Raw genomic sequence first — 144,179 nt, forward strand, 5'->3', positions numbered from 1 at the left:
TTTAAATTCTAGAATGACAAAGCAGAATACAGTTTACAGCATCTAATCACATCTATCTTTGTTTACATTTTTCTTCAGTTTTAAGCGCTCTGAAGTTTTGGTCTAGGTGGTTTGTGTATCTCTTGTACTTCCGGTGGCTAGATCTGACCTGTGTTTAAATTGCTTTTTACCAGTGGTCTAAATGCTATTTTGAATATTGTTGCTTACTGTCTTCATAATCTGTTATATTTTATCCTGTCCATTTGTTTTTCTAAGCCGACAGTCGGCTGGTTACGCCAACATCAGTGAACCAGAAGTGCGTGGGGCCAATAACGTCTTTGTGATAGTACATTTTTGAAGCAAGAGTGGTTAATTAAGAAAGCTGGTTAAAGTTTTAATTGTTTGATTATCTCACTGACATTTGAAGTAAACGTTGTTATCAACTCAGCTACCTAAAGATTTTACTTTTCTTAAATTCATGGATACATATGTATTTCTAGTGGTAGCAGCAATAAAATAAGTAGCCATACTAGGAAAGGCACAAACTTGATCTCAAGTGTTTAATAACTATAGGAATCTTGCGCACTGTTTTTGTCTTTTGGTTCGCAGACAGAATCTTGCAACCATAGAAGATAGCCCAGGTACAGAAGGAAACGTTGCAAAATGAGCAGGCGCTTCAGCGTTCCACTCATCCATCCAGGTGTAGTTTCGCTCCACTACCCTCTGCGAAGCAAATGGCGATCTCCGTAATTGCCGTGAGTTTCTCGCCGACATTCAGAATGTTTCAGAGTATTTACAGAACAGTTCTCTATCATGTTCTCAGTAGCTTAAAGTAAACGCATTTCTTTCTGTTGGAAAGAGATCGCAACACCCAAAAATAACCAATGTAGAGTATCGAAATTTCGGGAATACATTTGTCTAGAAGATTCCGTATCGAGATAAGTTACTGTAAATGTATAATGCTGATACATCAATAATCAGTGTAACAGCGAGAATGTATCACACAAGCATACCAACCGTCCTTCACATGCCGGATGTCAGTTTTCTTTATGGAGTTCCATGCCTGTAGCTCTTCTACTGTCAGTATAGGGAAGGTTAAAGCTGTTTGCGGATGACGCTGGAGATGCCGTACGATTATCTTGTTGGAAAACCTCACCTGAAATGCTGCTAATGAATGACAGCATAACAGGTCGGATCTCCAGACTGACGTACAAATTTGCAGTCACGTTGTGTGGGATAAGTGCTCCGGCTGTCAAAGGATATTGCACCACGGACCATAGATCAATGGGTCCAGTGTGTCCAAAACACAGGCAGGCTGGTTGAAGGTTATCAACTGGCCTTCTCCTGATCAACACCTGGCCATCAAAGGCACCGAAGCAGAACCAGCTTTTGAAACGTCCCCTTTGGAAAATTATAAATTACTGTGCTGAAAAACCCCTTCGTCACTTGATTTTGAAACAGCTGAGCAAAACTGAACGTGCTCAGACATTTCTCTCTTTCCTTATTGTGATCATCAATAAACTGACATATAATATTTGTAGCGCAACGCAATCTGACTTTCAATAATCCCCACAAAAGAATGGCCCTGACTAACAATAACCTATACCTTTCATGAATCACATACCTCACAAAAGTCTTTGTTACTCGAACTACTGCAATACAGCAAGCACCATATCCTGCCAGCTAAATAAAAGATTCTAACTACAGAAGGCACTAAGTACTGATAGGCATAGTCAGCAAATGAAAGATTTTGATAGAGAACAAACAATGTATTTACCTTAATAATGTTCAAGTGTCATCATATATATAGCAGTTCATGATATCCAGTCTTACAAATTTACTCTTTCTGACGGACACACGTCCAGATCGTCCGCTCTCAAAACTCCTCCATCTCTCTTCCCACATCCACCACTGCTGGCGGCTCACCTCCAACTGCGCAACGCTACGCGCTGTTCACATCCAACTGCCCATCACTAGAATATTCGAATAATTGAAACCTGCCACAAACGGCACACAGTACAGCCAGTGATTTTCATACAGAACGGTACGTCACGTTACCATCATAACCTATACAGCCCATTTACACTTTCATCAGAAAACACAAGAGACCTCCACCATTTCCTCCAAAGAGCTCTCCCGTGACACCACTAACTTCACAAAGGGTGACGGTTCAGGGTCAGCGCAATGCCCGTTGCACGGCGTCTGGCTCGGAGCTGTCCTTCAAGTATTCGTTGCGTCACTGGGTGCAGGCTTCTGGTCAGATTTGTACTGCAGATGTAGAATTCTGCGTCAGAGCCACATACGGAAAACGACGGTCTTTCTTATTGCAAGTGCAACGTGGATGTCCGGAACTGTACATTCTCGTGAACACTGTTTCCAGCAATCATGTTCAGTGGCTACATTCGTGCCAACGCTTTCAGGTGTCAATAATGACATCTTGGTCGCTATAAATGCATTCTTGACTAACTCTAACTAACCACCTAGACTCTTGAATGTAACTAACGCTCAAGACGGTTACAGCGTGTATTTAAACAAACCTGATTTACATTCTCAGAGCGACGTGAAAATTGAATGGACATCATCTTTCAGACGTAGAAACACGCCTACCGACTGCCGTTTACGTCGTAAAACTCTTTCTTGGAGTTGTGGTAGTTTTTGCCTACAGTGTATAAGAAACAGAATACGTAACATACACCAGCTTAATTCAGTTTCACGAAACGGCAATAAGTTAGAGAATTAAAACAGCCCGTTAATTTGCCTTGGTGCGGACCAAACTCTGATTTTCATGCAGGCCAGCATGACGGTGGAGCATCGGGTGATGTGATGTGGGAATGTGACAAACCTTTAACCACTTACCGAATTTAATCGCGGCTGTGCGCAGCTCGTGGTCGTGCGGTAGCGTTCTCGCATCCCGCGCCCGGGTTCCCGGGTTCGATTCCCGGCGGGGTCAGGGACTTTCTCTGCCTCGTGATGACTGGGTGCTGTGTGATGTCCTTAGGTTAGTTAGGTTTCAGTAGTTCTAAGTTCTAGGGGACTGATGACCATAGATGTTAAGTCCCATAGTGCTCAGAGCCATTTGAACTACTAAATTACGGCTGTTTTGCAAGACATTAGTAATTTCTCCACTGAAAACAGCGCCCAATTCATTTATTTGTCATTTTAACTGCAACTACTTCATACCGTGTTCCTGGTTTCTGACGTTTTCATCGTTGAAATAATGTTTCCCTGTGCCAAGATCCGCTGACGAGGCATTATTGAACGGGTTGGCGGGAAAGGAGACAAAGTGAAGAATTTAAGAATGAGAATTTTTCAGCGTTGTTTGTCTGAAAGGTGGAAAATGCACAAGATTAATGAGGATTATTTTAGTCTGTAATGATGACAACAATCTTTCTGTGGCTCTGTTGTAAGTATCAAGAGTCTCCAACTCGCCTTTTGTGTTGTAGCTATTGAAAGGGTGGACTTTGAAAACAATTCATTGTATGCGACCAGAGAACCTCTAGACGGTAATATTCAGCAGTGAACCTGCTAGTTTTCTCGATCTTAAAGAGATTAATCGGGACATTGAAACTATTATCTTTTCCGATCAACAAAATAGTAAATTTGAACTTTTGGTACACAATATGGAGGGCGCTGTTCAAAAATCGGGAGAATCGAGAAGTGAATTGTGAAGAGGAAATTGCTTTAGGTATAAACAGGCCTGGTCATTTGGTATCTGACTGCAAAACGAGAATACAGAAGTATGGGAACAGCTGGCTGTTGAGTTGTAGCTGTTTACGTGTGCTATAGTCGTGCACACATAAGCTGGTGTCAAGACTTGTTATTTTTCATATATGTCATACGTACAATTTGTCTCTGAAAACTTCAGCTACTATGTAGAATAGAGGGTCTTATGATGGCGTATTATATCGCTAAAACCGGTTTCCTACCAAATTAACTGGAGATGAACTTAACATCTGACGATATTTTTGATATTTGTAACATACAGATCGACTGCTGTCCCTCCGTCCAGCATTACAAGGATGGATGCACCTAAATTAGTTAGCATCTTCGTCAGAGACAATCGCTGGTACATCTTTCCAAAAATTAATAGAGCTCAGTTTACAAAATTTTAGGTTAAAACTTTCGTCTAGGGATATTTAAACATGAAATAAATAGTTTTAGTTGACACAGTTTTTATGTAACTTCTCTTTTCTATGCAAAGAGATCGATATCCAATGGTATTGTGTACAAGTATGTCTTGATTACATTACAGAGACCATAACTACAGATTATTTAGATGCATTCCAAAGTTAGACAAGCTATTACAGTATTTGTGTATATATATATATATGTTTGTAAGTGACAAAAGCATGCCACTGGGTACTGCAGATTTTGTGCATTCGATTACAATTCAGCCTTTTTTTCAATTACCTGAAATCAGCTATTATCATCATCTTAACTAATGGGCATTACGGAATAAATTATAGTGCTAGTCTTCGAAAAGGCATGGCCAATTTCGTACCCATTCATTCCCTAATCCGAGCTTGTCCTCCATCTCTAATGATTTCGCTGTCGACGGCACGTCAAACATCAATCTTCTGCTCCCTACAGCGCTAGCAACGAGATAACCACACCAAGAGACCTTTACTGTTTGTTACCATTAATGTCTCTGTTTGAGGCCACAATAAAACAAACGATAATTTATGGCCAGTTCTGTTCTTCATCTCCTGCAATTTATGTTAATGACATAAACTCAATCACTAGAAAATGGCATACAAATCCGAAACTTGGGTCCTAATTATGTAAACAATAAGACAGTCAAACGGTGGTGTGTTCATTTAAAAATTATTGTATGACTGTCGCTCAGCTACATCAGACAACTTAACTGTTGATATCATTTTAATTTCTCAACTAGGGGAGGTCAGATCTTTTGCTGCAGTATTGGGGAAGCTATCTCATAATGAAAAGAAATTTTGCAAACCATGAGAGTGGTGCAAAAAGCTGTCTGCGCAGTTTATTCGGATTTATTATCTGTTGTTCTGTCCAGTTACTCTCAAGAACACTACGGGCCTCACAAAATGATTGGAAAATATTTTACATCTTGAGCAGTACACTAGATTAGCGAAATTTCAAGCAGTATCAAAATGCCTACCACATACATCGTTCTCGGTGGACAAACACTGTTGAGCCCAGTCAACGAGGATGTGTTGTCCAGCACAAACAATAGCAGTGGTTGGTGCAACTCCAAAAAGTATTTCAGCTAAATGTTGGTTTTATCGGTTTAAAGACTGTGCAAACAATGATATTACAGTAACAAGATTGTGAGGCCTTCTGTTTATATTGTTCTATGCATAAGTAGAAAAAAATGTTAATTTTTTTAGTTCGTTTTGAGTTGAGACTTGAGCCAGAGATAAAATTTCATTTTCAAAGAACAAAAATAAAGAGATTACATCCATAAAGTAGAAGTATTAATCAGCGAAAGTCATTGTGTACTCTAGCCATTCTGGTATGATTCTATTAAAAATTACTTACCAAGTAATACTGAAAGTTTTCATAATCAGTTAAACAAGGAACCAAGGCACATAAAAATAATATACGATTCACAATAATGTGTAGTTTCGGTAGGAAAATCATATTATATGGTGTCGTAATCCCATGATGTAACTATCTCTTGCGTGCGTCAGCATTACAGATACCCGTACCATAGGTGCAGCCACAACGAAGGGGTATCTGTTGAGACGCCAGATTAAAGTGTCGCTCCTGAAGAAGCAGACTTTTCAATAGTTTGCAGAGGCCACAGTCTGGATGATTGACTGATATGACCATGTAAATATCAATCAAAACTTCTTTACTGTGTGTGTAAATGATGACTACGTCTTCTTGCGTACAATATTTCGGAGGTAAAATAATTCCCCATTCGGATCTCCGGGCGGGGACTACTCAGGAGGATGTCGTCATCAGGAGAAACAAAACTGGCTCACTAGGGATCGGAGAGTGAAATGTTAGATACCTTAATCTGACACGTAGGTTATAAAAATATGAAAAGGGAAATGGAGAGGTAGAAGTTAGATGTAGTGAGAATTAGTGCATTTCAGTGGCAGGAGGAAGAAGACATCCGGTCAGGTAAACACAGGGTTATAAATACAAAATCAAACAGGGGTAAAGACGGAGTTGGCTTAATAACGAATAAGAAAACAGGAATGAGAGTAAGCCGGTGTGAACAACATAGTGAACGTATTATCGCAGCCAAGATAGGCACAAAACCTACGCCTACAACAACAGTACAAGTTTGTAAGCCAACTAGCTCAGTAAATGATCACGAGATTCAATAAATGTATGATGAGATTAAATTAATTATTCAGATAGTTAAAAGACACGGAAATGTAATTGTGATGACGGACTCGAATTCCATAAAAGGAAAAGGAAGAGAAGGAAAAGTAGTAGGTGAATATGGATTGGAAGTAATAAATGAAAGAGGAAGCCGCCTGGTAGAGTTTTGCACAGAGCATAATTTAATCATAGCTAACACTTGGGTTAAGAATAATAAAGGAAGGTTGTTTAGATGAAAGATACCTTCAGATTGATTATATAATGATAAAACAAATTCAGAAGCCAAGTTTTAATTCATGAGATATTTCTACGCGCAAATGTGGATTCTGACCACAATTGATTGGTTATGAACTATAGATTAAAATGGAAGACATCTGAGAGAGGTATGAAATTAAGGAGATGGGACTTGAATAAGTTGGAAGAGAGTTTCAGATGGAGCGTTAGGCTACTGTTGACTAGACCAGGGGAAAGGAATATAGCGGAACATGAGTGGGTAGCTCTAAGATGACAAATAGTAAAGCAGTAGAAGATCAAATGGTACTAGGAATGCTTGGATAACACGAGAGATATTAAATTTAATTGCTGACAGGAAAAAATATTTAAAACTCCGGTAAACTAAGCAGGGGAAAGGGAACAAAATTGTCTAAAAATGATATCGACAGAAAAACAGGACTGGCTTGACGCTAACGTAGGGATTTACATGCATATTTCATTAGGGGAGAGATAGAAACGGCCTACAGAAAAATTAAAGAGATCTTTGGAGAAAAGGGGAGCTGCCATATGAATATCAACAGCTGAGATGGAAAACCAGTCCCAAACAGGAAAGCTGAAAGGCAAAATGAATATGTAGAGGGTCTATACAATGGAGATAAACTTGAAGGCAATACTGCAGAATGGGAATTTGACATAACTGAAGATGAGACAGTAGGCATGTTACTGTCAGAGGAATTTGACAGTTCTCTGAAATAAGGACCGAGGAGTAGACGATACTCCGTTAGCCTTGGCTATCTTTCTGCAAGATACAAACGAAATACCATCAGACTTAAAGAAGAAAGTAATAATTCAAATTAAAAAGAAAAAGGTGCTGACAGATGTGAATATGTAAGAACTATCAGTTTAGTATGTCACGGTCGCAAAATAGTAATATGAAAGTTTTTCAGAAGAATGGAGAAAGTGGCAGAAGTTGACGTCTGAGAAGATCAGTTTGCATTTAACAGCAATGTAGAGAGACGCGAGACAATACTGATCACACGACTTACCTTAGAATGTAGACCAAAAAAAGGCAAACCTACGTTTATATCATTTGATATGTTGACTAGAAAACTGTCTTTGAAATTTTGAAAGTAGTGGCGGTAAAATACAGGGAGCGACAGGCTATTTACGACTCGCGCAGAAATCAAAGGGCAGTTATAATAATTGAGGTGCGTCAAACGGAGTAAGTGGTTGAGGAGGGAGTGACACAGGGTTGTAGCCTACCTCCGACGTAATTAAATCTGTAGACTGAACAAGCAGGAAACGAACCCAAAGAAAAACCTGGAGTAGTAATTAAGGTTCAGGAAGAAGAAATAAAAACTTTGAATTTAGTGAGTGACATTGTCATTACGCCAGTGGCAGGAAAGAACTTCGAAGGGCAGTTGAACGGAATTGACAGTGTCATGAAAGGAGGATATAAGCTGAACATCAACAAAAGCAAAACAAGGTAGTGGAATGTAATCGAATTAGATCTCGAGATTCTAAGGGAGTTGCATTAGGCAAAAGAGACATTTGAAGAAGTAAATGAGTTTTACTATTTGGCCACAAAAATAACTGATGATGGCCGAAGTAGAAAAGATATAAAATGTAGATTGACAATGGAAAGAAAAACATTTCTGAAGAATGGAAATTTGTTAACACCGACTAGAGATTTAAGTGATAGGAAGTCTTTTGCTTGGTTATCTGTTAATCTGGGCAGGGGAACAAACAGCGAGGTCATTGGTTCCAGCGGAGTGCGGATGGATTGGGAAGGTAGACGGCTGTGCCTTTTCAGAGGAACCATCTCAGCATTTGCCTCAAGCAATTTAGGGAAATCACAGAAAACGTAATCCAGGATGGCCGGAAGCAGGTTTGAACCGTCGACCTTTCTAATACCAGTCCAGTGTGCTAACCACTGCACTCGGTGAAGTCTTTTCTGCAAATATTTGTCTGGAGTGAAAGTGAAACATGGATGTGATACATGGACGATAAAAAGCTTAGACAAAAAGAAAGAGAATAGGAGTTTTCGAAATGTGGTGGTACACAAGAATTTTGAAGACTAGATGGACAGATCTCTTAACTTTTGCCAGTGGAGATATGATCATGATACTTTTTTTCCAATTACAGGCCATATTTCCTGTTCATACACGTTGTGTATCTTTAACGATGTGGTTTCCATTGCCTCCTGCATCCTTATGCAGTTGATCACTGTTGATTCTTCCGCCTTTAGGAGCAGTTCTCCATCCCAAGGACTAGAGAATGCTCCTCCGTCGTCTTTGACAAAGCCGTTGGCAGAGTGAGGGCGCCTTCTTATGCCAGAAATCATCTGCCGCCAATGCTGATGTAAGATGCGGCAGGTTTCGAATCTGGGACCGACGCCGTTTTGATTATTAATCAAATACCCTACTGCTAGTCCAACGGTGCACAGTCATACCAGAGTAATTAGTGGCGGAGCGCAATGAGTGTGGAGTTACTGCATAGAACTAGGAGACGAGAAATTTGCTGCAGAATTTGACCAAATGAAGGGATAGGTTGGTAGGACACATTCTGAGAATTCAAGGGATGATCACTAATTTAGTATTTGAGGGATATATATATATATATATATATATATATATATATATATATATATATATATAAGTGTGTGTGTGTGTGTGTGTGTGTGTGTGTGTGTGTGTGTGTGTGTGTGTGTGTGGAGGGGAGGGGAGTGAGAGTAAAAATCGAGAGGGAAAGCAAGAGATGAATACGGTAGGCAGATTCGGAAGGATGTAGGCTGACAGACGCAATGCATGTAATATCTCCGGTTGCCAAGAGAACATCCACTACCTGTGCTCTATGAGGTCGAGCATTGTCGTCCATCAATACGGAGTCTGGACCCACAGCACCTAGCAACAACTGCACATGAGGTCTCATGATCTCGTCATGATACCTGACAGCAGTTAAACCTTACCGATACATGCTTATGATTTCATAAAGAGGTGTCTGAGTGTTCAACAAAATCCTTTCCCACGACATTAGCGATCGTCCTCGACATCAGTCCCTTTCCACAATGTTTGGGTCCAGAAATCGTGGTCCACATTACCTCCAGATGTGAATCCGCTGATAATCACTCTCCAGACAAAATCTGGGCTGATCTATGAAAATAATTTGACCCGCTATTCGACCTTCGAAGTGGCATGTTGACGTCTCGACTCCAGACGTAGGCAGATTCAGAAGGATGTAGGCTGCAGTAGTTATGCGGAGATATAGAGATTCGCACAGGATACAGTAGCATGGAAAGCCGTAAGAAACCAGTCTTCGGTCTGAAGACCACAACAACAACAACAAGTTCTCAGGATGCTATTAAATTCCATGTGAATGAAAAATTTTCTTTTCACAGAAGTGACGGTATAGACAAAGATTTGAAATAGAAACATTTTGATTTAATAAGTTGTTCGTATGGCTTTTTGGTTACTGGCTGCATAGTGAATAGTCTATCGTATGGCGTTTTGGACTGTGGCTTTAGTAAACATATAAGAAAGAGTCTGATTAAGAGTGTGTTGTCACTATTTGAGAAAAACTACTGTAATTCACTGTCAGGATTCCATTTATATTGCACAACATGCCGGAGTAAACGATGTCGCAAATTAACCTCCATCAGGCTCCGATAGAAAGCGTCTCGTCTCCCGTATACATCAGGTATTGATAATATGGTGCCTACGGTTTTGTAACCCACCTGGAAGGCGGCACTTGGTCCTGCTCCTGTGTACTGAAGGGTGGCCCAATGTAGGAAGCTAGAAGGAGCACGTGAGGTAGAACACTTGGTACTGCAATTAACCTAACAGAACATTTAATAGAGAATATTAGTCACTGACATACGTAAATTTGCACTGAAGAGCACGTGCGTGCGAAGCTGTACATCAAACATCGGCTAGAAGGTACAAAGGCAAAATCTATAGTAGCTCGCCCACTATGGAATAGAAACAATGTTGCGTGGTCGTCTACTCGGAATGAAATGGGCTGAATCTGGAGCGGCGCTCGTAGAGCTGCACAGAGCCGACGTTGTGGCATCGTACCTATTGATACCACACACGGAAGAGCAGTTTTTCGCTGGGAAAATTATACAATGCAGCTGCGATATCCTCTGTATATTGTTATGAAGTTTTATACCGCATTTCTACCAATGTCAGTAGCACTGCTGCTGTGTAGGAAAGGTTTGTGGCTGAGAACCTACAGCCACTTGCGAAAGGTCGAACGGCACATGACTTTACCTGCAGCAAATAAGACTGAACTTTACTAGCTGAAAGCGGTTGTACAGAATGCTGCTAGTGTAATTCATTCCAACGTTACTGGATTGTGGCCAGCAGCGTGAGGAATTTCGCTGCCAGAGCTCCTCCACGTGTTCCGACTAAAACATTCATTAACAACACTCTTCACATTTGCGCAGCCCAGTCAGAATAAAGAAGTAGATGTGGAACTGAACTGCAGACCTCTGTTCAAATAAAGCCGTATGTTCTGTGTAACGGCTTTTTAAGGACTGGAAATTCCGCTTGCTATTTAAAAACGAACTGTTCTCTCTGTTTTGATAGCATTTTAGAAAGTTCTACGGTCTCAGTAGCCTCAAGCAGCAAGTCTCATTATAAATGCGTTGGTAGCTGTGTACCAGAAAACCTCTTCATATCAACGAGAGATCACTCGTAGTAATGAGAAACGACAATTCGCAGTTGTGCGAAGGAAAGGATATTTTTAACAGGAACTAACTCTGACCTGTAAATGAGTTCTTGAAATAGGACAATTATGGTAGTCACACACTAACCATTATGCACCAAGAAATTCCGTGAATATTTCATCTAATACGAATGTTAATAATTAAAGTTAACTCCTGTACTTGAAGGAAGTCTTAGTAACAGTGTGGCAAGAAAGGATTCTCAGGCTTGGGTGAAATGCACGATTGTTTAGCACAATGGTTTGGAATAGCGACTCACAAGAGCGGAGTGAAGTTGACTCTACATTCTTAATTCAAAGTTAGTGAAGTTAGTGTGTCCCACTAACTAGGGTTTCTACTATATTTCAAGCCACTATATCTATAGATCAAAGACAGTGAAGTTAATGGTAGTTACGAAGATACGTATCACAGTTTGACTACTCTTGAACTACGCGTTTAGTGTCATTCTCACACCACTCTTGTGATTCGCCATTCGAAAGTCTACTACTATGGATTCACATATTTCAGGCCATATTGAGAAGCTTTTCTATCCGAAATGTTACAATAGCTTCCTTTAATTACTGAGCTTTCCGATTAATCTTTACATTATATGAAATGTACACGTATTTCTTCGATACCAGATGAGGAGTACACAACTACCGTAATTAATTAGTTTCTGGAATTCATTTACGTACACGAAACGGTTCCTTCACCCACCTACCATTTGTGTATCTATGGTTGCTCACCTAAGACACATGAGGTGAATTTTCTCTAATGTTTCTGCAGATATTTGCAATTTAGTTTAGCAGTGCCTAGCTGGTGTCATATGAAATAAATACTGCCAATTAGTCTCTTATGCAATGCCCAGAGAAATACGGTCGATAATGGGTATTGCATGAAAGACTGATGAACAGTATTTATTTGGGCTGATTCCTGCTACGCACTACAAATACGACATTGCAAATATCTGCCGAAATACCAGAAAAAATGGATAAGCCGACTTTTAGGAGAAACACCTTGTATGTGTAGGACGTGTGTGTGTGTGTGTGTGTGTGTGTGTGTGTGTGTGTGTGTTTGTGTGTGTGTGTGTGTGTGTGTTTTATTCGATAACGCTTTCATTGGAAAGACCAAGTTAGATGACAAGCTGAGCGTTAATGAAAGCCTACTTCACAGCCCAAAGACTTTGATTTCTTTATCTAGTAGCTTGCCTTCTTTGTCTGCCCATCCCCTGTTCAGATTCTATTCGTGGCTGAAACACTAAAACCTGTCGATCACTGACCTACACTTTATAGGTTCTCTGATGTCACCACGATTGAATGGAGTTTGCTGAAGATCTATTCTCATCTCTTTCAAAAATTAGTAGAGAAGTTTATGTGCGCCATAAAGTACGTAACCACCACCCACCCCACCCCCTCCACGAACCATAGATATTGCCGTTGGTGGTGGGGCATGCGTGCCTCAGATAAGCGTACTGTTGGTGCTACTGCAGTGGAGGGATATCTCTCGAGAGGCCAGACAAACGTGTGGTTCCTGAGGAGGGGCAGCAGCCTTCTCAGTAGCTGCAGGGACAACAGTCTGGATGATTGATTGAGCTGACCATGTAACATCAGCCAAAACAGCACTGCCGTGTTGGTACTGCGAATTGCTGGAAGCAAATGGAGTACTACAGCCGTAATTTTTTTCCCATGGGCATGAAGCTTGACTATATGACTAAATGCTGATGGGATCCTCTTCGGTAAAATATTTCGGAGGTAGATTAGTCCTCCATTCGGATCTCCGGGCGGGACTGATCAGAAGGACGTCGTTATCAGGAGACACAAAACTGGTGTTCTGCAGATCGGAGCGTGGAATGTTAGATCCCTAAATCGAGGAGGTGGGCTAGAAAATTTGATAAGGAATTGGATATATTGGAAATCAGTTAAGTTTGGTGGCAGAACAAACAGGAGTACTGGTCAGGTGAAAACAGGTTTATAATACAAAATCAAATAGGAGTAGTGCAGGAATAGGTTTAATAATGAAAAACGTAGGAACGCGGATAAGTTTCTATGAACGGCATAGTGAACGCAGTTTTTTAGGGAAGACAGACACGAAGTCCATGCCTCAAAAGTAGCACAATTTTATATGTCAACTAGTTCTCCACATGATGAAAAGATTGATGAAATATGATGAGATAAAAAACGTTATTCAGATATTTAAGGAAGATGATAAATTATTAGTCATGGGGGACTAGAACTTGATAGTTGGAAAAGGAATAGAAGGAAAAACAGTAAATGAATTTGGACTGAGAGTAAGAAATGAAAATAGAATCCGCTTGGTAGAATTTTGCACAGAGCATAACTTAATCATAGCTAACCCTATCTAACACTTGGTTTCAGAATCATGGAAGAAGGTTTTATGCGTGTAAGAGACCTAGAGACACCAGAAGGCTTCAGATTGATTACACAATGGTAAGGCAGAGATTTAGGAACAAGTTTTTAAACTGTAAGACATTTTCAAGGGAAAATGTGGACTCTTACCATAGTTTATTGGTTGTATTCTGTAGACTGAAACTGAAGAAACTGCAAAAGGTAGGAATTTAAGGAAGTGGGAACTGGATGAACTGAAAGAACCAGAGATTGTTGTCTGTATTAGAGGCAACATTAGGGAACGATTGACAATAACAGGTGAAAGGAATACAGTGCAAGAAGAATGGGTAGCACTGAAAGTTGAAATAGTGAAGGCAGCAGAGGATCAAGTAGGTAAAAAGACAACAACTTTCTCCTTGGGTAGCACAAGAAATATTGAATTTAACTAATGAAAGGGGAATATATAAAAATGCAATGAATAAAGCAGCTGAAAATGAATACAAATGTCTCAAAAATAAGATCGAAAGAAAGTGCAAAAAGGCTAAGTAGGAATGGCTAGAGAATAAAAATATGGAGGCAGAAGCATACTTCACTAAGTGTAAGATAGATACCGTCTGCAGGAAAATTAAAGACACCATGGAGAGAACAGAACCACCTGTATGAATATGAAGGGCTCAGATGGAAAACCAGTCCTAAGTTAAGAAGGGAAAGCAAAAAGATGGAAGGAGTATATAGAGGGTGTAAAACAGGTAGATGAAATTGAAAGCAATAATAGAGAAAGGGAAGTGGAGGCAGATGAAGATGAAATTGGATATTTGATACCGCTTGAAGAATTTGACAGAGTACTGAAAGATCTATGTCGAAACACGGCCCAAGGTGTAGACAACATTCCGTTAGAGCTATTGATTACGTTGGGAAAACCAGCCATGACAAAACTCTTCCTTTTTATAAGCAAGAAGTATGAGACAGGCGAATAACCCTCAGAGTTCAAGAAGAATTTAATAGTTCCAGCTGCAAAGAAAGGAGCCGCTAATAGGTGTGAAAATTACTGAACTATCAGTTCAATGAGTCACCGTTACAAAATACTAACATTAACGTTTGAGGTTGCATACGGAACCATGATTGTACCAACGCGTGCACTTCATCATCCGAAGCAAATCGACAGTCACAAATGTCTTTCTTCAGGGCTCCAAAGGTATGCTGAGATATCGGGCCTGTATGGAGGATTCGTAAGGGCTTCTCAGCGAAACATCTGCAACGCAGTCGGAACAACAGGCACGCCAGTTCCGGGAAAGTAATGATGATCATTTTCATTGACTGCAGGCGTCCACTGCTCATTGACTTTCTGGAAGGTAGTGCCACAATTCACTCACAGAGGCACTTAGGCAGTTAGCAGAATCTGAAGCGTACCATTAAGTCCAAACGCCCAAGAATGTTGACGAACGTCGTCACTCTGTTGCAAGATAATGGCCTCCAACATGTTGCCAACGCAGTTTCCAAAATGCTGCAGAGGTTTCGCTGGGAGGCCCTCTCACATTCTCCATAGAGTCAACATCCGTACCCGCTGGATGTTCCCACTTTCGGAGCCCTGAAAACGACGTTAGTCGCCATCTATTTGCTTGAGATCAAGAGCTGCACGCCTGGATACTAGAGACGGCAATTATCGCTGAAACAACTGGTTTTAGTATATATCGGCAATCTACGCGTCCAATTTAACCTGACTGTTCAAACTGCTCAAAATAACTAGTTTCTGAAATAACCGATTTTCAGTTTTTAATGGTATTATTTCCAGCAATAAACACACACAACGAACAAATATTTTAAAATTACCATTTTTCCTCAGACTCTTTAATCATATATTTCAAAAATATTTAGATAAGATCGGTAATCGTCTCCTCTTATCAGACACAATACCATTCAAAGATGATACCAGACCTTCGGTAGCCATAGAACTTCCTGCCACAGAAAAACTTTTTTAGCTGAAGATGACAAGCCTAATATAACTTCCCTCTCTGCTCGCAATAAACGGACCGCAGCTGCTGGTTAGTAAAAGGCAACAAGTGCTTCTCGTCTCAGAAATCCTGCACTTATCATTACGTATGATATTACAGTGCCTGTGCTCTTCAGAAGTACGAGACAGCGTTCCTTCTGATATGCATGCATGTCCAAAGGAACAGGCATCATACTTTTTTTACAACACATGCAACGTAATATCGTACATTTCCGTGGATACCGGGCTAGCCACTTTCAATTGACGTGCCTGTCCTGTAAGGTAATATACGCAATGGATGTATGAGTGCAAGTTGTAGACAAATGGTTGACGACATATGGAAGTTTGGGTCTGGCCATGATACACAAATGGCAAGGCGACCGCTTGCAATAAGTGGGAAATCCGGGTTCGAGTACCGGTCCAACACATCGCTTCAGTGTCATCATTCCGTGGTTGTCCATATTCACAAAATGCAAAAACATTTCATGACATTTTAAAGTTCCTGTTGCTTGTTTACAACTGATCGGTTTCCCACTTTCTATAATAATACAATATTTCAAAGTAATGGAAATTTTCCTAGTCACGATTACTCGTTTACAAAAATTTATTTAAAAACTAAAAATCTTGTCACCAGATTTATATACAAGTTTTCTACTCACATGTTACTAAAATAATTCAAGAAAATACTATAACCATGGACAAATATCGAAAAACAGCGGTTATTAAGAACCGGTCTCGGTTTTAAAAGGTCGGACTTTCCTGTTACAGCTGGGTACAATCATATTTCCGTAAGCCACCAGAAACTTTTTTATTAATGCATTCAGTATCATATCTGAAACTGAGATAACTGTACTGAAAATTATGAAGATTACTTGCGAAATAATAAACTATTCATATACTTTTTTCCATCTGTCTCGTTTTTATTTGCCTGCCTATTATAGATATGCAATGAGCGAGCTGTTTCATACACACAGATATGAAAATACATAAAAGTATTTCGTTACACATATTCATTTCCTGGCTACTGCCGGCATTATGTAGGAATTATTAATAAGAACCTCTTTCACAGTGGGTAGCTATGAATTCAGTTTAGTAAAAATTTTCGTGTGCTGCTTTGAAATACGATTTGGACAGACGAAGCCTGTAACTTAGGTAACTGGCAGACCACGAACAATGGAGCTCTGCCATGGTCGTTGTAAGCTACTTCCATCCATCCGAAGAAGTAATCGGCAATGGAATTAGCCAGAACCTCGGAAACTTTAAAGCAAGTAGCTCTCCCGTCTTTATTGCTCGGAGCTTATTCCTTTACTGGTCTTAAAGGGGACTGCATTAAAGCGTTAGTGAGATAAGTTCATGTCAGACACAGCAGAGAGATACACCGACGATGAGGTTAATGAAACCGTTCTCACAGACGTTTCACTGAATTAGTTGCGGTTTAGATCACAGAGTGCAGTTGCTTAAAATTGAAGTTTTTCATCCGGAAGAGTGAACACGGGAGAAACCTAGACTGGAAGGCCTAAAGATGGCAGTCTTACTATCAGACTACTACTAAGCAGAGAAGAAGTGCGGTACCTACTCACTGTGAATTACGCAAAAAAAAGGACACAGTAGAAGGACAGTGACACTTATTTTCAAGAACAACACTATATATCATGTATTTTGTTAATGTATTCAAATGTGTCAAATTTAATTTCTGAAGCTAGAAAGAGGAAAATAGATATAAAATGTAACTGATTCAATAGGATAGTGGATCACATATTCTAGTTGTCACGAATGGTAAGAGTGCGATCTTTCTAAGGAGAAGAATACCACTAAGAACGAAGTGAAGTGTGGGCAAACCAGTTATATGCCTAGGACATTGAACTCCGTGGGCTGGACTCAACAACAGTATTAACTCATTGATAACAAAGAATACATCAATATTGGATCAAATATGATTGTGTAACTGTGTAGGTGGTGATCTGAATCCAGCGATGGGTAACAAAATGATACCAGTGAAAATGAACCAATGCGATGAAATCACTATTATCTCAAATGAAGAATCCTTAGTTGATTTTTGTTCTTATTGCAACTCCGGCAGCTTGAAATATTCAAAAATTCGCGTGAAATGCCTAAAAGTGCCATAGCACATCTTTCCAAGATAGATGGGCATCTAACTAGCTCTTTAAGGAAACTAAAGGAAACTACTACTACTCACAATTGTTCACAAATGTAGCCAATTACAGAAAGAAATTACTAATATACCATCACACCGAAACATTAGTGCCTAATTTTGTTACGAAGCATATTACAAGATTTTTTGTTTCATTTTACTGTATTGTTAACTGTTTGTTCCTTTACATAATTTACAAATCCAGTAGACTTGTTCAACGAAATTATTACTACAACATGTTGCACCCCCATACCAACAAACAAACAAACAAACAAACACACATACACACACACACGACAAGTCGCCGTCAGCGGGATTCCTCAAATCTATAAACTATGAGCCGCCTATGTTTTATACTTTGTTCCACCGATCCAAAGCAAGAAACACTATAATCGATCTCTGCCTGGACGTAACACCAGTTTTCATTTTATGTGGTAATTCAGAAAGCATTGTGTGGAGGAAGAAAACGATTGAAAAAGAGAGATATCGGTTTCCATCAACAATTTACACAATGCACGAATTATTGACAGTCTCTATAATTTTATTTTTATTCTTCCAGATATTAATAGGAACTGTAACTCCCTTATTTTATATCTACAGTCTTCCTTGGAAATTAATGTACGTAACGTTTTCTTGTAGACTCCACTAATTATATATCTCCTACGTACCTCTCTCTACCGTTAAGTGGTGGTTCTCAACTAAGCATGTGTGCTGTATAATCAGCGGCGTTTTTCAAATACACTGTGAATACTCCTTTTTCTTAAAAAAAAAAAGAGAAGAGCCGTCGTAGAGCTATACTTGAAGTTCCGGTATTAGGTCTTAATTAATGTAGCACTGTCGTAAGCGTAAGATTCGTAGTTCGGCGTCATTGCTTTATGTCCTATTTGCCACCGTCTACGGCCGACGTCCTAAAATGCACCCTGTGTCGTTGTGTTTGTCCAGAATAAAACAAACTTATAATCTGTTAACTACATGACTTTGTTTTTCCAAGGAAGTGAAGTCTCCTGTGTTAAATTTTACATTACATTTCTTCGTAACTTTCTATATAATGAGTGAATAAGAAGCCATTGGCTACATATACATCTACATCTTCATATAGTACGTAAGTTGCATGGCGGGAGGTACCACTTACTGCTAGTATTAATTTCCTTTCCTGTCACATTAGCAAGTAAAGCTAGGGATATACGACTCCCTGAAACTTCCGTATGAGTCCTATTTTCTCGTGTCTTATCTTCGGGCTCCTTACGCGGAATGTAAATTGCCGGTAGTTGAACCGTTCTGCAGTCGGCCTCAAATACCGGTTCTCTACATCTCCGGAATAGTGACTTGAAGAAAGAGCGTCATCTTCCCTCCCAGAATTTTCATTTCAGTTCCCGAAGCATCTTTGTACCAAATGTGTGCCAATCGAGACTACCGGCAAAAGTCTAGCAGCATTCCTCTGAATTTCTTGGACGTCTTCCTTCAGGAGAGGGGTCCCAAACAATCGAACAGAACTCAAGAATGTGTGGTACCAGCGTTCGACACGGCGTCTCATTCATGGATGAGCCACACTTTCCCGAAGTTCTTTCAATAAAAGGAAGTCGAGTATTCGGCTTCCCTGCCACCTACCTGAAGTGTTCATTCAAATTCATATCGGTTTGTAACGTTACGCTAAGGTGACTGTTTCAAGCAGCACCCTGCTGATGTTCTATTCGAACGTTACAGGATTGTCTTCCATACCGGTCCGCATAAACTTACATGTTTGTATATTTAGAGCAATCTGCCATTCATCACACCGATAGAAAATCTGTCTACGTCATGTTGTATACTCCTACAGTCATCATCATCATCATCATCATCAGCCAACTGCAGTAATTTGCTGCTAACCCTGTCCGTCAGATCACCTACGTATACAGGGAATAAGAGCTGACCTATGAAACTCTCTCCTGGTGCACTCCTGACGATACCCTACGATACCCTAGTCTCTGATGAGCACTCGGTGTCGAGGACAACTTACCGAATTCTATTACTTAAAAAAACTCTTCGAGCCAGTCACATACAATATCTGGGAACCTAGACCGTATTCTCGGACCTTCACGAACAGTCTGCGTTGGGGCACCATGTCAAACGCTAGCTGGATATTTACGGATATAGAAGCTGTCTGTCTTCCACTCATGTTCGCAATTTGTCATGTTTCATTAACAGAAGCTTTTCTGTATCAAGGGAATTTAAGACTAGCACTCAGAATATGTTCAAGAATGCTGCAGCAAACCGATGTTAACGATATAGGTCAGTAATTATGCAGGCCCGTTCTTTTACTTTTTTATGTGTAGGAGTCACCGACTCATTTTCCAATTGCTTGGGACATTGCGCCGTGAGAGAGATTCTCTATACATTCAAGATAAGTAAGGGCCAGTGTCGCGAGTACTCTCTGTAAAAGTTATTTGGGATTCCATTTCGATCTGTCGACTTATTTGTTTTCAAAATTCTGTTTGAGTTGCATCTCTACGCCAGAGATGCCTATAACTATGTTCTTCATGGGGGAATCTATACGGCAGTTAAGCGTTGGTATGTTTGTACGATCATCCTGCGTGAAAGATTTCTTAACTTGAAATTTTAAACTTCATCTCAGGTTCTCTTGTTTTCTATTGCCACCCCAGACTGGTCGAAGAGTGACTACACAGAAGCCTTCGATCAACTTAGTAATTTTACTGGTGACCAGAATTTTCTCGGGTTCGCTGCAAATCTTCCGCTAAAGTATGACGGTAGTAGCTGTGCTCATCGTAAATTGTTCGTCTTCAAGACTCACGAATTTCTTCCTTACTTTTTTGTGTCAACATCTGCTCTTTCTTTTTTTGAACCGAGAGTGCAACGGTTACTGTTTCCTCAGCATATTCCCGAACAGATTATTAAACCTCTCTTACCAGAAAATCTGTGTAGCGTTGACTAAGAATCGGGCCTACTTATGGTATGAACAACTTTTGAGATATACTTTTAACACAATGTTATTTGTTTGAAGCTTGCATTTAAAAGAAATCGCAGTAATTAGCTAAATCGAGATAGGTAAAAAAAGTTATCAGTGATGATATTACGTCCAGACTTTCCGAGTTCAGTCATTAAGTTTTTCACAATTTTTCTCTTCAAATCGGACGGCCCACACTGGTTTCTTTTTCCTTCGTCAGACACACTTTCATTTTCCAGCAGTAACTTGTTGCACATCAAAAATTGTGCAGAACTTTATTCCGTATCTTCCAGGTTATGAAGGGATGTGTCGTCGAAATGCACAGCGATCTCTAAACGTGGCCAACTATTCGTCCATGTTCATGCACCATCCCGTAATGAAGGCATCCCTACGGGTAATGCCCCATATCTCAAAAACTTCTCGCATTAGTTCCAGTTTGTTCACCTGACCTACGTTCAGTTCAGGCAGCTCCACTGTCAAAGCGCAATACCCTCAGAATTACGTGGAAGTAGTTGCGAGACATGATGTCAATGAACACTGGGTTGCCACTCTCAACACTTCAACGCTGACTGTTATCTTCATTTATTGATTTCGAAACTCCAGTCAGGATCAGAAGACCAAGAAACTTTTTCATTGCTTATATATCTATATCTAGCCAGTCCTCGTAAACGATTCGACCTTCTTCATAGGTCTACATACACAATTTGTCATGAGAGGTACATGAAAGAACATAACATAAGATTCTCCATTATCACAGTTTCTTGTAGGTCCATGGCCTTCTTTGAAGACATCGTTTATGCTCAACCTACCAGAAATTCCAGCTTGAGGAGCCGTAACCCACATTTCATTCCCATTACGGGAAAACAAGTCACACTCAATAAAATTTTGCACCAAAATTCTCTATCTTCGTAAGGGAACTACTCATGATGATGATCTTCGTGTAAATCTGAGTTTTCAGCGACATCTACCTCATTATCATCTTCACTGGAAGATTCACATTTAGCACGTGGTTTTCTGAATTAGAAGACAGCTGCAGAAATTCCCTGATCTTCTCAATTGATAGCCCTCTACTTCGCAACATTTTCAGTTTGTGGAACTGACAACTGTTATGAAATAAGACATCGAAATAAACAAGTAGCACTGTTGAACACAAAGTATAACAGCGGGAGTAAAGTATGCCAAATGACGTAACAGACGCTGTGCAGCCAGACATCTGGTTGTTGACAAATTGGCTCTAACCGAACCGGTCTGCGAGACCCATAGGGGAGGAAACGTGAACCAACTCTGATGCAAAGCCATGGCAAATTTCTTGTAATTATTTCCAAAATTATGACTAACTAGACAGACTAGGATGTCATGAAATTTCAATAGAATAAAATGTGTAGATATTGAAGGAGGAAATAGTAAATACCACGGCCAGGCCTCTGAGTCCCGATGATAGATAAAGAGGTAAACAACGGAGGATCCTTTCCATCTTTAATCCACTTACTTGGCACATACGTCTCGAGAGAGCGATTTACAATCAGTTCCAACGTTTCCCAAAATTTCTCTGCATCATAAGGGGGTTAAATCATTCTCATCATTGACTAAGTGGGATACTAACAACAACCTTATCTAGCACAAGTACTCTCCTAGCCTTCTTGGCGGATTTATGAACTTTGATAACCATCGTTGCTATGATGACATCACGATCACTAATTCCTGTCTCTATACTGACACCGTCGATAATAGCAGGTATGTTTCTAGCTACTAACTGCTACAGGCAACTTTCGGAAAATTGTTCAAGACTACTCTCTGTCTGTGCCACCTGCAGTAATTCCGTAGAGGCTTCAGTGTACGATCGGTAGATTAAAGGCTCCTGCTACGAATACTGCAAGATCTGGGTAGGCTTTACTCGTATGATGCTACATTTGTTACAGCCGACAAAAGGATCCGATAATTAACTTGAGTCCACCTTGGCATGCTACTCGTGTGGAGACTCAATTTCGACTTCGATAGACGTAATATTTTTGTCGATATCAATGAGAATTTTATTCAACTGCTGGATCCTGGTTGGTTTGCAGCACTAGAGTTGCATGGAAAACACAATCGAACGCCAACAGTCACTAATATTTGATTCGTTGGATTGTGGATTTCTGAGGCTATCCCGCCTCATAAAACTGGCAAAACAATGTCAATATAATTAGCTAACATATAATACTCCATGCAGACGACAAACTGGGATAAGTAAGGGAACGAACAACATAATATCACTTTTACTTTGAGTTGTGGTTCTGCCCTACGTTTTGTGATTAACAGCACTGATGCTGTGTGGACTGGAAAGTAGAACACATCTCTACCGTAGCCGGAAAAGCATTGAGGGAAACTTTATATACTGTAGAACGTGAATTCTGTCCGACTCTTACACCACTATGGATTTTCCATGCATCATGCATGAAAGTTAGTTTTTATCGAGAGATGTGTAACAGGTTATAACCGAGTTTCCAGTTGTTAATGATCTGCATGTTGTAGTATACTTTACACCTGAGGTCACCCTGCAATACTATGTGCAGAACGTCGGGGGTAGCTTTATACTATTTATCAAGGCGAATTACACAGGAAGTCTATATTACTCTTTCTCCGAGAGGCAAATAATATGTTAGTCTGCATGATGTGGTGCCATATAGCACTTCAGTCGAAATGCTGTCGGAAATTTTTTGCTTTCTTCAAATGTTTCGTCTATATTACATATACATTAAGGCTCATAAACTAAGGATAGCGCTGATACACGCTGAAACAACGCACTGGTGTGCGGTTTGCGGGTTTCAATCACCTCGGGATATGACCATGCCGTGCATTTGACCTTAGGTCGTAGCACAGCGGCGCTGGCAACAGAGTACATACGCATAAAGGTGTTGCGAAATGTCAGAGTACGGTGCAGCGAGTAAGTGTGCAGACGTTTTCAGCCGTGCTAATGGTGACTGTGAGTGGAAAATGGGTCAAAGAACGTATATTAATGACTTTATGAGGAGTGGAATAGTAAAGCGACTTGGGGCTGGTGAAACACCGCAGGTCGTAGCACGGATCTTCATGTGCCACAATGTGTGCTCTCAAGATTAGGGCAACGATTCCAGCAGACACGAAACGTGTCCAGGCGCTACAGTACGTCTACAGTGTACAACTCCACAAGAAGTGCCCGAAGACGGCCACGGAGTACTGCAGGTAGCCTTGCTCGGGACCTTACCGCAGTCACTGGAACAGTCGTCTCCAGACACACAGTATACAGACGACTGAACCGGCACGGTTTATTCGCCCGGAGACCTTCAAGGTGCATTCCACTGACCCCTGGTCACAGGAGAGCCCGTAAAGCCCGGTGTCAAGGACACAGTGCGTGGTTATTGGAACAGTGGTCCTAGGTTATGTTCACGGACGAGTCCAGGTTTTGTGTGAACAGTGATTCTCGCCGACTTTTCATTTCGCGTGAACCAGGAACCAAATACCAACCTCTTAATGTATTTGAAAGGGACCTGTATGGAGGTTGTGGCTTGATGGTATGGGATGGGATTATGATTGGTGCACGTACACCCCTGTATGTCTTTGACAGAGGAACTGTAACTGGTCAGGTGTATCGGGACGTCATTTTGCACCAATATGTCCGCCTTTTCAGGGGTGTAGTATCACCCATCTTCCCCCTGATGCATGACAACGCACGGCTCCACCGAGCTGCCATCGTGGAGGAGTACCTTGAAACAGAAGATATCAGGCGAATGGAGTGTCCTACCTGTTCTCCAGACCTAAACTCTATCGAGCACGTCTGCGATGCTCTCGGTAGACGTATTGCTGCACGTCTTCAAACCCCTAGGACACTTCAGGAGCTCCAACAGGCACTGGTGCTAGAATGGGAGGTTATACCCCAGCAGTTGCTCGACCACCTGATCCAGAGTATGACAACCCGTTTTGCGGCCTCTGTACGTGTGCATGGTGATTATACCCCACATTGATGTCGGGGTACATGCGCAGTTAACTGTGGCGTTTTGTAGCACATGTGTTTCGGGACGGTTTTCTCTACTTATAACCAATACCTTGGACTCACATATTTGTGTCGTGTGTGTTCCCTATGTGCCTATGCTATTAGCGCCAGTTTCGTGTAGTGCCACCTTGTGTGGCACCACATTCTGCAATTATTCTTGAATTATGAGCATGACTGTAGATACTCCACTTTTTGTTTGCTCTTTACAAGTTCTCTCTTCCGTCACTAAACTTCCGAAGCTCTAAAAATATTTCACCTTTGTTACAACAGTTTTTCTTTGAATAATATATCTATAGAATTACCAGGTTTCCTAATTTTCATCGCTCTCGTTTTATCCCACGTTACTTTTATTCCATACTTCCTTCCATATTTCAACCCATTAAATAATGAATTGTAGTGCACTCTCTTTCTATCAACATTACTTGATCATTTGTCTTCTTAAAAGTATTTATCGCTTCTTCTTTCACTATTACGTGTTGCAATTTTGTATGTATTTATTTCTCATCCCCAAAGTATTGGTGACTAATAATTCCTTTTCTAACACATCTTCCAATAGTAGTCTCATCATTTTCCATCTCCTCAAAACCTTAGTGGAATTTTGGGAAATTTGTACAGAACATGTTTCAGTCGTTTTTCCTACCAGTCTACACTAATGTCTTTGAAGGTCCACAGGAGGAAAACTCAGTTAACACTCTCAACCGCCTTATTCCTTGTCCCAGTAATTTTACAGATACCATTAGTCAGCCAATACACCGTCGACTACCCTCAGGCTTCTAGAGCATCAGCTCATATTTCGTCGCAACTCAATAATTTCCCTTTCCTAAAAACCACCTGCGCTTTTCAACATGTCTCATCCACGATCCATACCGTAAAATTCACATTCTACCCCCATTCTGGCATGTACAATCCAATTGGCTCAATTTTTTTTCCACATCTCTTACCTCTTCTGCACATGATGAATATATTCATCTATTTCGTATACCACTTACCTATGCATACCTTTCAATTTAACATGCCTTCTCCGTTCTTTATTCTCTTCGGATTTACTTTATTCATTCAGTCCTCTCAAGGCCGATAATTTAATATTCTTAATTCATTATTAACTTTCTGAGCAATGGTCTTTCTTCCACTTCTAACGTTTATGTATTTTATCCAGTGTGCTTAACGTTACCCATTCAATCCAGTTTTTTTTCATCAACATTCAATCCTCTCAGATAATTTGTTATTTTGGTTCCGTTATTATAATAAAATGGCATTCTGCTATGAATTTTCTAGTATTGCTTCGATATGCAGTTATTAAAGTTGGTAACTGTGAATATGTTCTAGTGTTTTTATGTAAAGCGCCACTGCAATCACCTCTTCCTTCAACCTGCAAAATGTCGATGGCCATAGAGAATATGACTAAGATGTGTGTGAAATGGAACATGAAAGATAAGAGCATAACTTTCTGTGGCGGTCACAGAAAATTTAACTACAGCTGATTTAGCGGCGGATGTGTAGGGAATATTCATGTTCTCGTTAACAGAATGAATCTGTAATTGCGAGAAGTAGGACTACTGAGAAACTACTGAGAAAGCTCGTAGTTTAACAGTTTAACGTCCTGTGTACGACTGTGTTCATAGAGACGTAGAAAGGATATTTTTGCCAATGATGAGGCAGGATATCTGGAACGTCTATTTTATACCTCATTCGCCGATAATTATTCAAGAAAATTTCCAAAAATATAGACATAATTAGAAAAATATTTTTTGTAAGCATTAATTTTGTTTTCCTTACATATCAATACCGTCCACATCAAAGTAGTTCCTTTTGGAAGCAACACACTGACTCAGACGCTAATTGCAGTCTTCATAGCAGTTCTGGAGAGGTTCCGCTAGAATACTCTCCGTTCTTATGGTTATTGGATATTATCTGAAGTACAGAAATGGTTTTTAAGTCAGCCGTAGGAATAAAGAGAAGCCACACCGTCATAGGAATATTGCCGTATTTCTCGCCGTAAATCCATTGGTGGAGATTGCCGCGTGATAGGGTGCGTTGTTGTTCTATTGTATCGGATTGTTTCGGAGTGCATGTAGTGCACGGCCTCAGAGGCGATTCTTTCTTTTTTGTTTTTGAGTGTTTCAAGAACTTTCCAATAAAACGTTTGACTGACTGTTCGTCCTGGAGGAAAAAATTAATTGTTTCCTAACTCTAGATTGTCATAAAAAACCAATAAGATTCGATATATTTTTGGATTTTCTCATTCTCGCTTTCCTGGGACGGCTAGTTTGCAGTGCGCTAGTCCCGACTTCCGTGTTTTTTCTCAGGATTGAGCTGGAGAACCACTGTGCCTCACGTTCAACAGTGCGACTGAAAAATTCCGGCTCTCTTTCAAGTAAAAGACATACATGCGTCCTGTTATTCTCCAGCAAAGTCTTTTTGAATCGTCTTTGTGCACATTTTTCGCACGTCTAAATCCAGCACTAAATGGTGACCGACTCTAAATAGGTTCATGCTTTAGTCACTAGCAACTATTCTCATCGCTAACTGACACCTTGATGCCTCAAGACACTTCACTCTTTCCACGTGGTCTTCCGGTCTAGAAGACGAAGAAGAAATAAGTCTGAGCCGACGTGCTTTGACATCCACTGTTCTCCATAAGGACTTGGTAGCTACCCCATATTATAAGAACGGCCAAGTTTCGTACAAAGTTTATGAGACAGCTTTGTTGCTGCTCTTGTCATTTCATTTTCGTCACACAATAAACGAACACATCCTAGACCTTCAAGACTCGCGCAGAACCTGTAGTAAGTACTGAGTGATACTGAGTCAATCTAAATGCCGTGCGAAAGGGAAGGTGCGATAGGTTAACAGTGTTCGTCAATCCGACGCGATTTAAATGAGCTGGCAGGTGAGAAGTCATTTAATAGCAGGCATTCTAAGAAAGGATGGGAGCTTTCGAATGATATTACCGGTGTAGTTTCCGGTTATAAATTCCTCTCATCATGTGTGAGATGTGTGAGAGACGATCTCAAAGCTTGTTGCATCCAGGCTAAATAATGCCTGTGAGGGGCATGTTTTTTTGTAGATTAATTTATTATTTGAACTCATTGTGTTCTACTTCATGATATTGTTTTAGTGGCTGACATAATCAGTGAGTTCTAACTTATACTGATTTGGTCACTTATTTATATCTTGTCCATTGCAAGGGCTCTTTGTCTTTTTTTTACTGCACTTCATGCTCCACAAACTTCTTAAATGGAAGTGATTAATTGAAATTAATGGAGTACTATACACTACTATTTACATTAAACAATTCATTCCAGTTTGATTCTAATGTTTCAGAGGTAAGTTACTTATACGCACTGAAATGTACCGATTTTCCCAAATGATTCCCCTTGTATAGCTACTGGTTTGCGATAGTGTTTTTTTTATCATTGACTATTATTAAAATTTGTAATAGCAGATAAATTGTTGTGAAGTTTTTTTATTATTACTATTATTATTATTATTGTTGCTTTTAGTAACATAATTATTATTGTTGTTATTATTTCATGTCTGCATGTTCTTTACTCAATATTCTATTACTTAGACTTTCCTTTTAACCAGTTTTGCTTATGTAATGGCCTTTATTACGATCTAGTGCCATTAGATAGTTATTCACTTGTTTCATAGATCATTTGAAGGACTCTTTTATCAAAATGACGTGGAATGAGTTAAATTACACGATACGTATACGTAATTTTTAATCCTCCTTGTGGAAGTACACTTTAAAAAATATTTTGGATACCAGTTATTTAATGGGAGTTCGCCTGTGGAATACAGGCAGTTGTGCAGAAGAAACGATTTCAGGTTAGATTTAAGACTTTTCTCTACCTGTCAGCCTTTCATGTCATTGGGCAAATGATAAATTTTTGCTACTGTATATTGTACACTTTTGAGTCACTGACAACTTTAACATTGGATAATAAACGTCTATTTTCCTCTAGTGTTGAACGGATGGACGTTCAATTGAATTAAACAACATAAATGAATAAATATATAAATCTGTTGTTTTAACAAAGGTTATTTGTTAGCTCATTCGCTGGGTATATCGTTGTGTATTTGAGATGATTAGTAGTAAAAAACCGTGAATGCAACTACAGTCGGAAACTGAGGCAACTATGCAGGTTAGCAAAGAACTTTATCAGCAAAAAGTCCAGCAACAGCTTTGTAAGCAAACAGTTAAAGATATTGTCTCTCGTGCTGTCAGAAGTAATTTCCTGGGCCTTTTGCTTCGATATTGACTTACAAAACTGTTTAAATAGAACACTGAGCACTCACAACATTTTAACGGAATTGAGTTCTTTTCCCTTGTCCTTGTGTGACTACATTTGCAGCTCTTTCACCTCAACAAACAAAATCTACATTATTCGTAGCGACTTTTCTGCTGTGTTTACCGATGTTCCTGAAGTTACATGTTGGCAATGTCTCCCCGGTTGTGGGCAGACAGTATCCCTTTCAGCAGAGTGCATGCGATCCCGCTGAGAGATAAACCTTGCTATATGCAAATACAGGGCTCCGTAGGAATCGGAGTTTGCTGTTTTTCTTTTACGTCTCAATTGGTCGGTTGCTCGCAGGAATAATAACGTATAACAGTTCTTCAAATGGCATACTCATGCGATGGTGTCCTACAGAATAATAATGTCGTTCCATTAAAGTCTGTTGATGAAAAGTTATTTTTTTCCTAAACATAGCCTCATTCAGCCGTCAATGTTATTTCAATCGTTGATATAATGCAGGAGTATAATTTGTCTTGTCTTTGAAATTTGTTTTAACATATGGTTTTAAGAAGTAATGTAGCTGCTGCCTGATATGGCTCAAGTGATCGCAAAATGCTTTCGCAGTTCATATTAAGCATTGCGAATACCGAAGTTCTGTCACGACAAGCTAAATAATAACGGTTGGATTTCGAGTGATTGATAACCTTCAAATGAGTAAGTGCGTCAGTCTGGAAACAGTAACTTTATTGTGGTTCATCGTATTGTACACAAATTGTTTCATTGAATGCTTACGTTCAGTATTGGTAAAAAGACGAATAAATTCCCATCACCCCTGTGTATCATGTTTTTCTTATTAATCCATGTGTATTCCGGGGAGAAAGCTCTATCCGCAGGGTAAATAGAAACTGTTCGCTATTGCGTAGTGAAGCAGACGAACTTCTGAAAGGTAGTAATGAAGTGACCTGAAGAGACACTGGAGGCGTAGTGAAAAGGAAATAAAACGCTAGTGAACATCTGAATGTTGCGAAAATTCTACTTACGGAGAGTTTTTAGTGAAATTCATGTGTGCCCTTTGAGGTTTAGAGCCGCAGAATGATGAGCGAAAACATTATAACGAATGAGCAGTACGAGGGTGAATGGCACCTGTTGGCGTCAGGGAAAGTACAGGGTAATTATGTTAAACGGGGAATTTTGAAATTCGTGTTGGTAGCAGCGGGCGATCGTTAACGACGAAAAACGAACAACTCACTTAGTCTTGCGATTTAGTTAAAATAGATACTTGGAAAGGCGCGCAACATGCTGTTGCTACGAAAACATTTTACAGAAACAGTGAAACTGTGGAGGCTGAACATAAAGATATTCGTCAATTTAAGACGAGACGATCACCTACCATCAGCAAGTACAATCAACCCATGGAAATTTAATTTCGACGAAACACGTTCAGCAGTGAAAAAGAAACTTCCGGACCATGCGCGAATCGTTCCTACGACAGACAGTATCGGTGCTGTTCCGGCTGCAGCCTTATGAAGCCCACGCCGTTCAGCATGTATTCATACATCGTCTTCACACTTGCATAGCTCAAGCGTGTGAAGAATATCGGTACAAGAGTTAATTACCACCTACATTTGTTGCAGTTTGCCTTGGAACAGAAACACAATGATCACGTAGTGCGATTTCAGTACCGTGAGCGATTGTTGGAAAACACAAACGACAACAATGCTGTCATAAGAAGCCCACTTCCCTATTACGAACAGAACCCGAGGTGTGACCCCCGGTAAAATCTCAGTCTTATATTTGGTGCTTTGGAACATATAATGTAGCTCATCCTGTCAGATGCCTACCGATATTTTTAATAAGATCGAATAATGTGAACGGCTTATGTCCAAGCCTGTGTGTAGTGATATGGCCGTATTCAATTTCTGTGCTTTTTTTTTTTTTTTTTTTTTTTGCGAAGCAGACTGTGACGTCAAACAGCTATCTTGACAAGATGCAACAGCATACAGAGGCACAACTCCCACCAGGTTTCATCTTCCAACAAGACAGTGCTGCTTCACACTCCGCCAATAATATTCGCAAATTTCTAGATAAAAATTTTCCCTGGGGTGAATAGAAAAGGTTTCAGTAATCGTCACCGATATGCGCGGACATGATGCCTTTACACCTCTACTTCTGAGGTTTTGTGAAGCATTTTGTGCACAGTTAACATATGAGGGGCTATGATCAAATGAAATAGATAATCTAAAATGCTACTCTCTCTGTTACACGAGATGTCCTTAGACGTGTATGGGAAGAACTAGAATATCATTTAGATGTGTGCAGGCCACCAAATGGAAGCCACCTCGAACTGCGCTAGACAGATATTCACAGTCTGAGAGCTTCTCTTTCATTTCCATTTTGTTTCACATTTCAGTTTTGTTTCATTGCTTCTCTGTGACTGATTAAATCTGTACCATGACTTAACGGAAGTGCTATATTCATTGCATGATGATTATTTATTTATTACATTGTTGCGTATTACATACATCTACGTACAGCTCGTAATCATTCTGAATTATATCATTACGGTTAATATTCGTTTGTTTCCAAATGCGTCGGCATTTTTTAAATTGTTTTTTCGCTGTCATCAGCTTTCTGAGTGGTTCGATGCCGTCCATCATCTCAGCCATCAATTATTTATTGGTCGTTTGTCTCTCCCTACCCTCTGTGGCTCTGCCTAGTACCGTACTAGTTATTCTTTGATACCTTAACTCATGTACTACCGTCCTGTATCTTCTTCTTATCAGTACTTCATTTCCCTTGGATTCAAATGGTTCAAATGGCTCTGAGCACTATGGGACTTAACATATGAGGTCATCAGTCCCCTATAACTTCTTAAACCTAACTAACCTAAGGACATCAACACACATCCATGATCGAGGCAGGATTCGAACCAGCGACCGTAGCGGTCACGCGGTTCGAGACTGAAGCGCCTAGAACAGCTCGGCCACACCGGAAGGCGTTTCCTTGTCCTCTTTCCTTCGTAGATTCTACGACGAAACTCCTTGTACCTTATCATTAAGCTTAACTTTCAACGTTCTTCAGCAGGACTACGTCTGAAATTCTTTGATTCTGTTCTTCTCTTTTTTTTCCGCAGTCCATGGTTCACTAGCACACAATTCAGTGCTCCAAACTGTTCTCAAAATGTTTTCCTCTAATTAACGCCAATGTCTGACCCTTGTGCACTTATTTTGGCCAGGAATACCCTCTACGCTTGTGATAATATGTTTTTAATATTTTCCTTTCTTCATTCGAAATATTTTATTTTCCTTCCACGGCGGAAGAACTTAACGTCGTCTATTTCGAGATCCCATTCACCAGAACCTCGCTTCCGTTGATATTAACAAAGTCATTCAATATTAACATTGATATCATTCATCTTGATATTTAATATCATTGTTGGACTTTATTTTATTTCCGTTATTGCTCCTTCGGTGTATACTTAAACTGAACAGTGGAGGCCTAAGCCTACATGTGTCTTACACCCTTTCTCACCTGAGCAATTCTTCTCGATTTTCTATTCTTATGTTGTTCCCTTAATTCTTGTATATAGTGCATACTCTTGTGTTCCTCAGACGTTTGAATATCTTGGACTGCTTTACGTTGCCGAACGCTTTGTCCAGGTCTGTATATAAGACGAAATTTTTCCTGACTTTTCTTATGTCTTGCTACCTTCCTGAATCGTGACGTCTGGACCGCCTATTTGATGCCCTCACCTTATTTATGTAAAGCGAAACTGATTACCGTTTAAGACATCCTCAGTTTCGTTTTTGATTCGGTGTGTTGTGGTTGACAGGAGAGCCAACACCGTGTTACTAAAGGAGGCCGAAATGCACGCGTTTTAGCTAACGCAGTCTGGCGTGAGGTCTGGAACATGACAAGGGAATTAGAATTGAGGAAAACGGACGTAGCTCGTGGAATACTTAACTTTAATCCATTAATGACGAACGTCGCTCTTGACGGTACATGATTTACTATATCAAAAGAAACTGATCATGGCGCCTTGCTAGGTCGTAGCAAATAACGTAGCTGAAAACTCCTTGTATCAACTTTTCAATGTCCTCGACATAGAAAGCAGCCGCCTGTGCTTTCGGACAGTTATCTGCACTGGTCTGCAGCTCTTTGTCTGCGGAAAAATTTTGTCTCCATAGCCAGCGGTTCTTGTGAGCAGAGATGAGACTCAGAGGGAGTGAATTACGGACTGTATTGTGGGCGATCAAACACTACTCATCGGAAACTCTGCAGGACCGTCTTCATTGCCGGTGCAGTGTGCGGCCGAGAATTGGCATGAAGAAGGAACTACTCGACAGTTGTGTTATGTGGGCTGCATGACACAGGCGAAATCTATAACCAGGCCCCCACACTTGGTGGGAGACGCTGTTGCCTACGCATCTTTACGTGCTCACTGTTCACTCAAAACTGAAAAGAGCGACGCGACACCATCGACAGGCATACTAGACACACTGCCCCAACATATCTGTGAAAAGCTTTACCGGATTTTCCCAGTGTTTTCCATTTAGCGACTGATCGGATCTTACTTTCTGGACAACCCTCGTATTTCGTTCATACGTTCCTATGTGAGGCATAATTCTGTATTTCTGAATCCCCTGAATACCTTTTTGCGTCGACCTATTGAAATAGTTATCCCGTTACCGAAGGCTTCTTCGTAGGAATCTTTGTTGTACCTGTAGTTGTAAATCCAACTTTTGGGCCGGCCACGGTGGTCTCGCGGTTCTAGGCGCGCAGTCCGGAACCGTGCGACTGCTACGGTCGCAGGTTCGAATCCTGCCTCGGGCATGGATGTGTGTGATGTCCTTAGGTTAGTTAGGTTTAAGTAGTTCTAAGTTCTAGGGGACTAATGACCACAGCAGTTGAGTCCCATAGTGCTCAGAGCCATTTGAGCCAACCAACTTTTGGAGGTCGTTTTTGGAGGTGTCCATTGCTCTCCAGATCAACTGCCTGTTGTTGTATTCATTGTCACAGTACCTGTAACCGCAAGAATTTTAAACATATTACATCTCTCCTGAGTAATTCAGTATCCCAATTCCCTGCATACACATAGAGGCTCTTGAACGTTACCCCACTTTTCTTCATTACTAAACTGTGATCCGACACTGTGTCTGCTTCTAGGTAGGCCTTAAAGTTCAATACCTGATTTCCGAGTTTTCTGACATGATGTAATCCAGCCGGAATATTCCCTTATCGCCAGGTGTTTTACAAATATACTTCTTCATCTTGTCGAAATTTGAACAGGGTATTCGCTATTACTAGCCAAAGTACATTGCAGCACTTAATTAACCCTTTCTCTCTGTAATTACTACCAGCAGGTCCACGTTCTCAGGAAATTTTTCTTCTATTGTTTCCCCTTCTACCGCGTTCCGAACATCCATGATTATACGATTACAATCTCTCTTTACATACTGAAATACCTGATCGATATCGTCAATCATTTTTCTATCTCTTGATTTTATGCTTGTAATCTTGATTTTATGCTTGTAATGTCGGCTTGTATACTTGCACTATAGTTGTTAGCGTTGGTGTGCTGTCGAGTCTTATCTAAGAACACGGTCACTGAAGTGTTCGCACTAACTCACCCTCTGTCTTACCTCATAATCATAATGACTATTACCCCATATTTTGCTGCTGTTGATATTACCTGTTATTGATGTGAACAAAAATCTATCGATTTCTTCATTTCCGTCATTGGTCCCCACTGTGTTTAAATTGAGCCTTTCATCATAGTTTTCACATTTCAGAGCTTGCTGACCACGAATCAAACCTATAACAGTCCATGCTGAGCCTCGTAGAATGTTTTCCCTTTGTCGGTTATTCCATCTCTTTTAAAGTTAATCTCTCCGTCAACAGTCTCCTTGTAGGAATTCGAATGGGAAACTAATCCGAAACTTTTTATCATTGGAGAATACATTTTTACACTTGTTCAACTACAAGTCACATGCCCTGCATATACTCGTTATATGTCTCTAATGCTGTGGTTTGCACTATCTTCTGCATGTCAACGTCGTTGATCATTACAGATTACTCCTCGCTTGAAGGGCAGTTCCCCTCTCCTTGTACAAGGGGTTTCCCTGAAACTTCGTCCGCCTCTCCGCCCTGTTTGATAATGCCATTGTCAGATTGACGGTGACTCCTTATACCAGTAATCGTCGGCTGCCATTACTTTTGATTTATACTAAGAATTTAAGTGGTCTCAGGGTTCGAACTAATGACCACTGGACCACAGCCCTGTGTTTCTATGAAGCAAAAACAGTAGATTTTTTCGTGTGTTTACGACGATGCACTTTGTGCTTTCTAAAATGCAGAAGACTCAGCTTTATATAAATATCACATGCCGGTGATCAGTGTACGAAATACCATACATACAACGGACGGATTGGAAGCACAGCCCCAAACAACTGAATTTAGACAATTGCGTAAATTCATGACGATTTGCCTCGACATTTTTCAACGCTTAAAGTTGCTCTTGCTTTTATGATAACTACTGTATGTGATGAAACGTTTAGAGGCACCTGTCAGTGGAAATTACTGTATACATGAGGTGTATTCATATTTGGCCCTTATGACGGCGTGAACTCTGTTGTGTAGACTTTTAATCTGAACCTGTATAGGAACGGAGGCTCATTCTTCCTCGTGAGCTGAAACCAGAGAAGTTTAGACGCTTGGATCTGGAGCGAAGTCGACCTTCTCACTAATCGCAGAAGTGTTCCATTGAATTCATGTTGGGATTCTCAGCATGCCAGCCCATTCCAGAAATTCTTTTGTCTACAGATCATTGCCTCCAAGAAGCTCCTTCATTAATGAATGGGTGCACTGTCATTCCGAGACAAACAATCAGTGCCTTAACTGTTCCTCTGCTATACGCAGTACACAATGATGTGAAAAGTGATACTATCCGCAACTTTGAAAGCGAAATATGTATACCACACACTAACCACGAGAAACTTATCCATACTGTGATAAAATATCCTCCGTATTTGACTGTTGGCGTGACCCATGACGGTATAGTAGCGTAAATAACGAGTTCGTAGACTCAGCAGTGCCGTAGGTGCGGGGTAGAGGGGGAGGGGAGGGGGAAGGGATATACACTAAGGTGAATCACATCGTATTTCAGAGGTTCCCAAACTGATTTTAGTGATTTACGTACAAATGTATTCTGATATTCAATTTAGCCGTGGAAACTCGTCAAGAAGAAGCAAAAAGGAATGTGCCAGCGAGCACCTCACACCCGTTCTTGTTTAATGTTAACACAAATGCTGCAGCGTGCAATAGTGAAGTATTCCATATCATTATTTCAAGTTTTTTGCTCTACATTGTACTCTCATAATGGATGGGGTACTGGTACGTAATAATAAAAGGATGACGTACATATCAAAATTTGTGGTAATCTTGTTTGCTAAATGTTCAAACATTGCATTATGTTGTGAATACAAAGCCAATTATAATAAATTAAGGAGCGCTGCTCTTTTATCTTCTTTCCGTAAAATCATCCCTCTCTTGCTCGGAATCTTTTGAGTTGTGCAGATACAAGGTGTGTAATCAGTTACTGTTTGACAGACATAAATTCCAGTAATATCTGTACATTTCTGTCGATTCCGCCGTTAATGTAAGTCACTATCCAGTATTCTTACCGCTGATGCAATTTATGTTGCAATTAACAGATGATACAGCAAAAAGCACATACATTCGTCCTGTGGATTACTCGGACACGAAAGACTGCTCCCAGCTGGTGTCTTTTCGTTAATTAGTATCCAATTAAGCGCATGAACCTCCTTGATATTCCTTAGCCGATCATTTTTCGGGTGTACTCAATATTTTCAAACCAAAATTACGCGAGACTGATTGGTTTCCATTTCGGAATAATGACGGTGCCAGCCTACTCATTGGCCTAATACCATGCAGATCTATGCATAGAAACAAGAGGGAGGACTCGTATACGCTAAATTGCTGTATGAAACCATGGAGATTTCCTGTGGCGCAGCACAATGTTCGCATCTTAGTAAAATTATCCAGACTCAACGTGGGTTTCGTCCATGGCGCGGCTGTGCAGTTTTAGTTAGTTACACCGCCTGCAAATTGTTACACCGTAACCACACCTTTGACAAACCTTTAACATGTTAGAACTCTTAATGGGAGACAGAAGGTTGACCCTCACTATCGCTGCGCAGAGCGCACGGTACCCACCTGTGCTGATTCTCGGGACAGGCAGTGGCCGGCCAGATAGCGCTCTGGAACGCGCGGCCTTCTTCGTTCTGTATTTTCTTTAGTAGGTTTTGGCAAAAGGCTAACACACCCCTACGTTTTTATGTATATTCGTTAAGGATTCAGGGTAACATAGCAGTAAACTGCTAATAGAAAGTAGCTCCAGCATTATTATTCTTCACATCAGTTATTTTGTATCCATCTTAGTTGTGCTTCCAGTAATACACAAATTATTACTGTTTTTTATATATTGGCTGCTCTTAAGCTTTTGCTTCAAGTTAAAACCACAATGTCCAGTAATAGGTCAAAGTTAAGTGTGCTAAAACTAGAAAATATAAAGTCTGTCTACATGGGGATATTAAAAGGGTAATGAAATTGTTACAATTTTCCAACGATCGGCTACACCCCCGCAACAAGTATTTACTGAGAATCATATGCTCCAAACTAAAGAACACAGCAATCAGCTGTCCTTTCCTTTCAGGTTCTTTTTTAAAGAAAATCTAGATTTCGTCTATTGCCTAGCCATTATAAATGCACTATTTCATAGTTTCAATACATGTATTAGTACTTCAGTCCCCTCTTGTTCGGGCTTCTGTCACAGTTCAAAGAATCATTTAAAAAATCATATTACAGTCGTTAAGTGCATCCACATTCCAAATAGAAGATAACTTGACGAAAATCCATAACGAAAGTAAAATTATAGAAATGCCTGTCTATTGATAAGTTGAAAGTGGAAGTCAAGTGGCAAAACTGAAACGGGGAAAGATTTTGAGAGCTTCCAAATTCACAAGGGACCGATACCATCTGTATCAGATGAATCCGGTGTGAATTCTGGCGATGCTCATCTAGAAGACAGGCCACAAGCCAAAGCCGCCAGTTCGGCACAAACAGATTGTTCTTCTCAACTTCAAGATAATCAGCGAAATGCACCTTTTAGCACTGAGACAGGATTATTCCTACGTAAACTGAACGAAGAGACCGAAGTAAAAACTGTAAACAGCAGGCAATGCAAGATTTAGCGCCCATTCTCTAAAGACACGAAGACAGACTAATCGTTAGCTGCGATTATTATTATATTTATATTAAAACAGGTCATAAACGGAACGATTCGCTGTGCTATTGGCTTTGAGCACTATGGGACTTAACGTCTGAAGTCATCAGTCCCCTAGAACTTAGATCTACTTAAACCTAACTAACCTAAGTACATCACACACATCCTTGCCCGAGGCAGGATTCGAACCTGCGACCGTAGCGGTGGCGCGGTTCCAGACTGTAGCGCCTAGAAACGCTCGGCCATTGCGGCCGGCGCTGTGCTATTCCCCTCCCACATGTGCAATGTACTCTGTAGCGTGCTGTTTAATTTCTCAGCTTCGAGATGGAGAAAATGCATGGCACGATGGATGAATTAATAACTACATGAATACACGAGTTTATTTCACTTTTAATTATGGTTCGTGGGTGTCTAATGTTGTCATATTTGTTCTTTTAGGCTTTATTTAGTAAACAAGTGCACCGAAATTTAATTTTGGTTATGTCCTCAATATCTCAGTTATTCCACTGAATCGCAGCAACAAAGTGTTCGTAACAGATTCAGATTAAATATAATTTAAATGAATTTACATCATAACTGAAACGTCAACGGCGTAATAAATGATCGTGTGCAAGGCAGCTTCAGACACATATTGAGTCTCAAAGATAAATTGTGTCTTTCAGACTCATATATCTGAAGTTGTCTTGTTATGGCCCAACGTCTTATGCTGTTGTTGTGTAAAGGATGAAGTAAATTCGTTTACATTTTATTTAATATGATTGGTTCCTTAATACATTTCAACTGATGAAAACTGTAACATCTGCATCAAAGTGATTAATTAACCACAACCAGTTTCATGATATTTTAGTCATATCTTCAGGAGATAACTGTAGAGCTAAGGAAATGTAAAACTCGTAATTAAATCTTATATTAGCATGTACCAAACTGGTACACTCTTCATTAGCCAGTGAAGAATATGGAAGTTTCAGTACATAATGTACAAAAAACTCTATAAGTGTACACAGTGGAAATCCCCTCTCTTTTTGCACAAAAGTGACATCACAGAGTACTCAACCATCATTAACGAAATGACCAGACGAGCTAGGGAAGGACATAATCCTGAACACAAAAATTTTTAAATAATAATGTACATAAATTGTGCTATTCTTAATACTTTAATTTGCAAGAATTCCACTTATGTATCTATTGGTTTAAGTCAGTTGTTCTGATGTGGTATTATTCATGAAGTCAAATTCATTTACATTTTAATTAATCTGAGTCTTTATTAATAAATTATTATTGTATAAATACTCGATCTTGGAAATATTCTATTTGTGAATCTGGTGGTTGTAGCCAGTTGGTCCAATCTAGTCAAATCTATATCTTTATGATTCCATTTAGTCATGTTATCTGGGAAAGGATAAGAGATCTGGTAATCAAAACTCAATCAAATGATCCTTTCAGGGTTTTGGCACAATTTGTTCCTCCTCTGAAGTAATTTTAGAAATTATGGAATACGAGGACAGTAGTATACTCAATCAGGTACAACCACTACAGCGGTAGAATGAGTAACCTACAGGGCGTGGATAAGAATCAGGAACAATGTACAGAAACATATAGTAACACTATTAATGAATGGTTCCAGACCTGCAGTAGGAAAATTAATGATTTTGGTAGTGATGTTAATCAGAAAGATTATCACAGAGAGGCTTAGAAACGACCCTTTGCACTCAGTCTTCACATTTATCGTTGAATTTGGACAACCAATATTTGTATATTACTATGGAGTTACAAAACAGAGCATGCGCCATGGAAATAATGATTCTGAAGTTATAATAGTAATTTCTGTTATGGTGAAGGATAATTTATATAAAGAGGTATTGCAGGCCATTTGGGAAAACAACACTTGAAAAGAATTTCAGGCTAGTGTTTGCTGAATAATTTCTCTCATAGCTCTGCAGGAATTAACCTATCATCTAGATTGCCATGAACAGTCATTAATACGTTATACAGGGCAAGTTAAAAAGAACACGGTAGCCCCCCACTAATACACATATCATCCCTTCTTTTGACGCCCTTGCGATGAATATAAGAACCGCGTTTCCCAGCGTTGAGATCATACGGTTTTCCGATGGGTGGCCGAGGTCAAATTTTCAGACAAATTTTCGCAGTCCAGAGACGACGTGAAAAAACCTCAGAAGGTGGATAAGGGAATCCAATGAAAGCATCCCTTTACATAGGGCGTTCATTGAAGCACAGTTCGCATTCCAGTGCGACAGTTTTCATTACGATTTGCAAACGGACGGCATTCTTGACAACCTTTAAAACCACTGACAGCCCCGCACGATTTACTCCTTCTGTAACGATACAGTGAGCGCAACAGCACTGAACATGCTCTGACTCGCTTCGAGTGAAACGCGACAGCAGTATTCATTCTGCTATACAGGAGGATACCACTACGTACCATATAACACCATTCGATGAGATATGAACACGATCATAAATTGCAACTGATGTCAAGCTTTTCAGGTCCCCTGCTTTGAGCCCAGCTGTAGCGTAATCACTAAGGGGGCAACACTGACACTGCTTGAATAGAACGTCTAAGGGTCCCTCAAAAACGCCTCTGTTCGGGAAAACCATTGGTGCCAGGCGCGCACCTTTATTGGGTACTTTAAAAATGTACCTGTACAGTCACTACAATAATCGTTCAGATGAGTGATTCTCTGCTGCTACGCTAGCTCCTCAGGGCCTGCAACCACTTCGACACACCTAAACTGCCCAAGCTGACAAGTTATCTCGGTCCATTTTCAGTTAATGGATACCGTTTTTCCGACATAATATTTAGATATATTTACCAACATCTCGATGATTTTGTAGTGTATTTGGGTGCAAACACAGCACCTGCATGAGGCATTTAAGAATGGCGGATCTGACGATTAATTCAAAGATAGTTGTTGTTGCATTTTCTTCCATCTATTTTCAAGGCACATAGCTTCAGGGGAAGGGATCCATAATGACCCAGAGAGAGAGTGGAAGCCCTTAATCAGTTACCAACAGCACAGCAAGTCAAATAAGTTCGCAGGTACGTAGGCATGGTCAATATTTTTCTTAAGTTCATTAGCAGTTTTCCAGACTCCAAGGTGAAATTTCTGCTTCAGGTGGAAGCATTGGTTCTATGGATAGGGGCAGTTTTGTTTTCAGGAGCATTAAAATGATAAGACGGCTGCTGTCGGTACCTTGAGAGGATTAAATGAACTAGAAAAAAGGTACTCCGTTTACGAAATGTATATCTTGGCAGTATTGTTTGCATGAAGAAGTTTAGGTAGCGTTTGGGACAGCGCAAGTTCATCCAAGAGTCCAAGACCCAAGCGTTCAGCTAATTGTTAGCTACATAGCGGGGAACCTTTCGTACTGCCAGGTGACAACGGAAATTCTAACCTTTAAATTCGAGGTTTACAACATCAGAGGAACAGACAATGTGGTCACAGTCTGCAGTGGCAGTATCTAACGAGACCATCAGCTTGTAGACGACTATGGTTCGTGTCCAATGGTCACTCCGATTCTAACTAAAATTCCTGATTTATTTTGTGATGTTACAGAATTCGAAGATAAGTACGAACGCACACGTGAAACGAAGGAGAGGTTTTAGAAAGATGAAACAATGTGTTGAGAGGGAAAGTAGTAGTTTGCAATTCGCGTTGGTATAATGAATGTAACACATTCATTCCGAATAAAGTGGTTCCGTTTGATGTTACAGTATTTCCATGAATCGCCTGTAACAGGGCATCTACGAGTGTACAAGATGAGCCAGATAATTCGGAAGCAACTTTACACAGTCAAGGATGGATAAGGAAACTCGTAAAAGAGTAACCATTTGTAATGTGTGCATTGCCAATAATCTGCCCCAGATTAGTGAGATAGCATATTCGAATGCCAAGGCAGTACAGAGAATCTTTCAGAGAATATATGCGGGTCCGTTCCGTAAGTCCTCGAAGACTGAAACAAGTAAACTTTGGTTAGTATTGATGCATTCACATATTTCGCCTGGTTGTTACCCACCAGGGTTAAGGATTCTCTTATCCAAAAATTTGCAGACTTTTTGTATCTTTGAATCTAGTCATATTTTATTGACTGAAGATGCGATGTCATATATAGGCCATAGTTTGAAGCAATTCTTCCTTATAATGAGAAATCGCCAAATGCCACCTTATTATCCTAATTCATGTTACGAGGAGCGCATTAATAAAACATTATGCCTCTCGTAATAGCCTATCACAGCAACGATCAGGGTCGAAGGGATCGATCGGTCCCCTGGTTAAATATGGCGTTTAATGCTACGCGTCATGAAAGCCACCAGTTCACGCCAGCTAGTTGGCTCCATATAGCAACTCCGCTGCGTAATTAGTGCTCTCTTGTCTCAAAAGACAAGTGCTCAACAGGAGGTTACTCAATGGACGTTGGTCAAAACGAATATTAATGACACCCATAAGAGGGCAGCGGATAAATGCTTACTGCGTTGGCTTGCAGCTTTTTGTTAGGAAATTTCAGGGTGGTATTAAGGATGACCAAGAAGTTGTTACCACAATTTAAGGATCCATTTCGGATTAAAACGTTTGTCTCTCCTGTTACTATTTTGTCAATTCATCTGCGAAAAGGCAAGAAAGTCAGGACTCACCTTTCTCAGATTAAGTTGCGTTCTGGAGTCATGAACCACAAATATTGTCAGTAGTGTTTCATCAGCATAATAAACAAGAACTTTTATTGTTTTCTTTTTTAATCTTGTATATGTGGTCTCGGGTTTTCTCAGATACAGACATTAAGGCCAGCGAAAAACGTCTTTGCGATAAAATTGAAGCCATAGCCAGGCAAAGCGCAAACAGCACAAAACCTTTGAGAGACGAATTAGAGCTTTAAGACATCAATGTAATGAAACATTTAAAAAGCTTACAGATGAAGTACAATAAATTAATGAACGAATAGATCATCAAAACACATCTTAAAGTGCACACATCTTAAAGCTCACACTGAGACCTCAGAAAAGCGATACTAAGACTGCGTCCGTAAACACAGATAGGAAAACAATCATTTTTTAAAGTATTTTGCAGTATAAAGACAGGAAATTGAAAGGCAGTTTATTAATAGTCTTACAAGCCATGCTGTGGCATGTATAGAGTCCGTTACACACCTTGCAATGTCGAACACCTCTCATTTTACTGAAAATTCCATAGAGAATACAAGGCCCCGGCAGTAGACAAGATTCAATTAGAACCACTGACGGCCTTGAGAGAGCCAGTCCTGACAAAACTCTACCATCTGGTGAGCAAGATGTACGAAACAGGCGAAATACCCTCAGACTTCAAGAAGAATATAATAATTCCAATCCCAAAGAAAGCAGGTGTTCACAGATGTGGAAATCACCGAACTATCAGTTTAATAAGTCACCTATCAGTTTAATAAGTCACAGCTGCAAAATACTAACGCGAATTCTTTACAGACGAATGGAAAAACTGGTAGAAGCCGACGTCGGGGAAGATCAGTTTGGATTCCGTAGAAATATTGGAACACTTGAGGCAATACTGACCTTACGACTTATCTTAGAAGAAAGATTAAGGAAAGGCAACCCTACGTTTCTAGCATTTGTAGACTTAGAGAAAGCTTTTGACAATGTTGACTGGAATACTCTCTTTCAAATTCTAAAGGTGGCAGGAGTAAAATACAGGGAGCGGAAGGCTATTTACAATTTGTACAAAACCAGATGGCAGTTATAAGAGTCGAGGGGCATGAAAGGGAAGCAGTGGTTTGGAAAGGTGTAAGACAGGGTTGTAGCCTCCTCCCGATGTTATTCAATGTGTATATTGAGCAAGCAGTAAAGGAAACAAAAGAAAAATTCGGTGTAGTTATTAAAATCCAGGGAGAAGAAATAAAAACTTTGAGGTTCGCCGATGACATTGTAATTCTGTCACATAAACAAAGGACTTGGAAGAGCAGTTGAACGGAATGGACAGTGTTTTGAAAGGTGGATATAAGATGAACATCAACAAAAGCAATATGAGGATAATGGAATGTAGTAGAATTAAGTCGGGTGATGCTGAGGGAATTAGATTATGAAATGAGACACTTAAAGTAGTAAATGAGTTTTCATTTTTGGGGAGCAAAATAACTGATGATGGTCGAAGTAGAGAGGATATAAAATGTAGACTGGCAATGGCAAGGAAAGCATTTCTGAAGAAGAGAAATTTGTTAACATCGAGTATAGATTTAAGTGTGAGGAAGTCGTTTCTGGAAGTATTTGTATGGAGTGTAGCCATGTATGGAAGTGAAACATAGACGATAAATAGTTTAGACAAGAAGAGAATAGAAGCCTTCGAAATGTGGTGCTACAGAAGAATGTTGAAGATTAGGTGGATAGATCACATAACTAATGAGGAGGTATTGAATAGGATTGTGGAGAAGAGAAGTTTGTGGCAAAACTTGACTAGAAGAAGTGATCGGTTAGGAGGATCACAAATTGGGCTGGGAGGGCAGTGTGGAGGGTAAAATTCGTAGAGGTAAACATAGAGATGAAAACACTAAGCAGATGCAGGAGGATATAGGTTGCAATATGTACTGGGCGATGAAGGATCTTGCACAGGATAGAGTAGCATGGAGAGCTGCATCAAACCAGTTTCAGGACTGAAGACCACAACAACAACAAATACAGAGCAATATTTTACTGAGGAATTATCCATGACCTCTGTTAATCTACATGGAATTGTCAGTTTTTCTTCCGACGTTAGTGTCAGCAGTTTGATAATCTCGGAAAACATTCTCACTTACTGTCGTAATTAAAAACACTTGGATGGTTACTTGAGAAAAAGTCTGACATCGTTTGACATGAAAGCTTCAGCCATGCACCAACCTTTCCTTAATCATTTTCCCATTATTTTCTTGACAACTAATGATATACTTTACTCTTGGTTACACTAATGTTATGCATCTTCTAGTAACATGAATTTAGACCATTTTTTTTATATGACATGACCAGACTTAACATTTACTACATGTGCACCAGACCACTAATTTGCGCAAGAGCTCAACGATTTGTACTGTCTTTGGGATTATATTGTAAAGATTATGTAATACCAATTATTCATACTATAAACACTGATGTGAAAATCTGCCATACGTTTGGTGTCCAGTGTACATCCAAACGCTGTAGCAAATTTAACGAACCCCTTTAGAGTGTTATGAGAGGGGTCCACTTGTACATGAAGCCCGATTTTGTAATGTAATTCATGAAAAATGACCTGCAACGGTTGTCATATGTATAAGAGAATGTATTATTGGCACCACTGACTCAAACATGCTGCCTGAGTGGCAGAACCGATTGTAAGCAGGGGTGCGCGGAACACAGCAGCAGTCGCCGTTGCATTGTTATAAGCAGGATGTAAGACTGAAAGCTAGTGGGTGGCTGTGAGAATTTAGTTGTCTGTCTATGGCCGCCGCATAACACAGTTCTTACAAAATGAAGTGATGAATGATACTGTAACTCAAAGGTAAAGCAACTGGAACAAATTAGTAATGTAATGATAATTTGGTTTTCTTAGTTTTCAGAATCCTAAGTTTAGACTGGAATGTTTATCGTAAGAATAGGTAAGTCGCCTATAGTGGCGGCGTGTTTCTTGTGCAAAAAATTCCATAAAATCTACGTAGGTTCTCACGGATTCCGAATGTAAATTAATCTGGGTGAAACTGAGTATCAAAGACGGGCCAAAAATGGTGATCGGTTGGTTTTATAAACTAACTGGGTCAGGGCCTGTAGTTGTAGAGCGCTTCAGACAGCTTGCAAAATATCATTACTAATTTTCCTGATCATGCCGTTATAATACGGGGCGATTTCAAATTGCCTGGTATAGATTGGGAATGTTATGCCATCAAAACTGGTGCCAGAGGCAGGGTATCGTGTGGTATTGCTCTGGATATCTTGACCGAAAGCTACCCAGGGCAGATAATTACAGAACCAACTCGTGAAGGTAAACAAGTCTTAGACCTCCTAGCAACAAACAGACCTAAACTTGTCGAATCGTAGAGGATCGTATCAGTATTCATGAGGCTGTGACAGCATCCATGACGACGGGTCCTACAAGGAATCTTACGAAAGGTAGGAAGATATATTTGCTCAGCAAGGCTGACAGCGTACAAATTTCAGAATGTCTCAGCTGTCAGCATCAAATATTCGGTGATGAGGACGAAGATGTGGAGAACAAACAGAAAAAAATTCTAAGGCATCGTTCAATATGCCCTAGACAAATATGTTCCGAGTTAGTTTTTAAGGGATGGGAAAGATCCACCATGGTTTAATAGTCGTTTTATAAAAGCGCTGAGTGAACAAAGTGCACTTCATTTCAGGTTCAAGAGAAGTAAAACATAGCTGCCGGCCGTAATGGCCGTGCGGTTCTAGGTGCTACAGTCTGGAGCCGAGCGACCGCTACGGCCACAGGTTCGTATCCTTCCTCGGGCATGGATGTGTGTGATGCCCGTAGGTTGGTTACGTTTAATTAGTTCTAAGTTCTAGGCGACTGATGATCTCGTAAGTTAAGTCGCGTAGTGCTCAGGGCCATTTGAACCATAAAACATAGCTGACAACCAAAAGCTGAACGAAGCGAAAATGTGACAGAAGCGTTTATTTAATCAGAAAGTAAGACGTTGTCAACTGACCTGAGTAAAAACCCTAAGAGATTTTTGTCGCACGTAAAATCAGTAAGCGGGTCAGAATCATCAATTCATTCTCTCAGAGACCGCACCGGTACCGAAACGGAAGATAACAGAGAGAGGGCCGAAACACTGAATTCGGTCTTCCGAAGCTGTTTCACCGCGGAAGATCATAACACAGTCATTCTTTTCAATCGTCGTGGAAACGTCAAAATGGCAGATACTGAGATAACCGATCGCGGAATTTAAAAGCAACTACAATTGCTTAGTAGTAGAAAGGCCTCAGGACCAGATGAGATACCTAACCTAACGAATGGAAAACAGCGCCGGTCATTTCCGTTTTTAAGAAAGGCTGTAAGACAGGTCCACACAATGATAAACCTATATCGTTTACGTCAATCTGTTGTAGAATTATAGATCATGTTTTATGCTAAAGGATTATGAGGTTTTTGGAAAATGAACAGCTCCTCACAAGAATCAACTTGGATTCCGCAAACAGAGATCCTGCGGAACTCAGTTCGCTCTGTTCCTCCATGAGATCCACAGAGCAGTGGACAACGGAGCTCAGGCTGATGTCGTGTTCCTTGACTTCCGTACGGCATTTGCAGCGTCCCGCATTGCCGTTTAATGAAAAAAATGTGAGCTTACGGAGTATCGGAGGAGATCTGCGATTGGATTGTTCAAAATGTGTTTGAAATCTTATGGGCCTAAGGTTACACACTAATTAACCTAAATTATCCTAAGGACAAACACACACACCCATGACCGAGGGAGGACTCGAACCTCCACCGGGGTCAGCCCCAAAGTCCATGACTGCAGCGCCTAAGACCGCTCGGCTAATCCCGCGTGGACGCGATTGGATTCCAGACTTTCTATCAGACAGAGCAAAACATGTCGCTCTTAACGAAACTAAATCGACAGAGGTACAGGTAATTCCAGAGTACCACAGGGAAGTGTGGTAAGACCGTTGCTGTTCACAATACGTATAAGTGAATGATGTAGCAGAAAGCGTCCGATGCTCTTTAAGGCTATTCGCAGATGATGCATTTGTTCATACCAAAGTAGCAACGCCAGAAGATAGTAAGAATTTGCATAACGACCTGCAGAGAATTGATGAATGGTGCAGACACGGGTAGTTGACCCTGAACGTAAATAAATGTAACATATCGCGCATACATTGGAATAGTCCACTACTGTACAGCGACACTATTCATGACAAACAGCTGGAGACTGAGTCTGCCGTGAAATATCTAGGCCTAACTATTCAGAGCGACCTTAAGTGAAATGACCATATAAAACAGATAGTGGGGAAAAGCAGGCAAATTACTTAGATTCATCGGAAGAATCTTAAGGAAATGTAATTTATCCACGAAAGAAGTGGCTTATAAGGCGCTTTTTCGCTCGTTTCTTGAGTATTGTTCATCTATCTGAGATCCCTGTCAGGTAAGACTGAAAGAGGAAAAAGATAAAATCCAACCAAGAGCGGTGTGTTTCGCCACGCGATCGTTTAGCTGACGAGAGAGCGTTATTTTGATGCTAAACAATCACCACTGGCATATGTTACATGAGAGACATTGTACATCACGGAGAGGTTTACTATTGAAAATTTGACAGCACTTTTCAAGAGTCAGACGACATACTACTTCCCCCCACATACATCTCGCGTATTGACAAGCGAGGAGGAAATTCGAGAAGTTAGAGCTAATGTAGAGGTTTACCGACAGTCATTCTTCCCACGCACTATTCGCGAGTGGAACAGGTTTGGAGGGATCAGATAGTGGTACCGAAAACACCCTGCGCCACACACCATTAGGTGGCTTGTGGAGTATGATGTAGATATAGATGAAGTATGCAGCAACGCTACGTGGATTTCTCTCTGTTTTACAATAGTGACCCTTGAGTGTAGGAACCAGGTATTATCCATCTCGTTTAATGTATACGTTGATTAGGTATACCCGAATTATAATATTTTGTGTGTTTTGTAATCCTGACACAGAGTTCAATTTTGGAATCTATTTTGTGGAATGACGTCAGACTTTTTCTCATGTAACAGTCCAAGTATTCTTAATTGTGACAGAAAGTGAAATTTTTAGAACATTTGAGAAGTCCACTCATTTTGAAGTTAGTTGTAAAATGTTTCACATGACATTCTGTGAAGGATGCACTGTATTTTGAATACAATTTTCATACTGAAGCATTCGGTCTTAGCATATCCCCTTCACAGTACCTCATCCTCTTCCATGTCGTGTTTATTTGAACATATGTTTATCTACTGATGTTATTTGTTTGAAGTTATTTTACAGTCGGCACTGCGCTTCGCTGTGCCAAGATTAAATATCTTCTGTGCCTACTATGGAGAGAACAAAATACCAAGATTACATCCGTTGCGACTCTAAAGCTAAGGAAATTTTATTTGATTGTTTAATTGCACAGAGAATTTTGTCAGTTTTTTTTTTAATTTTTTTTTTTCTACTGGGCAATAGAACTCAGTGTTCACGAGACTGGGCAAATTTCAGAGGGATTGATTTCATTATAAGCGTTGGATACTGGTTTTCCAGGTTAAGATGTTTAATTTTTTTTTGATGACAGTACATCTGACTAAGTACACCATCTTCTCAACAACACATCACACAGAGAATTTGAATAACTCAAACATTACACATTGTATGTTCATTGGCAAACAAAATCACGAAAAAATTTTTGTAAGCAACGTTACACAGAGTGTCTTCCTTTCGCACCAACTTCTGTCGTGGTGTCTCATTCTATATAATACCCACAACAGCGTATGGAATAATACCACACATAAATACGATACTTCACGTACTAAATCAGTTCACTTCTACTTTATGCTCCACATACACACATTTCCGTTCCCTGATTTCAGAACTGCATTGAAGTCTAAAACAAAAGCTCGAAATGTTACATGCAATCTAAGGAGCCACTATACAGAGGGAGCTGTTCAGTTTGTTTTTTGTTCAGAGGTTGTTTTCACACTGCATAACAAACAAAATCACGAAAAAATTTTTGTAAGCAACGTTACACAGAGTGTCTTCCTTTCGCACCAACTTCTGTCGTGGTGTCTCATTCTATATAATACCCACAACAGCGTATGGAATAATACCACACATAAATACAATACTTCACGTACTAAATCAGTTCACTTCTACTTTATGCTCCACATACACACATTTCCGTTCCCTGATTTTAGAACTGCATTGAAGCCTAAAACAAAAGCTCGAAATGTTACATGCAATCTAAGGAGCCACTATACAGAGGGAGCTGTTCAGTTTGTTTTTTGTTCAGAGTTTGTTTTCACACTGCATAACAGATCAGTTAGACTTAGTTGCTTCCATAGTACTGTTATAATTCAAATATTTAATTATTGAGAATAAGAAATATTGTTTGCTTACTCCGTTATCCTTATATTATTGCGTATTTCCTATCATTTTCGAAGCATTACCGCCTTATCTTGGGACGCTGTAGCTGTAACCTATGATTTAATTCTTTCTTACTTCCCGTCTATGATAAAATATTAGCAGAGAAGTTCTGCCTTTTGCAGGATTCCATTCCATTAATTTTATTTCCCCAAACATGTTTTAGCATCCTGTGTGCTATTTTCAGTGAATTTTATTTATGATTCTATCTGAAAACTATTTTCAAAAGTTAACATCTTGGTGGAGATGAAATCAATTTCCCACTAAGGCTATTTCCACGTGTAAAGGAGTGATAATGAGGAATAAAATTTGGCTTTACCTTACATGTACACCCACGTGCTTAAAAGTAGCCGGACACCTGGCTGAAAATGACTTATAAGTTCGAGGGGCTCTCCATCGGTTATGCTCGAATTCTTTATGGTGTTGGCCCATCCTTAGCCTTGATGACAGCTTCCACTTTCGCAGACGTCTGCTCAGTCAGTTGCTGGAAGGTATCTTTTGGAATGGCAGCCCATTCTTTACAGAGTGCTGCACTGAGGAGAGGTATCGATGTCTGTCGATAAGGCCTGGCACGAAGTCGGCGTTTCAAAGCATTCCAAAGGTGTTCTACAGCATTTAGGTGAGGACCCCATGCAGGCCAGTCCCTTACAGGTTTGCTATTGTCACGGAACAGCTCCTCCACAGACCGTGCATTAGGAGCAGGTGCTCGATCGTATTGAAAGAAACAATCCCAGAATTCCCCTTCAACAGTGTGAAGCAAGAAGGTGCTTAAAACATCATTGTAGACCAGTGCTATGATAGTGCCACGCAAAACAACAAGGGGTGCAAGCCCCCTCTATGAACAAGACGACCACACCACAACACCACCGCCTCCGAATTTTACTGTTAGCACTTCACACACTGGTAGATGTCGTTCACCAGGCATTCGCCATACCCACAGTCTTCCATCGGATCGCCACTTTGTGTACAGTGTTTCATCACTGAACACAGCGTTTTTACACTATTCAATCGTCCAATTTTGTCGCTCTTTACACCTAGCGAGGCGGCGTATGCCATTTATCGGCGTGATGTGTGGCGTATGAGCAGCCGCTCGACCATGAAATCCAAGTTCTCTCGCCTCCCGCGTAGCTGTCATAGTACTTGCAGTGGATCCTGATGCAGTCTGGAATTCCTGTATGATGCTCTGGATAGATATCTGCCTATTACACATTACAACCCTATTCAACTGTTGGCGGTCTCTGCCAATCAACGGACGAAGACGGCCTGTACGATTTTGTGGTGCACGTGTCCCTTCATGTTTGCACTTCCAGTATCATATCGGATATTTAGGAGCGTGGAAATCTCGCGTACAGCAAGGGACACCCAATCACCTGGACACGTTCGAAGTCCGTGAGTTCCGTGGTACCCACCATTCTACTCCCTCACGATGTCTAATGACTACTGACGTTGCTGATATGGAGTACCTGGCAGCAGGTGGCAGCACAATGCACCTAATACGAAAAACGTATGGATTGTGGCGTGTCCGGATACTTTTGATCAAGTAATGTACATCTATAGGGTGTTACAAAAAGGTACGGCCAAACTTTCAGGAAACATTCCTCACACACAAATAAAGAAAAGATGTTATGTGGACATGTGCCCGGAAATGCTTAATTTCCATGTTAGAGCTCATTTTAGTTTCGTCAGTATGTGCTGTACTTCCTCGATTCACCGCCAGTTGGCCCAGTTGAAGGAAGGTAATGTTGACTTCGGTGCTTGTGCTGACATGCGACTCATTGCTCTACAGTACTAGCATCAAGCACATCAGTACGTAGCATCAACAGGTTAGTGTTCATCACGAACGTGGTTTTTCAGACAGTGCAATGTTTACAAATGCAGAGTTGGCAGATGCCCATTTGATGTATGGATTAACACGGGGCAACAGCCGTGGCGCGGTACGTTTGTATCGAGACAAATCTCCAGACGGAAGGTGTCCCAACAGGAAGACGTTCGAAGCAATTGATCGGCGTCTTAGGGAGCACAGAAAATTCCAGCCTATGACTCGTGACTGGGGAAGACCTAGAACGACGAGGACACCTGTAAAGGACGAGGCAATTCGTGCAGTTGACGATAACCCTAATGTCAGCGTCAGAGAAGTTGCTGTTGTACAAGGTAACATTGACCACGTCACTGTATGGAGGGTGTTTCCGTATCATGTACAGCGTGTGCAGGCACTATCAGCAGCTGATTGACCTCCACGTGTACACTTCTGGTAATGGTTCATCCAACAATGTGTCAATCCTCATTTCAGAGCAAATGTTCTCTTTACGGATGAGGTTTCATTCCAAAGTGACCAAATTGTAAATTTTCACAATCAACATGTGTGGACTGACAAGAATCCGCAAGCAATTGTGCAATCAAGTCATCAGCAGAGACTTTCTGTCAACGTTTAGGCAGGCATTGTTGGTGATGTCTTGATTGGGCCCCATGTTCTTTCACCTACGCTCATCGGAGCACGTTATCATGATTTCATACGGGATATTCTACCTGTGCTGCTAGAACATGTGCCTTTACAAGTTCGACACAACGTGTGGTTCATGCAAGATGGAGCTCCTGCACATTTCAGTTGAAGTGTTCGTGCGCTTCTCAACAACAGATTCGGAGACCGATGGATTGGTACAGGCGGACCAATTCCGTGGCCTCCACGGTCTCCTGACCTCAACCCTCTTGACTTTCATTTATGGGGGCATTTGAAAGCTCTTGTCTACGAACGAGACTCTTCCTGCTCGTATTGTGGACGGCTGTGATACAATACGCCATTCTCCAGGGCTGCATCAGTGCATCAGGGATTCCATGCAGCGGAGGGTGGATGCATGTGTCCTCGCTAACGGAGGACATTTTGAACATTTACTGTAACAAAGTGTTTGAAGTTATGCTGGTATGTTCTGTTGCTGTGTGTTTCCATTCCATGATTAATGTTATTTGAAGAGAAGTTATAAAATTAGCTCTAACATGGAAGATAAGCGTTTCTGGACCCACGTCCACATAACATATTTTCTTTCTTTCTGTGTAAGGAATGTTTCCTGAAAGTTTGGCCGTACTTTTTTGTAACACCCTATATAGAAACATGTCACAGAGTTGAGGTATTAAATGATGTATGTTTGTACCGTGTTGAAATGAGGCCTACCTTAATAACGTGAAAATGAGAGAGCTGCACAGTGGTTCACGTACTTTACATGATGCTACTGATAATTAGGAACCTTCACATCTACCATGCTTTCCACAACCTGTCATCTGAAAACAAAAAATTCTTTCTGCATTTGCGGTTTCCATACATTTCAGGCTTAATATCGCTGTGTTACCTTATGTTATGTAGCGTCTTGCTTAATATTTCGGACGTGCTTTAGGCTCGTTAAGCACTTATTATTTTCACTAATGTTACAGTCAAATTTCACGCTAACTATTTATCAGAAGATCACAAGGCTACTTCCATCGTTTCGCGTGTTACTATAGCTGTATTATTTTCTTGTGTTTCGTTATGTGTTTGTTTGAAAAGCCGTGCGGATTTCCAGGTGCAATTGACATTTGAGACTAAGGTTTGTGTGTGTGTGTAGGTCAGAGAGAGAGAGAGAGAGAGAGAGAGAGAGAGAGAGAGAGAGAGAGATCTTTGTACTTGTGTGTTTGATAAAGAGGCAGATAGACTCAATAATCGTTAGGTACATGGAACAGGGGCAGATTTTAATATAGAGAGAAATCATACATCGTTTGGGGTGTCGTTATTTATATAGTTCTTCTATTCCGTAAACAGCTTTTTATTGCGGAGTGGTGTGCATTCGTATGCAACAGCTCTTGCTGCTGCAATTGATTTTTATATATGATGGTTCTCTTCAGGTGTTAATTTTTTGTGAATGCTGTTGCTAGTATTAAAGCTTTAGAATCAGTTTCTGTATATGTTCTAACAAATAGAACGCAGTAGTACTATCATAAAAAGTCCTGCAATATCTTTGGGTGAAGTAGAAGTAACTGAACGGTATATATCATGTTGTGGAAACTCTTTCCAATTTCACTGATCATCTTTTGTCATGATCTCAACTTCAATCACTTCCACTGCATGTTTTTATTACACCTGGGAATGCGAACATGCCGTAACTCTCTATAGTCAGAACATGAAGACAGCGTTGTGTAGCCCACACCAGTCCCGTCCACCACTGTATCAAAAACGAACAAATAAAAGTACTTATCAGATAATCGAGTAATTGGCGTACATAAATATGCAAGTCATTTAAATGCGACGCACTTATAATTACTTATTAATGATCAGTTAATATAAAGTGATAAACACATGACGGCCGGGGTGGCCGAGCGTTTCTAGGCGCTATAGTCTGGAACCTCGCGACCGCTATGGTCGCCGGTTCGAATACTTCCTCGGGCATGGACGTGTGTGATGTCTTTAGGTTAGTTAGGTTTAAGTAGTTCTAAGTTCTATGGGCCTGATGACCTCAGAAGTTAAGTCCCATAGTTCTCAGAGCCATTAGGTTATTGGTGCGTCATTCCATACTTACGAATTCTCATTGTTGGTTGGTTTGGGGAAGGAGACCAGACAGCGTGGTCATCGGTCTCATCGATTAGGGAAGGATGGGGAAGGAAGTCGGCCGTGCCCTGTGAGAGGAACCATCCCGGCATTTGCCGGGAGTGATTTAGGGAAATCACGGAAAACCTAAATCAGGATGGCCGGACGCGGGATTGAACCGTCGTCCTCCCGAATGCGAGTCCAGTGTCTAACCTACGAATTCTCAATCCTGTCACTATACGATCGTTGTAGATGACAACTTAGACTATTTTGAACTTCATCTGCTGTCAGAAAGTAGAGTGATTTATCGAGTTTTAGATATATGACCGAGACGATGGCATTTCTGCAATACCGTTGCTGTTTTCGATCGCATATTCTACTGAAACTAAATTCCTACTTGTAACCTGCAATGTGAACCAACAACGGTGGTAACATAACATTCAAACATCGGTCGTGTTAGTACTGTCAATGACTGCATTTTTAACAGGATGACCACTCTCACCGTCATAACAGTAGGAGGAAAATTTGACAAAATGGTTCAAATGGCTCTGAGCACTATGGGACTCAACTTGTTAGGTCATTAGTCCCCTAGAACTTATAACTAGTTAAACCTAACAAACCTAAGAACATCACACACATGCATGCCCAAGGCAGGATTCGAACCTTCGACCGTAGCGGTCTCGCGGTTCCAGACTGCAGCGCCTATAACCGCACGGCCACTTCGGCCGGCTAAAATTTAACATGTTAGATGAAAGTTCTTATCGAGGTTCAAAGCACAACGCAATCATATAATTTCTCTGCGTGCACTAGAGTCGTACTGCTCGACAACGACTATCTGCCGGGATGATAACTATGTTTGTCACATGATATGACACACCTAGATCGCAAAGAGACCCTTGAGAACTCTAGAAGGAACTCTACAAAGGATAGCGAAGACTAAAATTGTAAGACAGACTATCGAAGGCGTTTTCTGCAGTTCGTCACGAACTGAAATGGCTAATGACGTCATGCAAACATAAATAGATTTAAGACTCTTTATAATTGATAGCTGTATTTTCCAGAGCACTGATTATGCTCAGATCTAGTATTTCGGCCTCGGGAACCTGTCATGCTGAATGTGATAGTGACTTGGAAAGAGGCGACCTAAGTTTAAATGGTTACTTATTCACAATACCTATACAATATTGGGATTGTGACGCACCTGGAAATGTGTCGTAAAAGGCTAAATAATTTGTTTCTTGCACTCACGTAAGAGTGACAAATATAGAGGAACGAGATTAAATGTTTAATGAGCTAAGTTATGTTCTGTGTTATACGATATGTTAAAGGATATGTTGGTTAGGGGTCCGATGTAAGACAACTGATGGGGAACATACTTTATCCTGCGTCATAGCGTATATACAATGCATTGAATCTGAGTTATTGAATCCAAAGTTTGGAAAAGAAGATCATGCAGTGTTATATTATACTACATATTGAACAATAATCAAATATACTTACCCCCATGAACCATGGTCCTTGCCGTTGGTGGGGAGGCTTGCGTGCCTCAGTGATACTGATGGCCGTAACGTAGGTGTAACCACAACGGAGAGGTATCTGTTCAGAGGACAGAGGAACGTGTTGTTCCTGGAGAGGGGCAGCAGCCTTTTCAGTAGTTGCAAGGGCAACAGACTGGATGATTGACTGACCTTGTAAGACTAACCAAAACGGACTTGCTGTGCTGGTACTGTGAACGGCTGAAAGCAAGGGGAAACTAGGGCCGTAATTTTCCCGAGGGCATGCAGATTCACTGTATGGTGAAATGATGATGGCGTCCTCTTGAGTAAAATATTCCGGAGGTAAAATAGTCCCCCATTCGGATCTCCGGTAGGGGATTATTCAAGAGGATGTCATTATCAGGAGAAAGAAAACTGGCGTTCTACGACTCGGAGCGTGGAATGTCAGATCCTTTATTCGGGCAGTTAGGTTAGAAAATTTAAAAATCGAAATGAATAGATTATAGTTAGATGTAGTGGGAATTAGTGAAGTTCTTTGGCAGGAGGAACAAGACTTCCGGTCAGGTGACTACAGGTCATCAGTCCCCTAGAACTTAGAACCACTGAAAACTAACTAACCTAAGGACATCGCACACATCCATGCCCGAGGCAGGATTCTAACCTGCGACCGCAGCAGTCCCGCGGTTCCGGACTGCAGCGGCTAGAGCCGCACGACCACCGCGGCCGGCTGCGAGAGAAGGAAACGTAGTAGGATAATATGGATTGGGGCTAAGAAATGAAAGAGGAAGCCTCCTGGTAGACTTTTGCACAGAGCACATTTTAGTCATAGCTAACACTTGGTTCAAGAATCATAAAAGATGGCTGTATACATGGAAGAGGCCTGGAGATACTGACAGGTTTCAGATACATTATAAAATGGTAAGACAGAGATTTAGGAACCAGGTTTTAAATTGTAAGACATTTCCAGGGGCAGATGTGGACTCTGACCACAATGTATTTGTTATGATCTGTAGATTAAAACTGAAGGAACTGCAAAAACGTGGGAATTTAAGGACATGGACCTGGATAAACTGACTAAACCAAAGGTTGCACAGAGTTTCAGGGGGAGCATAAGGGAACAATTGACAGGAATTGGGGAAAGAAATACAGTAGAAGAAGAATGGGTAGCTCTGAGGGATCAAGTAGTGAAGGCAATAGAGGATCAAGTAGGTAAAAACACGAGGGCTAGTAGAAATCCTTGGGTAACAGAAGATATATTGAATTTAATTGATGAAAGGAGAAAATATAAAAATGCAGTAAATGAAGAAGGCAAAAAGGAATAGAAACGTCTCAAAAATGAGATCGACGGTAAGTGCAAAATGGCTAAGCAAGGACGGCTAGAGGACAAATGTAAGGATGTAGAGGCTTATCTCACTAAGTGCTAGATACATACTGCCTACAGGAAAAGTAAAGAGACCTTTGCATGAACATCAAGAGCTCAGATGGAAACCCAGTTCTAAGCAAAGAAGGGAAAGCAGAAAGGTGGAAGGAGTATATAGAGGGTCTATACAAGCGCGATGTATTTGAGGACAATATTCTCGAAATGGAAGAGGATGTAGACGAAGATGAAATGGGAGATACGATACTGCGTGAAGAGTTTGACAGAGCAATGAAAGACCTGAGTAAGATGTATCAAACAGGCGAAATACCCTCAGACGTTAAGAAGAATATAATAATCCCATTCCCAAAAAAGTAGGTGTTGACAGATGTGAAAATTGCCGAAGTATCAGTTTAATAAGTCACAGCTGCAAAATACTAACACGAATTCTTTACAGACGAATGGAAAAACTGGTAGAATCCGCGTTCGGGGAATTCCGTAGAAATGTTGGAACACGTGAGGCAATACGACTTATCTTAGAAGAAAGATTAAGGAAAGGCAAACCTACCTTTCTAGCAATTGTAGACTTAGAGAAAGCTTTTGACAATGTTGACTGGAATACTCTCTTTTAAATTATGAAGGTGGCAGAGGTAAAATACAGGGAGCGAAAGGCTACTTACGGTTTGTATAGAAACCATATGGCAGTTATAAGAGTCGAGGGACATGAAAGGGAAGCAGTGGTTGAGAAGAGAGTGATATAGTGTTGTAGTCTCTCCCCGAGGTTATTCAATCTGTATATTAGGCAAGCAGTAAAGGAAACAAAAGAAAAATTCGGAGTAGGTATTAAAATCCATGGAGAAGAAATAAAAACTTTGAGGTTCGCCGATGACATGGTAATTCTGTCAGAGACAGCAAAGGATTTGGAATAGCTGTTGAGCGGAATGGATAGTTTCTTGAAAGGAGGATATAAGATGAACATCAACAAAAGCAAAACGAGGATAGTGGAATGTAGCCGAATTAAGTCGGGTGATGCTGAGTGAATTAGATTAGGAAATGAGACACTTCAAGTAGCAGAGGAGTTTTGCTATTTGGGGAGCAAAATAACTGATGAAGGTCGAAGTAGAGAGGATATAAAATGTAGACTGGCAATGGCACGGATAGCGTTTCTGAAGAAGAGAAATTTGTTAACATCGGGTATAGATTTAAATGTCAGGAAGTCGTTTCTGGAAGTATTTGTATGGAGTGTAGCCGTGTATGGAAGTGAAACATGGACGATTAATAGTTTGGACAAGAAGAGAATAGAAGCTTTCGAAATGTGGTGCTACAGGGGAATGCTGGAGATTAGATGGGTAGATCTCATAAGTAATGAGGAAGTATTGAATAGAACTGGGGAGAACAGAAGTTCGTTGCACAATTTGACTAGAAAAGGGATCGGCTGATAGGCATGTCCTGAGACATCAAGGGATCACCAATTTTGTATTGGATGGCAGCGTGGAGGATAAAAATCGTAGAGGGAGACCAAGAGATGAATACACTAAGCAGATTCAGAAGGATGTAGGTTGCGGTAGGTACTGGGAGATGAAGAAGCTTGCACAGGATAGAGTAGCATGGAGAGCTGCATCAAACCAGTCTGAGGACTGAAGACCACAACAACAACAACATTTTACTAGACTTTTACTTATATTTCTACTATCTTATTAGTACTTATTAAAATAAATTTATCATCATTTCTTTATTATCTGTACCGTGTACACTTCTGATACGATGTACGAAAGTAAGTTGGGTAAATAAAATGAAATAAATGAATACAACGGGGTTAATACGGCCTAATTTGTTTCAAAATCAAAAGATAATACTAGAAAATTACACTGGTAAATATGGGATCACATTACCAGATGCTAGCAACATGAAGAACACTGCATCTGATATGTATACGGCCAACGTTACACAATGTTGCACGACTACCGGAAATGAGGGAGAGTAATACCACTGACCAGGATGTGAGTGACCGAGCTAAATCTCGAACTGGGGAAGTATAGCTAAGGAAGGCATCTGTGTCCTGAAATGGACGATCCAGTCATTAGGCTTCATCGATTTAAAGAGAGAAGGAAAAATCTTAATCATGTCGGATTTGGTTTCGATTCCTGCTACTCGCGAATCACCGGATGCGTTGTGCCTCCTGATAAAGCGTGACTTTCCGTCTAACGGCAAGTAACACGACGTTTGCACCAGAATGCGAAGCTTTAAATTGGTGGCGTCTTGATGTAGAAATCAGGCTAATCACATTCACTTTGCAGCAAATTCAGAATTATAATCCAAGAGATGGCCTTGATGGGAGACATATTCTTAACTGTCTTAAATTTTAGTATACTGTACTCTTGACATGTGCACGATGATGTATACGTGTTTGTATCATGTTTTGAATCTTGTAAACGCTACCATTTATTCAGCTCAAACATACACGGTAGCAGAAAAGTGTTTCCTGCTATAGTTCCTTGAAAGTAGCTAGTTGCAGGCTTGCAAATTACAGTTTTTTTTTCTTTGAAAGGTTTATATATCATGAGGGTTGGTGGTGTTGTTTGGAATCTCTGCCGTTTGACCAACCTGGAACACATGAACTCTCGCGTCTTACGTTACCCTTCGGCTACCGGAAACTATAATGGGATCGGTACAAAGTGAGAGAATGTGTTGAGACGTCGGTGAGTGAACTTTGAACGAGAGCGAGATGAACAGAGAGTTAATTATATTTGAGATGCTCCCTGGTGTGACTAAAGATAGATAACGAATTTGAGATGATTTCATCAAGATACATATGAATACAGATCTTAACTGGTAGTAACTGCGAAATATTGTAGTATAAAGAATAAATTTGGTTCAACAATGGTAGACAGGGCGAATCACCGGTCATTTGTTCAGGATCTGAATTATTATTCGTCACTCTCCATTTACAGTTAAAAGTGTTTTCCAAAAGAAGCAAAAACTAAACTATCATCATTATCATCATCATCATCATTTAAGACTGATTACGCCTTTCAGCGTTCAGTCTGGAGCATAGCCCCCTTATACAATTCTTCCACGATCCCCTATTCAGTGCTAACATTGGTGCCTCTTCTGATGTTAAACCTTTTTTTTTTTTTTTTTTGTCATCAGTCTACTGACTGGTTTGATGCGGCCCACCACGAATTCCTTTCCTGTGCTAACCTCTTCATCTCACAGTAGCACTTGCAACCTACGTCCTCAATTATTTGCTTGACGTATTCCAATCTCTGTCTTCCTCTACAGTTTTTGCCCTCTGCAGCTCCCTCTAGTACCATGGAAGTCATTCCCTCATGTCTTAGCAGATGTCCTATCATCCTGTCCCTTCTCCTTATCAGTGTTTTCCACATATTCCTGTCCTCTCCGATTCTGGGTAGAACCTCCTCATTCCTTACCTTATCAGTCCACATAATGTTCAACATTCGTCTGTAGCACCACATCTCAAATGCTTCGATTCTCTTCTGTTCCGGTTTTCCCACAGTCCATGTTTCACTACCATACAATGCTGTACTCCAGACGTACATCCTCAGAAATTTCTTCCTCAAATTAAGGCCGGTATTTGATATTAGTAGACTTCTCTTGGCCAGAAATGCCTTTTTTGCCATAGCGAGTCTGCTTTTGATGTCCTCCTCGCTCCGTCCGTCATTGGTTATTTTACTGCCTAGGTAGCAGAATTCCTTAACTTCATTGACTTCGTGACCATCAATCCTGATGTTAAGTTTCTCGCTGTTCTCATTTCAACTTCTTCTCAGTACCCTCGTCTTTCTCCGATTTACTCTCAGACCATACTGTGTACTCATTAGACTGTTCATTCCGTTCAGCAGATCATTTAATTCTTCTTCACTTTCACTCAGGATAGCAATGTCATCAGCGAAGCGTATCACTGATATCCTTTCACCTTGTATTTTAATTCCACTCCTGAACCTTTCTTTTATTTCCATCATTGCTTCCTCGAGGTACAGATTGAAGAGTAGGGGCGAAAGGCTACAGCCTTGTCTTACACCCTTCTTAATACGAGCAATCCGTTCTTTATCGTCCACTCTTATTATTCCCTCTTGGTTGTTGTACATATTGTATATGACCCGTCTCTCCCTATAGCTTACCCCTACTTTTTCAGAATGTTGAACAGCTTGCACCATTTTATATTGTCGAACGCTTTTTCCAAGGTCGACAAATCCTATGAACGTGTCTTGATTTTTCTTTAGCCATGCTTCCATTATTAGCAGTAACGTCAGAATTGCCTCTCGTACCTTTACTTTTCCTAAAGCCAAACTGATCGTCACCTATCGCATTCTCAATTTTCTTTTCCATTCTTCTGCATATTATTCTTGTAAGCAGCTTCGATGCATGAGCTGTTAAGCTGATTGTGCGATAATTTTCGCACCTGTCAGCTCTTGCCGTCTTCGGAATTGTGTGGATGATGCTTTTCCGAAGAAGGTCAGATGGTATGTCGCCAGACTCATAGATTCTACACACCAACGTCGTTTTGTTGCCACTTCCCCTAATGATTTTAGAAATTCTGATGGAATGTTATCTATTCTTTCTGCCTTATTATTTAAACCTATTACTTCAAAATCATTCTTAACCGAATCCAGGTACCTTCTCCTTGGTCTGCCCCAACTCCTCCTACCCTCTACTGCTGAACCCATGAGTCTCTTGGGTAACCTTGCTTCTCCCATGCGTGTAACATGACCCCACCATCTAAGCCCGTTCGCCCTGACTGCTACATCTATAGAGTTCATTCCCTGTTTTTCTTCGATTTCCTCGTTGTGGACACCCTCCTGCCATTGTTCCCATCTACTAGTACACTCCTGGAAATGGAAAAAAGAACACATTGACACCGGTGTGTCAGACCCACCATACTTGCTCCGGACACTGCGAGAGGGCTGCACAAGCAATGATCACACGCACGACACAGCGGACACACCAGGAACCGCGGTGTTGGCCGTCGAATGGCGCTAGCTACGCAGCATTTGTGCACCGCCGCCGTCAGTGTCAGCCAGTTTGCCGTGGCATACGGAGCTCCATGGCCGTCTTTAACACTGGTAGCATGCCGCGACAGCGTGGACGTGAACCGTATGTGCAGTTGACGGACTTTGAGCGTGAGGTCTCCACAGTACATCGATGTTGTCGCCAGTGGTCGGCGGAAGGTGCACGTGCCCGTCGACCTGGGACCGGACCGCAGCGACGCACGGATGCACGCCAAGACCGTAGGATCCTACGCAGTGCCGTAGGGGACCGCACCGCCACTTCCCAGCAAATTAGGGACACTGTTGCTCCTGGGGTATCGGCGAGGACCATTCGCAACCGTCTCCATGAAGCTGGGCTACAGTCCCGTACACCGTTAGGCCGTCTTCCGCTCACGCCCCAACATCGTGCAGCCCGCCTCCAGTGGTGTCGCGACAGGCGTGAATGGAGGGACGAATGGAGACGTGTCGTCTTCAGCGATGAGAGTCGCTTCTGCCTTGGTGCCAATGATGGTCGTATGCGTGTTTGGAGCCGTGCAGGTGAGCGCCACAATCAGGACTGCATACGACCGAGGCACACAGGGCCAACACCCGGCATCATGGTGTGGGGAGCGATCTCCTACACTGGCCGTACACCTCTGGTGATCGTCGAGGGGACACTGAATAGCGCACGGTACCTCCAAACCGTCATCGAACCCATCGTTCTACCATTCCTACACCGACAAGGGCGCCAGGTGGAAATGGCATGGCAAGCCGTTCCACAGGACTACATCCAGCATCTCTACGATCGTCTCCATTGGAGAATAGCAGCCTGCATTTCTGCGAAAGGTGGATATACACTGTACTAGTGACGACATTGTGCATGCTCTGTTGCCTGTGTCTATGTGCCTGTGGTTCTGTCAGTGTGATCATGTGATGTATCTGACCCCAGGAATGTGTGAATGAAGTTTCCCCTTCCTGGGACAATGAATTCACGATGTTCTTATTTCAATTTCCAGGAGTGTATCTGCAATTATCCTAGCTACTTTCACTTCCGTAACCTCAACCTTGTTGATAAGATAACCTGAATCCACCCAGCTTTCGCTCCCATACAACAAAGTTGGTCGAAAAATTGAACGGTGCACAGATAACTTAGTCTTGGTACTAACTTCCTTCTTGCAGAAGAGAGTAGATCGTAGCTGAGCGCTCACTGCATTAGCTTTGCTACACCTCGCTACCAGTTCTTTCACTATATTGCCATCCTGTGAGAATATGCATCCTAAGTACTTGTAACCGTCCACCTGTTCTAACTTTGTTCCTCCTATTTGGCACTCAATCCGTTTATATTTCCTTCCCACGGACATTACTTCCGTTTTGGAGATGCAAATCTTCATACCATAGTCCTTACATTTCTGATCTTGCTCTGAAATATTACTTTGGAAACTTTCAATCGAATCCTCCCCTCCATCACAACTAAGCCATCCGCATATGAAAAACTGCTTATTTTGTGTTCACATATCTTAATCTCAACCAGCCAGTCTTTTTTTTTCAACATATGATCCATAAATAATATGAACAACACTCGAGGCAGGTTGGAGCCTTGTCTTACCCCTGAAACTACTCTGAACCATGAACTCAATTTACCGTCAACAACTGCTGCCTGACTATCCATGAAAAGACCTTTAATTGCTTGCAAAAGTTTGCCCCCTATTCCATAATCTTGTAGAACAGACAATAACTTCCTGCTAGGAACCCGGTCATATGCCTTTTGTAGATCTATAAAGCATAGATACAATTCCCTGTTCCGCCATATCACTTCATTGTTTGCCGTAAGCTACAGATCTGGCCCCGACAACCTCTAAGAGGCCTAAACCCACACTGATTTTTTTCCAATTGGTCCTCCACTAATACTCGCACTTTTCTTTCAACAATACCTGAGAAGATTTTACCCACAACGCTGATTAAAGAGATACCTGTGTAGTTGTTACAATCTTTCCTGTTTCCATGTTTAAAGATTGGTGTGATTACTGCTTTTGTCCAGTCTGATGGAACCTGTCCCGACTCCCAGGCCATTTCAGTTATACTGTGTAACCATTTAAGACCTGACATTCCACTGTATTTGATGAGTTCCGACTTAATTTCATCCACCCCAGCTGCTTTATTTCACTGCAATCTATTCACCATTTTCTCCACTTCCTCAAATTTGATCCTATTTCCATCATCATTCCTATCCCATTCTACCTCGAAATCCTTTTTTGGCTTTTGTCCAAAAACTAAACTTGTAACTTAAATACTCTGTGTGTGTATCAGGATTCATTGCGTGTGCCGATCCTAGAGAAGTTCATAGTTTTATATTTATGTGTTCAATTCTTTGTTATTAATGAGTACCGATTACTACTTCCATTTAAAATAACCTTATTATTAATTTGAATTTTAGACTACAGTTTGAATGCAATTGTAGCGTTACTGCAGCGTAACGCGATGAACTTTCACGGGGCAGCCAGCTCCGTCTTTGAAAGTATAGCAAAATTCTCATATTCGAAGCAGCCAGAAGAAAATGATAAGACAATTAGCCATGCAGTGATTTACTTCAGAATTATTCAGTTCACCACTTCATATTCTTATTAGTAAGCAGGACACAGAAGATCTACGATGTCCGTTGCACTTAAGGAACAGTTTTAGGGCCTAAATGAACGTTCTGATGTGTAATTACGAAAGTTTGTTCGTTTATAAAATTTTGATGTAATTTTGCAAGTCATTTTCTAACAGGACACAATTTCTGTAAGTGAGAATTATTGTTTGACGAGGACGACACTCTGTGTACTGTTGATAGACATTCTTTATGTTCATTTCCACTTTCAGATCGCCAGATTTACTTTAAATTTCATTCACATACTGACAATAATTAGAACAGTTAATATTCGTAAACAAAAGTACGGTAACAAACGCAGTTCTAGATCAGAACACATAGCCGACATTTTACTTTTAACTGAAAAATCGCGAGATAATGAATTACAAGCTTTCTATGTACACTACGAACCATGGACCTCGCCGTCGTGGTGTGGGGGAAGGGCTTACGTGCCTCAGCGATACAGATAGCCATACCCTAGTTGCAACGATAATGGTGAGGTATCTGTTGAGAGGCCAGACAAATGTGTAGTTCCTGAAGGGAGACCACAGCCTTTTCACTAATTTCAAGAGAAAAAATCTGGATGAGTGGCTGATCTGGCCTTGTAACATAACCAAAAAGGTCTTGCGATGCTGGAACTGTTCAAATGGCTCTGAGCACTATGGGACTTAACATCTATGGTCATCAGTCCCCTAGAACTTAGAACTACTTAAACCTAACTAACCTAAGGACAACACACAACACACAGCCATCACGAGGCAGAGAAAATCCCTGCCCCCGCCGGGAATCGAACACGGGAACCCGGGCGCGCTGGAACTGTGCAAGGCTGAAAGCGAGGGGAAACTACAGCCGTAATTTTCCCCGAGGATATGCAGCTCTACTTTACTGTTAAATGTCGATGCCGTTCTCGTGGTTGAAATATTTCGAAGGTAGAATAGTCACCCACCAGGATCTCTGGACGGAAACAACTTAGGAGCATGTTGTCCTTAGGAATAACAAAAGTGGCATTCTTCGGATAAAAGTGTGGTAAGTTACATCCCTTCATCGGGCGGATAGGTTAGAAAATTTAAAAGCGGAGACGGTGGGTTGAAGGTAGATATAGCGGGATTTTGTGAAGTTCCGTTTCGGGGGGAAAAGGACTTCTTGTCAGCTGAATATAAGGTTATAAATAGGTAAGTCAGTTAAGGCTAATGCAGGAGTGGGTTTAATAATGCATAAGGAAACTGGAATATGGGTGAGCTTCAATGAACTATATAGTGAACGTGTTGTCGTAGCCAAGACACTCACGAAGTGCAGTAGTACAGGTTAACATGCCAAGTAGCTTCACAGTTTATGAAATCGTTCAACAAATGTATGAGGATTTAAAAGAAATTATTGAGATGAAGGAGACAAAAATTTAATTGTGATGGGGGATCGAATATCTTCAGCAGTAAAAGGACGACAAGGAGAAAGCAGTAGGTGAATATGGCCATGGGGAAAGGAATGAAAGAGGATGCCGCCTGGTAGAATTTTGCACAGAGCATATTTTAACCATCGCTAACACTTGGTTTAAGAATCAGAAAAGAAGGTTTTATGCGCGAAAGAAACCTGGAGACACCGGAGGGTTTCAGATTGATTATAGAATTGCAATACAGAGATTTGGTAGGAATATTTTACATTGTGAGGCGTTTCCAGCGCAAATGTAGATTCTGACTACAATTTAATGGCTATGGACTGTAGATTAAAACTGAAGAAACTGCAAAAGGTTAGGAATTTAAGGAGGTGAGATGTGGATATTCTGAAACTACCTGAGGTTGTTGAGAGCTTCAGAGGAAAGGCAACTGGTGATTAGAACAGGCGAAAAGAACACAGACGACCAGGTGAAATAGTGAAGGCAGCAGAGAATCAAATAGGCTAAAAGATAACGACTACTATAAATTCGTGGCTAACAGAAGAGATATTGCATTTAATTGATGGAAAGCGAAAATTTAAAAATAAGGCAAATGAAGCAGGCGAAAAGGAGTACATAAAAAATTTTAAAAAATGAGATTGATAGGAGTTACAGAATGGCTAAGCAGGAATGACCAGAAGACAAATGTAAGTCGGCCGAAGTGGCCGAGCGGTTCTAGGCGCTTCAGTCTGGAACCGCACGACTGCTACGGTCGCAGGTTCGAATCCTGTTTCTGGCATGGATGTGTGTGATGTCCTTAGGTTAGTTAGGTTTAAGTTGTTCTAAGTTCTAGGGGACTGATGACCTAAGATGTTAAGTACCATAGTGCTCAGTGCCAATTGAACCAAGACAAATGTAAGGATTTACAAGCATATTTTACAAGGTAAACATAGATAATTCCTACAGGAATATCAAACAGGCCTTTCGGGAAAAGATAAACAGTTGTATGTATATCAAGAGTTCAGATGAAGAACCAGTCTTAAGCACAAAAGGGAAAGCTGACAGGTGCATGGAGTACATAGAGGGTATATCCAGGGAGATGAACTCGAAAGCAATAATACAGAAAGTGGACACAGATGAATATGAAGTAGGAGACATGATACTGAGAGTAGAATTTGTCAGAGCTCTGAGTGACCTAAGTCGAAACAAGTCCCCGGGAGTAGACGACATTCCGTCGAAACTACTGATGCTCTTGGGAGAGACAGTCCTGACAAAACCGTTCTATCTGGTGTACAAGATGTATGATACAGGCGAAATACCGTCAGACTTCAAGAAGACTGCACTAATTCCAGTCCCAAAGAAAACGGTTGAAGGCAGATGTGTAAATTACCGCACTATCTACATCTACATCTACATGACTACTCTGCAATTCACATTTAAGTGCTTGGCAGAGGGTTCATCGAACCACAATCATACTATCACTCTACTATTCCACTCCCAAACAGCGAGCGGGAAAAACGAACACCTAAACCTTTCTGTTCGAGCTCTGATTTCTCTTATTTTATTTTGATGATCATTCCTACCTATGTAGGTTGGGCTCAACAAAATATTTTCGCATTCGGAAGAGAAAGTTGGTGACTGAAATTTCGTAAAAAGCTCTCGCCGCGACGAAAAACGTCTATGCTGTAATGACTTCCATCCCAACTCGTGTATCATATCTGCCACACTCTCTCCTCTATAACGCGATAATACAAAACGAGCTGCCCTTCTTTGCACCCTCTCGATGTCCTCCGTCAATCCCACCTGGTAAGGATCCCACACCGCGCAGGAATATTCTAACAGAGGACGAACGAGTGTAGTGTAAGCTGTCTCTTTAGTGGACTTGCTGCATCTTCTAAGTGTCCTGCCAATGAAACGCAACCTTTGGCTCGCCTTCCCGACAATATTATCTATGTGGTCTTTCCAACTGAAGTTGTTCGTAATTTTAACACCCAGGTACTTAGTTGAATTGACAGCCTTGAGAATTGTACTATTTATCGAGTAATCGAATTCCAACGGAGTTCTTTTGGAACTCATGTGGATCATCTCACACTTTTCGTTATTTAGCGTCAACTGCCACCTGACACACCATACAGCAATCTTTTCTAAATCGCTTTGCAGCTGATACTGGTCTTCGGATGACCTTACTAGACGGTAAATTACAGCATCATCTGCGAACAGTCTAAGAGAACTGCTCAGATTGTCACCCAGGTCATTTATATAGATCAGGAACAGTAGAGGTCCCAGGACGCTTCCCTGGGGAACACCTGATATCACTTCAGTTTTACTCGATGATTTGCCGTCTATTACTACGAACTGCGACCTTCCTGACAGGAAATCACGAATCCAGTCGCACAACTGAGACGATACCCCATAGCTCCGCAGCTTGATTAGAAGTCGCTTGTGAGGAACGGTGTCAAAAGCTTTCCGGAAATCTAGAAATACGGAATCAACTTGAGATCCCCTGTCGATAGCGGCCATTACTTCGTGCGAATAAAGAGCTAGCTGCGTTGCACAAGAGCGATGTTTTCTGAAGCCATGCTGATTACGTGTCAATAGATCGTTCCCTTCGAGGTGATTCATAATGTTTGAATACAGTATATGCTCCAAAACCCTACTGCAAACCGACGTCAATGATATAGGTCTGTAGTTAAGTGGATTACTCCTACTACCCTTCTTGAACACTGGTGCGACCTGCGCAATTTTCCAATCTGTAGGTACAGATCTATCGGTGAGCGAGCGGTTGTATATGAGTGCTAAGTAGGGAGCTATAGTATCAGCGTAATCTGAAAGGAACTTAATCGGTATACAATCTGGACCTGAAGACTTGCCCGTATCAAGCGATTTGAGTTGCTTCGCAACCCCTAAGGTATCTACTTCTAAGAAACTCATGCTAGCAGATGTTCGTGTTTCAGATTCTGGAATATTCCATTCGTCTTCCCTGGTGAAGGAATTTCGGAAAACTGCGTTCAATAACTCCGCTTTAGCGGCACAGTCGTCGATAACAGTACCATCGGCACTGCGCAGCGAAGGTATTGACTGCGTCTTGCCGCTTGTGTACTTTACATACGACCAGAATTTCTTCGGATTTTCTACCAAATTTCGAGACAATGTTTCGTTGTGGAACCTATTAAAGGCATCTCGCATCGAAGTACGTGCCAAATTTCGCGCGTCTGTAAATTTTAGCCCATCTTCAGGATTTCGCGTTCTTCTGAACTTCGCATGCTTTTTCCGTTGCCTCTGCAACAGCGTTCGGACCTTTTTTGTGTACCACGGGGGATCCGTTCCATCTCTTACCAATTTATGAGGTATGAATATCTCAATTGCTGTTGCTACTATATCTTTGAATTTGAGCCACATCTCGTCTACATTCGCATAGTCAGTTCGGAAGGAATGGAAATTGTCTTTTGGGAAGGCTTCTAGTGGCACTTTATCCGCTTTTTTAAATAAAATTATTTTGCGTTTGTTTCTGATGGATTTGGAAGAAATGGTATTGAGCCTAGCTACAATGACCTTGTGATCACTAATCCCTGTATCAGTCATGATGCTCTCTATCAGCTCTGGATTGTTTGTGGCCAAGAGGTCAAGTGTGTTTTCGCAACCATTTACAATTCGCGTGGGTTCGTGGACTAACTGCACTAAATAATTTTCGGAGAATGCATTTAGGACAATCTCGGAAGACGTTTTCTGCCTACCACCGGTTTTGAACAAGTATTTTTGCCAACATACCGATGGTAGGTTGAAGTCCCCACCAACTATAACCGTATGAGTGGGGTATTTATTGGTTACGAGACTCAAACTTTCTCTGAACTGTTCCGCAACTGTATCATCGGAGTCTGGGGGTCGGTAGAAGGAGCCAATTATTAACTTAATTCGGCTGTTAAGTATAACCTCCACCCACACCAATTCGCACGGAGTATCTACTCCGACTTCACTACAAGATAAACCACTACTGACAGACACCAACACTCCACCACCAATTCTGCCTAATCTATCTTTCCTGAACACCGTCTGAGACTTCGTAAAAATTTCTGCAGAACTTATTTCAGGCTTTAGCCAGCTTTCTGTACCTATAACGATATCAGCTTCTGTGCTTTCTATTAGCGCTTGAAGCTCAGGGACTTTTCCAGCGCAACTACAACAGTTTACAACTATAATTCCGACTGTTCCTTGATCCAAGCACGTCCTGTAATTGCCAAGCACCCCTTGACATTGCAGCCCATCCCGCACTTTCCCGAGGCCTTCTAACCTAAAAAACCGCCCAGTCCATGCCACACAGCCTCCGCTACCCGTGTAGCCGCCAGCTGAGTGTAGTGAACTCCTGACCTATTCAGCGGAACCCGAAACCCCACCACCCTATGGCGCAAGTCAAGGAATCTGCAGCCAATACGGTCGCAAAACCGTCTGAGCCTCTGATTCAGACCCTCCACCCGGCTCTGCACCAAAGGTCCGCAGTCGGTTCTGTCAACGATGCTGCAGATGGTGAGCTCTGCCTTCATCTCGTAAGCAAGACCGGCAGCCTTCACCAAATCAGATAGCCGCTGGAATCCAGAGAGAATTTCCTCAGATCCAAAGCGACACACGTCATTAGTGCCGACATGTGCCACCACCTGCAGCTGGCTGCACCCTGTGCTCTTCATGGCATCCGAAAGGACCCTTTCCACATCAGGAATGACTCCTCCCGGAATGCACACGGAGTGCACACTGGATTTCTTCCCCTCCTTAGCCGCCATATCCCTAAGGGGCCCCATTACGCGCCTAACATTGGAGCTCACAACTACCAGTAAGCCCACCCTCTGCGATTGCCCGGACCTTGAAGGCTGAGAATGATCCTCTGAAACAGGGCAGGCGGCTGCATCTGGCTCAGCCAGAGACAGTGCCTGAAACCGGTTTGTCAGACGCACCGGGGAGGCTTCCTGATCAGCCTCCGGGGACGCCTTTCGCTGCCTGCCACGCCTTGGAACGACCTCCCAATCAACCACAGGCGAGGGCTAAGATATTATGGTTTTCAGTCGCTAACACAAATTCGTTACTGAAAAACGGAAAAACAGGTAGAAGGTGACCGCGGGAAGCCCAATTTGGATTACGGAGAAATGCAGGAAGACGTGAGACAGTACTCACCCTGCGAATTATCACAGAACTAAGATTGAGGATAAGCTAACAGATATTTTTAACATTTGCAGACTTAGAGGCTTTCGACAAATGTTGACTGGAGTACATTGTTTGAAATTCTGAAGATAGGAGCGCTAAAGTAAAGGGAGCGAAACGCTGTTCGCAACCTGTACAGAAACCAGTCGGCAGTTATAAAAGTCGAGGGGTACGAAAGGGATGCAGTTGTTGAGACGGGCGTGGGACAGAACTGTAGTGGGCAAGAAGTAAAGGGAAAACCAAAGACAACTTCGGAGTAGAAATTAAAGTTCTGAGAGACGGAATGAAATCTTGGAGGTTTGCGGATGACATTTTAATTCTATCACAGACAGTAAAGGACCTGCACGAGCAGTTGAACGGAATCGACAGTGTCTTGAAACAAGCATGTAAGATGAACAACAACAAAAGCACAACAAAAATAATGGATGAACCCGAATAAAATCAGGTGATGCTAAGGGAATCAGATTAGGAAACTAGACGCTCAGAGAGGAAGATGTATTTTGCTTTTTGACCAGCAAAATAATTGATGATAGCTGAAGTAATGAGAATACAAAATATAGACTGGCAATGGCAAGAAAAGCATTTCTGAAAATGGAAATTTTTTAACATCGAATATAGACTTAAGTTCTAGGAAGTCTTTTATCAAGCAATTTGTCTAGAGTGTAGCCATGTACTGAAGTGAAACATGGACAATAAACAGTTTGGACAAAAGGAGAACAGAAGCTTTCGAAATGTGGTGCTACAGAATAATGTTGAAGATTAGATGGGTCGATCACGTAACTAATGAGGAGGTACTGGAGAGAATTAGAGAGACAGGTAATTTTGGAACAACTTGAACAAAAGAAGGGATCGGTTGATAGGACATATCATGGAATTGGCAAATTAGTAATGAATGGAAGTGTGAGAAGTAGTAGCCGTAGAGGGAAACCAAGAGATGAATACAGTAAGCAGAACCAGGAAGATGTAGTTTTCAGTAGTTATTAAGAGATAAAGAGATTTGCACAGGGCTGAGTACCATGGAGAGCTATATCAAACCAATCTTCGGACTGAAGACCATAACAATAACAGATATTTTTCAAACAGAATATATTCATCCAACATTGACTAGTTCCAGTTTAATTAACGGGGCGGCGATATAACAAATGTAGCTACACAACAGGACATAAGAAAAACATTTGTTAAGAATAATCCCAGGCCCTCAGGAAACTCAATGCGAACAACTGTTCCCCACATCCTGTAGCAAACAATATCCAATCTCACGTACTGTTCCTTTATTCCGGAACACAGTTGCCCTAAATGGCTACAAAGCAAAGTTCTTCGTATCACATATACGGAACTAAATAGAATATTTGGGAATTACCAAAGAGCTACGAAATGTTTTTGAATTATGAGTGTTAGTAGTATAGCATAAGCGTTGTAATTTTCTATCAATTATAGCATATTATCTCCATTTGTATTTTCTGAAACTGAAACATGACATCAAACAATCATGTCTGAAACAACAGTGGCAGCGTCAGTGGTAATAGCACGCATCACACTGGACTTTCTTCACTGTAGTGTGTTCTTTATAGTGTATGTGCTGTAGGTTCGGTTCCATCACATCAGCTAGGTGTGATGAAGAGGATAATAGCGCAAGGCCATTATCAGCGAGAGACGTATGGGCTGTAGGTACTGTGGGTAGCAAAAATAGACCGTCAGAAGTAATCACACATCCCCACTTCCTCATATTACTGCTTGTTTTCCGTCCGAGGAGCCTCCTTCATAGATTCTGTGAGATTCGAAATTTAATATTATCTTTCGATGTTGCTTCACCCTGCAAGATCAGAACATGACTGTTATTACTTAGTCCCACACAAATGTAAATACTGTTTGTGGATATAAGCGCATGAATGGTGAACTTTCTAGTGGATCGGAAGTGTTACTAACTAAAAGGAACGACGTGAATTTGCTTATGTCTCATTTTAAGCAGGTACAAAGTCAGTTCAGGCGTAGTGTCATGCAGATATAAAGTTTGTTTTTTAATTGTATGTTCGAACGTGTCTTGATCCAACCCTACAAGAATTTTTAGGTCAATAAATGTGTTGAAAAAGTCAATTCAGAATTAAATTCTGCAGTCATGGACTGTGCGACTCGTCCCGGCGGACGTTCGAGTGCTCCCTCGAGCATGGGTGTGTGTGTTTGTCCTTATGATAATTTAGGTTAAGTAGTGTGCAAGCTTAGGGACTGATGACCTTAGCAGTTAAGTCCCATAAGATTTCACACACATTTTTGTTATATTGTAAGACAATCACATTATCCGATCTACAGCTTTGAAATAAAGTTTTTTGTTGTGTTTACCGTATTAAAATTCATTCAATTAATTCAGAAAAATATTCCTTTTTACTAATTGTTGCAGGAGATTACTTCCACTTTTTCCTATTCACTGCCAGCAAAATGCGTTTCCGACTTCCGTCAGGCCCATTAGTTACCTGTCTTTCTTCCGTTTAAGTTCTCCTACGTGTTTCTGTTTCCGGCAGTCAGCAAAATTAGCGAAATCGAACTTTCATATGATCCTTCTTTGTAGGATACCTACAAGACACTACTTCCTGCATTAATCGGCGAAGAAAGAGTAACCCTCATTGTGGTTTAAGTCCAGCACAATTTTTCCGCCCATTAAAGTTGAAATATTTTATTCGGGTATGCCGACAAATTAAAATGGTATGAACTGATAATTTTCTCATGACCTGAAAAACGCAAAAACTTCGAAAGATAGAAGAAGTGGTTTTTCTTCTAAAATGTAAGATCTTGGTTACGTTTTTCCATTTCCATGAAAGACATGCTAAATTTTCCACAAACATATATCCGGTGATTCCGAGCGTGCACGTATTCTCAGTAAAAATGAAGAAGCAAAGGATCGTCCTCAAAGTTTCATCTTGATTAGTAATAAATGCTATACCCTCTTTTTTTTAATAACTACTGCTTATACTGTAGGCCAGAGCGTAGTACCTTGGTCACCATCGGAACGCTGACAGTAGTACAAAAACCCATTCCTTATGTTATTTATAACTAAACTGAAGCTGGATGTTCGAGTCCTCCCTCGGGCATCGGTGTGTGTGTTGTTCTTAGCGTAAGTTAGTTTAAGTAGTGTGTAGCTCTAGGGACCGATGACCTTAGCAGTTTGGTCCCTTAACAATTCACACACATTTGAACATTTAAGTTAGATTTCATAGGAGCTACCAGGTGAATATTGCCAGTGGCTGCCTTCAGTTTAAAATGTTATATTTATATATTTATGAATAACTTACGAGGGTCGGTCAAAAAGTAATGCCTCCCATTTTTTTTCTACTTAAAAAAATTAAGTTAAGTGAAAAATTTGAAATTGGCGCCATTCCTCAAACCTTCTTCTGCAATCCACTGCAGTAGTAACTTTCTGTGTCAACAGGTGGCAGCACAGCAGAAGTTTGTAAGATGGCCGACATCGATGTTCGTTTGAGACAGCGTTGTGTGATTGAATTCTTGAATGCAGAAGGTGAAACGCCCATACGCATTCATGTAAGACTGAAGAAGGTGTATGGTGTTGTGACAGTGGATGTCAGCACTGTTAGACGATGGGTTCGTCGTTGTAAGGAAGCTGAAGGGCAAACACCGTTGACTGACGAAAAGCGGAGCGGCAGGCCGGTGAGTGCAGTGACTCCACACCACATTCAGCAAGTTGATGACATCATTCGTGGTGACCGTCGGGTGACTGCAGATGAAGTGTGTCGCATTATTTCTCTTAGTAAAGGCAGTGTGATCACGATTATTAAACAATTGGGGTACTCAAAAGTTTGTGCACGGTGGGTTCCAAGAATGTTAACCGATCAGAATAAAGAGGCAAGGAAGACAATAGCCTCCCAACACTTGCAGCGCTTCCGTTTGGAGGGAGATGAGTTTCTGAAAAAAATTGTGACCGGGGACGAAACATGGGTGCATTTTTTTGAACCCGAATCAAAGAGGCAGTCAATGGAGTGGCGTCACACAAGCTCGCCGAGGAAGAAAAAAATTCAAAACTGTGCGATCGGCAGGGAAAGTTATGGCAACAGTTTTCTGGGATACAGAGGGTGTGATTCTGGTTGATTTTTTGGAGCAGGGATGCACAATAAATTCTGTTCAATACGTCACAACCCTCAAAAAACTTAAAGCACGTCTTCAGCGAGTTCGCCCAACAAAATCAATGGCAGATGTTCTTCTTTTGCATGACAATGCAAGACCACACACCAGTCGTCACACCTCTGACGAGATTGTCAAAATTGGATGGGAAGTTTTGCCTCATCCCCCATACAGCCCTGACCTGGCACCATCAGACTTCCATCTGTTCGGGCCACTAAAAGAAGCTCATCGTGGGATTCATTTTGAAGATGAGGAGGCCGTCAAAACATCCGTGCGTCAATGGCTTAGGAAGCAGAGCTGTGATTTTTACCGTGCTGGGATACATGCCCTTGTTCAAAGATGGACCAAAACTGTAGAGATGGGCGGAGATTACATTGAAAAATGACAAAATGATCCTCAATGTTGTGGTTTTCAACCTATGTAATTGCATTTAAATTTCCTGACAATTAAACGTAGAAAAAAAATAGGAGGCATTACTTTTTGACTGACCCTCGTATATAAATGCATCTATTCACTCTGATGAGAACAGTATGAAAGAACATGCTAGGAAAAGTAAAATATATCAGCAGGATAAACATGTATGCAAATGACAAAATACATCCGCGAACATTTGTATCTTTATATTCATACCACATCCTGATCTGTCCATGGCTTCCAGATACGATCTGTGGTCAATAAATGTGCAAGCTACAGGACGTGGTGGTGGTCCGAGTAAATGAGCCAAATTCGGGGAAAATCAAACAAAAATCCTAGTCGTAACATAAAAATCACAAAGAGACCTTTTATATACGTAATACAGTTGTTTATGACTCTTTGGCGAGCCACCTAATCGAATTTTTCAACTTGAAATCTCCTTTTTCACGAATGAGACTTAAGCGCAATGTTACCGGGTAGTTATAATTAAAGTGGAGCCATTCATGGAGTGCAAAGTGGGTTGTAATTATAGCGGAGCTGGGAAACTTGGTAGACATGCTAATGCGTTAATGCGGAACCGATAAACGGTGGAAAAATATCAGTTCCAACTTTGGTCAGCAGGGGCAGCTCTGACACTGAACACTGTTTGTATGAAGTATGCCACCTACTCTGTCTTTTGACAAGCCGTAACGTGAATGGACAGTATGGCTACCCAGAAGAGAGACTGTGTGCTGTCAGTGAAAACGTTCTATGTGATCGGTAGCAATTACAGTGCTGTATTGAGAACAACCGACAGAAAGGTCTGATATCAGTAAACAGTTCAAAGAAGATGGTAATGGATTTAGATAACACGGGTGAGCTTGGTGCGGCACCTGGAAAAATAAAGCATTACATCCCAGTGGAAGTTAAAAATGAGGTTCTTGTTGCTGTTAGTGACCATGCAACACGTGCCCTGGTCATGCTAGTGTCCGTGCAGTGCCACAAGGTTTCTCCATATCACGGTCTACAAGTTCCAGACGGTGCAGCAACTGAGACATCATTCTCTGGTACTTTTTGAATTTGTTCCATTTTGTGGCACGGATCAAATTTGATGACGTGTTGCCGGGAAATATTCTAAGGAACAATGCGGCATATTTTGATCTAGAGTGTGCAGTGAATACGCAAAGCAGGTGAATTTGTGCTACTGTTAAACCAGCTGTTGTGCACTAAGAGCCACTGCACTCGCCGTACGTGAAAGTGGGGCTTGGATTCAATAGAATCTTTAAGCTTTGTTTGATAGAATACACCCAGAAGGCCTGTCAGACGTACAGCGATGTCTGCGCGTTATCGAGACCTCCTTGTACATCATGCGATTCCTCGTATGGAAGAGTACAGCTTTGAGGAAACCATTGTTTTCATGGGAAACACCTCATGTCTCTCGCGTAGTTAACGATGTGCTTAATGCAACTTACAACATATGTCTTATCTTCAGCTCCATGACATGTAAGATTCCCTGATCTGGAGCCATGTAACTTTTGCTTCTGGAGATATCAAAAGGAACACGTTTGACATGGATACCTTCAGTCTGTACCTGATGTGAATGCAATGTAAAATATGCAGTCACACGTTACTCAGCTTCCACCGGAAGCGTTGTGACTAACTGTTGCAGACCTCCTTTTACGGTTGCAGAGGCTTGTTCACTCCGTTACTCATACTTCAAAAATTGTGTAAGCAGCCTTTAGTAATAAAATAAACAGTATACGTTTCTCACTTGATTGACCATTTCTGACACATGGTAAGTTGTAAATATCATACTTCCATTCAAAGGACAATATTTGCACTAAATTATCCAAAACTGGAACCATTTTTCTTCAGAGTAAACTGGTTTCACGTTAACGCTTTAGAACATACACTAAGCATCGCTGCCCTACGATAATTACAGTCCACAGTGGACTCCTGTCAGTAGGTGCACATTAATTATAAGTACTCGGTTTAAAGGATGAAGTGTAACTGATACCGAGATGAAGCAAAATTTGCAAATTTTTGGTAAGTTACTATGGGACAAAACTGCTGAGTTCGTCGGTTCCTAGACTTACACACTACTTAATTTAACTTAAATTAACTTACATTAAGGACAACACATACTCCCATGCCCGAGGGAGGACTCGAACCTCCGACGGAGGAAGCCAGCGAACAGTGGCAAGACGCCGCAGACCGTGCGGTTACGAGGTGTGTAAACTCACGCCTCTCTGACGAGGGGTTAGCGCTATCTCGACAGACAGTTGTCACAATTCCCTTCTCTAGACATATACATCCTACACCGATTTTGACTGAAAATACACAAGATGACAGCTCTGAATCAAAATGCTGCGCGTATGACATAGGGTGTGTCGTGCGTCCTAGGAAAAATATGTTGCTTACCGCGCCAGAAGCTACTACATTACATATTATTTTCCCCTTCACAGAGTAAATTTTCGATATCTGTATTAAAGCGGTCTCTTTGTAACTTACCTACGTCATTAGTATTACCGAGGTGATAAATCAAACTATTTGTTAATAGATTAATGTTGTTTGTCTCTCCTCGGCGTAAAGAGCGTCAGAAATGAGCGACCGGACAAACAGACAATGAAATTTAAAGCAGTGAGAACCTACCTCGCAAGCACGGAACCAGTCTTCACCGTATGAAAGAAGGAGCTGTCGTACTAGGCACTCAAACTCACTCAGTATTTGCCTCAGACTGTTACTGAGCAACGGTTCACGAGCATCTGAGTTTCGCCCATTCTTGCAGGTTCCGATGGAGGCATAGACGAACTCAAATGGGGAAGGGGGGGAGGGGGGGGGGCGTGCACCTGCCCATTTCAAGAGATGGTTTCCTACTGTCAGAAAGCTGTCCAAGATTCGACGTTGCTGTATGAGGCAGCAATATAGATAAGAGCAAGGTACTAACTGAGAATCTCAAGATTCGGTCGCTTTTGTGTCTTCAGTAAAATCCAGGATATAAACCACGCGGGAGATAAAATCTGGTCACCACTCTAGAACGTCACTCCAACACTGTGTAACACTGCATCTGGCCTCAATAAGGCCTTCTGTTAGGCGAGAAAGACAATCTAAGAGTATCCTCCATATATTGTATACAGCATAAGTAACGCATTGATGATTGGGTCCTATATAGCCGCCAAAATAAGGCAATATTGACTGCTGCGTATCATTCGCAGTTCAAAATACTACAAGATATTTTCTGCTGACCTAAGCTCGAGAGTTTTATCTGGTCAGTCGTGGCGCGAATGACAGCGTCACTGTTCAAAAAAGCAACTACGTATGCGTTCAGTGTCCACAGCAGTCTCAGAATGAAAATAAAGAACAACGGTTAACACTTGGACAACGAGAGTACTAGAACAACCAATACGGTTTAAATTCATTACGAACTCAATAAGGGCACAAGCCTTCGTTGGAGTGCGCCTAGCTTCATCTGAAAATAAGCAAACCTGCGACACGTCATACCGCACTACATGCCTACAGTCAGCTACTGCTCGTGACTGTGTTTCTTGTCCGACTGGAGACGTGCAGCCTTTTGTGCCACTGTAAGAAATCTCCTTTTGCAAGTATGGATCTACGTATGTTCAGTGCATGCTGTTTTGGTAGCAGTTTTTACTTGTGAACTCGTTAATATGGACCTCAACTGATGGCTGCAATTTCAATCTGTTTGATGATCGGGCAACTTTATTCCGTTGCTGTCCTCAACACATCGAAAGGCGGTCAGTATTTCTGCAGTAATGGCTTTAACAAAAATTATATATATGTGGAGAGAAGTCAATTCCCCCGCACCAAGTCGAGTCTCCTCTGAAGGCTGAGCCCTTCGATTTCCCATTCATTAACGGCAGTTCAAAAAATGGTTCAAATGGATCTGAGCACTATGGGACTTAACATCTGTGGTCATCAGTCCCCTAGGACTTAGAACTACTTAACCTAACCAACCTAAGGACATCACACACATCCGCGCCCCAGGCAGGATTCGAACCTGCGACCGTAGCGGTCACGCGGTTCCAAACTGAAGCGCCTAGAACCGCACGGTCACATCGGCCGGCTAACGACAGTTCATTTGTAAAATATGCACACTTCCTGTTACTTGTTACTTGTACGGTGAAAACGTACTTTGAATCCATCACAACGATCTGATATACTTTTATGAAGCTTTAATTCGTTCCTCAATTTAAAACCATACGATTATCGTGCATTGAAAGAAACTAACCGCTACTCATGTTAATTCTGAGTGCATCATCCTTTTCTGTTGCTTTAGTAAGTGTAAAATTTGGCAAACACTTCTGGAATTTCCAGTAGATTTCATGCTGCCTCCTTCCGTTCTTAGAGAGTCTTATTTTATCGTCACTGTTTCACACTTTTGACCTGGGGCTTCCAGTATTTCTTTAGGAGTTCAGGGTATATGCTAATGTGTGCTATCTTTGGTCGGTCGGGATTAGTCTTAACATTTTATTCTCATGAGTTGTGTGCTTTTACGAGATAAGCAGATGCGGTATATTTGAAGGGTATCAAACTAAGGAAATGGTTGCGGTATATTTGAAGGGTATCAAACTAAGGAAATGGTCGAAAGCGGAGTCAAACAAGATTATAGCCTACCCCAAATGTTATTCAATCTGTAGATTGAGCTAGCTGTGAGGGAAACCAAGGAGAAAAGCAGAAATGGAATTTTAATTCAAAGAGAGGCAAAAAAATTGTGGCTTGCAGTTGAAAAGAATCGGTATCGCTTAGAAAAGTATGTAAAGTCCTATAAATATGTAAGGGTATACTTGTGGCATTAGACTAAGTATAGCATGGCAATTGTTGCTTGAGGTTCAAAATAAGATACTGTAGCTGTCAGAGAGATGATATAAATTGCAGACTAGTAATACCAAGTAAATAATTTCGGAAAAACAGGTAGTTGCTTACATCCAATACCAGTTTGAATATTAGAATATCTATTGTGATGTTATTTATCCAGAGTTCCATCACGCAGGTAAACAGATGGTAAAAAGGTCAGCCAGATTGAAAAAAATACTGTTTCTCAATATCGTATTACAGCAGAATTCTGATGATTCGAATATCTAACGAAAAGTTAATAATTAGAAATGGGGAGAGGAGAAGCCTGTTATCGTTTGATAGGACACATGATGAGACATCAAGGAATAGTCAGCTTAGCGATGGAGCTAATTATGTGGAAGGGGGAGTGGATTGCTAGAAGGTGACCAACGCTGGACAATGATCAGCAGGATATCGTTGAGAGCAATATTAAATAAATGATGGGAGCTTAACACTAGGATTAGTATGGGTTCTCTTTAGGTTATTTCACCGACTGTTGTACGTTATGCGCAATTGTAGCTATTCCAAGAGTCACAAAACTTAACTACTGCACAAAATTAATTTTTTTGCTTTAGTGACGTATTCGCTTAAATCACGTTTAAGAGGTTGTATTGCAAAACGCCGTTGAACTGCTGGTGAAATTCCATGTTATTTCTAGAAGATACAACGTACAGAGACGTGAAAAAGATTTTTACTACAAAAGTACCAAGGAGCAATGTGTGAGGTGAATAAAAATATGGATTATCAGAACGCCGTACCAAAGGGCATTGGTGTCGAAGACGTTCTCTCGTCTCCCAAATAGTGATGCTACCGCCAATTTCTGGCGATGAAGATTAAATGTAGGCACTCTGTTGTTTTTCTGTACATTCCTTACAGAAATCTGTTTTCAACCTTCCTTGTAATATATCTACACCATCCTACTTTTTTCATTAATCGGCGAGAAAAAAACTGCGCTTATAGTCGGTTTAGTCCAACATATTTTCGGCCATGAACGGCTGACTGGTCTACTCCTACCTTGACGGAAACAAGCAAAAGGAAAATTTTGCAGTCACTTCGAAAGAAAAAAAAGTGTTCCTCCTCCTAAAATTGTGAAAGAAACACTTACGTTATTATGAACAGCACAGTATTAAATTACTTTTACTTACACCTCCATTAACAACAGATACTTTCTATCCTTTACGCAAACATGACGTAGGTTGGTAAAGCTGACACTTATTTGTAAAGAAATTGGAGAATCAAACCAACGTACGAAAAACCCAGCAGACAGAGCTGGTTCAGTTTAGAAATGTTTTTTGAGTGGCACTAATGAATTATTACTTCACCATGTGACGTAGGTTCCAGCTGTTTACAGTAAATGAAGCACTGTTCACGACTCATTTCGTTTTCAAATTTTCATCCTGATTATTAAACACGTTATACACTATTTTCCCAAAGTTCTGTTTATACTGCAGGTCAGGTACAAAATATCTTGCTCACCGACGAAACGCTATTAAAAGCACAAAATCTCATTTCTTATGCTATTTTTAATTAAATGGCAGTCGGGTTTGAACAAAAAGAAACTACGAAAAGAACAATGACAATGGCTACGATAAATTTAACGCAGCAGAGTTCAGTATGTAGGAATAATTCGAGTAATTCTGATGCAAATTGCATAAAAGAAAATTAGAAAAGAAACCTAAAATGTTTGAGAAGAAGGAACATGTATGGAAAGGACAAAATAAACCCGCGGAAACCTGTAATCTCATATACGCATTCCGTATCCTCACCTGTGCACAACTTCTCGATCGCTACGTTTCAATAAACGTGCAAGTCAAAAGGCGTGGTAGTTACTGACTAAATGAGCACAGGTTGGTGCAAATCAAAGAAGAAAACATGGAATCCAAAATCTGGAAACCCTTGGGAACTAGAAATACACACAAAATAGTTCATTTAAAATGGATGGCTAGCTGCCGATTTGAATGTCTCAGATTTAAAACTAAAATAACACAAATCCGATTTAAACGCAGTTTTGTACAGCATGAACCGCAGCTCTTACAGACATATGTGTGAATTCACACGTTTTCAACACTGGCACTAGCAGCGTCTCGACAGGTAGTTGTTACGATTCATTTCACTTGACTAGTCTATCCTAAACCGATCCTGGCTGGAAATACACTAGGCGATAGCTTTTAGTTATAAATTTGAGGGATGTGAGACTTGGAGTATATTTCTGGGAAACTGTCACAAAACTACGATTAAAATATTAATAATGGCCAGCGGCAGCCACGTCGGTGCTTACCTGCTGTTCTTAGGACTGCACCGCGTTAGTTCTAGTAGCCAGCTGGACGAGGGGCGACAGCTGAGGCAATGTATTTCTAGCGCCGAAAATGAAATCTTTGTGTAATTTGCTGTTTTGAGGTGTATTTGAGTTTCGAGAGAAATGTTTTGTGATTGTGACTGGAAGTGCTTTTAAGTGGACTGGTGTAAGTGGTTTAGCTCTGCATGGCTACGTCGTCCGTGCAGAGCATGCGCATTAATTGCAAAGATTCCAAAATCTATCAAATGTGTAGGGTAAATGTCTCGTAAATAAGTCCAAAGTTTATAACCCTACCACTACTATTGTAATTTAGTATGGTTTTAATTAAGTAACAGAAATGCTTTTCTTTTTGTTGCCACTTATAACCCTCTTACAATATTTAATTTAGTTTCTAAACAAAATACACATTGGGAGGATAATCATGTTAATAGGAAAAGCTAATCAATAAAGTTACCCATTTTACAAGATTTGACTGTGTATTGTGTCTAATGGATAAGTAAATCAGACTACTCAAAGTATTTCCTAATATCTTATCCAACGGTTAGAAAGAAACGCAATATGATTAGTATTATATTGAAGCTAGGACAACCCAGTTCAAACTTAATTTCTTGCTTTAAAATATGAACTAACGGCCACCAGCCTATCCAGGCAATGAAACAGTGAAGTGTTGGAAAATCAGAACGCTGAATTTTTCCTATTGTTTTAAGTTGCTTCTTCAAATAAATATTACTCTATGTAAACAATGTTTGTGCAGACACTGGAATTATTTGACTACTACACTCTTATACATTACGTTTTCAAAAGAGAAAAAGCTCAGTTGATAACTTCAAGGAAGCTAAAAAAATTTGGCCATGGGTGCCTTTTAGAAAAGCACTTTTCATAACCAACAAATTTAAATACTAAAATACTTGATACTAAAGCATACACATTTACAATGAACATTTCACTTTAATAACACTTCTTTCTTACTGCTATTTACTTTCTAAAGCTATTACTGTTTGAAATAACTCTGTATAGTCATTTAACATATTCTAGTACTTTGGCTTCACTCTAACAGAATTATCCGTAAGAAAACTTTCACAACAACACTTTGCAATAGTTGAGAAACCTTTCAAAACAGAAACTGTTATGGACGTGTTATTACTCTTCCTCTAACTAAAATTTTCATTACGCCAGTGAAACAACTAAGACAACTTTTCTATAAGTATTGCTCAAGATAAAAATATTTATGAACTCCTTAACTTTATGATAAAAATTCACTCTATTCAATTTACATTGTGTCACTACTGAGACAGAATTTCATTGCTACATGATTTAGTACCCCAAACACGTGTCTCATTATTTTTACAAAAACAATTTAAATGGTGCCTCTTTATATTAACTTGGCCCTTCATATGTCTGTAAAACAGCAGAATCGGAGTAATCAACCACCAGGAAGGAACACTATACAGGGTGGTCCACTGATAGTGACCGGGCCAGATATCTCACGAAATAAGCATCAAACGAAAACACTACAAAGAACGAAACTCGTCTAGCTTGAAAGGGGAAACCAGATGGCGCTATGGTTGGCCCGCTAGATGGCGCTGCCATACTTCAAACGGATATCAACTGCGTTTTTTTTTCAAATAGGAACCCCCATTTTATTACATATTCGTGTAGTACGTAAAGAAGTATGAATGTCTTAGTTGGACCACATATTTCGCTTTTGATAATAATCACAAACAGATAAGTACGTGGTATCACGTAACATTCCGTCAGTATGGAAGATATTTGCTTAGTGATACATTTCCCGTGTTAAAATGGATCCTTTACCAATTGCGGAAAAGGTCGATTTCGTGTTGATGTTTGGCTATTGTGATCAAAATGCCAAACGGGCGTGTGCTATGTAAGCTGCTCGGTATCCTGGACGACATCATCCAAGTGTCCGGACCGTTCGCCGGATAGTTATGTTCTTTAAGGAAACAGGAAGTGTTCAGCCACATGTGAAACGTCAACCACGACCTGCAACAAAATGCCCAAGTAGGTGTTTTAGCTGCTGTCGCGGCTAATCCACACATCAATTGCTGACAAATTGAGCGAGAATCGGGAATCTCAAAAACGTCGGTGTTGAGAATGCTACACCAACATCGATTACACCCGTACCATATTTCCATACACCAGAAATTGCATGGCGATGACTTTAAACGTCGTGTACAATTCTGCCACTGGGCACAAGAGAAATTACGGGACGATGACAGATTTCTTGCACGCGTTCTATTTAACGACGAAGCGTCATTCACCAACAGCGGTAACGTAAACCGGCATAATAGGCTCTATTGGGCAACGGAAAATCCAAGATGGCTGCGACAAGTGGAACATCAGCGACCATTGCGGCATTATGGGAGGAAGGATAATTGGCCTTCATTTTATCGACGGCAATCTAAATGGTGCAATGAATAATGCTGATTTCCTACGTAAATATCTACCGATGTTACTATACGATGTTTCACTGCATGGCAGAATGGTGATATACTTCCAGTATGATGTCAGGCACATAGCTCGCGTGCGGTTAAAGCGGTATTGAATAGCATATTTTATGACATGTGGATTGGTCGTCGTAGCACCATACCATGGCCCTCACGTTCACCGGACCTGACGTAGCGGATTTCTTTCTGTGGGGAAAGTTAAAGGATATTTGCCATCGTGATCCACCGACAAAGCCTGACAACATGCGTCAGCGCATCGTCAATGCGTGTGTGAACATTACGGAAGGCGAACTACTCGCTGTTGAGAGGAATGTCGTTACACGGTCTGCCAAATGCATTGTGGTTGACGGACATAATTTTGAGAATTTACTGCATTAATGTGGTATTTACAGGTAATCACACTGTAACAGCATGTGTTCTCAGAAATGATAAGTTCACAAAGGTACATGTATCACATTGGAACAGCCGAAATAAAATGTTCAAACGTACCTACAATCTCAGAATGAGATTTTCATTCTTCACCGGAGTGTGCGCTGATATGAAACTTCCTGTAAAACTGTGTGCCGGACCGAGACTCTAATTCGCAGTGTTGGTAGAGCACTTGCCCGTAAAAGGCAAAAGTCCCGAGTTAGAGTCTCGGTCCGACATACAATTTTAATCTGCCAGGAACTTTCGTACTTATGTTCTGAATTTTAATTTAAGAAACCAACCTGTTACCAAATGCTCGTCTAAAATTGTGAGCCATATGTTTGTGACTATTACAGTGCCATTTATCACAAAGCGAAGAAGTGGTCCAACTAAAACAGTCATATTTCTGTACGTACTACACGAATGTGTCAAAAAAATGAAGGTTCCTATTTTAAAAAAAAACGCAGTTGATGTCCGTTTGACTTACAGCAGCGCTATCAAGTGGGCCAACAATAGTGCCATCTGGTTTCTCCCTTCAAGGTAGACGAGTTTCGTTCTTTGTAGTTTTTTCGTTTGACAGTTATTCCGTGAGATATTTGGCCCGGTCACGATCAATGGGGACCACCCTGTATAGGTGTATAATTAGGATGAAATAATTATGCGAACCAGTTTCTTTAAAGATCATGAATAATTATTCACTAGCGAAACACAGTTTAAATTAATGTTTCACGCTGTACAAAAGTAATATACTAAAAAAAATCTTATCTGGTAGCTGTAGGCTTAGGTGTGGCGAACATTTACGACGGCTACACTACCCACAGTACGATCTGCTAGTATCTTGCTGTAAGGACTCAATTTCTCTTCCTTCCGTCGTTCAGTTTTACATACGGTAGCCCAAGAACTTGCAGCTATGCCGTAGGCCGTTTACAGTCTTCTTCCGCGGCATTTTTGTTCAAATTTGCAGGCAAAACTTCTCCTAATCTACAAGAGTGTTGCCTCAATCACTGCCGCCTACAGACTGTGTGACTTGCTTCCCGCGCTTTCTGTAGGTAGCACGCCAGTTCGCCCTTGCCACCTTTCCCACTTCCCAGAGCCACTTTAGTTTCAAACAAAAGCACATTGGCTTTTACATAACACCTATTTCCTACATTGGTCGTTAGCGTGAGCATTGCTCACAATTGTCAAATTTACATCAACGTGAACTGTTTATACACATAAATATTTTAAATATAAAATGTCATCAGAAAATTATTTAACAGATTAAACAATGTACATAGTATTTTACATGCAATACTCACATACGATACAAAGAACTTCAACCTCAAGTACAGCACACTTTACGTTCACAGAAATTATAGAAACAATATGTCAAAACTTGAAAGCAAAAATAATAAAAAAATTTGATTAACCATAAAGAAATTGTGTTAGAAGTTGGGTACTTCGATTAACAGCAACTGATTTGTAAGAGATGCCGCATTGTTATATTTGTTACGTGCATTTTGAAAACGTACGACATCATTCACAGTTATGATTTGAGAGTTGCTAGTACGAACAGCAACAAGCTGACAGTTGTTTTAAATTACACCTTCGCATTTATCTGCGCGCGACTCATGTGCCTTGAAATAATTTGAACCACTATGCATATCCATTCACAGTGGTTCATCCTCTTGCATTACTTCAACAATTGCGGAATTTGGAAAACACTCCAGCAGTTTCCAGAATGCTTCATGAATGCGTCCTATCGGTGTTCAGCATTTTCATTAGTACTTCATTGTTCCAAATTTTGTGACGTGGGCGTACAGCCTGGGACTTGCGCGACTTTCTGTACGTTTCTTTTGCGAAAACGTTAAGTTAAGCAATGTAACGGCTGATATAATGCCGACGTCGTACGTTACTTTCTCACAAACCAGAAGCCAATGTGAATTCTCCAACTGGTATACGTTATCCTGATGTGGAAAAGCGTATGTATTTCCATGTGGGATTTAGAGTTCAGAATATGTGCTGATACATGTTTAATTTTGTGAGTGTGGATTTTTCCTAACATTATAATCGCATGTGCTGCGTGCTTTTACGAGTTATGCGTCTAAATTTCGTGGTATGGACTGAGTTGACAGATATGAAATCAAAGAAATGTTTGAGGATGGAGTAAAACAGGGCTGCTGTGTATCCCCGATGTTATTCAATCTGTAAATAGAGCAAGTTGTGAAGGAAACCAAGGAGAAATTTAAAAGGGGTGTTAGTTCACCGAGAGGAAATGAAAATATTTTGTTTTCCCGATGACAATGGATTTATGTCGGAGACATCAAAGGTATTGGAAGAGTAGTTGAAAAGAATGTATGTAGTTATGAAAAGAGGTTATAAGACAATCAGTAACACACATAATGTCAGTATCATTTGATTATAAGTATCACACTAAGTTTGTTACTTCTGGTGCAAAAACGTATAGGTGACAGAGAGATGACATAAAATGCAAAGTGGTAACAAAAACACAATAATTTCTGAGAAAGAGGAGTTGCTAGCATCCAATATAATATGAGTGTTAGGAAATTTTTCTGGATTTATTTGTCTAGAGAGTACTCATATAGGTAGGCAGCTATAAACAGTGCAACCAGAAAGAAAAACACTTCCTTTCTAAATCTAGTACTTCAGGAGAAGGCTTTAGATGGGGATAACTAACAAATACTAACTGATTAGTATAGCGGAGGAAAGAAACTTGGGAACGGGTGATGGGACATGAGACATCAAGGAATCTTCACCTACGTATTGGAGTTAAAAATCGTGAAGGGGGAATGGGCTTGAAGGGGGAGAAAAAATTTTGAGTGTATTAAGCTAGATATCGTAGAGAGTTATATTAAAACAATATTCGGAGTTTAACGCCACGAATTGCGTGTGTGTCCATTCACTTTAGAATAGGTCATTGACTATTGTAAGTTGTGCCTCATCGTACCAGTACCTCCAGCCGCCAAACCTGCTTATTGTGAAAAGTTAATTTGCTTACTTTACTACCATCATCGTTTGCCTGACGTTCGGAGGCTAGTGGTGGAATTTCAAGTGTTTACAGAAGATACGACATATACAGAAGTGAGCAAGAATCTTACACCGATAATACCAAGGAACACAATCTCTCTGCTCAACAGCTCGAACCTAAAAAAGCGGATTATCATGGTGCCTAGCCAAGGGCATCCATGTCGCAGAAGTTCGGTTGTCTTCCAAAGAGTGACTCGGCCACCAGTTTCTGGCTATGCGGCCTAAACGTTTGGTATGATGTGAACGTCCCTTCTTCCAGCCCTTACCTTCCCAATATACAAGCGCCATTCCATCTTCCTGAACGGAAAGAATGAAGAGGTGTTGGTGGAGAACAACATACACTCAGAAACTAATGGGGAGGTATTCTGGTACCGTCCCAGTGAAACTGTTACTGCATGCGCTTGCCAACATGTATTTCCAACTTGGACGCAGTCTCCGAGAACAAATTTAACGTACAGCAATAGGATTCTTGCATGACTCTAGTAAATGTTAACCTCAGTACTGATCAGTTTGAAGAAACGGCACTGGACTCGTCTGGCTACTTGAGGCAGGACTATTTCGTATAATACCTACATCAACAAAAAGGCATTCGTAAAAACACCCATTTTCCAGGACAGTAGAAAGCTCATCAGTCCTCTTACGTATTTTCATGACACTACATTTCCATCCACTCGATGAGTGTACTTTTTCCACAATCCTTTCGGTCTTTTCGCGTCTCTCACCAACTCCCTGTTACTAATCAGGCCAAGATTTCTGACTGTTTCCTTTACACCTTTTATCAACTTTTCTTTGGGCCTTCGACTCAGTCTCTTGTCCTTCATCTTAATCTTAAGTATCTACCTTAGAATCCTAGTCTCCCTCACTCTCTCCTCAGGTCCATATTATTTCGCCGGTCGGCGTGGCCGAGTGGTTCTAGGGCCTTCAGTCTGGAACGGTTTGTTCGTAAGTTGACAAAGACCAGAAAATTGAAGTTCTGTAGCCATTTTGAAAACGACACTAACATTTTATTTGTTAAAACTTAAAAATTTCTTTATATTATTATGAGCAGCATAACATTAAAATGTAGTTATAGCTCATCCATTTTTATGTATGATTTGTTTTCCTTCTCGCAAGTATCAATTAGATCGTCATAGCAGGCATGTATTTGCAGTGAAACAGGGGAAACAAAATAACGTAACCAAGATCTTTCAGATAAAACTGGTTCAGTTTTGGAATGTCTTCTGAACAATACAAATGCCACATTACTTCATCTTGTGTCTTAGGTTCAAGTTGTTTACAGTAAACTATATGTAAAGGACGTTTCACCATGTACCTCGTCCACAAAGTTTCCGCCTGTTTAGAAACACATTTTATGTACTATTTTCTATATGTATCGCTTGTACTGCAGGTCAGGCAGACACTATCCTCATCACTGTGGAAACGCTGTTAGTAGCGCGAAAAACCAATCTTTAAGTTACTCTTGATTTAACGGATGTCAATTTCAAAACAGACTATGAGTTGAATATTGACAGTGATTACTTTATATTTCCATTACTAAGTAAAATATGTAGCAATAAGCCAAATAAATGAATATACCCCCGCCGGACAGAAGAAACTTAAAATATGTAGTAGCGCGATTATACATGAAAAGTATATGTGGTGTCCGTTCTTTCGGTTATGACCGAAAGAACAGACACCATTTTTATCGAGCAGGCACTATAAATCAAAACACAAATTAAACAAAGACATGAGTTGAAAGTGGACACTGAGTTGTGTAAATGAGGTAAGTTGAAAACCTGTACCGGACGGAGGTTCGAACCCGGGTGTCCTATTTACTTCCCACATTTATAACTTTACATTCGCATACAACATCGTGACCTGTCTACAAATCAATATGCCCTACGTATTCCATAAATGAGCAAGTTAAAACGCGTGGCAGTCACCGACTAGAGACGAGCTTGGTGTAAATAAAAATTTAGATCCTAAATTTTTTAAGTTCCGTAAGCGTCACAAAGTATATGTAACGTAGTTTGTTCAAAATGGTTGTCAAGCTAACTAATCGAAGGCCTTATATTTAAACCTACTTTTTAACAAATTAAATTTAAGCGCAGGGCTATAAAGCACGCAGAACAACTGCTACCTACATCTACATCTACATGACTACTCTGCAATTCACATTTAAGTGCTTGGCAGAGGGTTCATCGAACCACAATCATGCTATCTCTCTACTATTCCACTCCCGAACAGCGAGCGGGAAAAACGAACACCTAAACCTTTCTGCTCGAGCTCTGATTTCTCTTATTTTATTTTGATGATCATTTCTACCTATGTAGGTTGGGCTCAACAAAATATTTTCGCATTCGGAAGAGAAAGTTGGTGACTGAAATTTCGTAAAAAGCTCTCGCCGCGACGAAAAACGTCTATGCTGTAATGACTTCCATCCCAACTCGTGTATCATATCTGCCACACTCTCTCCCCTATAACGCGATAATACAAAACGAGCTGCCCTTCTTTGCACCCTCTCGATGTCCTCCGTCAATCCCACCTGGTAAGGATCCCACACCGCGCAGCAATATTCTAACAGAGGACGAACGAGTGTAGTGTAAGCTGTCTCTTTAGTGGACTTGTTGCATCTTCTAAGTGTCCTGCCAATGAAACGCAACCTTTGGCTCGCCTTCCCGACAATATTATCTATGTGGTCCTTCCAACTGAAGTTGTTCGTAATTTTAACACCCAGGTACTTAGTTGAATTGACAGCCTTGAGAATTGTACTACTTATCGAGTAATCAAATTCCAACGGATTTCTTTTCGAACTCATGTGGATCATCTCACACTTTTCGTTATTTAGCGTCAACTGCCACCTGACACACCATACAGCAATCTTTTCTAAATCGCTTTGCAGCTGATACTGGTCTTCGGATGACCTTACTAGACGGTAAATTACAGCATCATCTGCGAACAACCTAAGAGAACTACTCAGATTGTCACCCAGGTCATTTATATAGATCAGGAACAGTAGAGGTCCCAGGACGCTTCCCTGGGGAACACCTGATATCACTTCAGTTTTACTCGATGATTTTCCGTCTATTACAACGAACTGCGACCTTCCTGACAGGAAATCACGAATCCAGTCGCACAACTGAGACGATACCCCATAGCTCCGCAGCTTGATTAGAAGTCGCTTGTGAGGAACGGTGTCAAAAGCTTTCCGGAAATCTAGAAATACGGAATCAGCTTGAGATCCCCTGTCGATAGCGGCCATTACTTACCTACCAGCGTAAATGCATGCATTTCTTACAGAGCCGCTAGCGATATCGCCACAGAGATATTTCACGATTCCCTTCACTTGACTAATTCATCCTAAACCGACATTGAGCGAAAATACACTAGTCGACGGCTTTGATGCCACATTTCAAGAATGTGAGATTCAGGGTACATCATGTGACCTTGGGAAAATGTTCAATCAGCACTTCAGAAACTAGTAACGTTACGCATTTCCTTAAATTTTTTGAATAAATTTTCAATCTCAACATTAAAACTGTGTCATCATAACTTACATGCGCCCTTAGAATTACCGAGTCGTGAAATGAAACTATATGTCACGAAATTACTACTGTGCGTCACCTGAGCCTACAGAGCGTCGAAAATGAGCGATCGGACAAGCAGAAAGTGAAATAAAGACAATTAGTTCGTACCTTGCATACACGTAACCAGTCTTCGCTGGCGAACAGATAGAGCTCTCGTAATAGTGACTCAAACTCATTAAATATTTACCTCAGACTGTTGCTACGTAACGGCTCATGTCCCATCTGAGCTTCGCCTATTGTTGTAGGTTTTGATGCAGGCAGAGATTAACACAATGGAGAGTGAATTTTCTCATCGGAGGAAACAGTACCCCTCTGTAAAAAGTAACAGCGCGCGATCAGGCTATATTGACCGAGACAGCAATCTAGTTAAGCGAAGGGAGCTCACTGAGAGTCTCAAGATTTAGTCACTGTCGTATTTTCAGTAGCCTACAATACTGGATAAAACCACACTGGATATAAAAATTAGCCACTTTCTGGGGAATAACATATAACTCCGTATCTAGCCTGAGTAGTGGGTTCAGTGTGGCAAGAAACACGATAGACAACTGTATTCCGTGTGCCATGCCACGCTTAAGCCAGTCAGTAATGGTTACTTCCTGTATACATGCAAAAATACGGGAATTTTGATTGCTCCGTTTCACCCCCAGTTCAAAATACTACCAAATATTTTCCATAAGCTAAGTTTGATAGTTTCAGCTCGCCAGTAGGAGTGTGACAGAATGCTTTACTGTTATTAAAACTAACTACGTACGAGTTTTGACCTATGAACGTGGCAGTAACCATCTGAGAATACAGGAGTGTCCACAGAAATCACAACATGAGAATAAACAAGAGAGGGCAACACTAGGACACCGAGAGTGCTGAAAGACTCATTCCAGTTCGTATTCGCTATAATCTGCATGAAGGCACAATTTTAGGTCGAAGTATTTCCCGAAAACATCACAGAACCAACTCCGGCTTGAACTGAAACCTTCACACACTGCGTGTTACCGACTGCTTGGTTCGTCGGTACACTTGTTGTTTTCATCATTTGGAGATGACTTGTGACTCGTTAGTCGGCAATAAACACTTTCAGTCAGTTGGAGTCGTTTGGCTGAATGAAGTCATGCAGCGTTATGCGCCACTGTGAGATATGGTCTTTCAAGAAGTATGGATCTACAAGTGCCACTGCATGCTACGAGGGCTGCCCAGAATGTAATGCACTGTATTTTTTTTCCTTCAGCAGTTCTTCATTGAACATAATGAGAATCACACACAACCAAGAGTGGTGTGTTATCTAGACACCCCATCTTTACCCGTAATCTCCACCACGTTCTATGGCTTTCCTCCAGTGCGAAACAAACCTTGTCATGGTGGCAGAGCCGATGCTTAACTGTGTGAACTTCCTTTGGTGACTGACAGATGCAGAGCCAACTGCCGAGTCGTAATCCGTCTGTCCTCGCGAATGACAACATCAGTTCGCTGCAACGTGTCACATGTGACAGGCGTGGATGGTCTCCCCGACCCCTGCAAATCGTTGAGCCACGCTGAACCGCCTTCTGATGGGCTCACTCTCCGTGCCCAGCGACTAACTGCACTTCTGTCGACAGCTGATGTCCCATAGACTTTGCGCAAGCTTTAGTAAATATTACCCACAGTTTCTTTCGCTTCAGTGAGAAATTCAATGACAGCACGTTTCTTGTGCAGTACATGATCTACAGACGCCATTTTGAAACTGTCCTGCAGCTACGCTATCTGTCGCAAGAAACGGAAACGTGGCGCGCTCACTCAGGAGACTTCAAATAATACATATGCAACGTTTCACATTGTTATCGGATGAGGAAGAAAATGCGGTGCGTTACTTTCTGCGAAACGCTCGTACCTTTTTTTTTTTTTTTTTTAGCAATTTTCACTTACGGACTTGGTAAGATTGTCGTGACTTAACCTATGGCGACAGTTTCCACCTGTTTCATATCGAATGTCATAGAAATTTCGTGATATTTGTCTCCTGCTCCTACTGGTTACCTTCTCTTTAAGGTTTTTCTTCTTACGCTGTGCTACATGGCCGCTAGTGATGCATCATTCGTACAGCAACAAACTGGGCTCTTTTATTCTTGGAGCTGCTGTTTATTTGGATTACACAGTTATTGACAACAATCGATTTGGGAAAAACGCACAGGTTGTGTTACTTGCTACGCTCACTGCGAAAAGGAGCGTTTTAGAAAAAGGCGCAAGCTCTGAAGGAAACGAAGAATAAATTTAGATAGGGCATTAACGTTGAGTGAGAGGTAACTAAAATTTTGTGGTTTCCCGATACATTAGATTTCTGCTATAGAGTGGTGCAAAGACATTGTAAGACCAGTTAAAACGAAATTAAGTTATAAGATAAACAGCAGCATGAGTAAAGTAACTGAAAAAATTTGGAGATACCAATGAATTAGATATGAAGTATTAAATGGAGATTATTATTTGGACTGTGAAATAAGTAACTGTGACCAACAGCAACATGATATACAATGGAGACTGGTATTAACATAAAAATAATTTTTGAAAAAACAGATACTTGTTAATATCGATTATACACCGAGGTGACAAAAGTCATGACACACCTTCCAATATCGTTTTGACCCCCTTTTTCCCGGGATAGTGAAGCAATTCGACGTAGCATGAACTCAACATGTACTTGGAAATCTCCTGCAGAAATATTGATCCATACTGCCTCTACAGCCATCCTTGGATCGGAAAGTGTTCCTGGTGCACGTTTGCTTACACGAACTCAGCTCTCGATCCTGTCCAATAAATATGCGATGGGATTCATGTTGGATGCTTTGCGTGGCCAGTTTATTAGCTTGAATGGCCCACGCTGTTATTGAAACTGATGGCGAAACGTCATGGCCCAGTGACATGGCACTTTGTCAGCCATAGTAATCACATCGTTGTCTGGGAAGATGAAAACAGTCTCCAAGTAGCCGAACATAACGATTTACAGTCAATGATCGGTTCAGTTAGACCCGCCCATTCCATGTAAACACAGCCCACATGAAACAATCATGTAGCACTAGTGGCCCCATCCGTGGAAATTCGACTGCCGGGTTACACTTGTTATATCGGGGAACGCTGCATTGGACGCATGAGATGGTGATGAGGACAACGCAACACCCAGTCCACGAGCGGAGGAAATTTTCTACTCGGACGGAAATAGAAACCGGGCCCTCTGCATGGCAGGCAAACACGTAACCACTCAGCTAATCATTTGGATTGAGTTTGCAAAGTTTCTTGTTAACAACTTGATTCCATGGTCTAGTGCAGTCTGCACCACACTCGAAACATACCATGAGCTCTTACCAACTGAAATTATAACTCATCTGGCCAATTTCGGTTTTCCAGCCGTCTTGGTCCAACCGATATGGTAACGAGGCCAAGAGAGCCGATGTGCTTTCTGCAAAAGCACTCTCGTACATCGTTTGCTGCCGTAGCACGCTAACGACAAATTTCGCTGCACTGTCTTAACACATACGTTCGTCCTACGTTCGACATCGGCTTCTGCGGTAGTTCCAAACAGTGTTGCTTGTCTACAAGCAGTGACAACTCTACGCAAACGCCTCTGCTCTCTGACGTTATGTAAAGGCAATGGTATACTCCGTTGACCGTGGTGACAGGTAATATCGGAAATGTGGTAATCTCGGCACACTCCCGGCCCTGTGGATCTCGCACTATAGAATTCCCGAAAGATTACCGTAATGGAACATCTCATGCTTCTAGCTACAACTACCACTCCGCGTTCAATGTCTGTTAATTCCCGTCTTGCGACTATAACCACTTTGGAAATGTTTCCACATGAATCACCTGGTTATAAATGATAGATCCGCCAGCGCATTGGCCTTTTATACTTAGTGTACGCGATACTGCCGCCATCAGTATATGTGCATATCGCTATCTCATGACTTTCGCCACCTCAGTGCATGTTACATCTTAGGAAGTATTCCTGAAAGTTACTTTCCAGACTGTATCCATGTATGGGAGACGATAATAAACATTTAACTACGGAGAATATACACTCTTTTTTCATGTGTTAATTAGAGTGACTGCCAAAGATACGTGTAACTAATGAAGAGAGACAACTCAGAACTTGGGAGAAGATAAATTTAAAGCACAGTGTGGTTTGGGATCGTGTGGCACGACGCATCCTGCGGCATCAGGTAACCGTCAATTTGCTAATGGAGCTAATTATGGGGTAGTGGGTGAGAATAGATTCCAAGAAGGTGGTAACCTCCCCTCCCTAATCGGACTATTGCCTGGCAACGTAACTGGTGGCGATCGCGTATGCCTAAGGAAATTGTACAGTTAGTAAGGCTATCGTTATCGAATGAAAGTAATACCGATAAGTAGGAGGAAAGTATATAACAGACCATTATGGAGGGAGAAACTATTTTAAATCTTACTGAAATACTAATAATAACTTTGAAATGGGTGCAATCGCCCACGAACCACAAGGGGGGGGGTGGGGGGTGGGGGGTGGGGGGGAAGGACACCACGAAATATTTACTACTAGAAAACACTGATTAGCGAAGAAAGAATAATTAAGCTGTCGCCCGCCCACTAGGGCACAATATCGAGAATGCTACGAAAGGCAACGGAAAAGAAAATTTAGAAACTAATCACTGGATCGGCAACAGAAGGTTGTCACCACTTTTTCGTAACTCAACAGTTCACGGGGAAATCAATGGATTACAAAGCAATGCGTTTGCAGTTACTTAATCTGAAATAATAAATTTTCAAAGCTAAATTAAATGAAGCTGCTGGTTAACTAAATGACCTATTGTAACTGAAAGTTTTTTAAGTAAAACATGTCATTAACCTCAGCATAAAGCTATGCAAAATATGGAAAAAGGCAAGCAATTTACCTTTAATCATTGAAAGATTGAATTGAAATTACCTTAAGAAAATAAGCTACTGGTTTACTTTCATCATAAGAACAATAAAATACATACAAAGCCAGAAGATGTCACTCGGTAAGCTAATTACAATATAAATGAAGTTGTTCACTTTTAATTCGTGCTGTATCTTTAGTTAATCGATTGGCTAGTGCAATTTTACATACCTTTAAGAGAAGGAAGTTAATACTCAGAATTGCAATTTCGTTTAGCCTTTGTTACGCAATACAAGAATGAACAGCTACTGAGGCAGAAAAAATTTGACTGAATCTGGTCATTAGCAAACAAAAAAACTGGCACTAAGTAAGTAATCAATATCCATATTTTTATGAAACTCCGTGATTGCATGGAAACGGATAGGTACACTGCTTAGTAACAATGTCTGAGGACAATGAGAAGAGAGGTACTCTACAATTTTCAACTATTGTAGGTTATTATTCAAGAAAGTTAGCGAAAGTTTGTGAAACAAATGCCACTGGGTAATCCCTGTATCACATTAGCTATACTCGGTCATTTAACACTTTTATGATGTTTCAGCTGATCGAATGACGAAGAACGTAGTCGAAGACAATGCTGTGCTGCTGCTGGTTCATAACCACGAGTAGTTCGTCACCAGAACCGCAGATTATTCTGGGAGAGGGAACAGTAAGAATTGGAGCTTCCTTCACCTGTACGCTACTACCATGTTCTGAATAGTCGTGAGTTAACGAAGTAGGTGCGCCTACAATAGCGCGATCATAGCTGCACACCGCATCTGCAGGAGTGCCCCACAAACTCTTCCTCACTCTTTGACGACTGCAGCTGCTCTGTTCTATGTTCGCAGAGCGACAGAGTCTCGCCATACGCAAATGTGAACAACAGCTACTGCCATTCCGTCGTTGCTATAGATACTTTTAAATAAAGTTGTCTTGTTAATACTGAACAATTTACTACATTTACAATATAATTACAATCCATTACATACAGCCACAAATAAATACACTATTACATCCATTACATGTTAATTATAGTTTCCGTAATAAAGCTTAAATATTCGGAATTAGCTGTATATTAGAATTTACCAACGGATATTAAACGGCATAATATTTTGCATTGTGCAGAATGTATGCCACAATAGATGATTACGGGTTTATAGTACGAGATTAAAGAACCCATACGTCCTCTAAGACGACAGCAAGAGAGTTATCTTGCAAATAGCCTACATTGAGCATCCAGGGAAAAAGAAACAATTTTACCGGTTTCCGCTCGTAACTAAACGTGGCAGCTACGACGCAATGATCAGAAAAAATGGCTGGTACCACATCAACATCCAGAAGTTGCGCACACAAGGAATCGGAAAGGTAAAAGCGATCAAGGCGACTGCTAGAAGTAGGAATAAAGTATGTGTGTCACACATGTGTAGGATAGCGAGAAACCCACACGTCACGCAGGCACAAGGAGCGCGCCAGGTCGTCGAGTTCTTAACTGAAATTAAAATTAGGAGACTGATCCGCCAGCCGTAGAACACAATTGAAGTCCTCACTTCAGATCATCTTTGTCGGGAATTTACGAAGCAGGTAAATGATTTCTTCTTCATAGAAACTCGGAGGTGCGGCAGTACGACCTGTGCCAGAAGGGGCATAAAGAAGGAGTAAACTGAGATCACAAAACTTGCACCCGATCCCCCTTCCACTTTCGAGTACTTCGAAATCCATCACCGGAGTGCCTTCCCTATAAAACAAGGCAGTGCCGGTAGAATGTTCGGAAGCTTCATTAAAAAAGGTTGAAAACCCAGGAATGGAAAACTGGTCAAACAAGACTTCCTGTAAAAAAGCAACATCTTCCCCAGATTGATATATAAACTGTCGCATAGCGGCGAGCCGAGGCTCGGAACATATTCTGTTAATATTCAGAGTAATAAATGTGTATGCTTGAATGTAACTTCAACAAAAAAAAAGGAACAAAGAACGGTAGAGATCCGTCAGTCGACAGAGCAACACACAAGTAACCATACCAGAATCAATCGCCGCACCAGAGAGAGAAGAACTACGAAACAGGACACTAATAGTCCCACTGCTTTTTCTTCGGCCGTGACGAGGCTGTCTGTGGCTGTTTTCCGAATCTACCGGGGTTCCGTGGCGACGACGCTGCCTCGTTCGGTCACGTGGGAGCATCATGTAGTTATTCCGTTTCAGATTACGAAGGAGAGGCCTCTACATCCTACTCGCCCGCAGACATGTGTTCGCGGAGGGACGATTGGTGAATAGCAACGGGATCTACTGGCTCTTGAGAATCAGTCAGTTGTTTCATTGGAGAAGACTGACCCAGAGGGGGCGACAGAAGTCGAAAGAAGGGGGACGGGAAACAAATTCGGCAGGAGGAGTGTCCGAGAGAACCGGAGAAAACATGTGGGAACCGGAAGCAGGTTCCTTCACGGGCGTCTCCGAAGGTGCGGCCTCGACAACAGGAACAACGTCAGATAAGGTGTCACAGATCTTCTGCACAGACATAAATGCACCTGTGGCGTCCTCATCCACGATTTCAGACTGAGAAAGGGGGTCCTTTACCGGAGGCCCATCGGAAGGGCGAGCCAATAGGGAACGTTCATCTGCCGCATCATCCTGTGTTCGGCGACGCTTGTTGTGAGAAATCATGGCCGGCACATGGGAATTAACGTCATCAGCATCCCGGCGCAAGGACAGAAGGGGAAAATCACTAGCGTTGACGATCAACGGATCACTGCGCCCCTCAGTAACAATGAGCGATTCAGTCTGAGATCCCTGCGGGAGAAGATCAGCTTAAGTCAATTTTTTACGCTGTTAGTATATAGGTTTTAATTCCACCACACGCAGGGGACAGTTAGTACGGAAATAACCGGTTTGATTACGACAATAATATGTTCCTTCTTGGCCACTCTACGTAATGTGGACCCTATAACCACATACCTGTAGATTAGAACGAATGTTTTTTGACCACTATTTCCACCGACTGAACACCAGTGTAGACCTGTAAGCTGTGCTAAGCAAACCAGCGTTCCTTTCGAATACGACGTATTTCCCCATAAGGAAACAAAACGGGCCTCAGAAAACTGTTGTATACCTCGGGTGGAAAGTTATACACCTGGACATTCTTGTATATCACCTCTGCGTTTTCCAATAGAACAATACTCGTGGAACCATCAGGTTGCGTAAAGGGTACCTGAGAAACGTGACAACATAGTATCCTATCAGCATGGAGCGGATCAAGAAACTTAACAAAACATATAATTCGCTGTCAAAATATTCATAATACACGTGATCAGTGGTGACTTTTATTGTATCAAGTAATCAGTCATGTATCTCCTCAGAAAGGGCTGGACCTGAAGCGTGGATTAGTCAAAGGAGAAGCTGACAGTACCTGCAGTCGGCATTTTCGTGGGAACCATGGTGGACATCACGACGTGAGACAGCGCCGCGACACGAAGGGCCGCACAAACACCAAACACTTGCCGACAACCAGCGATGCGACGCGCACGGAGACCAACACCACACTAAACGGACACGAGGAAAACACAACACGCAGCGCTACGATAGAAGCGGAACTAACAGCACAATCTAGTCGTCGACCGCGCGAAGCGAGAATGAAGGAATTTTTTTTGACAACCATTTCCATCGACCGAACACCACTGTAGACCTGTAGGCCGTGCTGATCAAACCAGCGTTCCTTTCGAATATGACTTATTTCCCCATAAGGAAGCAAATCGGGACTCAGAAAACAGTTGTCAACCTCGGTCGGAAAGTTAAACACCCGGACATTATTTCCGCGTACGAACCAGGGCCTTCCTTATATACACGTTCATGTGACACCTCCTGCACTCATACGTTACATACACTACTGGCCATTAAAATTGCTACACCAAGAGGAAATGCAGGTGATAAACGGGTATTCACTGGACAAACATATTATACTAGAACTGACAAGCAATTTGGGTGCATAGATCCTGAGAATTCAGTACCCAGAACAACCACCTCTGGCCGTAATAACGGCCTTGATACGTCTGGACATTGAGTCAAACAGAGATTGTATGGCGTGTACGGGTACAGCTGCCCACGCAGCTTCAACACGATACCACAGTTCATCAAGAGTAGTGTCTGGCGTTTTGTGACGAGCCAATTACTCGGCCACTATTGACCAGACGTTTTCTCTTGGTAAGAGATCTGGAGAATGTGCTGGCCAGGGCTACAGTCGAACATTTTCTGTATCCAGAAAGGCCCTTATTGGACTAGCAACATCCGGTCGTGCATTATCCTGCTGCAATGTAGGGTTTCGCAGGGATCGAATGAAGGGTAGAGTCACGGGTCGTAACACATTTGAAATGTAACGTCCACTGTTCAAAGTGCCGTCAATGCGAACAAGAGGTGACCGAGACGTGTATCCAGTGGCAGCCTATACCATCACGATGGGTAATATGCCAGTATGACGATGACGGATACACGCTTCCAATGTGCGTTCACCGCGATGTCGCCAGACACGGATGCGACCATCATGGTGCTGTAAACACAACTTGGATTCATCCGAAAAAATTAAGTTCTGCCATTCGTGCACCCTGGCTCGTCGCTGAACACACCATCGCATGTGCTCCTGTCTGTGTGATGCAGCGTCAAGGGTAGCCGCAGCCACGGCCTCCGAGCTGATAGTCCATGTTGCTGCAAACGTCGTCGAACTGTTCGTGCAGATGGTTGTTGTCTTGCAAACGTCCCCATCTGTTGACTCACGGATTAAGACGTGGCTGCACTATCCGTTACATCTATGCGGATAAGATACCTGTCATCTCAGCTGCTAGTGATAGAAGGCCGTTGGGATCCAGCACGGCTTTCCGTTCAGGTAACAGTCAATGGATCTCGACCAACGCGAGCAGCAATGTCGCGATACGATAAACCGCAATCACGATAGGCTATAATTCAATCGTTATCAAAGTCGCAAACGTGATGGTGCGCATTTCTCTTCCTTAGACGAGGCATCACAACAACATTTCACCTGGCAATGCTGGTCAACTGCTGTTTGTATATGAGAAATCGGTTGGAAACTTTCCTCATGTCAGCACATTTTAAGTGTCGCCACCGGCGCCAACCATGTTTGAATGCTGTGAAAAGCTACTCATTTGCATATCGCAGCATCTTCTTCCCGTCAGTTAAATTTCGAGTCTGTAGCACGTTATTTTCGTGGTGTAGCAGTTATAATGGCCAGTAGTGTATATTCCTGTTCGGGAAGTACATATTTATTGATAGTCGAGTGCCTGGTTTTGGAGAATAAATGCGGAATGCCAGAGTGTATGTTATTAAAAAGTACGATACAATGTTCCTTCAGACATGGATGCATATCCAAAGGTACATGGCATAATAGTTCTTAATAACGCGGGCTCCGCTGTATTCACAATTTAAAGCTGTCTAGGTGGGCTGTTTTTGATGAGATTAATTGGATACCAGAAGGAACAATTACAGCCACGGCAAAACCACGCGGACATCATGAATTGCCGGACAGGGATCATCGGACATCGCTGAGGGTGGTTGTAAAGACTTGCATGAAATCAGTGTACGGCACTCCAGAGTGATAACAGAAATCAAGCTACACTAATATATAAGATTTGGGAATTGATGATCACGGTGTACAGTACCCGAGCAGCTCCTCAAAGGCCACAAAGGCCACACACTTCAGTAGACAACGCTGCTCGATGCTTGAGGTGGTGTAAAGAGCGATGACATGGCAAGGGATGACCAAAATATGTGATTTGGAGACATAATGCATGGTTCAAATGGCTGTGAGCACTATGGGACTTAACATCTGAGGTCATCAGTCCCCTAGAACTTAGTACTACTTAAACCTAACTAGCCTAAGGACATCACACACATCGATGCCTGCGGCAGGATTCGAGCCTGCAGACCGTAGCGGCCCTCGTGGTTTCAGACGAAACATGCTAGAGCCTTTGGCAGCTCGGAGGAAGAGTATGGATTTTCCGAATATGTGGAGCACGTTTCCTGCTATCTTGTGTATTACAGAGGTGGAGGTGTTTCTATGTAGTCATGTTTTTCATTGTCAGGATATGGTATCCTAATTGAGCTTAAGAATCTGCTACATGCGGAGGAATAGGAATTTATTTTACATCATTGTGTACTGCTTACAATAGAGGAACTATACTCAGATCTGCAGTTGAGATGGCTGGGTCGCATAAAAAGTCATACAGCAAGTGAAGAATGACTTTATTGATCACATACTATCCATGATGAGTTTCGAATTCATTTCCATCTTCAGAAATCCAAGTGCAACAGTGGCACAAGGACAAGAGCATTACCAGTTGTGTCCGCATTATGAGATGACAGACTATTCATGTTCACTACACCCTTGGTAACTGCTTGTCCTTGCGCTAACTTTACATTTGGACTGAAGATGAAAATAATTCCGAAACAGGTCATGCATACTTTGTTGTTAATAACGCTGTTTTTCCTTTGCTGTATGACTTTCTCTGTGACCTACCTCGCTTCACTGCAGATCTACAGATATTTACTAGAATGGTCGCTATCCTCTTACATTACTTTATGAATCATCTTTATTAGTAGAGGCACTGTTTGTGGACGATGACTTTTTGTATCAGCATGACAATAATATAGCATCTGTGAGGCTGTAGTGTTCGAACAAGAACATTCATCACATGGACTGGCTCACCCAGAGTCCTGGCGTCAACCAAATGGAATACTTTTGAGATGTGTTAGTACGTCTCATTCGCTACAGAGTCCAGCGTCCGACACCATCGCATTCTGTTGTTTCGACTCTTGTCGAAGACTGCTCAGCTAACCGTGCGCAGACATTCAGACGCCTCGCTGAAAATACGGGCAGCGCTCAAGCCATCACAGAAGCGACTGGTGAACATACCAATATTTAAGTGAACTTGTAGATTAACGAATAAATTTCACCAGAAAGTGTATAAGGAAAATCCGAGGGGGGCAGCCAGTCAAATCCCTTGTTATGACCTCGCTAACTGCCATTCTGGGCACATACCTGTCTCCTAACTTTAAAACCAGGAACATCGTCATCAAATCTCTCCCATACTATAATCGTGTGCCCGCATCTCGTGGTCGTGCGGTAACGTTCTCGCTTCCCACGCCCGGGTTCCCGGATTCGATTCCAGGCGGGGTCAGGGATTTTCTCTGCCTCGTGATGGCTGGTTGTTGTGTGATGTCCTTAGGTTAGTTAGATTTAAGTAGTTCTAAGTTCTAGGGAACTGATGACCATAGATGTTAAGTCCCATAGTGCTCAGAGCAATTTGAATAATTTTTTATAGTCCTGTTCCTACAAGTGCCTCACAGTAAATATGAGATCTGCTGTGGACTTTCCGTGCCTGACGCCATAATCCTCAACTGTCAGTGTCTTCCAGTGGAATAATACGATTGCTTACCTTTTCTGCACATTCTGATTGCCAACACATTATATAAGACAGTTAGACGCTCGGTATGCAGGAAGAAGACAGACACGGGTCTCGGACTGAACGCAGAAAGGGACCGCCAACCAGGCCTGCGCCACCCAGAAATCCCACATTGCTCAGTGTACCGCAAACCGGGTGAATATAAAGTTTTCAATTTCAAAAGAAGAAAATCTATAAATTTAAAAATAAATATAAAAATAACAATCGGTATTTTATTTCTTGTGTCCAGCTTTAAACTTACAATGAGATATGAGACCTAGCTCAAGTTTTATAACATAGAAAAATAAAAAATTGGCGTGAATCTGTTTTGGATGTAGGTGAAGCAACTAACAAAATTCATATCGTCCAAAGAAATGTCGTTCAATACAAAAACTGAAAATTCTGCGTCAACAATGGCTGTTTTATACTGTTTTTCAAATAAAAATTGTTGGATCTCTCACTGCTTCATTTTAGATTAAATTGATGAACTTGGTTTGTTTGTTAATACATTAAGTCATTGACATTTTGCTTAATGAAAATATATTTGAATCTGCAAGTTGTATTCCCCATTAGTAACGGAGAGCTTCCGAATAACACGTCCTTCATTAAGAAATCACTAATCATCTGTTAAAGTAAATTTTTGTAATCGGCCTTGATTTTCGAAAGAAAAGTCCACGTACCATTTCCCTTATGAGCAACATGTTTTACATGATTGCTTACCTCTTCCATATACCTTAGCCACAGCATGACCTCCTGGATCGAGTACAATGGCAGGTGGTTAATTTCCGTTAAAGCCTGTGTCTTTTATCTGAAGAAATATTGGCGATTACTGTCTTTCACCCGATAAATTCCGAAGACGCAAACCTACATTTTCGTTTCGCCGAAGCGTAAATCACATTCTACTTTAAAACTGAACTGTTTATTAATGAAACGGGAGTGGAAATTTTCCTACCTTGTGCTTAAATTAACACTGTGAAGGAAGGTATATAGAAAGTTCGAAGTAAGGAAGTTCAGCAGCATATCTGATGTTTGCCATAGAGTGAACAAATCATCAACTAAGGGGGTCGTCAGTTCCGAAAATCGTAACTTTACTGTTAGATTTGTTCACCACCAACCTAGAAAATATACCTTTGAATGATTTCCCATTTCTCTTCTGATACTACAGCACAGAACATTTTTGAAAGTTCCTTCTTTATTCAGCCCAGTGTTTCATTCCAACAATTTTACGGTACGAAATATAATCAACACAGACAGCCTGCCTTTCTACCTGCCGCGTGTACGTGAAGCACTCCACAGGAACGGATACACAGAAGAACATATAAAACTCGTGTTCAGGACCAAGGAGACAAAGAGAAAGGCAGACGACTTAGAGCAGCATTTCGACATTCGTACCGAACGCGGGACCAGCCAGAGCTAAGATTTGCTAGGGTATGCTGCAAGCACGATGTGAAAAGGACCTTTCATCAATTCTGCAAACTTAGTTAATTTCTGAACTCTGTAAAACATCGAATGCGAGTTATTTAGGCCAAAAAATACGCATTGGGAGAATATTGTGCTAACGAGTCATTCTTACAACTAATTTCAAAATGAATTATGGTAAGAGAAACCAAGACGGGAAACTGAGAGGCATTTCAGAGCAATCTGATGCTGGATACTTAAGTCACAGATAAATGGCTTAAAATCAAGGTTCAAATGGCTCTGAGCACTATGGGACTTCACTTCTGAGGTCATCAGTCCCCTGGAACTTAGAACTACCTAAACCTAACTAACCTAAGGACATCACCCACATCCATGCCCGAGGCAGGATTCGAACCTGCGACCGTAGCGGTCGCGCGGTTCCAGACTGTAGCGCCTAGAACCGCTCGGCCACCAAGGCCGGGTAAAATCAACGCATCAATGTTCTTCGGCGTAAGAAGCATGGAGGAACCAATTTCAAAATCATTATCGAATTTTTCACAGACGCATTTCTGGAGAAAACAGTGTGTGTCTCTCTAACGTCGTTTCACCTTTGAGTCATCCGGGTCAACACATTTGCTGTGACTGGTATTCACAAAGGTAATAAACCCGACTGCCTTAACAGGGACAGCAATGACAGGACGAGAAGCGGACGCTATTTATTACTGATTGTAGACAAATTTATAAGAATCGTTCAAACAATGACTTTTGGAAGTATACATTAGAAGACTTCAGTACACAGACAACTACAGCGTGTCAGAATTTAGGAAAAGAAGCCAGGGCTGCCACCCTCTACAATCCCACAGCGCTCACGTCACTCACTGCGAAAACTACAGAAAACATAGTGAAGCGTCACATTTTCAGATGCCCTAACGTGTTCCATCATGCTTCATCCACCTTACCTGTGATAGTACTAAGCTCACTTCGTCCTTAGGAAAACATAGTGAAGCGTCACATTTTCAGATGCCCTAACGTGTTCCATCATGCTTCATCCACCTTACCTGTGATAGTACTAAGCTCACTTCGTCCTGAGGAAAAGGTAGAATATTCTCTACAAATGTAAGACGGTCCTAAAATTACAGTGCACTTCTCAGGCTTATGATAACCATATCTCGAGTTCATAACGGAGAATGACTGTAACATTTATTGGTAATTGTAGCGTTCCATTATGTCAATGTGCGGAAGGAGGGGCGTAGCCTTCATTGCCGTGCGGGCTACCTGCGACGTGCTGAAAATATGTTCAGCATTCGTGTCGACAGACAAGAGGTACCAGCAACAGATAAAGGAGAAAAACTGTCTGCCTAAATTACCATCTACTGGTTGGAGAAAAAGTGCCAGATTTGGCAGTCGGCTTGTGATTCCTCATCCGAGTTCAAGACAAAAGTGTATGTAGCAAAATCTAGGCTCTCCAACAGGTTTAATGAAAATGCTATTTAAAAAACAAGGCTGCAACAACGCTGTCACCGCTTGCAGCAGGGTCAAGAACAGGTAGCGTGAAATCTGCGCCGTGACAGAGCTGTCCCATTAGCTCAGTGAAACGAGATGATGCTGCGCAGAATGGATACGTCTGTGACATAAATCAAGAAAAAAAAATTTGCAGATGCAGGTAGAGTAACATCGCCCCGAAGAGGTAGCGCCGCATCAGAATTCTTCACGTCCTCATCGATGCACCCTAAAAAACAAGAGAAGGAAAAGTAATTTGATGTTGTGTTGCGGAAATGTAAGGTTAAGAGAAACAGTAGGAAAATTCAGCCGGCCGAAGTGGCCGAGTCGTTCTAGGCACTTCAGTCATAGATTCGAAACCTGCCTTGGGGCATGGATGTGTGTGATGTTCTTAGGTTAGTTAGGTTTAAGTGGTTCTGAGTTCTAGGGGACTGATGACCTCAGATGTAACTCCAATAGTGATCAGAGCCATTTGAACCATTGTTTTGTAAATTTAAATGAAATGTAAAATAAAATTACCTACACCTTATGAGGGGCAAAGGACTTGGTGCCCAATACCTTTCTCAAGAGGAAAGAAACAGAAATAAAGACAAAATAAAGCCTTCACACTTTACACCTAGTAGGTCCTGCCATACCGTTGTAGTATTTGTGCGAAACCACAAAAAGGCACTCATTGCTTTGGTTTGCATTATAGACATCGATCTCTCCTGAAATTAAGTTCTGCAATCATTAAGTTCTGGAATCTCACCTATTATAAACTCTAAGGTGGACACAAAAATTTTCAGCGGCAGCCTTAATGAGATGCAGGAATTGGTGGAATATATATGCGAAATACTAAAAATATGAGACATATGGATTAAAACAACGTATCTATTTCCGGCGGGATGAGTCCTGTTTTATTCAATTCAGATGATATCACGGCTGAACTGCTCGTTTCTCGCGCATTGTCTTTAAAACTCTACGCAAGATCTTCTGTTAATCATACTGAAATATGTATACGAAGATGCTGGGATATGCTACACAGTACTTTCAGCAGCTGCTTTTGGCACCTGTCTTACAGAAAGAGACAAGTGCAATGACCCTAAGTCACTGATTAAAACAGTCTACCGGATCACAGCATAATGTCATTGATAGACAATATCCTCTTGACAGCACCACTCACTCAGACCCATAACCTACTTCAAAACCGTCTACTTCTCGAAAGCTCTCTTGAAAACCCTGTTGTACTAACACTCATTCAAGAGAATGACTTTTCCGCTATATCAGGTTTTGTGTCCAGATTGAAATACCGATATAGTGGAGGAGTGTACACGGCTGCGACATATTCTGAACTTCGAGACCATGTGGTGGGCCGAAACTCGGGACCACATAATTGCCTTTGGCAGATATGACTCTGACATTGTGAGCTATTAAGTTTGCTTGTCGCTTTGAGTTGTAATATCGGTTAGAAACATCCCTTTCAAAAAGCATTTTAACCGGTTTTAATTACAATCTGAAACATTCTATAAGCAAGTCAGTTCATCAATAACTTGCTAACCAATACACAGTAAATGACTCACTCTGAGACCTCTACGTGGTGTATTTCCTGTGACGAATACTGTAAACAGCTTGAAGCTGAGTCTGGATGGAAACAGGAGGCCTTAGGGCATTCAGTACAAACTCGTAAGAATTAGTGCACAAAAATCTCATTCGGCTGATACCTGCGTGCTGTTCATAATTCAAGCAATCATTCCGGGTCGTACGAGGAAAAAGGAACTCTTAAAGAGACTAACACAAGACTCAATTTGTGACTGTTACGAATTCAAAATTCATCATATGGAGGACGCCTCCTCGGATGTGTCATATACGAGGGTCAGTCAAAAAGTAATGCCTCCTATTTTTTTTCTACGTTTAATTGTCAGGAAATTTAAATGCAATTACATAGGTTGAAAACCACAACATTGAGGATCATTTTGTCATTTTTCAATGTAATCTCCGCCCATCTCTACAGTTTTGGTCCATCTTTGAACAAGGGCATGTATCCCAGCACGGTAAAAATCACAGCTCTGCTTCCTAAGCCATTGACGCACGGATGTTTTGACGGCCTCCTCATCTTCAAAATGAATCCCACGATGAGCTTCTTTTAGTGGCCCGAACAGATGGAAGTCTGATGGTGCCAGGTCAGGGCTGTATGGGGGATGAGGCAAAACTTCCCATCCAATTTTGACAATCTCGTCAGAGGTGTGACGACTGGTGTGTGGTCTTGCATTGTCATGCAAAAGAAGAACATCTGCCATTGATTTTGTTGGGCGAACTCGCTGAAGACGTGCTTTAAGTTTTTTGAGGGTTGTGACGTATTGAACAGAATTTATTGTGCATCCCTGCTCCAAAAAATCAACCAGAATTACACCCTCTGTATCCCAGAAAACTGTTGCCATAACTTTCCCTGCCGATCGCACAGTTTTGAATTTTTTCTTCCTCGGCGAGCTTGTGTGACGCCACTCCATTGACTGCCTCTTTGATTCGGGTTCAAAAAAATGCACCCATGTTTCGTCCCCGGTCACAATTTTTTTCAGAAACTCATCTCCCTCCAAACGGAAGCGCTGCAAGTGTTAGGAGGCTATTGTTTTCCTTGCCTCTTTATTCTGATCGGTTAACATTCTTGGAACCCACCGTGCACAAACTTTTGAGTACCCCAATTGTTTAATAATCGTGATCACACTGCCTTTACTAAGAGAAATAATGCGACACACTTCATCTGCAGTCACCCGACGGTCACCACGAATGATGTCATCAACTTGCTGAATGTTGTGTGGAGTCACTGCACTCACCGGCCTGCCGCTCCGCTTTTCGTCAGTCAATGGTGTTTGCCCTCCAGCTTCCTTACAACGACGAACCCATCGTCTAACACTGCTGACATCCACTGTCACAACACCATACACCTTCTTCAGTCTTTCATGAATGCGTATGGGCGTTTCACCTTCTGCATTCAAGAATTCAATCACACAACGCTGTCTCAAACGAACATCGATGTCGGCCATCTTACAAACTTCTGCTGTGCTGCCACCTGTTGACACAGAAAGTTACTACTGCATAGGATTGCAGAAGAAGGTTTGAGGAATGGCGCCAAATTCAAATTTTTCACTTAACTTAATTTTTTTAAGTAGAAAAAAAATGGGAGGCATTACTTTTTGACCGACCCTCGTAATTGTTTGTGGAGTAGAAGCAGTCGGGAGAATGTTTAAAGGCCCGTTAGAAGTTTCGATTGACGGCTGTCTCACTGTTTCTGTTAGAAATCTCATTATTCCATTCGTTTTAAAGTTAGTTGATGGGAAAATATTTTGGGAACAATGGTTCTCAATACATTGACTGTAAGATGAAATCATACGTGTAATTACAGAAATAAATTTCAATTTGCGACGAATTTCACTGTAGAATGTTTATACTACCAATTTTTAGAATGAGTTAATCGAATATTTTGCAATAAGAAGTCTTCTTTTATTGGTTAATTGTGATTTTTACTTCCCCACCAATATATAAAGCAGATTAACATACTGACATGTTTATTTTCAAAGAAAACTACAAAATTTATTGACAATGAACACATTAATGACACAATTCCAGAGATAAAACAAAAAGTGAGGAAATAATATCTGAAGAAATAATTTACTCTGGCGATGTTCACAGTTTACAGGAGCCTACCAAAAGAGACATCGTTTCATTTTATACTTCATGTTATAGGGTTGTATATTTTCATTATCTAAAAATGTATGTAATTGCCAGTTGCTTCTGGTGAATTTATTGAGAGTAGTTCCAACTTTGGTGTATTCATTTTAACTACCGCATTTAATGGTGCAATGCAGATCGTAAAACAGGAAATTAATTCTCTAAACTAACATGACACGTTATTCAGATGACGTTCATCAGGTTATATTTATGTTATTGGGCAGCGGATAAAACGTTTATTCAGTACACGTCAGTAAAACACCAACAGTTGTTAAAGTAAATGAGTGAAAGGGAATAATTTCAGACAGTGAAAGCAGAATGAAAATCAAGCGATTTTCATTTTCCGTGCAATTGAAAAGTGTTTGAATAACATGACAGCACGTCACACCTAAAGTTTCAAAAAATGAGCCATGGTAACAGACTGAACCCTAAGAAGATGAGATTTGCTGATGTTAGTGCTTACTGATCGCCACTGTTCAACTGCAATCTACTTTGTCATTAGCAGCTAAGTCTTGGTTTTAAATTTTGTACATTTGGTGTTATAAAAACACATCGGACGTTACAGACTTCATGAAACTGGGAAAATAATAGAAATACAAAATGTGTGTGTCACTAGAAAACCTCCCTTCATCCGTAAACGAAAAAAATACTTGTGTTTGCAGAAATCTTGAAAATAACTTTTAATACTGTGACCCGTTCATCCTGAATTTCTGGCGTGGCTCAGGAAAATACTACCCTGATAACAAAGAGTACCAGACATCGTCCTTACTTGTAGGGATAATTAGAACCTGTTGTTAGACTATTCTGGGATGGAGGTGAGGGAGGTCATTACAGCAAACGATATAATGACACCTAGCCCCGATTGGACTCAGGGAGCAAAGCAGTATTTCCGATAGTACCATGCACAGTTAGTCGACAATTCTACAAGTTTAACTGGAATGAAAACAGACATCAGAAGTGGTTAAGAATTGGAAGTTTTAAAGAGAAAGCCAAGTGCGAGTAATGGCTTCCTTCACCATATTCCACTTTGTCAGAAGATACAACAAAATTTAGGCGATGATTAAAAGAGACACATCAATAGCACTGTCCGACCCCAGTAGCTTTGTGGTCAGCGCGACGGAATGTCATACCTAACGGCCCGGGTTCGATTACCGGCTGGGTCTGAGATTTTCTCCACTCAAGGACCGGGCGTCGTGTTGTCGTTATCATCATCATTTCATCCCCAGCGACATGCAAGTCGCAGAAGTGGCGTCAACTCGAAAGATTTGCACAGGGCGAACGGTCTACCAGACGAGACGCCCTAGCCACACGGCATTTCCATTTCCAATAGCACTGGTTAAAACACAGAATCATAACGAAGCAAAAATGAACAATAAATGGAGCTCATTTCAACTGTTGATGTCGAAAGTTAGAAAACTCAGCTGGATACGTGCTGAATCTTAACGGCAGTGCAGTTGATGCATTTGACGCGTCCACGTTCGAAGCCACTGAGCTCTCGTGACGGACACATTGTGCTTTTACTACTTCTCTACTGACAACACAGTACGCTGCGTCCTTGCACACAAACACCGTCTTTTCTTATGACATCTGGCGGTCAATTCCAAATTACACACGGGTCTCCCGCATCGTCCCCTACGCTCCTCGGAGTATGGGACCTCATCATCGTCCACAAACTTTCGATCAGATAGAAAGTGTTTATAGGTGTTTTCTTTAGCTGTTAGCAGTGCCAAAGTTATTTAACTTTCAGTCTATGTTGTAACACATATGATCACGTTTAGTGCCCAGGTAACTTCACAGATGTAGGATAGATGGCACTTTAATAGTGGCAGTACTATTTTTACAAGCGATGCAGAACTGATAAATGTTCCTAAGTTGTATTGCACTGCATGTTTGTAAACTGCATGTTTTTGGTTGTTAGAGATCAGCTATAAGGTGATATGTAAGAATATTTCGTAATAATTCAGAGTAGAAACCCTATTCAATAGTTAAGAAACGGTAGCTATACTAAGTTGATTGCTTGTAAATATGTTAGTCATGACTAGGGTAAGGTACATGTCTGTCTCTCTTCACTTCGTTCCCAGAAACTTTTTCTTCTACTATCTTGCATTACGAAACAGAGGAATAGTTTTGTGTTTAGAGCTAGGTAAGGTAGTGTATCTTGGAGATGTGAATCAGTTACGGAACGTATCTTAAGAACAGAGGAGTGTAGTAGATTTATCCCAGAATGCAAGGAAGCGTCGAGCGAAATATAAATTTTACCGTGTAAAGCTTGGTACGTTTGGAAATGGCCAATATTTTAAAATAATGTGGACTGTCAGATTATCGAAAGAAGTTTAAGAGAAGATTAAGATGAACTGTCGTCAACGTGAGATGTTCACGTAGCATGATGCTATAAGAGAATACTATAAACAAAAATGAATTGTTTTTGATGTTATTTACATTATTCAATGGAAAAGAGATGTGAAAAGGGACAGTCAGTGTTGCCACGATTATATCATCTATCGGACAAACAAAAGTCGGTGTGTCACAGTACTTTTCGATGCGTGAAGGACACGTATGAATCCGTAGAATTGCATACGAGGACTAACTGGAAATGGAATCGGTGAAAACAGGAAGATAAAGAAGTGGTCTGAGACTGGAACAAGCAAATGGGGAATTTGCCAGCGGAAGGTAGTGAAAGACGTCGAAATTCACCGTTTCGGCGAATTTGGCGTTATCCATCCTGTGTACAGAGAATCTGAATGATTTTTGACTGCTATCGATATTGATATTTTCAAGATATTGGTCCCAGGAATTCCAAAACCGTACCAAAATCTGTGAAGCAGTTTCTCAGACTAGAAAATACATATACAACGTTTATGTATATCTAGAAAAGGAAGATTTATTTTTTAAAAGAAATTACTTACCTACTCAGCATGACTATAGCCTATATTTACGTTTGCATTCAGTAACACGCCGTCTGTCATTCTTTTGACGGAAGATAAATGGAATGTATGCTCAATACTTTCAAATACTTCGCTTGTGTTAAAGTGTTAATTACGTTTGCGAAATAGGTGTATACTGCAAATACAAAGGTTTTAGTGTATCGTGGTGCAAAAGCCTTATTACAGTCCCTATGAAGTGTGTCTGTAGTATCATTTCCACTTGAAATCTTATAGCACTCTAAACAATAACCGAAATTGTTAAGCGTAAATAAATTGTACCTTGGATTTGTCTTATTATTATTATTTTTTTAAATGGCTCTGAGCACTACGGGACTAAATATCTATGGTCATCAGTCCCCTAGAACTTAGAACTACTTAAACCTAACTAACCTAAGGACAACACACAACACCGAGCCATCACGAGGCAGAGAAAATCACTGACCCCGCCGGGAATCGAACCTAGGAACCCGGGCGCGGGAAGCGAGAACGCTAACGCACGACCACGAGATGCGGGCTGTCTTATTATTATTATTAGTATTATTATTACTATTATTATCATTGTTACTATATCAGGACTGTCGATGAAGGAAAACTGATGCACGTCTCACGGTTAACACATTGACTTAGTGATCAGAGCGACTGCTGCCTAACAACGGTTGATAATTGGCGTCAACAATAAAACGAATTCAGATCTCGTAGGAGACAAAGACACTATTGATTCTGTACGAAATTAAAGTGATTAAGCAGTCGAAGATGACAATGAATAAGAAGAAGGAGAAGAAGATTGCTGAGATGATATTTTCAGTAAATGTGAAATACTGGATAAATTGGGTAATATAAACAACGTATATTGGTGTGATTATATAGTCAAAGACACAAAGTGAACCACACCATATTCAGTTGTCGCACCTTATGAACGTGAAACTATGTGTGAAACGACCCACCAAAAATACTGATTGATATCTTTAAAACAAAGGAAAACTAGACCTGCTGCAACTCTTAAACTGTATTGTAAATAACTGTGTATTTTTTAGTGTATTTTAAATTCCCTAGTCTGATGCAGTATATTATGTCAAATTGCTCTCGTGTCAATGTTTGAGCAGCGCATTAGTGAAATATATCTGATTGCTGGATGTGGTAGGATTTTTAAGTGTGTTACTTCAAATGCTCATTGAATTTTAATGTTATACAATACATGGTATAGCATAATATTACATTATCTTCTTTTCCAAATTTTCCATGCGTAGATCGTCATTTCACACCTCAATTTCTATATACCTAGCCTATAACGCTAGGGTAAAGGATATCTTCAGTCAACTGCCTTAAATGGGGTTGTAGTGTTTTATAGACATGTACGTAACGAAATATTCCGGAAAGAGCTACCTCACTGTGAAGCGCTGTATATTTGTTAAACTCACCCTTTCAGATCGGTTCCGTTAAAGAGATTACTATAATCGTGAAACATTTATTCTGCTTTCTTCATTTCATTTCGTCCACGGTTTTCGCTAATGGTGTATTTATTTTTGTATGCTGCATATTCTATCTGTCTCTTATAAGTGCTTTGAATAATTCATTTTTTATCCTTTTGCTACACCTTTCATCTATGTCACAGCCCAGTGGTATTTAGGTGTTAGGACTAAGGAACCATTTAAACATACATCGTATCTTCTTTACAGTCGCAATTACATTTAACATAAGATGTCGACGAGGCCTAAATCTTCTTAGTATTTACTGCCAGAATAACGTCTGAAAAATGCTTTGAAAGACCTACATACTAAAGTAACGATACTGATATGAAAAAAATCTACTCGTAACGTGGCTGAGGAAGATCTGTAGAGCTTGACACGGTGTTTTCGTGTCATCATTTGCCATTTAAGTTTCAGGTGAATTGCAACAAACGCGGCTGATAGTCTGTATCACAAATTTAGTCTCCGCTGTCTTTTGTAAATTTCCTCCTTCAATTCTCAATGGTCCGTTTATGATCAAGGCATGTTTTATTATGAAACAGATGAAGTTCAAGACAGATTGACTTTGGCGAGCAGTGCAGATTCAGTGCAGGCACGGAAACATGGATGAAACGTGCTGAAAATCTTGACCAAAACATTGCCTTAACATGTGACTCTTCCCTTTTACTGTTTAACCGGTAGAGTGGTCATCCTATTAGATACGCAGTCGTTGATATTTTTAAAAAGAACAATGATAGAATTTCCAGACATCACCATTGCTACTTCTCGTTGTAGATTAACAGTAGGAAATTTATATCGGTACAATGCAGGATCGAAAAATACAATTGTGTTACAGGAACTCCATCAATCCACTCAAATATCTACAGTTCAGTAAATCACTCTACTTAGTTACAACAGAGGATTTTCAAAATTTTCTTCATTGCCGTGTACAATGATTGTATAATGATTTTGCACAGAGACACATAAGTAAGAAATAGCTCATCAGACTAATTAAACATATGTTTCGTACATTTGTGGTCAATACTTTATACACTCCTGGAAATTGTAATGACAACACCGTGAATTCACTGTCCCAGGAAGGGGAAACTTTATTGACACTTTCCTGGGGTCAGGTACATCACATGATCACACTGACAGGACCACAGGCACATAGACACAGGCAACAGAGCATGCACAATGTCGGCACTAGTACAGTGTATATCCACCTTTTGCAGCAATGCAGGCTGCTATTCTCCCATGGAGACGATCGTAGAGATGCTGGATGTAGTCCTGTGGAACGGCTTGCCATGCAATTTCCACCTGGCGCCTTAGTAGGACCAGCGTTCGTGCTGGACGTACAGACCGCGTGAGACGTCGCTTCATCCAGTCCCAAACATGCTCAATGGGGGACAGATCCGGAGATCTTGCTGGCCACGGTAGTTGACTTACACCTTCTACAGCACGTTGGGTGGCACGGGATACATGCGGACGTGCATTGTCCTGTTGGAACAGCAAGTTCCCTTGCCGGTCTAGGAATGGTAGAACGATGGGTTCGATGACGGTTTGGATGTACCGTACACTATTCAGTGTCCCCTCGACGATCACCAGAGGTGTACGGCCAGTGTAGGAGATCGCTCCCCACACCATGATGCCGGGTGTTGGCCCTGTGTGCCTCGGTCGTATGCAGTCCTGATTGTGGCGCTCACCTGCACGGCGCCAAACAAGCATACGACCATCATTGGCACCAAGGCAGAAGCGACTCTCATCGCTGAAGATGACACGTCACCATTCGTCCCTCCATTCACGCCTGTCGCGACACCACTGGAGGCGGGCTGCACGATGTTGGGGCGTGAGCGGAAGACGGCCTAACGGTGTGCGGGACCGTAGCCCAGCTTCATGGAGACGGTTGCGAATGGTCCTCGCCGATACCCCAGGAGCAACAGTGTCCCTAATTTGCTGGGAAGTGGCGGTGCGGTCCCCTACGGCACTGCGTAGGATCCTACGGTCTTGGCGTGCATCCGTGAGTCGCTGCGGTCCGGTCCCAGGTCGACGGGCACGTGCACCTTCCGTCGACCACTGGCGACAACATCGATGTACTGTGGAGACCTCAGGCCCCACGTGTTGAGCAATTCGGAGGTACGTCCACCCGGCCTCCCGCATGCCCACTATACGCCCTCGCTCAAAGTCCGTCAACTGCACATACGGTTGACGTCCACGCTGTCGCGGCATGCTACCAGTGTTAAAGACTGCGATGGAGCTCAATATGCCACGGCAAACTGGCTGACACTGACGGCGGCGGTGCACAAATGCTGCGCAGCTAGCGCCATTCGACGGCCAACACCGCGGTTCCTGGTGTGTCCGCTGTGCCGTGCGTGTGATCATTGCTTGTACAGCCCTCTCACAGTGTCCGGAGCAAGTATGGTGGGTCTGACACACCGGTGTCAATGTGTTCTTTTTTCCATTTCCAGGAGTGTATGAATGGATCATAAGTAGGGATGGCTAGCGGACAGATGTAAGGATATAGAGCCTTATCTCACTAGGGGCAAGATAGATTCAGCCTACAGGAAAATTAAAGAAACCTTTGGAGAAAAAAGAGCCATTTCTATGAATATCAAGAGATCAGGCGGAAACCCAGTTCTAAGCAACGAAGAGTTGAGGAACACGAAAGGGAAGCAGTAGTTGGAAAGGAAGTGAGACACGGTTGTAGCCTATCCCCGATCTTATTCAATCTATATATTGAGCAAGCAGTAAAGGAAACAAAAGAAAAATTTGGAATAGGTATTAAAATCCATGGAGAAGAAATACAAACTCTGAGGTTCGGCGATGACATTGCAATTCTGTCAGAGACAGCAAAGGACTTGGAAGAGCAATTCAACGGAATGGACAGTGTCTTGAAAATAAGATGACCTTCAACAAAAGCAAAACGAGGATAATGGAATGCAGTCGAATTAAGTCGGGTCATGCTGAGGGAATTAGATTAGGAAATGAGACTTTTAAAGTAGTAAAGGAATTTTGCTATTTGGGGAGCAAAATAACTGATGATGGTCGAAGTAGAGAGGATATAAAATGTAGACTGGCAATGGCAAGGAAAGCGTTTCTGCAGAAGAAAAATTTGTTAACATCGAGTATAGATTTAAATGTCAGGAAGTCGTTTCTGAAAGTATTTGTATGGAGTGTAGCCACGTATGGAAATGAAACGTGGACGATAAATAGTTTAAATAAGAAGAGTATAGAAGTTTTCGAAATGTGATGCTACAGAAAAATGCTGAAGATTAGATGGGTAGATCACATTACTAATGAGGAGGTATTGAATAGAATTGGGGAGAAGATGATTTTGTGACACAACTTGAGAAGAAGAAGGGACCGCTTTGTAGGACATGTTCTGAGGCATCAAGAGATCACAAATTTAGCGTTATAGGGCAGCGTGGAGGGCAAAAATCGTAGAGGGAGGCCAAGAGATGAATACACTAAGCAGATTCAGAAGGATGTAGGTTGCATTAGGTACTGGGAGATGAAGAAGCTAGCACAGGATGGAGTAGCACAGAAACCTGCATCAAACCAGTCTCTGGACTGAAGACCACAACAACAACATGTAAGTGTTAATAATTGCTCCATATTTAACTGGCGTCAGCGTGGACGGAAATCCGTCGAGACTTAATTCGCCGATTGTACAGATACCATACAGTTTCTTCTGGCCGTGAAGCGTGCACGGGTAGCGATATGGTAGGGCGGCCATTCGCGATAAGCAGAAAACAAGGGTTCGAGTCCAGGTATGGCACAAATCATTCCATTACACATCCGTATTGTCAAAAGCGAATTCATTGCATATATTTCCGAACGGCTGGAATAGCCGCAGTGCCTGTTCATCCTGATATCTACATCTACATCTACATCTACATCCATACTCCGCAAGCCACCTGACGGTGTGTGGCGGAGGGTACCCTGAGCACCTCTATCGGTTCTCCCTTCTATTCCAGTCTCGTATTGTACGTGGAAAGAAGGATTGTCGGTATGCTTCTGTGTGAGCTCTAATCTCTCTGATTTTATCCTCATGGTCTCTTCGCGAGATATACGTAGGAGGGAGCAATATACTGCTTGACTCTTCGGTGAAGGTATGTTCACGAAACTTTAAGAAAAGCCCGTACCGAGCTACTGAGCGTATGTATGCAGGTCCGAAGGAACTTTGCATTATACTTCTGAAGATCTTAAGCACTACAGCATTTCATTTATCCGCCGACACCGGGCTAGTGACTTTAATTAAAATGCGTATGTATGCAGGTCCGAAGGAACTTTGCATTATACTTCTGAAGATCTTAGGCACTACAGCATTGCATTTATCCGCCGACACCGGGCAAGTGACTTTAATTAAAATGCCCCCTGCCCCTCCTGTACAGGAATATATGTAATGAATGTACGAGAGCGGGTTGTAGAACAGGGTAGACGATATTTGCCTGTGTGGATTTGCAGTTCGGAGCCCCGTGTTGTAGCTGATAGGTTACTCAAACAAGTGTTTCAGTACGTGTCTATTGAGTTCTATGTGCAGCCACCGGACTTCTAAGCGGTAACACCTCTTGTTCGTCTTTGTGTGTTGTTGATGAAGTGGAAGTTCCGCTCCTACCTGTAAATAATGTCCATGGATTCTATCAGGAAAATTACTTTGGTGTTCGCCTTTGACAAGAATATAAGATATGAGTCAACTACAGATTCGGAGATTCATGACTGGCTGCATGAAAATTTTGGTATAATGTTCACTTCATTCAAATTGATAATGAGAAGTACTGAGTTTCTGCTAAAAAGCATGGTTCTGTTACGTTAAACAAAATGTTACTCAGATTCTGCCAGTGCTGTTCGTATGCGTAACGGTAATAGCGAACTGCAAACTGTCAGGGTACTACATTTTCCTCCAGAGCTCGGCACCAAGGACTTGGTTCTGGTTCAAATGGATCTAAGCACTATGGGACTTAACATCTGAGGTCATCAGTCCCCCTTTGGTATAATGACCTTTTAATTATCGACGGCTAAAAGGCATCGAATTCGAAAAATTGTCTAATAGATAAAAGAACTTCAGTGCTACGACGGGATTAGATCTGTAGGAACGCTCGTTTTATCTGATATCCCATCCCCCATTGTCGTAGGTGGTTGTAAGGCACACGTAATATATGTTGAGCTAACTCCCACGTGTCATGTGTGCAGTGAACCAAGACATTTTGGAGAAAACTGCCCTCGGTGCATGATATTCGAGGAAATAACCTGTGACAGTGGCGAAGATTTGAGGCACAACAAATGATTCCTGGAAAACACTGCAACGGGCAACGCTGAGAATACCCACACGGATATCACTGAATAATTCCCTAGTTTAGTTGAAGATGAATTCCCTCCCTTGAACAAGAGACCAGCAACGAAAAAAGTACATAAGAAATGAGACAACGATCAAAAGGGTAAACCGTTTAGATGTTAACTATCGTTCAGGAAAATAGCTACAGAATCCATGAAATTACAATCCAACAACAAGAAAGGGAAACATGCATGGCAAATGTATCTTTCCTTGGAAACTTGTAGTAAGTTCCTATAGGACCAAACTGCTGAGGTCATCGGTCCCTAGGCTTGTTGTTGTTGTTGTTGTGGTCTTCAGTCCTGAGACTGGTTTGATGAAGCCCTCCTTGCTACTCTATCCTGTGCAAGCTTCTTCATCTCCCAGTACCTAATGCAGCCTACATCCTTCTGAATCTGCTTAGTGTAATCATCTCTTAGTCTCCCTCTACAATTTTTACCCTCCGCGCTGCCCTCCAATACTAAATTTGTGGTCCCTCGATGTCTCAGAACATGTCCTACCACCCGATCCCTTCTTCTAGTCAAGTTGTGCCACAAACTCCTCTTCTCCGCAATTCTATTCAATACCTCCTCATTAGTTATGTGGTCTACCCATCTAATCTTCAGCATTCTTCTGTGGCACCACATTTCGAAAACTTCTATTCTCTTCATATTTGAAATATTTATCGTCCACGTTTCATTTCCATACATGGTTACACTCATACAAATACTTTCAGAAACGACTTTCTGACATTTAAATCTATACTCGATGTTAACAAATTTCTCTTCTGCAGAAACGCTTTCCTTGCCATAGACAGTCTACATTTTATATCCTCTCTACTTCGACCATCATCAATTATTTTGCTCCCGAAATAGCAAAATTCCTTTACTACTTTAAATGTCTCAAATGTCAAATTCCCTCAGCATGACCCAACGTAATTCTACTACATTCCATTATCCCCGTTTTGCTTTTGTTGATGTTCATCTTATACCCTCCTTTCAAGACACAGTCCATTCCGCTCAACTGCTGTTCCAAGTCCTTTGCCGCCTCTGACAGAATTACAATGTCATCGGCGAACCTCAAAGTTTTTATTCTTGCTCGGTGGATTTTAATACCTACTCCAAATTTTTCTTTTTTTTTTCCTTCACTGCTTGCTCAATATACAGATTGAATAACATCGGGGAGAGGCTACAACCGTGTCTCACTCCCTTCCCAACCACTGCTTCCCTTTCATACCCCTCTACTCTTATAACTGTCATCTGGTTTCTGTACAAATTGTAAATAGCCTTTCGCTCCCTGTATTTTACCCCTGCCGCCTTCAGAATTTGAAAGAGAGTATTCCAATCAACATTGTCAAAAGCTTTCTCTAAGTCTACAAATGCTACACAATACTTAATCTACCACCCAGGCCCGAGGGAGAGACTGCGGCGGTGGGCGGGGGGGATTGGGGGGGGGGAGGGGAGCCGCGTTGAACGTGGAGGACCGTGAAACCGCGCATCTACTCCGAGGAGCAAACCCTCCCTGTTCTCACAGTATAAGACCTCTAAGAAAATCGACACGTATGCCAATGAAAGTCCGATAATGTTGCAGCAATACAAGATTATAAGATGTATCCGAGTCTGGGTTGGAAACTTACACGGACGCAGTCGTTCTTCGGTCATGACTACCATAACTAGAGAGTCACCTGAGCTGCCCACAGCAGGAAAGTGAAGACCAAAGAACGCAGGAAACAACACGCTAGTCAAAAACACAGGAACAGGTCAGTGAAGCCACAACGGCTGTGACTGGAGCATGTAAACGTGGAATTAAAGTACAAGATTGTACGGAAACAATTTTCAGTATCACCACACGATCTGCGAAGCACACAGCTGGGACTCTAATCACACTGAATAGCTGGGAATAACAAGTTAAGAAAGGAGAAGGTGAGAATTCTGGGGAATTTGGCAATTGGTTTTTAGCAGTAACGTAGACAGTGCTATGCCTCAATAAGTAGCTTGCGAAGAGATGAATCTGCAACACTAATACGATGTGTACAATATTCGCTTTAGCAGTAGGGGTTGTTGCGGTAAAACCAGAATTGGGCCGGAATTAGAGAACTTAGGAACACAACCAAATGGACGTTTTATCAAAGCCACACTTAAGATAAAACAATACTGAACCTTTATGCTCCATCAGGAATAAATGACAGAGCTAGAAGAGGAAAGTTTTTAGTGAAATATCCCGTGCTTTATGAGACCCGTAAAGGGTGACGTAATAATGTGGGAGATATTGTGTCGTAAAGTTGGCAGATACAACTGGATGAACACCGAATTCTGGCCCCTTACTTGACATCATTGGACGACGTTCAAATGCTCAGAGCACTAGGGGCTTAACATCTGAGGTCATCAGTCACCTAGACTTAGAACTACTTAAACCTAACTAACGTAAGGACATCACACACACATCCATGATCGAGGCAGGATTCGAACCTCGACCGTAGTAGCAGCGCGGTTCCGCACTGAAGCGCCTGGAACCGCTCGGCCATAGCGGCCGGCGTGGCAGACCTCATGGATTGATTAGTTATCACGCGATCCGTCTATACGTACGTTTCTCCACTGTTAGCCGCGACACTGGACAGATTTGATGCCACATCAGGAATATATACAGGGTGTTACAAAAAGGTACGGCCCAACAGTCAGGAAACATTCCTCACACACAAAGAAAGAAAATATGTTACGTGGACATGTGTCCAGAAACGCTTACTTTCCATGTTAGAGCTGATTTTATTACTTCTCTTAAAATCACATTAATCAGGGAATGGAAACACACACCAACAGAACGTACCAGCGTCAGTTCAAACACTTTGTAAACGGAAATGTTCAAAATGTCCTCCGTTAGCGAGGATGCATGCATCCACCCTTCGTCGCATGGAATCCCTGATGCTCTGATGCAGCCCTGGAGAATGACGTATTGTATCACATCGTCCACAATACGAGCACGAAGAGTCTCTACATTTGGTACCGGGGTTGCTTAGACAAGACCTTTCAAATGCCACCATAAATGAAAGTCAAGAGAGTTGAGGTCAGGAGAGCGTGGAGGTCATGGAATTGATCCGTCTCTACCAATCCATCGGTTACCGAATCTGTTGTTGAGAAGCGTACGAACACTTCGACTGAAATGTGCAGGAGCTCCATCGTCCATGAACCACATGTTGTGTCGTACTTGTAAAGGTACATGTTCTAACAGCAGAGGTAGAGTATCCCGTATGAAATCATGATAAGGTGCTCCATTGACCGTATGTGGACGAAACTAAAATGAGCTCTAACATGGAAATTAAGCGTTTCCGGACGCATGCCCACATAAAATCTTTTTTTATTTGTGTGTGAGGAATGTTTCCTGAATGTTTGGCCGTACCTTTTTGTAACACCCTGTATACAGGGCTAGTAGTGCCGCCACCTTTTCGGACCATTATGCAGTTGTCATTAAATTAAAAGATTTGCGCAAGCCGAGCGAAATGGAAAAATGGTACTGGAAGTTAAACTGCCATCTGCTCAACACTTAGTGGGCAGAAGGAGAATTCCGCAAATGTTACCCAAGATGAGTTTTCCGGAAGCTGTTCTTTCTTAGCGCTCTTGAATGGTGCGATAAACTGGTGAAAACCGGAATTCGTAAACTGTTCACAAACGTTGCGTGTAGTAACAGTGACACTAACAGGTAAACCATCGAATTCAGTTGTATGATTGTTCGAAAACTCCAAGAAATGTTGGATTACGCAGGAAATCAATGTAACGAATTCAAATAACTGAAAAAGAACATCATAGAACTCCAGCAAAAAGAACTTGAATGAGAATTAATCAGCGGTGTGATCATTTAAAAAAGGACAATTAATGAATTCCACAGATAAGGGGCACGATCCAGTTTGCTGAACAACAGTCACCCAATAATTTTTAAACTAACTTCCCGTATTTGACTATATTGTTATTTATTTAATTGCGACCCGGGTTTCGGCCTTCTATGCTATTCTCGAGTGAATGTTATGTCAATTACAAATATTGCATAACATCAAGCACAAAATTGACCATAAATTAAGTAAAATATTCGCTCCGCACAAAATGCAAGATGTAAAATCATCTTGTGGCATTTTGTGGGAGCGGATATATTTCTTAATTTATTGCTGATGAAACAAACGTCACTTGAAAAGGGCATAAAAGGCCGAAACTTGGGTAGTAATTAAATAAAGAACAATATAGTCGAAGGGGGGTGTGTTCACTTAAAAAAGGACAATCAATGGCTTGCTAAGATAAGGGGCACGTTCCAGACGCATAATGGAGCACCTACCATCTCAGCAGAGAAAGAAAACACAGCAAAGGTTGGTAGGAATTCTAATGTTCTCCGACGGGAACGATACCGCTAATATTGAAGATATTAATGATCCTTTCCGGAGAATGTTCAGAAAAAAACAATCGGATCGTAGCAAGTCAGAACGTTTACTGAAAAAGTGCACGATTTGTCTCGCCAATGAAAATGTCACTACGTTCATAGAGTCCATATCCGAAGAAGAAATTGAAGACATCATAAAGCGCTTACCACGAAACATGCATACCGCATGAATTGTACGAAGTCTTCCGCTCAGTTATCGAAGTGGAATTCACGGAGCTCATGTAAGAGAAACAAAGATGGGTCAAACATATTCCGCAAATGAATCAGGTATTACAATCCATTTCCCCAAAACTTCGAAACCAAGAATAATTGATTATAGGCCAACGACTCTGTTACGTAGTGACGGAAAGCTATGGTGAGCATACTATCCGCAAGACTAAAAGAGAATGCTCCAGAAGCAATGGGGAGTGGCCAGATGTGTAGTGCTCCCAATAGGATGGTCAATGAGAGACACGATCCTCTTCTCGTGGACGTACCAAATCGGGAACACAGGACCGCAGAACATTGGCCTAAAAAATACCTCTGACAGAGTCAGTCGACAATATGTAATGTATGTGATGCAATAATATAACTTCTCGCAGGTCACACTACACCTACTACCAGGCCGGAACGCAATAGTCTCTAAAATTCAAATAAACGACCACTTCATGTCGGAGTTTCCAGCTCAGCGCTTACTCCTGCGGGGGTACTCGTTACCCATGATATAATTTGTAATTTACTTGGATCCAATGATTCACTCAGTCACCAACAAAATCTCTCGGATAAATGTTGTCGCACGAAGGATCGTCATTAAAGCTTGTGCCCGCGGTATAACAATTATAATCATGCAGCGTTAGGACTTTGGTAAGACATAAGAAATAATGCATTCTTCTGAGCAAGCAGCAGGAGCAACAGTAAACAACAACAAAACCATTCTCCTATCGTTGAGCAAAACTTCACAACTCACTACACAACCCTTCACAAAACGCGATGAAACGGAAGCGCGCGGCATTAAACTGAAGAGCATGAACGAACTGGTTGAGCGTAATTCCAAATCAATGATTGAGAAAGTAAGAGGCACCTTAACAGCGAACATCACTATTAACTTAAATAATATTCTTCCATAAATGTGGTAGATATATAAAATAATACCAATAGAGCAAAAAAGTATTGCTCAAAATAAGAAGGATATACGAAGGTTCACCTGCAAGGGGATGCTGATCTTTGTATTCAGAGACCAGTTAACAAGGCGTTCAAGGAAAATGGATTAGGCTTGATAGAGTGCGAGAAAAAATACGCATCTCGCATACTTAAAAATCTTATTAAATCCTTGAAACAACCAGAAAGTCAATCGGATTTATTGAAGGCGGCGTGGGTCATTGCCACAACAAGCAAAACCCAACGACGGACATCAGAGTATAATACTCGCCCTCTTAAAACTGTAACGGCAATTGTAGGGAAACTCTCCAACGAAAAGTATTTCGTTACGAGAAAGATGATGGAATAACTACAGAAGGAAACAGTCCACACAGCAGTGAGAGAAATAGAGCACTGATATCTAAATTGGAAGGTAGTGCGGTCTAACTTTTCGGATACGACTACAGGTTCAAAGCCGCCCTCTGCATGCCGCTTACATGTTCTCAAACGTCCCGTTGCCCACATTATCACGGCAACACCACCTGACACTCACGGGAAACCATTACCGCCAACATTTTCGCTTGACTGACAACACTGCACCGAACACTAGGCTGTTCACGAATCCTGGACGTATGAAAGTGGGTTAAACATGAAAGTGGAGTACCATTCACGACAACAACTGCTGAAATTAAAGTCAAGAATATAATGTACAGGAATTTCAAAACTAAAGATGAGGACAATCTCGTTGCTTATATATTCCTATATAGACCACGTCTTCGGTGCTGGAGGTGACTCTGTAACTGAATTCATACTGTACTTGGGCCAGAAAGGGGATAAAAAGTCAGAACCAACTGCACAAAAGAAAAATTTGGCCCATTAAAACAATTTTAATACGAACATGGTGCTTAAAAAGGAAAATACCAAACAATCGCTTTTGATAGCAAGTTTCGAATCTATGTAGAAGTAGAGCTTAGTTGCCTTACTTCAGATAAAGTCATAATATGAATTTAAATCTTCTAAAATGCTATCGAGACGTAAATATTAGCATACCAATAAGAAGAAGAATATTTCCGTTTTAAGAGGAAATGGAAGTATTTAATTAAATTTGAAGAAAAAGAATTTATTACTTAAGGAAACTTGAAAACAACTGAAGGAAGCTAACCGATGAAGGCATAATGTGGCGAACGCAAGGACGGGCTGTAGGCAATGGATGGAGACACCTTAAAACGGCCATCGATGCTAACGTTATACCTCTACGAGAAATTTTTGAAAGTTGTGGTGTGTAACCTAATACGTAGGAACAGAAAAATTAAACTGGGATTCGTTTCCGAAAAACACTGCACAGAATACAGACAACAGTAAACAGGTGGGTCAGGAACAGACGTTCTTCCAGCATGAAAGCAAGTTGTGACACTACATATTGAAACCGGTCGTCAGCCTCATTAGGTATTCTTGTGTGAAGCAAAATGATAAAGTAGAAGGCAGTGCTATGGCTCTCCAAACCTTTCTTGACACACACACATTAAACTCTTTCCTTATATCTGTTCATACTACAACACAGTAACCTAACCTTGCAGATAAATGTGCTACTACCAAGCTAATGGCCATCGTCTCTAACCTACGTCTCTGAAGAACATACCTTAAATGAACTAGGTATAACCGTTTATAAAACCAGTTACCGACACACGTTAAAGTAGTAGCACTTCTGAAAAGGGAAAAGCTTCAAATGATTCTGAATTTAAATCAGTGGGTGTGCTAATGATGATAATCTATAACTTCACTGCATAGTACATGGTCTCTATGCTTGTGCATTAACCAGCTTGCATTAGAGTAGATAACACAGTAAATAGTTCTTTCTTCAGCTCGGCTCGGATTGAAGCAACTAAATAGAATGCAGATCTAACTACACTGGCTATAAAGGAGCCTGTGCATTGCTTCGTTAACTAGCTGGCCTATTACATGAGGACATTTTAATTTTCATTCTTTCATAAACCAAACTCATTAACAAAACTACACCAGTATGTATGAGAAATGGTATGTATTCTTACCATTAATTATACATTAATAAAGGAACAATAAACTTTAACTCCTTAAATAACAAATGTGCTTTCATAAGCAGTATTTTAACCTACCGAAAAGTATAATTGGCTGTGCAAATTACAACACAACATTAAATTCAAGTCCAACCTCTTTCTAATAATAAATTACTACACTCGTAATTACACCCACTAGCATAGGATTCTTGTCCAGTCCTGTGATTTGGGATAATCACTGGTGTAAGATAGAGCTTTTACCAACACCACAATTATTATTATGAAATCAAACAAATTTCACAAATACCTGGATCATTTACATAGTGCATAATATAAACAATTTAATGGAAGGCTGGTGGTACTGGTGGAGCAATTCTAGGGGCTGTTAACCTGGAAGCGCTGCAATAACAGTGATACTCTTGGCCTCGCCCTGTTTCATATCTTCTTGGCGTCGTAATTATATTTATAGGGCCAAAAACCATGCCGTGATAATAGCTTCAGAAAATTCAGCATCCGAGGCAGTATTTCCTCCAATTGTGATACATGAACTATTTGTTTGGTATTACTAACTGAAATTTGTTTCAGACCTCAATTAGTTCTCCCTCGCCTCCATTCCTACAACGAAGCCAGGATCCTCCGGTAACCATTTTTGCTACTCCTTCCCCTACACTCGCGTTCCACTACACCACGACGTTTACATTTTCATCTCCTTTTACATTCTGAATCATCCGTTCAATATTCTCATATAATTTCTCTGTCTCTTCATATTATGATTGCAACGTCAGCACGTAAACCCGAATTATTGTTGTCGGCGTCGGTTCGCTGTCGAATCTGGTGGAAGCTACCCTAACACTGAACTCTTCACAGTAACTTACTCTCTTCCCCTTCTTCCGATTCATAATGAATCCTGCTCCAGTTATACTACTTCTGCTACCGTTGATATTTGTTCTGTATTCTACCCTTTCGTTTGGTATTCCACCTTCCTGTCCTTCTTCTCCTTCTTTTAGGTTTGGTGCCTCGGGACCTCCTTAATTTCTGTTAGCTGCTTTCCTTGTATTTCGTTTCAGTCTTAAGCATTGTAGTAGTGTCCGGCCACCTGCCCGGTTTCAATTCCCTGTGTGTATTTCTCTCCTGAAAACTTAAGACATCTCTGGTTTTCAGTTTATAAATTACCCTGTCGTATATCTCTGTTCCCTGTATTTCACCGAAGTCTTTTTTAGCTCTTAGAACTTTTATACACGCGTATCCGCAGGAACAGGCACAGCGGTTACTATAGCCGATAGGAAACACATTAAATGAACTCCTATTTGCCAGTATGGACATCCATCGTCTGTATAATGGAATTACGAGACTACAAATTGGTGCTATACCGGGACACGAACCCAGATTTCCCGGTTATTGTTGCCAGCACGAACCTCATCATTTGGTTGTTTGTGTGTACAGGTTGTAACACCTATTTTTGACCTATTTTGTATCTGTATCGATATTTCTATGACAATTTGTACTATTGCTTATATACAATGTTGTTTCAGTCATGGAAATTCGTTGACTATGTATACATGTTTCAGCTATGTGAAACTTTTGAACGTTACCCATTTTCGTTTACTACTAGCATTTGGCAGCTAGCAAAAGGTGCAATACCAAACGAAAGGGTAGAATACAGAACAAGTATCAACGGTAGCAGAAGTAGTATAACGGGAGCAGGATTCATTATGAATCGGAAGGAGGAGCAAAGAGTAAGTTACTGTGAAGAATTCAGTGTTAGGGTTGCTTTCGTCAGATTCGACAGCGAACCGACGCCGACAACAATAATTCCGATTTTCGTGCTGACGTCGCAACCATAATATGAAGAGACAAATGAAGTATATGAGAATATTGAACGGATGATTCGGTATCTAAGACGAGATGAAAATGTAAAAGTCGTGGTGTAGTGGAACGAGAGTGTAGGGGAGGGAGTAGCAGAAATGGTTACCAGAGGATCCTAACTTCGTTGTAGGAATGGAGGTGGGGGAGAACTAATTGAAGTCTGAAACAAATTTTAGTTCGTAATACCAAACAAATAGTTCATATTTCACAAGAGGAGGAAATACACGAGGAAAAGGGCTAGATATTCCACCTGGATTGAATTATAAGCAGAGAGGTTCCGAAATCAGAAACTGGGTTGTAAAACTCACTCAGGAGCAGATGTACATTCAGACTACAATTTAGTAAAGATGAAGAATAGACTGAAGTTCAAGAAAATTCGGCGGAAGGGTCAGTGTGGAAGAAAGTTTTATATTAAGGTTTTGGGGAATGATGTGACACGTTTGAAGTTCACTGAAGATGTGGGACCGAGCAAGGTGTCTCAGTGGTTATCACACTGGACACTCATTGGGAAGGACGGCGGTTCAAACCCGCGTCCGGCATTCCTAATTGAGGTTTTCGTGATTTCCCTAAATTGTTTCAGGCAAATACCGTAACGGTTCCTAGGAAAGGGCATGGCCAACTTCCTTCCCCATCCGATTTGAGCCACGACCTCCCTGTTTGGTCTCCTCCCTCAAATCAAACAATCAGCCAACCAAGCAACCAACCTAAAGAAGTGGATACTGCAATAATAAATTACAGGATCGACAGTTCAGTTGAAAGAAGTGGACATTCTAAGAAGTTCAGTCACAGTAGATCGATAGACAGACGCAGGCAGTAGGAAGATATCTGCGGAGAAACCATACATAGCTTATGAAATACTTAAATTTGTCGTTGAAAGAATTAAGTACGAAAGTGTTCATTGAAAGACTGGAATACAGCAACATCAATCACTCAGGTAAGAAATGATCACCAGTTGCAGGGTAACCAAAGCGAGATGGCTCAACAAAAATGTGGGGAAATAGTAAAAAAAAATTTTAGACGGAGGGACTGACATCATATGTAGAAAAGCCAAAACTACGTTTGGTGAAATTAAAAACAAGGACGGCGACATAGAAAGTGCAGTGAGAATTCCATAGTTAACCGCATTGGAGAGACTGGATAGCTGGAATGAACAAAATGATAGTTTGTATGAGAAGGAGGAAATGTCTGATGACGTATACAAGAAGAAATTTCAGTCGGTATGGAATAGATGAAGGATCAAGTATTAAAGCCATGATTTTATATCAAAGAACGTAGAAGGGATAGATTCCCTTCCATCCGAATTTCAAAATAAATTGTGTAGAATCAAACAGATTGTTGACACACGATGGAACTTTTAGAAAAATGTCGTCCATTTAATCCCGAAGAGAGCAAGGGCAGATAATTGGGAGAGATATTGCACAAGCAGCTTAACAAAATGATTCAGTTGGTCCTGAGCACTATGGGACTTAACATCTGCGGTCATCAGTCCCCTAGAACTTAGAACTTCTTAAACGTAACTAACTTAAGGACATTACACACATCCACGACCGAGCCAGGATTCGAACCTGCGACCGTAGCGGTCACGCGGTTCCAGACTGAAGCGTCTAGAACCGCACGGCCACACCCGCCTGCTAAAATTCTCTGTCAGCCAACAGACGATGTCGGCCTGCACGCTTTTGTGCTGTACATTTCACATTCACGTATTTACTTCAGTATCACGTCGGGAACAGTGGACCTAGGGATGTTTAGGGGTGTGAAAATCTCGCGTACAGACGTATGACACAAACGACACCCAATCGCCTGAGCATGTTCGAAGACCGTGAGTACCGTGGAGCGCTCCTATCTACTCTCTCTCATTGTCTGACGACTAATGAAATCACTGATATGGAGTACGTGTCAGTACGTGGTAACAAATTGTACCTAACGTGAATAGCGTATGTTTTTGAGGGTGTCCGGATACTTTTAATCACATAGGGTATGTGCTTATTTTAATAAATAATGCGAGGATTAAAAAGAAATGTAGTTCGCCCACCTTCATTAATTGGGTTTGGATGGAAATATTTTAATAAATCAAACGCAGCGTGTGATCTTTAATTAACAACATTCACTTTTCCACTTAATCACCAGCCAATTCCATACAATTCTGCCAACGAGAAACAAGTTTTCTGAAGTCGTCACGGAAGAAGTCGACACTCTGTTTCCGCAACCACAGCCTCACAGTTCTCTCAACGTCTTCATCAGAAGCATAACGATGCCCCGCCGATCGTCTCTGAAGTCCTGCTCTAGTGACATGTGAAATGTGTGGTTTGGCATTGTCATGCTGCAGGAAAACATTTAACTTTCTCTTTCGGATCCTTGCTAGCTGTCGTTTAAGAGTTCGCAGCGTTGTAATGAAACGCTGGACTTATTGTTGTTCCATGATCAAGGAAATCAACATGGATAACACCATCTGCGTCCCAGAACACAGTGGCCATGATTTTTCCATGTGAGGGCGGAGTCTTGAATTGATTTTTTTTTTTTTTTTTTTTTTTGGGACGAGTCTTTGTGTCGATATTCCATAGACTGAAGTCTGGTATCCGGGTCGTAATGCTGTACCTACGTTTCGTCTTTTGTCACAATTGAGTGGAGAAAGGCATCACCTTCATTCTAGAAACGTGAAAGGAATTCCTGGCACATTTCAAGTCTGCGTACTTTCATTTCAGGAGTGAACATCCGCTGTACCCATCGTGCACAGATCTTCCGATAGCCAAGCAAAGCAGTAATATGACCCACACGTTCTTGTGAGATGCCGATTGTGCTTGCAGTTTCTCTCTGAGTCATACGACGACCATCCTGAATCAATCTGTCGACATCTTGCTTGTGAAACTCGGTGGTTGCTGTCACAGGGCGTCCAACTCTTTGTCTGGTACGTAGGTCAGATGTTCCCACCTCAACATCTTTAAACTTACTCACCTAACGACGCACAGTACTCACATCAACACAATCACCATAAGCTGCTTTCATTCTTCGATGAATCTCCTTTGGGGTGACACCATCTGCTGTCAAGACTTCAATGACTGCACGTCGCTTGGATCGCATTGACCGACCGTCTGCGCAGGGTTCCATACTTTACACTGTAACAACACAACTGTTCAATGGTAAGGTTTCTCGCCAACAGGAGCTGTAGAGAAGAGGCTACGGTACAAGCCAGTACTTGGCACATACCAATGCTGCCAACCGTTGAAGACTTACGAAGGTGAAGGCATCACTTTTCAGTCAACCGTCGTATATGTGTATAATTTCGTCCTAAATTTTAAAAGATGCAGAGTTTCAATATTTAAAATACATAATTTGTTGCAGTATAATGGTGTCGCTCAGATTTGTAAACGAATGGAGACTTACGTTCCTTCGAAAGTATTCTGTGTAATTTTTTCTGGGAATATTAGGTAATTACGTGTTTCAGAAATTGTCAATATTTCCTGACTGCCAGCGGATAGAAATGATTATTGTCGTCCGCTGGTTACTGAACTCCGCTAAGTGCTTTCGTTTCCTGTGCTCAGATCTCGTTGTTAACGAATAAAATGAACAACACCGCAATAAGCGCCATAACTGTCTACCATTCTGATTCATCACTCTGGCGGAATTAACCTCGTCATCCTTGTTTGTAAACGCAGGTGCTTTTATGGAAAAACAGGGTGTGACCTCTATGAATACTGTGTTGGAATTAAATCTTCCTAACGAACTAGGTGTATGTACAACGCTCTTATCGGTCTAATGAATCGTCGAGTAATCGGCTTAATGCAGTCTATAATGAAACACAAATTCAGCTCAAGTAACGATCCTTCAGTGTCAAGTTCATTATTAACACAGTAAAGAATGTATTGTCCCAACGAAATGCAATCAAAAATCAATTTCAGTTTTAATCCTATTACGGGTGTTCAATTTAGCTGTTAAAACAAATATAAAAGTAAAAGTGCTTCATTTGCTCGGATTGTCAGGGCGTCTGCCGTAACATTGTCAACGAACGTTATCATCTTTCTCTCCATCGAAAATCGTGTTATTGAAAAACATAACATCAAAATAGTTCCAGAACATTTGATTTTATGTTGTAAAGTTTGAACAAAGTCATGGCGTTTTAACAGCGCTAAAAGTTAAGCATAAAATTAGGACGTAAATCGTTGCTGTTTTATGACCCGATCTTATGCATTCTCGCACGTAAGTCCTAATTATAAGGTGAACAGATTTAAATGAAAGCGATTTAGGTATTCTCGGAGTTAGGAAAGAAAACATTTTTCTGTTCTAATTATAATTTTGTAACCACGCTTTTTTGTCATCTTAGTCATGCACAACTACTACTAAAAACAAAAGCATCAGGAATTATGGAGAGCAGAGGCACGGAGAAGCCAAAGAAAAACCAAAGGACGGAGGACAATACACGATCTCTTCTAGAGAGAGCGGCCACTCCGGCCGGCTAACGGCTCTTGTCCTTCGGTCTGCCCTGCCAGTATATGGTTGCACAGGTAGAGCAATCGTCCGTATTATAGTAACCACACTCACAAGATATCTTACTGTGGGTTTCAAATATCCCGCTCACGTTCTCAAATTACGGAGCAAAAATTAGTTGTGAATCGCTAAGCTACAATTTTTATTAACGGCCAAAATGCAGTTACCTGTAACAAAGGACAGTTGAGTACATGACAAGCGACACACATTGCTTATGAACGTCGCAGAATGCCTGCACCCTGAAATTTCTCAGGGGCATAATCAGTCTTACATAATACCAAGCGTCTTTAGGAAGCCTCAGAAAGCATTTTGTCTCTAAAGAACGCTGTTTACCGTTATGCGATCTGTAACATCTAGAAGTTTGTAGCAGAGACTTTGCAACCCCTACGTCTGGTGATTCAGTCTTGATGAAACAAATTTTCAGGGCTGATGGAGAAGGGTCAATTTGTCAATTTTAGGTACTGGACCTAGGACCATAAGCGACAGATTGACAGTTTATAAGCGAACATTATTGTGATACCTCTGATGGTGGAGTATATGTACCAGTACAGTTGCTGCTAAAATTGTGGGGTAAACACTTTTCATACCATAACGACAAAAATTCTCAGCAAACAAGGGCTCTGAAATGCACACTCTAATTATCTAATAGCTATGAGCACTACTTCTTCGCTACTTTAACTACATTTCTAATGAACATTTGCCCACAGCTCTTAAGACATTCATTGTGGAGCCCATACTTAAACAAATCATTTTCTCGTTTTGCTCTGTACCATCTCCCACGAAAGAAGGAAAGCGAGGAGCTTAGAGCAGTCGAGATATGTTTCACAGTATCGAATATCAACAAGTGCTCGTTGCTGTTAAGACCTGAATTTTTAATCCAATGTTTATGAGATATTATGTTCTTGCTTTGATTCATATTACTACCTTGGGTTAAGAGTCATGGAAGAAGACTGTATACGTGGAAGAGGCCTGGAAACGCTGGAAGGTTCCAGATAGATTATACAGGGTGGTCCATTGATAGTGACCGGCCCACATAAGATAGATTATACAGGGTGGTCCATTGATAGTGACCGGCCCACATATCTCACGAAATAAGCATCAAACTAAAAAACTACAAAGAACGAAACTTGTCCAGCTTGAAGGGAGAAACCAGATGGCGCTATGGTTGTCCCCTAGATGGCGCTGCCATGGGTCAAACGAATATTAACTTTTTTTAAAAATGGGAACCCGCATTTCCATTACATATTCGTGTAGTACGTAAATAAATATGAATATTTTAGTTGGACCACTTTTTTCGCTTTGGGGTAGATGGCGCTGTAATAGTCACAAACATATGGTTCACAATTCTAGACGAACAGTTGGTAACAGGTAGGTTATTTAAATTAAAATACAGAAAGTACGTACGTTTGAACATTTCATCTCCTAAAGCTACCCATTTGTTTTCTGCTGTATTCCTTCCCCTGCTTTTGTCAACCGTTGTCTAATGTGAGAAAAATTACCACCACAATCGTATCTTGAGAATGTCTTTATTCTGTCGTATGACTAGTTTCGGCGGCACAATAACACCATCCTCAGGCCCCACCAGTGCCAATAGAGCATTCGATTTCCTTGGAACATTTACTGTGGGGTCCTTTTACTAGCACACGTGGGATAGCTTTCGTCAGGAGCCTATACAAAAACAACATGTCTTCAACGCCAAGGATCACAAAGTAAATGCGCCAAGGAAATAAAAGACTCTCGGCGCTGGTGGGGCCTGTGGATGACAGTAATGTGCCGTCGAAACTAGTAGTGTGATAGAATAAAGACATCCTCAAGATACATCTGTGGTGGTACACTTTCTCGTATATATCATTAGGTGCAGTCTCTCATCCATGCAATAAGATGGACTTCCATTAATCGTTGCCTAATGCTTCCTCTGAAACTATTAACAACCTCGTGTTCCTTCAGCTTATCCAGGTCTCATGTCATTAATTTCCTTTTTCCATTTTTTTCAGTATTAATTTACATTTTGTGCCCAACAAATTGTGGTCAGAGTCCATAACTGACCCTGATAATTTTTAACAATTTCAAACCTGCTGTCTAAATCTCTGCTTTACGATGATATAGTCAATTTGATACCTTTCGATACCTGCAATTCTCTCCCACTATAAAACCATCTTTTATGATTCTTAAACAAAGGGTTGATTAAATTATGCTATGTGCAAAACTCTACCAGGCGGTTTCCTCATTAATTTCTTTACTCATTTCATGTTGTTGTTGTGGTCGTCAGTCCTGAGACTGGTTTGATGCAGCTCTCCATGCTACTCTATCCTGTGCAAGTTCCTTCATCTCCCAGTATCTACTGAAACCTACATCCTTCTGAATCTCTTAATGTATTCATCTCTTGGTCTCTCTACGATTCGTACCCTCCACGCTGCCCTCCAATGCTAAATTTGTGATCCCTTGATGCCTCAGGACATGTCCTAAAAACCGATCCCTTCTTCTAGTCAAGTTGTGCCACAAACTTTGCTTCTCCGCAATCCTGTTCAATACCTCCTCATTAGTTACGTGATCTACCCACCTAATCTTCAACATTCTTCTATAGCACCACTTTACGAGAGCTTCTATTCTCTTCTTGTCAAACTATTTATTGTCCATGTTTCAGTTCAATACATGGCTACACTCCATACAAATACTTTCAGAAACGACTTCCTGACACTCAAATCTATACTCGATGTTAACAAATTTCTCTTCTTCAGAAACGTTTTCCTTGCCATTGTCAGTCTACATTTTATATCCTCTCTACTTCTACCATCATCAGTTATTTTGCTACCCAAATAGCAAAACTTCTTTACTACTTTGTCTCATTTCCTAATCCAATTCCCTCAGCATCACCCGACTTAATTCTACTACAGTCCATTATCCTCGTTTTGCTTTTGTTGATGTTCATCTTATATCCTCCTTTCAAGACACTGCCCATTCCGTTCAACTGCTCTTCCCAGTCGTTTGCTGTCTCTGATAGATTTACAATGTCATCGGCGAACCTCAAAGTTTATATTTCTTCCCCCTGGATTTTAATACCTACTCCAAATTTTTCTTTTTTTTCCTTCACTGCTTGCTCAATATACAGATTGAATAACATCGGGGAGAGGCTACAACCCTATCTCACTCCCTTCCCAACCACTGCTTCCCTTTTGTGCCCCTCGACTCTTATATCTGCCATCTGTTTTTGTACAAATTGTAAATAGCCTTTCGCTCCCTGTATTTTACCCTGCCACCATTAAAATTTGAAAGACAGTATTCCAGTCAACATTGTCAAAAGCTTTCTTCATGTCTACAAATGCTAGAAATGTAGGTTTGCCTTTCCTTAATCTTTATTCTAAGATAAGTCGTAATGTCAGTATTGCCTCACATGTTCCAACATATACACGGAATCCAAACTAATCTTCCCCGAGGTCGGCTTCTACCAGTTTTTCCATTTGTCGTTAAGTAATTCGCGATAATATTTTGCAGCTGTGACTTATTAAACTGATAGTAATTTTCAAGTCTGTCAACACCTGCTTTCTTTGGGATTGGAATTATTATATTCTTCTTGACGTCTGAGCGTATTTCACCTGTGTCGTACATCTTGCTCACCAGATGGTAGCGTTTTGTCAGGACTGGCTCTCCGAAGTTCTAATGCAATGTTGTCTACTCCCAGGGCCTTGTTTCGACTGAGGTCTTTCAGTGCTCTGTCAAACTCTTCACGCAGTATCGTATCTCCCACTTCTTCTTCATCTACATCCTCTTCCATTTCGAGAATATTGTCCTCAAGTATATCGCCCTTGTATAGACCCTCTGTATACTCCTTCCACCTTTCTGCTTTCCCTTCTTTGCTTAGAACTGGGTTTCCATCTGAGCTCTTGATATTCATACAAGTGGATATCTTGTCCCCAAAGGTATCTTTAATTTCCCTGCAGGCAGTATCTATCTTACCACTTGTGAGATAAGCCTTTACATCGTTATATTTGTCCTCTAGCCATTCCTGCTTAGCCATTTTGCACTTCCTAGCGATCTGAGACGTGTGTATTCCTTTTTGCCTGCTTCATGTACTGCATTTTTATGTTACCTTCTTTCATCAACTAAATTCAATATTTCTTCTGTTAGCCAAGGATTTCTACTAGCCCTCGTCTTTTTACCTACTTGATCCACTGTTGCCTTCACTACTTCATCCCTCAAAGCTACCCATTCTTCTTCTACTGTATTTCTTTCCCCCATTCCTGTCAATTGCTCCCTTATGCTCTCCCTGAAACTCTGTACAACCTCTAGTTTAGTCAGTTTATCTAGATCCCATCTCCTTAAATTCCCACCCATTTCATATTGACCTACTATTTTCCTTCTCTTCCTTTTTCTGCCGACGAATTCCAATCCGTATAACTATTAAATTTTGGTCTCCCTTAAATATTTCTATAACTTCTATGATTTTCTCATACCTTCTTTCAATCTGTTCATCATCGTCGGAGCTAGTTGGCATACAAAGTTGTACCACTGTGATGGATGCGAGGATTGTGTCTGTCTTGGCTACAATAATGAGTTCTTAGTAGCTTACCCACATTCCTATTTTCTTATTTATTATTAAACGTGCTCCTGCATTACCCCTATGTTATTTTGCATTCATAGCTCATTATTCACATGGCCGGAATTCGTGTTCCTCCTCTCAATGGAATTCACTAATTCCCACTGTGCGTACCTTGAATACATCTATTTCCTTTTTCAAATTTTCTAGCCTACCTTACCAGTCAATGAACTAACATTCCACTCTTGCAAGCATATAATCCTAGTTTTATTTGTCTTCATGACGACATCCTACTGAGTAGTCCCCGACCGGAGATCAAAATGTGGGACTATTTTACCTCCGGAATATTTTAACCAAGAGCATTCCATGATCATTTAACCATACTGAAGCCGCCTTCGTCCTCGGGAAAAATTGCATTGTTTCCCCTTTCAGTTGTACGCAGTACCAGCATAGCAAGTCCGTTCTGGCGGTGTTACAAGGCCAGATCAGTCAGTCACCCAGATTGCAGCCCCTGCAACGAGTGAAAAGGCTGCTGGCCTTCTTCAGGATGTACACGTTTGTCTGGCCTCTCAACAGATACCACTTCGTTGTGGCTGCTTCTACGGTACGGCTATCTGTATTGCTGAGGCACGCACGTAACCCCACTGAAAGCAAGATCAGTGATTCATTGTTGGAGTAGGTGGCAATTAATAACTAATTAAATAGCAGAATTAATTTTAAATCGTCTCGCGAACAACAGATGCAATACAACATTATTAAATAACACTGGACTTTGTAATATGAATTTTATAGAAAGTAACAGGTCAAACGGCAGGTCCCTAAAAGCAGGACTTACTCAGAAAGATCGTTGCAGGAGATTACTACTCTCACTCCTCATCTACTGACCATGTGCATAGGAAAACTTACTCTTAGGAAGCTCATATAGTCGGGAAAGGAACTGAACCTGTTGTGAGCTCTTGCAATTATGAAGCACTTGCAACATATACTCACCTGATTTTATGTGGTCAGTTACGTTATTCATTACATCCATATTCTTAAGTTTTATTATACCGAATTACTCTGATACATAACTTATCCTCGTATGTAGCCAAGTTGTACTATTATTTAGTGGTCAAGAATACCTATGGAAAACAATAGCCCTTTCTCTTAAAAGAAACAAGCTCACAATAGCTCCAAACAAACCTATAAATTTACTGGTGAAAAGAAACTTACAACGGAACCCAAAGACTAAGCTTCAGCAACCGCATAAGGCTAGTTACAGGTAATGCCGTAACCGAACTGCATAAGCTAGCAAGAATTCCCACTGTGCGTACCTGTTCACACTTCCCGAACATCAAAGAACACCTAATAACAAAAAACGCAGACGCAGGAAGGGGGATGATTCACTTTCTCACAGACCACGACCCATACCCCAGATACTTCAACCGTATCAACCCAGGACGAGGAGAAAATGGTATATACTGGCATATTCATTCACAAGAGAGCGTCGTTGTAACAAGCGACATGCACGAACCATGAAGACCACTTCAGCCGGCTTAAAAGAATTACTGAGTAATCTAGAGAAGTGGCAAGAACTATACATCACAACTGACCCGATCTCGAAGGCCCTATATGAAGAGAGCGGAAGGGATAGGCAACAAAGAGCCCCGCGACGAGGCCACAGCATCACGACACCACGGATGACAGCAGCAGCAGGGCAGCTGAACGAGATGTAAGCAGCGATGGCAGCAACACAGAAGAAATAGCATAAACTTTAACACCAGACACACACTCGTAAAAGTCAGCCTACAGCAGTATCTACTGCACCTCATACATAGCTCACTTGATTTCAGATATTACAATTTCGGTTTTAATGGTATACAAACACTTTAGCTCAAATGCAATACACAAACGCTCTAAATGACATTAAGCTTCACTGTATAATGTTTTAATCAGCAGCATTATAATTTCACTTTATCAGAGATTTGTGGACTTCAGTATACGGTTTATAAAAAGCGGTCAGTATTTGTGTTTTAATCTTTCATTAAGACATGACTTTCAATGGTTACAGATTTTACTTAAAGGCCAAGATTTCTTTCTATACCCATTAGAATGCTAATAATTTAATTCAAAGTTATGTTTCAATACTTTTATTCACCATTGTAAAGTCACGAGTGCCTCAGAGAAACCGTTTGTGAAATGCTTAAATTTTGGGGATCAAAACCACCCAAGAATTGTGGTTATTTAAATGTTCTTTTAAATAATCAAAAATAATAAATCTACTATATCTAATTCGTAATTTTAAATCTATTTACTTTTAGTTTTCATGTAAGTCAATAAAGGTGCAAATAGTATAATACTGAGAATAAAGGACGCACATGGTGGTACATCGACAAGGGCACCCAGGAAAAATCGCACTAGATGGCGGCTAGGAGACCCCCCTCTATCTATTATTAAGGCATGTTCTGTATATAAAGTGGGCAGGTCATAATATGAGTAGCAACAGAGAAAAAACTGACCTTACTCTCATCCAAGTGTGTCTCTTGTAACTATTCCCCATACTAGTGTGCCCATGCCTTCCGTGTAGGTCTATTTTAATTTGATATTTGTATTCTGATTCATACACATTTTGTAACATAATACAGTACTGGGCATTATAATTGCTACACCACGAAGATGACGTGCTACAGACGCTAAATTTAACCGACAGGAAGAAGATGCTGTGGTATGCAAATGATTAGCTTTTCAAAGCATTTACTGAAGGATGGCGCCTGTGGTGACACCTACAACGTGCTGACATGAGGAAAGTTTCCAACCGATTTCTCATACACAAACAGCAGCAGACCGGTGTTTCCTGCTGAAACGTTGTTGTGATGCCTCGTGTAAGGAGGAGAAATACGTACCATAACGTTTCCGACTTTGATAAAGGTCGGATTGTAGATTCAATGACTGTTACCAGAAGAAGGGATCGGTGGGTTCAGGTGCGTAATACAGGTTTCTTATGCGCATGGCTGTAACGGATCATGCAGCCACGTCGCGATCGCTGAGAGAACAGATGGGGACGTTTGCAAGACAACAACCATCTGCACGAACAGTTCGACGACGTTTGCAGCAGCATGGACTATCAGCTAGGAGACCTTGGCTGCAGTTACCCTTGATGCTGCATCACAGACAGGTGTGCCTGTGATGGTGTACTCAGCGACGAACCTGGGTGCACGAATGGCAAAACAACATGTTTACGGATTAACCCAGGTTCTGTTTACAGCATCATGATGATCGCATCCGTGTTTGGCGACATCGCAGTGAACGCACTTTGGAAGCATGTAATCGTCATCGCATACTGGCGTATCACCCGATGTGATTGTATGGGGTGCCATTGGTTACACGTCTCGGTAAAAAAAAATGGTTCTGAGCACTATGGGACTTAACATCTGTGGTCATCAGTCCCCTAGAACTTAGAACTACTTAAACCTAACTAACCTAAGGACATCACACACATCCATGCCCGAAGCAGGATTCGAACCTGCGACCGTAGCAGTCCCGCGGTTCCGGACTGAGCGCCTATACACGTCTCGGTCACCTCTTGTTTGCTGTGACGGTACTTCTAACAGTGGATATGTTACGACCTGTGGCTCTATCCTTCATTCGATCCCTGCGAAACCCTACATTTCAGCAGGATAATGCACGGCCGCAAGTTGCAGGTCTTGTACGGGCCTTTATGGACACAGAAAATTTTCGACTGCTGTCCTGGCCAGCACATTATCCAGATTTCTCACCAAGAGAAAACGTCTGATCAATGGTGGCCGAGCAACTGGCTCGTCACAATACGCCAGTCACTACTCTTGATTAACTGTGATATCGGGTTGAAGCTGCATGGGCAGCTGTACCTGTACACTCCCTCCAAGATCTGTTTGACTGAATGCCCAGGCGTATCAATGCCGTTACTACGGCCAGAGGTGGTTGTTCTGGATACTGATTTCTCAGGCTCTATGCGTCTAAATAGCCTGAAAATGTAATCACATGTCAGTTCTAGTTTAATATATTTGTCCAATGAATACCCGTTTATCATCTGCATTTCTTCTTGGTGTAGCAAATTCAATGGCCAGTAGTGTACGTGCCTATGTTACTCTACACCGCACTTAATA

The sequence above is a fragment of the Schistocerca gregaria genome, chromosome 6, assembly GCF_023897955.1.
Source record: "Schistocerca gregaria isolate iqSchGreg1 chromosome 6, iqSchGreg1.2, whole genome shotgun sequence".
Lineage (NCBI taxonomy): Eukaryota > Metazoa > Arthropoda > Insecta > Orthoptera > Acrididae > Schistocerca > Schistocerca gregaria.